General features: G+C 36.6%; 5 protein-coding genes and 1 long non-coding RNA gene across 6 annotated transcripts; 2 read left to right on the top strand and 4 right to left on the bottom strand.

Annotated features, from left to right (window-relative positions):
• The first annotated feature begins 43,058 nt into the window (after positions 1-43,058).
• On the top strand, positions 43,059-45,668 carry LOC135154510 (uncharacterized). The gene has a single exon (XM_064100766.1). It carries the CDS (start codon positions 43,059-43,061, stop codon positions 45,666-45,668), a length of 2,610 nt encoding a protein of 869 aa, XP_063956836.1.
• A 7,393-nt stretch (positions 45,669-53,061) lies between these two features.
• Positions 53,062-92,968, bottom strand: LOC129262926 (uncharacterized). The gene is made up of 20 exons (XM_064100944.1): positions 91,747-92,968; positions 87,619-87,891; positions 84,801-85,040; positions 83,438-83,611; positions 81,964-82,242; positions 76,163-76,364; positions 74,313-74,467; positions 73,571-73,821; positions 72,409-72,597; positions 71,443-71,728; positions 68,319-68,476; positions 66,909-67,109; positions 66,174-66,297; positions 63,250-63,344; positions 61,889-62,042; positions 60,154-60,301; positions 58,789-58,968; positions 58,055-58,200; positions 57,140-57,385; positions 53,062-56,407 (listed from the first exon to the last, which is right to left on the bottom strand). The coding sequence occupies exons 1-20, from the start codon at positions 92,144-92,146 to the stop codon at positions 56,178-56,180; spliced, it is 4,131 nt and encodes a 1,376-aa protein (XP_063957014.1). The 5' UTR covers positions 92,147-92,968; the 3' UTR covers positions 53,062-56,177.
• LOC135154509 (uncharacterized protein DDB_G0290685-like) lies at positions 92,150-93,902 on the bottom strand. Its single transcript, XM_064100765.1, has 2 exons — positions 92,279-93,902; positions 92,150-92,163 (listed from the first exon to the last, which is right to left on the bottom strand). The coding sequence occupies exons 1-2, from the start codon at positions 93,900-93,902 to the stop codon at positions 92,150-92,152; spliced, it is 1,638 nt and encodes a 545-aa protein (XP_063956835.1).
• Positions 93,903-96,220: 2,318 nt separating this feature from the next.
• On the bottom strand, positions 96,221-116,234 carry LOC135154531 (uncharacterized). The gene is made up of 3 exons (XM_064100943.1): positions 115,622-116,234; positions 106,368-108,693; positions 96,221-100,375 (listed from the first exon to the last, which is right to left on the bottom strand). The coding sequence occupies exons 2-3, from the start codon at positions 108,052-108,054 to the stop codon at positions 98,154-98,156; spliced, it is 3,909 nt and encodes a 1,302-aa protein (XP_063957013.1). The 5' UTR covers positions 108,055-108,693; positions 115,622-116,234; the 3' UTR covers positions 96,221-98,153.
• Positions 116,235-126,668: 10,434 nt separating this feature from the next.
• LOC129262927 (uncharacterized) lies at positions 126,669-132,056 on the bottom strand. The gene is made up of 3 exons (XM_054900899.2): positions 131,544-132,056; positions 130,103-130,236; positions 126,669-129,439 (listed from the first exon to the last, which is right to left on the bottom strand). The coding sequence occupies exons 1-3, from the start codon at positions 131,596-131,598 to the stop codon at positions 129,200-129,202; spliced, it is 429 nt and encodes a 142-aa protein (XP_054756874.2). The 5' UTR covers positions 131,599-132,056; the 3' UTR covers positions 126,669-129,199.
• An 872-nt stretch (positions 132,057-132,928) lies between these two features.
• LOC129262929 (uncharacterized) lies at positions 132,929-137,907 on the top strand. The gene is made up of 4 exons (XR_010293886.1): positions 132,929-133,048; positions 134,020-134,186; positions 135,407-136,379; positions 136,477-137,907. It is a non-coding gene; the product is annotated as an uncharacterized LOC129262929 (long non-coding RNA).
• The last annotated feature ends 6,272 nt before the right edge of the window (positions 137,908-144,179 follow it).

The following is a 144,179-nucleotide window of genomic DNA, read 5'->3' as shown; positions in this document are numbered from 1 at the left end:
GGTTTACTTACAACTTTCAATATGTTAAACATTGCTATCCGTACAAGTCGACTATCATCCAGTCAAGACGAATAATATCAGTATAGCTTTTAAGCTTTTATTGCAAATATGTTACCATTGCAAGTTTTATCAAACTGGCACCATAACTTACCAGGCGGTTGAGCATCTTGGGTAGCAACCACATCAAAAGCATAACAGTAAATAACAAGTCCGAGTAAGGAAGTCATCTTGGAACAAAAAAGACAACCGTCCTCATTCGAAACATAAAGGCAACTGATTAGGAATTGATATTGCAGACTGCCATACCCAAATCAAAATGATAATAGCCTTGGTGGTATCAGCCCCTGGAATTATGACGTTGATGTTGAGAATAATAGGTGTAGATGCTACGCCCATGTAAGACCTGGATGGGTGTGCCCTGTGCAGGAGAATAGCAGAGGTTTATGGCTCGCGTTCCCGGGGGTCACTGCAATTGAAGAATGGACAGCATCCGCGAAAATCGTCCTGAAAATGTTACTGCACACGAGTATTCAAGGGAAGGCCGCTGGGCAATCTATATCAACCCGTCCTAAAATATATCCACCCTTCCCCACCCCATCCCCCCGGCGATAATTGCTCCGACGGAAAATCTGCACGCCGTAAATCTAAACCCCAAACATAACCTTCACAACTGAATAAATCCTAATCCTTATCATTCTAAGCACTAAAAAAACCCTTAAACAACTGTAATTCTAACCCTGTACGCTTTGACATATAAGGGTCGGAGCAAATGTCACACGAACATATGAAATTATTTTGTTTATTTTATTTTATTTATTTATTGGTTTATAAACATATAAACATTAGCCTACATCAGAGCTGAAAGGGCCAATTTACAATGTCATTACAAAGTAATATTGCATACATAAAAGTGCGGTGAATAAAATTGTCGGTTTTAAAGATAGAATTATAGAAATTAACTAACAATATATGTAGGTCTACGTATTAGTAGTACAATGAGAAGGATCAGAGAGGGAGAGAGAGAAGTGAGGGAGCAGGGGAGAGAAAGAAGTAAAAAAGGAATACTTGTGAAGGAAATTGAGAGTGAGAGAGAGAGAGAGAGAGAGTGAGAGCTCTCGGGAGAGAGAAAATGGGGGTAAAGGGTGGTCACAGATACTAAAGAGATGAAGCCCAAACCCCCAGAACATTATAAATCATTATAACATATATTGCATAAGCACATAGGTAACATTGTACACAGCGAGTTTAGGGTGAAGTCACCATTAATTCAGTATTATGAAATTATATGATATGAATCACATAATTTAAAGCTTATAACAATGACAACACATGTAAGGGTGTTGTGAACGGCTGTCTGATTGCAAAAAGTGCAAGGGTTTGTTCTGGTATCACAACTTTCATACCGGCCCCACGTCAGAATTTCAATATTATTTCCAGCTATTATGGCTATGTTGCAAGTTATGTTGCCAACTATGCAACGTGCATCACAGAATTACGAATAGTATATATATTTCCAAGCAATCAAAGAGGTTTAGAGTGAAATGTTGAAATTTTGATGTATTAGCTTATTTTACACATAATAAGAATATGCATAAGCTGGAACCTGGAGACTTGATATGCCTCGTGTTTTCAGAATGCAAAAAAAAAAAAAAAAAATACATTAATATATTTTCAGACATAAATGAGCGAAATGATCCAAGCTTTGATTCTCGAAACTGTCAACAATTATCACTCTCTGTAGCAGATGTTCGGGAAAGGTAAAATAAACAAAAACATTGTTTTGCATCAAAATCCTTGTAATTCAATAATTAATTGCCAGTGCTCTTTCCAGGTATGTTTGAATATGAATATTTGTTCAAATCTACAAATCAAAATACTATTTAGATATAGGCTGATTTCTCTAGATTTTACCCCTTCACGGCAATGAATCTCGTATTATAATGGTATGTAATATTTACATAAACTGTTATTCACCCATGGTATCAACTTCAGCTTAATATTAGCCGGTCATCAATATCGATATGGCCCTTCATTTTATGAAATCATAATTTTTATCGATGTAATTCCACGTTACAATCTCCACTTGGAAGTAGTGAGGAAGCATGTGGCCTTGAATCGGTGGTATCCGAACATTATAGATATGACATGTGGTAACTCATATTTTATATAATCTTTATTTTTGGGATTATTTTACTTTAAATAGAGACATTCATAGCTATCCAACAGGCAATCATTTGATTTTCATCTGTTTACTCGGAGGAGTGCATTAGCCTATATGCCATTTAGGACCTAACTTGTGGAATTCATAACCGTTATATATACGAGTTTCTAATAATATTATATCATTCCAGAAGTATATTGAGGATGTTTTTTTCTCAGAATGCTGTAAATGATATCTTGGAGCATTTAGAATAATTTACGTCAATGATGATATATATAAATTTTTTTCATTCAAGATGCAAATGGTGTCTATATCTTAAAATGCTATTAGGGGCATTACTCTAGTTTTGGTTCTTAAGTTTTTGTTTTTATGAATGCTTAATTTGAGCCATGTTTTAGTTCAAACGAATTACTTACCTGTGATGTTATTCAAGGGATTCTGCTTGTCCTTATAACATGTTTTGTATATGATAAGTTCTTCCTTTGTATTATTATTAATGTTACATTATATTCTGTCAGTCTGTTTGTGGCGTGCAGGGTAAAGAAACCCCAAATAAACATTGGTCTCCAGAAAGTTAGAATTGATAAGTTTAATCAACATTTTTTCGGACAACCTCCCCCCCCAAAAAAAATCGAGGAAATCCTATTTTCTAACAAAATAAAATGCTGGATGATATATATATATATACATTATACATATATATATATATATATATATATATATATATATATATATATATATATATATATATATATATATATACATAATACATATATATATATCCTATGTTTTTTATGGTTTCTTGTCTATTCGTGTATGCTTGATTACAAATTTGAATAATGCCACTTTTGCAACCTTGAACATTTTTTTCGAAAATTTGCAAAATTCTACATAGCCGCCAAAATATGCAAACTACCCATAGAAACCACAAAACTTCAGCCACATTGACTAATTGACCCATGAAGGAAATAATGCCTGAAAATGTTAGTTTTGACAAGGTAATGATTTCCTTGATATTCAACATAGCTGACATGGACCCCTGTATTCTCTATCATATACAATATGAATGGGCAAAACGGAATTTGAAAGGAATGTGCACTAAAATGCATGTAATTGCGATATGTAAGTTAATCACTGTCTGAAAACACGATTACTAACGAAAGAAAGTATTCTCATATTCCAAATGGCTGCCATACGTCCATAATAACATTATAAACACTTTAAGTTGAGACAAATAATTTTGACACATATGGCTTTGCTTGACTTCAAAATGCCTATGATTGTGATGTAAGAGTGAATGTACTTTCAGGCAACATGATTTCTAAAAGATATATTTTCTTTTGTCACATTCAAAATAGCCGCAATAGGCCCTACCATTATCACGTACAATGCAACGAGTGCAAAGGCATCAGAAAATGCTTGTATTTGTAATCTGTGAGTAAAGTAGTGTCTGAAAACATGATTTCTAACAAAATACATGTATATATTTTCTCCCACCATGCATATATAAGTGCATTTTGGAATTAAAAATGGGCGCTATGGGCCAGTTCAGAGTATTATGTACAATGTAAGCGGGGACAAATAATTTTGACTGATTTTGGATCTGCTTGATTAGGACATAGATCAAATTGTGTTCATCGGTGAAATATTATCTGAAAACATGATTTTAATATTTACTTTTTATTTTTCCTGCCGCAAATATGATAAATGCTGTATATGAAAAAAAAAATCGTTGCCACAAGCCACAGTATTATCATGTACAGTGCGAATGGGGAAAATATGTTTTACCATAGTGAGCTATATAATATCATCATAATAATAATCTGAAGAGGTGATTAGAATAAACCCCGTCTTGTGACCATAGATAATTCCAACCAATGCTACGAAATTTGCAAAATGTGCCGTGAATCCCGACATCTGTCGTCACAAGACGGGAATAAGATGAATGTGCGCAGCAAAAACTGTGGTGTTAACCGGTGTACATAGAGGACCACACCAGTTATTTTACACCGGTGTTAAATTGGTGGTGTTAGTTTTACACCTATAGGTGTTATTACAACCCCTTTGGTTGTTACATTTACACTCTTTGGTGTTATGTTTAATCTCTAGGGTGTAATTTTAACACCTCGGGGTGTGGTCCTCTATTAACACCAACTGGTGTCGGTTTTAACACCGCAGTTTTTACAGTGTGGCTATTTGGTCAGATGCATAAAAAGAAGCAATTGCTTTTTATAGGCTCCTGCTAGTAAGCTTAAGCAATTGCTAACTGCCTGCTAGCATTTGCTTCACGATTAAGCTATTGCTAAAAAGCGTATGCATAAAGCGAAATAATAGACATAATAATAGTAATAGTAATGATAAACAGCTCCCTAACCTGGAACCCCCCAAATTGACAAAAGTCGGAAAAAAAGTTTTAGACATTTTATTCCTTAAAACGCATTCGATGTTATATACCAAAAAACACAGCTCTTATGCTGTATAAGGCTTTAATCCAACCGATATTTGACTATTGTTGTACAATCTGGAGAAATGGCAATAAAAGCCAACTAAATCGTCTCCAGGTTATACAAAACAGGGCACTGCAATCTGTCTTAGAAGTAAACAGTCGATTTAGTACAGCGAACATATACGCCATTTTAAAGGTTGATCACTCAACAAGAGATGGAACAATCAGTCGATTTTTACCATTTTTAAATTGGTCAATAATCTAGCTCCATCTGTCCTTTGTACTCGAATCACACTTAAATCACGAGATTATCTTCTAAAAACATAGACAGACAAATTCAATTACCAAAGTCTCGTTCTAATTATCTAAAAAAACAGTCCCCTTTATTCAGCTTCTAAATTATTCAATAACCTACCCGCAACAACCCGATTAGAAAAAAAAAGCTCACTACATTTGCACGTCTCATATCACTTTCTTCATTAAATCCTCCATATTATTTCGTGTATTTATTTTTCATTTTTGTTTACTCAAATATTTACTTTTGCCAATTGTATTTCACTCATGCTTTGATATATTTTATCTTTCGTTCTTATTTTTGTATGCTTATTTTATGTTAGTATTAATTGTTATTATCATTATTTTGTCCACGGCCTTGCTGAAAAGCAGCTTCTAGCTGAAAGCAGGCTTTTTAACCGTGATTAAATAAATAAAATACAAACAGTTTGCTTGTGTGTTTAATAGTTTGCTAGGGTTTTTTCAAGATCCGTCAGAGCAGCTTGAGCGTTAGCTTGAACATGACGTTCGCATCTTAAAATCATGTTTATGTGCCTGAGAGAGAACCACATGGTATACAGTTGCATACATCTACATGTTTTCCTCCTAATAAGTGGAAACTGAACATGCTGAATGCATTCGAAAAACACTTAGTAATATTTTACCCAATATTGAGTAGAAAGGACCATATTGGACAAAATGCATGTTTGAAGGAATATTCTTGGCTGAAAGTATTTTTATCTAAAGAAAAATAGAGTTAAAATCAGAAAGCAAAATGCTGAAAATTTCATCAAAATCTGATAACAAATAACGAAGTTATTGAAATTTAAAGTTTAGCAATATTTTGTGAAAACGGTTATTTGCACGTCATCATGAATATTCATTAGGTGGGCTGATGGTGTGAAATTCCCACTTTTTCTTATGTTATTTAATGAGATTATTATTGTTTCATTTTTCATACATGTGTAAATTATATGTCTCCATTATAATGAAATAAGTTTCAGCAATGAATAACTAATGCACTTTATCAGTTGCTAATCCAATCGTGCCAATTGTTTTATTTCTTGGTAGAATTAAAAAAAATAATTCATCAAAAAAAATCTACCAAGAACAATTGGATTGAAAACTGATTAAGTGCATTAGTTATTCATTACTGCACCTTATTAATTACAATGGAGACATATCACTTAAACCTTATTTTATATAATATATGCAAAAGAAGAAGTGGGGAGATGACATAATCCGTTTGCTCATTGAATATTCATGAAGGCATGCCTAGAACGGTTTCACCGGAATAATGCAAATCTTTAAAATTCAATAACTTTGTTATTTGTTATCCGATTTTGATCAAATTTTCAGCACTTAAAAGGGTAAATTTCGACGCAACATTGCATAAAATTTACAAAATATTTTTTTTTACGTGTGCCAAATATAGAAATAGTCCTTGCACTCTTTATGATTAACGTCTACTTTTTTATATAGCTTTTAATTTATTCAGGTCTTGCGGAAACCATTTTCACGAACTTTTTAAAAGGGCTTGCTACAATCGTCTGCGTTCGCAGGGTGGGGATGGAGCGGGGGTGGCCGCATCCTCTCGGGAAAATGGGGGAGCTTTTCTCGAAAGGGTCGGTAGAGGAAGATGAGTCAAATTAACGCATCTTTTCGAGACAACCGGGGGAGCTAGTCACGAAAGGCTGTGCTGAGTAGTAACTTTTACCTGTTTTTTGTTTGTCTATTATTGTGTGTCTGTGTAATGTTTGTGTGAGGACATGGGCGCCTATAAGTGAAGTGAGGGTGTATTGTTCATAACATTTTTTTCCTTAAAGTGGAAACTTTTGAGGTGTCACGTTTTGTCAGGCAAGGCGATCGCGATCAACATAGTTATGTTAGTACCCACAATTGCGCAAACTTTCCCGAGAGCAGCTTTCAAATGCGATTCATTATAACAAATAGATTGCAAAAATACAAGATTGAATTACGTCTAACGATAAAATCGAACAATTTTCTTATGCATCATGACAAACAAAAGACTTTGTAAGACATTATCGATTTTGAGAGTACAAACGGTGAAAAGTGGTGCCTTTTCGAGTTTTTTTTCTGATTTGTGCACTGAAGTTATTCCATCCCGATCCCCTTATTTTCATCGCTTCCCAACCTCAAGGGAATCATTCTTCCTCCTCCTCTTCTTCTTTTTCATCTTCTTCTTCTTCTCCTTCGCCTTTTCCTGTCTTTCTCTTCTTTTACTAATTCTTCTTATTCTTTCATTCTGTTTTTATTTCTCTCTCTCCCCTTCCTCTTTCTCCTTTTTTAATCACAAATACCGTACTACCAGTAGTGGCTCCAACTTTTTTACATCCGACGGTTGCATGACCTTGGAAACATGACAAATTAATGGCAGTCATGGTAGCATCAAAACATAAACTCCATCTCTTAGCAACTAAAATTCAGGATAGTAAACAATGGGCTTGGTCTTGGACTAGCAAATACCGTCGGAGTCTGACAATCTTCCTTCATTCGCAGTTGCATCCTTGCTGAAAGAACTTGAGAGGTCGACGAGCTGATTGATCTATTACGACTTAAATATTTGTCAACGAGTCCGTGATTGATCACCGAAAATGGTAAACATTCCTCTCTTGTTTGTGTAACTATAACTTTATAGGATTGTTTAACAAGTTTACGTGCATATAAATACAGAAGCCCATAGCAAAAGATCATTTTTCAAAGCAATATTCGTGAAGCAATAAAAAAGTGCGGTTTTTTCATTTGAAAGAGGAAATTTGGTAATAGCCTGTAATTTTTATGTTGATTTGATATGTAATGAATGAGAGCAGAAATGGTATAAAGGGAGAGAAATAAAAAATCATGACCATTTTCATGTTGAGAACACCAAGATAGTGAAGATACTCCCATTGGCAATGCGGGTTGTGATATCACTATTGTACAACTCTCTGATTTCTACGCTGAAAATAATCAAGTCATATATATATATATATATATATATATATATATATATTAACTCATTTAATGATAATGCAACCTGTTTTTCTGTGAATGTTTAATGAAACCTGTATAGCATTTCCTATCATGAATAGAACACCCGATCTATTGAATGACTCTATAGGAGAGAAAATAAGTATATATATAGAAAAAGTATTAAGGAGTACAAATTCTACATTACACAACTTGGTCACACTCTCAAACGAAAGATATCACTAGTAATCCATCCAACCATTCAATACCTCACTATTTTACTATGTTTATTTGTCTAAAACTTGTATTGTTTTTTCTTTATTTATGATTTTTTCAAACAAACTGACCTAATCTATGAGCTTCGTTGCGTTTTGAAAGGCAAAAACAAAATAAATAATCGTTATTCCTTCAAATTACTGGATTATAAGTTAATAAACCCTTTGAATGATCATTCATGAAAAAGAACGTGGGTTATGCATTTTGGCTCATTGATATGTCCATTTTGTAAAAAAAATGACTCCTATTTTACGATTTCCCCCAAATCCATAGAATAATGTATTTTTGGTTTTGTTGGGGGGGGGGGGGGGAGGGGGGGGGGGGGTCGGAACTAACGTCAGCAGGTAGTCAGTAGGCGGGTCCTCAAAAAGTTGTTTTATTCATCCCAATGATATTCATGACGAGAAAGGTTTTGCATATTTAATGAACTGGGGTCGGACCAAAACACCTCTTTCTGTTCGGTCATTTGTGCATTGAATATATATCAAATTTCACAATTCTGGTATCACTGTAAAGAAGAAGAATAATTCTTTTTATAGGTCATGTGTTTGAATTTGATTACAGATTTGGTGATGTAAGTGAAACTTCAAGCTTGTGATATAAAACTTGCTACGAAACAGGAGCGTGATTCTGTTTTTCAGAAGGGGGGGGGGGGGGCAGAATCATGAATCACTATTTCAAAAGTGCTCGAGCTCACAAAACAAACGCACCCACGCACGCATATATTTATAGATAAGAAGAATCGTACGAGAAATTACATTCATCCATTTAGCTATATGTTTCTAACGAAATTCATTGCCTAAGACCATGAAGACAGAAAAATATTTCAGAATTTGGCTTTGTTACATGTAGCTACACACTCAATCAGGGACCTGGGAACGATTTTTTCAGTGGGGGTGCTGAAATCTCTCCTCAGAGGTGGGGGGGGGGGGGGGGACAGACACAATTGAGTTTAACATAATTACACATACCACACACACACACATATATATAAATATACATATATATGACAGTCACTTCTTCTTATAAAAGAACATAAATATATAATTAGATAATTCGAGCGCGAAGCGCGAGCTATTTTTTGTGGAAATTTCATGTATTTTGTCCTGAAAATTGAACATTTTGAGCAATGTTTGTGGTCCAAGATGCGTATGTAACAAATAATAATTGTGAGCGCGAGCAGATATTTTTTTATATACGCTCTGGCCTGATCGAAAGGGACGTGTTATAAGGACTGTTTTGCAGTTACCCATGAAGACGATACATATATCAACAATCAAATAATGCGAGCGCGAAGTGCGAGCTGAAAAATTTGACATTCCGACCTAAATACTGGACATTCTAAGCACGTTTTTTAATTATGAGCAGGATAGGTATATTTACAATTGATGCGAGCGCGAAGCGCGAGCGGAAACAAAATTGAGATTTCAGACCAAAAAAACTAGAGATTCTAAGTACTTTTCTAATCATGATGAGTATAGGTATAAAACTATACAATTGATGCAAGCGCGTAGCGCGAGCGGAAATAAAAATGAGATTTCAAACCTAAAAACGAGACATCTTATGCACTTTTCTAATCATGAACAGGATAGGTATATAACTATACAATTGATGCGAGCGCAAAGCGCGAGCGGAAACAAAATTGAGATTTCAGACCTGAAAACGGGACATTCCATTCATGTTTTGTAAATCAAGAAAATGATGGGTAATTGGATATATTCTTACATTAATAATGTGAGCGCGAAGCGCGAGCAGAAATTTTTTGATATTCTGATCTGAAACTCCACACTGAATGTAAAATGGTTTGAACAGATAAAGAAAACTCAGACGAACATAAGAATAAAGATTTGATTAAAATCAGACAAGGAATCACAGTTATTGCATTTTAAAGATTAGCATTATTCCCCACTTTTGTATTTTATTATATGAAATTAGGTTTATTCAATTTTTTCCTTTCAAGAACCAAAACAGTTGAATTGACAACTGATTTAGTCCATTAGATATTCTTTGCTGCAACTTATTTCATTATAAGGGAGACATATCATTCATTCTGGTATGAAAAAAATGAAACAATTTTGATTCCACAAGGAACAGCTAGGATAGTGGGGATGTGACAGCATCAGCCCACCTATTAAATATTCATGACGACATGCATATCACCATTTTCATAAAAATATTGCTAAACTTTAGAATTAAATAACTTAACTAATCGTTATCAGATTTTGATAAAATTTATTTATTTTGATAAAATGTATTTGATATAAATATTTTCAGCCCGGAGTACCCCCCCCCCCCCCAATCAAGCTGGTGAAGCTGCGTATCTGAATAAAACATGCGTGCGCGTGTTTAGAGTTAGACCTATATAGTATCTGGGCATTCTAAATACATTTTTTATGATAAAAATCAATAATGCGAGCGCGAAGCGCGAGCAGAAAACATTTGATATTCCGATCTGAAAGAGGGTGAATTTAAACACTATTTCAAGTAATGTGTCAGAAAATTCTGAAGTGGGGGGGGGGGGGGGGGGTTCTACAAAACGTCGTTCATTTTCATTACATTTCTGTCATTTATCATACCTACCACTAGATTTCCAGGAGGTGCGCTGCCTATATATATATGGAAAATAACACACGCAGCACCCCCAAATTTTGGGGTTGCTTCACCCCGAACACCCCCGCTTCCCAGCCCGTAGGGCCATGGGGCAGGGCGAAAAAAAGACTGTGAAATTTGATTTCTATAACTTGTAATTTTTGTATACAATACACGGGCGGTCGGGCGCGCGCTCACTTGATTCGACATAAAACCTGGAAGTTTCAACCACCCCAGTGTGTATCACGTATTGCGCGCGACTACGTCTGTATCGGAGTGGAGTGGCTGCCCCACTGGAGCTTGATTGAGTCGCGTTATATAGGAGGGATGTTATTGGAATATGTGAAAGACTATATAAATGATTTGCGATTGTCTGATGTGATAATTATGTACATTATAACATATTAAAAAAAATACAGGGGGAACCTAATTTCGTGGGGGTGCTGCCTATGGAAAATAATACACGCAGCACCCCCAGGATAATTTTTTGGGGTGCTTCAGCACCCCCAGCACCCCCGCTTCTCAGGTCCCTGCACTCAATGAGGCTGAGTAATGTTTGGTATTAATGTACAAAGGCAGACAATAGAGACTGCCAGTAGGGAAAAGGACAATAGGATTAACTATGATGTGGTGGAGCGTTGTGGCCCAGTGGATTAGTCTTCTGACTTTGAAACAGAGGGTCGTGGGTTCCAATCCCAGCCATGGCGTAATTTCCTTCAGCAAGAAATTCATCCGCATTGTGCTGCACTCAACCCAGGTGAGGTGATTGGTACCTGGCAGGAATTTATTCCTTGAAATGCCACCGCGCTGTAAAAGGCTGCCGGGCTAAGGCCAGGGTAATAATATACAAGTCCTTTGGAAGCGCGTAGGGACGTTATGACATAATGTGTTATGCGATGTACAAGAACTGCGTTATTAGGTGATCTGTCGATCGATAATTTCGTACGAATTTTTTTTTTCCCGCCTTTTTCTTGTTAGCATAAATCTGAATGAGATCTACATCTTCAATTTTCATCAAAATATCATGAGTTATGGGGACTTATCATGCCATGTGTATGAAACAAGTTCAAGGTAAAAAGGTCATCGTGACGTCATCTATACGCCATTATGTAAAATCACATTATCAATCATATCTTCATTATCAATTATCAAAAATCAACAATATTTATATCACATTATCTTCAGGTCAAGGGTCAATTGTTGATGATATCAAAGGTCATGTAAATGTCACGACGTGCGCTTACGCGCGCGTCAAAATTTTAAAATGCTCAAAATCTTTTTTTGACCAAAGTATAGTATGAATCAGGTCATTTTAAGGATTTCAAAAATTTGCGCGCGTTCTCGCGCGTAACGGCACTGTACAACATAGGATCGCCATTCTTTTTCAAATCAATGCATTGATAATATAATTTTAAGTAATTTGATACCTTAATCAACCTTCTACGACAAGTAATAACGGAATTAGCCTCTATCAAAGTTTACAGCACGCGCGCGCGCGCACTAACCATAGACAATATGATATGTGCAAAAACATGCCTATACAAAATTCATTATAGCTCTTCAGGAAGTCCGTTGACCCCCATTTTTTCATATGGATGGGAGATATGATTTCATGCCATATTTGACCCTTAATTTCATCATGACGTCATCAAAATGGCATCGGAACTCAAAATTCACATTTTGCTACTTATGACGTCATCATAGTTATGCAAATTTGACTCTAACTCCGTGAATATTGGTCAATTTTCGCTTAGTTCCTTATATGTTGTAGCTGAGGACATACTTTTTCTAATGTGATGGCTATATTTACATTTAAAGGAATGGATCATCCTGGAAAATGGCAAGTCATAGAGGCATGTCAATTTCGCTCATTTTGTGTGCAATCTCTATGGGAAATGACTTTTTCTCAAAACTGGATTTTACATTCCTCTATTTCGCGAGCCATATCTCCATTTCTTCTAGTCGGTTTTCTCTGAGCTTAGAGTATTTGGTAGCTGAGATTCTAAGCTATCGCAAATGTGGTCGCCATTTTCCGATCAGATGTCGGGATCATGCCCGTATTTCTCTTGCAAAATTGGATTTGAGATCCTCTTAATTTGCTTATGTGTAAAGTCTATGGGAAATAGTGTAGCTCAATTGGTAAGGCATCAGAGTTGCGTCTCAAGGGTCCACGTTTCGAGCCCAGGGGTGAGCATGATAATTTTTTTTTCTTTTCATCATTTGGCATATGGTCCTTTATGACCATTGCAAGGTATATAAGTTAAAATATTGCACAATAAAAGAGATTAAAATTCTTTTTAATAGGCCTATAACATGTACCATGTGTATCGCCTACATCTATTTCACATAACTTTTCAATTTCCCTCTTTTCAAGAGTAAACAACATGTTCTTTTAGTAAGAAAAGTTCAATTTTCATCATGATGATCATATTGATCTCAATAAACAAGGTGATTGTATTCGTGATCATGAGAATCAGAGACAGATCACCTAATTCGTCCTCATGACGGATTAAAATTCTAGTTATTATTATTATTATTTTACATTGTTAATTTCACCGAGGTCATCCAAGAGTCTTCTAGAATTAAGATTGCTCTAGAAAGGAGAATGTTCTCGTAAAAAACATAACTAGAAACCTCCAGAATAGTAACAATTTATAGGCCTTTATATAAGCTGGCAGTTTCTTCAAGAAAATTATCATATCAGATCAGAACTTAAATTTTAACACCAGACTTAGAGCATAATTTATTTCCAATTGGAATACAACATTTATCTTCTATGGAATTATTTGCACACCATCAATTAACTGTTTGCAGTTATCTTGAGAAAGGAATTCTTAGTTCTCATCGAGATCATCAACCTGTTCGATTGCTGAAATCTGCTGTTTATCATCATCAACTTCGTCTTGTCTTCACGGACATTTCAACTCACTACACTGACTCTAATAATCCATTGCATTTCAACATCAATTTCATAATCGCCAGCATTGTGAAATTTGATTTAAAGAATCATCGCCAGGCAACCTGGACATTATGTTGATTTAATACTGGAATAAACATTTGTGTACTAACCAGACCTGAATCTTCAATATATATGCAACATAATTTTAATCTATTATTGTGTTATTTGTTGTAAGTAAATAAATAAGAAAGAAGAAGATGCTTTAATAACTAAAATTCTTTTGACCATTTGCTTAATTATGTGTTGCAGTATCGTTAATATATATGTATGTATATATTTATATAGATATTTATTTAAATGTGACATATAGACCACTTTACTGAATCGAGAGTTTAATATATAACAATTAAAATAAATGACACAGAACAAAATAATAATGAAAGCAGACGGATATATGTAATAAACTTTCTTTAAAAAAATGGGGAAGTTTGCAGTCCGAAAAGGTTTGATTTGTTTGCAACATAAACATCTCATCCATCTTGCCATCCACATTGGATTAAAGACGTGATACATCCGTACAATCTGACTTGCACTTGCATATCAGGGCCCCGTCTTTCAAAGAGTTACGATTGATCCAATCAATCGTAACTCTATGGAAATCCATCAGTGTCATAATTTTTTCTACAGGAAATTTACAAAATGTCTATTGTAATAAAAGGAGAACACCCCAAATTGTCAAGAAATCAATGAATTTATGGATATGCATTCATATCTAGAATTTCTTTTGAACAAACATGCATTTCGTATGTTGACCTTGCTGGCTTGCCATAGTTACGATTGATCGGATCGATCGTAACTCTTTGTACAACGGGGCCCAGGAAACCTAGCGACATTGTGGTCATGAGCGCCACCGAGGACTATCTATTGTTACTGGGGGTGCTGTGACAATGCTCAGCACCCCCGGTAACAATAGAATAATCATCCGTGGACAGGGCCCTAATTGAGGTACACTCAACCGGTTACACTTCGTAATTCCGAAGGTTCGTAATTCCGAAGGTTCTTCATTCCGAAGGTTCGTAATTCCGAAACACGTAAATTGCCTATACCTCGATGTTCGTTAATCCGAAAACGTAAAAGGGTTCGTTAATCCGAACATTTGTGGCGTTATTCCGGAGGTTCGTTTTTCCGAAGGTTCGATAATCCGAAAACGAAATAAGGTTTGATATTCCGAAGGTTCGTTAATCCGAAAACGAAATAAGGTTCGTTGTTCCGAAGGTTCGTTAATCCGAAAACGAAATAAGGTTCGTTGTTCCGAAGATTCGTTAGTCCGAAAACGAAATAAGGTTAGTTAATCATTTAGTTTTCGGACTAACGAACCTTCGGAATTACGAACCTAATTTCTTTTTTCGGATTAACGAACCTTCGGAATTACGAACCTCACTTCGTTTTCGGACTAACGAACCTTCGGAATTACGAACCTCATTTCGTTTTCGGACTAACGAACCTTCGGAATAACGAAGCTTCGGAATTACGAATGTATGCGACTCAACCCAGGTGAGGTGAATGGGTACCTACCTAGTGGGAAGAAATTTCTCGAATGCTTGAACGATTATATGGGTAGCCAACGTTGCCAGAACTGGCATAATTATGCTTTCTTGCATAATTTCGACCCTTTCAGCATAATTCATTATGCTGGCATAATTAGACTTTTTCAAGCAACGAATCTGGCATAATAATAGCAAATTTAGCATAGTTTTGATCGATTTTTTCCCCCACATGTTGTTTTTAATTTTTCACATTTCTACTAACTAATGAACGGCGCCAGCACCGACAGAAGTGGGGGAAATCGTTTCACATGCATGCATCCACTCCTAAAATTTAGGTTGATAACCTTTTTTTTTTTTTGCTTGTAAAAAAAAAACGGTTTGGCATAATTTTTCGCGATTTAGCATAATTTCGCTGCTCCTCTCGCATAATTGGATTGTTTTCACTGGCCACGCTGCGGTTAGCGCAACTAAAGCCGCGATAATAGTTAGCAGCTCTCGAGCAAAAAGCGCTTTGTAAATCCAGCTATTATTATCAAGAAGAAGAAGAGGGCAAAATAACACAAGAGATTAGTCTAAAAGAGATGTGAAATTATGCCATGAATACGATAGCTAATTTATTTCATTTCTTTCCACCTTTACTCAAACAGTATTTCATAAAGGTGTCGGTCGCGGTATTTTTCCTAATCAATCACCATGTGAAGGGTAAGTTTTTAATTCAATCAATTTTTATTCAAGAATTTACGTTCCCCTTTTCCCCCACCCCACTCTACCAAATTAAATGTTCAATAGACATTTGAAAGGTAGCAGGAGTGATAACATTTTCTAAATGTTGCATTCACCCCTTTTAATGGTAGTACCCGAAACTTGAATTGTAGGATTTTCCTTAATGTATAAGGTCGGAAAAGAGTTGTCACTCTTACAACCGTTAATTATTGTTTCATTTCTTATAGCGTGCACCTTCCCGTCTATAGTTTTGATAAAGTTTGGGTTCTTCCTTTCCTCTCGCTCCCAAGGATTTTCCTCTTCTGTTAGCAATATATACATGTATATTTAAGTCCATAGGTACTTCATCTATAGTTTTATTCGTAAATATGCTATATTTATTTGCAGTAATGTGAGATTGACGTCAGTTAAAATCCTTTTTTTTTTTTTTTTTTTTTTTTTTTTGGGGGGGGGGCGTTTTTTATTCTTTTTTTCTTGTAACGAGTCAAGCAAAAAAATAATGATAATAATGCCAGCGTTGGAAAGACAAAGCAAGTGTCATCACTATGCCTAGTCTGCTGTGCAAACCCTTCACCAAGGGTCTGAATGTGCAGCCTACTCATGCCTTTTTTACTGAAGGCCCGCTCGCTTGAAACAGCAAGTTTAGTATGTGCTAGTCTCTGCGTGGAGACACACTTGCTGATCAAAGTTTCAATCAGGGTTTGTGTCTGCAGACTACACTATGCCTGCCGCACTGTGGCTTTTGCTTGTCCACACTGCAAGAGACCTTTTTGAGCCAAGAGTGAGTTGTCCAACCACCTCCGACCCAAAGAAATTTGTGAAATTGTGGTCGTCTTCGCAAGGACGAATATCGTTACATTTGCAATATTATGAAGTGTATATAGCTCTGAACAATTAAATTGTATATTCATGTGTGATTGAGTATTGTGAATGCCATGAATGCGATGTATCATGTAAAAAACACCATACAATATCATATCAACTCCAACCATGTGGTGGCGTTTGGCACAGTGACCTATGTTTGTACCCTCTAGTTATGATAAATTCAGGGATCCCGAGGGCATAAATCATTCACTCATTGAACATGTTGATGATAAAAAACTTAAATGGTAAAATACCAATACATGACCCTGCTCTCAATCATTCAATTGTTGGATTTATTGGACAAAATAATACACATTAATATCATGTATGACATCACAAATAATAAAAAGTTGCCCTCTTCGACTTACTTTATCTGTTCATTCCTCATTCAGCATGTTCAGCATTTTTGATCTCAATCCCATTTAAACTTTTAATCCAAACTCAAACCTGCCAAAGTTACGCTAAAATCACCATTATCGAGTTTCATCGTTGTAATAGAAAAATAATAAAAAGGAAAACATAAACAATAATAAGAAGGATTTTTCAGATCATTATCTTTTCCTTCTCCCAAAATTATCATCTCGAGTGTCTTTTTTTTTTCGATGATTTTCCTTAATGATAATCTCCCTTTATACATTGGTTCTTGTCCGCCTTCAAAGGTGACGACTTGGATCCCCAAATCAAGACCAGGCTACTGACCGAGGCAATCCATCCGCAATGTCAGACGATTGTTGGCCCGGGGGGAAGAACGATACAACTCGTACCAAAACCAACGAATATCCCTGCTATGAATAACATCGACCGCCATCTACTCTGTCGGTTACCAGGTAAGCTAATATTTTATTCGATCACTCGACCCCCCCACCCACCCCACTTCCCACACCGTCACCCCACACCTCATTTCCTGTCCGAGCTCTTTTCCTTTCTATTTCTTAATTTCTTTCTCTCCACATGCCGCTTTCTGTTATACACCTCGCTAAAGGTAATTTCTGTATCCCGTCTCTCTCGCATCTCTGACTATTTCTTACAGCACTATTCAAGTCTTTAGACTAAAAAAAGACTAGCCAAATTTCATCAACAGAAGCATTCAAGTCCCGGTTGAAAACTTATTTAATCTCCCATTAGCAGTTTAATATTGTGTTTATTCAGGAGAATTCAAATTCTATTCTTTTTTGTTTTCTATTGTTGTTGTGTTTTGTATTTATTTTCCTTGAAGCACAATGAGCACCGAAAGGTGGACCTGTGCGCTATATAAGTAGCCACCATTATCATTATTATGATACTCTTTTTCTTTTAAAAAATACAAAATCAGGTTTGCGAATCTGAACAAAAAATTTAATCAAAATTTTGGTTTATGTATGGTATCTCGGAATCGAGGAAAGTACTTTTCTTAGTTTTTAAAGATATTTTTTCTTTCTCCATACCATTTCCAAGCCATGTTATTAACTCTTTAAAGGTAATGTTCCATCGAACATTGCATTATATTTGTATTTTTATTTTCATTCGTTTTAAAATTGGCCGATCATTTGACCATGTTAATGCAGTTTAATTGTGTTCTTTTGGGAAATGCATCTAATTTCTTGTTCTCAGGTTGCTACACAGATCCATGTAGGAATCAAGGATCGTGTGAAGAAACAGAGGATGGATACACGTGTCTCTGTTCTCCAGGATACGGGGGAACAAAATGCGAAAAGGGTAAATGTTATATTTTAATTTGTAAAGGGGTATTTTCATTCGTAATAACTTTATGTTAAAATAATGAGTTATAAATATTTTACTGGAAATTTTGTGAAAACTGTAAAGTTCAAGCTGACAGTTCTCTGTTGTCGCGACGTTTCACTAACCACTGTGGGCTACATCAGGCGAATGAGACTCGAGCATGTCTTCCACAGTAAATCTGCGTCAAGATCAACAAACCGTAATGCCACTTGGTTCCCCAGGGTTGGGAAGTTACTCATTCATTGCAATCCCAATAAACCTTTATTGTCTTCTATTTCACAAATTTTAAAACTTTTGTAAACATGAATTCATACGAATGCCAGTTTATCATTAAGAATACAATTATATGAAATATTACCAACTGATTGCTTTATCACTGAATGCCAATATGAATTACCATGGACACTGCCCATGAAGTGGAGGATATTTACAGACAGGTGCGTATAGATGCGTTGCCCTCAGCCCAACGGCATCAATGAATGATAACGTATTTTTGCAGTCACTTCTCAGGCGCTTTCTGGACCGCTGAGGATTCATAGGGTGAGTTTAAGTCCGGTGTAGGCACTGGTGTTGATATTGGAATTTGGATTGCTTCCCCAAGCTCCAAAATCTATTCTGAGTTTGTAAATATGATCCAGATCACCACTTTATTGACATCTCAAAAACTAGTAGGTGACTTTTCAAGACCATCTTCATTTTATGTTTGGTGTTATACTCGTGTAAGAAATGACCTAACACCAACACCAAAAGGGCAACACTGAACTTGAAATCACCCATTGACCACGGCCGTCAAATCAAAGTCAACAGATAAGAGCTCACTGTCGAAAATTGGTAGAGGTTTGACGAAGGAACGAGTGTTCTTCAATGCACGGTTGAGTCCATGGTTTATGCAGATTTCCTGTATAAATTACGCTTAATTTACCGCGTATATTAAAAATGTCCAATACTGATCAATGCGCGCTTTTGTCACAGTGCGCCAAATTGACGCCTGTTGCCGTGGTTATCAACGCTATTTTATTCATGAGACCACTGTTTTTATTCATGAGTCCACTCTTCAAACAGTGGACTCATGAATAAAAATAGCGTATCTAACCATGGTAACAGGCGTCAATTTGGCGCACTGTGACAAAAGCGCGCATCAGCATTGGACATGTTTTATACACGCGCCCGATACGCGGTAAATTAAGCGTAACTTTTACAGGAAATCTGCATAAACCATGGACATAAACCGTGGGTTTTCAAAACCACCTTTTATGAATTCGGGCCATATGCGTTTCCACTCTGCGTTAGCGTGTCTTTACAGGGATTTGTTGGGAAAAGAAAATATTAGTGAACAATGATATCATCATTTGTTAGTAAATTCTTTCAAGTTATCCTTAAAAAAAGATGTATTTCCTATGATACTATTTCAATTTTCGACTCAATATGGCTGTCATCCACAATCACTACGAGCATATGAATGCATCTCTATTCTTCACCTCTCCTTACTTTTCATGTTATTACCGATATTCCTCTACCCTTCAGTTCTTTCCGGATAGTATTTGTAATCCAATGATTTAGTCTATAATAACCCTTACTTATATTTTATTTATTGTAATATTCAATTCCCTTATTCCTCCTCAACATTGATGTCACGGTTCTATTATTTGTAATGATCTCAACCCTTCGATATTTTATAGTTTTAGACATACATATATAACTGATTGTCATTGTTTCACTCGATTTTCTATAATGCCATAATTATTTCATTGCTATCATTTCGTTTTTTTTGTATCAGTGAATAAATAATACAATTAGTAGTTTTATAATTAGTAACTGTTCCCTTTTGATAAGTTAAATATTTCAGTTTGATTAATATCATTTGTTTATTTATGTTACTACGCATTGTTATCTTTGACTTAGATTTATACTTTATTTTCATGTTTGATATGATGATTTATGTTGTTCTTTATGTTTTCATCAGGTCATTGACAAAAAAACAGTTTTATGCTGATTTTTTTGTACCTGAATAAGTATGTCCTAATAAGTAAATAAATAAATGAATAAATAGATGTAAAAAAACACATTATTTAATTAATAATTTGAAAGACAACATTAGTCAATGACACGCTTTAAAGAGATGTATTATAGTTCATCATTCCGCAGGAATAATGTATTACAGCCAATAGCTATGTTCGGGACAAAGTAGCAAATACTATACTGGAATAAATGATTAGGAAATTAAATTGTTAAGTTTATTTTATTTGTTTCTTTAAGGTGACACGGGCGTAAGCACATTATCTGAATTGCAATGATCGCATATGGGACGGCACGTCTACGCAGACACTGATGCGATGCCTTGAACTGTTCATTCGAGTGAAGAAACAAGTTTATTAAATAATTCAATCATTTTAATATTTGTCTGCCATTGATAAGTAGTTTTTGAAAGATATAATAACAATCATGTACAAAGCTAATGGCAGAAAATACAAGAAATTCAAAGAACAATAAAATACATAAAATTTACTGTAATATTATATTTAACGGCCAAACTATTATTCATAACGATACAAATGATATTTGTTTAAATAGAATAACAAACGTTTTATGTGGAATTTTCAAATTATAGCATAATATTGCAAAAATATGCATAAATTTGCATAATTAATTAGCCGCAAACAGAAGTTCTCGAATGGTTCACGTTATGTATGCAGGATTTTCAGTATCCATATCTGTGAAAGCGAATATCATAACAGAATATTGTAGAAATAAGATTACGAATGGTCAATTTAGCAGCCATATTGTGTATGCAAATTAGATGGTCAAAACATGAGAAATCTGCTTGGGAACCGATTTTATCAGACTCGGTATATTCAAATTGTGTGGAATAGATCAGTTTCCAACTTTTACCCCAAAATGCTTCTAGAACTCAAATTTTCCGCATAATAATGATAATGGGTCTTGTCTGTACGGTGACACGGGCGTAAGCAAATTATCTGGATTGAAACGAACGCATATGGGATGGTCCGTCTACGCAGAAACTGCTTTGATGCATATTATCTTTAGATGCGCTCGTTACAGATTTACCTCAGATAAAATGTAATATTTTATCAGGATTTATAATTTACACAAAATGGAAATTGAATCCGATATGTTTATAATGCAGGTTTTTATATGTCATTTTGTAGCTTGCGACACCAATCCGTGTCATAACCGAGGAACGTGCGTGGAAGGCCTTGACGGGTTAAGTTGTTCCTGTCCCAAAGAATATTTGGGAATTTACTGTGAGAAGCCTGGTAAGTATTTGGTGCTAATAGGTAGAAGACATGATATAAATGATTGTGGGTAGTAGTAGTATTAACAGTTGTGGTAGTGGCAGTGGTAATTTTTTTTTTCTTAATCTCGTGACACTACAAAGGTCATGTCCAGTGGAGGGTGCAAGATCTGAATTTGGTTTAAGAGACTCAAGCCCTTTGTCAGTGCGGGGCTCGATCTGGTAGAAGGGGAGGGGGCAGGCCAAAGGATTTGATCGTCTGATCCTCCCCACAGTCGCAGGCAGTGTATTCATCCATGCTGTAGCTCAATTTTTGCACCCTCTTGCTCCAGACCGCAGACGATTAAGAGATAGCCAGGCTGGCATTTCCTAACTCGAACGGGGGGGGGGGGGGGGGGGGGGGGTAGGGGTGACCCTTGAACTATGTGCAGAACCATAAATGGATTCAGTCGAGTGAAGAAAACTGTTTCTTGTTTGCATGGAGACTGTCTTTGGCGGGTTCGTGGTCAGAAAATGGATGAAGAGGGTTATCTTATTATTTTTCGCCACCCATGCTAAATACCTCTCTTCTGATGTGTGTAGGGACAATACCACAACGTATCTAAAGATCATCTAATTGCGTCGGTCGCAGACAGCCAGTGATTTCCCTGTAAGCAGCAATCATGCAGGACCGGATCAATCTTGGCAGAAATGGGATGACCTACACAAGACGGGGGGCTGTATACTCAGCAGTTGAGTAGCATAGAGCAAGAACTGTCAAACGGAATATTTAGGCATGTGTTCTTCATCTCGTGTTGGCAAGCTTCTTCATGGTGCTGTTTCTTGCTCCAGCTTTTTCATTTGTCTATTTCAACGTGTTTTTTAATCTAAGGGAACGCTCTAAGTTGATGCCGAGGAAAATAGGCTCGCTAGAATGTGTCATTCAATTCTGTATTATCTGGGGTCCGTTGCAGAAAGAGTTGCGTTTTAATAAACGCAAGTCAAAATCAATCACAAGTCCCAAATGCGCGCTGTCGATTGGTAGAAAATCAAGTTACGCATGATTTTTAGAGTTGCGATTGATTGCAACTCTTTCTGCAACAGGCCCCAGACCCAATAGTTCCCAGTCTCTACATCTCTGATCTTTTGGTGAAAGACGCTGAGTTGGTTTTCTCTAGATTCACCCGGAGATGACTTGTATCATAGTAAGGGGTCAGACCTGCCATAGCATCGATGAGTGTTTTATCCCCACCTCTTTATAGGACTGCGAGTGCAAAGAAATGCAGAGAACAGAGGTCACCAGCATTCTCTTGGTACAGGTACATGTACTCCTAGTTATTGATTGATTGGCCTTTCTACACCCTCTGCTGCTATTTGGACGCACGGAAAATCGCCGGTAATGAGCTCGTGTTCTGGATTAATTGACGTCCTTCGTCATCTTGAAAATTTCCCTCGTGATTATCTTATTATTTAATGTTCCATAAGCTGCAGATCGAGCTCCATTTGCCTGACCTTTCCGGAAGGCATCATAATTCTCGGGGGATGGTAAAGATTTCCTTGACTGTTCTTAAGAAGTTGGTGGGTCACTTAGTCGACGGTATGTTTGATCTTAAGTTGAGACTTCGTATAGTCTTTTCCAAGGATCAGCATTGTTTTCAAGACCAAGTTCCTAGTTCACATTTTAATACAATATAATAATTCATAAAAAAAACACATTTCTGAACAAATGTAGACCATATACATGTATTACAAAAGTCTTCCACATAAAATAAATACATATATATACAATAAGTTAACATTTTAAACAACAAAGGAAATAGGGGGAAAATAGTTTGTCTAGATAACTTCTCTTAAAGCAATGTAACAAAATATATGTGACATAGTAAGATATTTATATATTTCATTTCATTTATTTTAATTCCATTCCATTCCAATATTAATAATTTGTTTTGTACATTTTAATATGCAATTTAAAGCAGGAAAAGTTGTGGTTCAATGTTTCAGTTGAATTTCCATCATGTCCATGCTGTTGTACATCAGAGCTTAAACGACTCCGGAATAAAGCTGCAGGAAAACAAATGTTGGCCCTATTTCTTTACCTTTAAAGGACAAGTCCATCCCAACAAAAAGATGATCTGAATAAAAAGAGAAAAATCCTAAAAGCATAACACTGAAAATTTCATCAAAATCGGATGTAAAATAAGAAAGTTATGACATTTTAAAATTTCGCTTAATTTCACAAAACAGTTATATGCACATCCTCGTCGGTATGCAAATGAGGAGACTGATGATGTCATCCACTCACTATTTCTTTTGTATTTTATTATGTGAAATATGAAATATTCTAACTTTCTCCTCATTGTCAAGTGAAACAACAATTAATTCCTCCCTGAAAATGTGGAATTAGCATTGTTTGATACTATATTTTTCAGTCAAGTTGGTCTTACAGACTTTCTCACAAAAACAGTATTTTACTGCAACTACTTTCACTTAGCTTTAAATGTTAGGATGGCCAAAATGATTATATCTCCTCTCACCTTATGTTCAAGTTTGCCCAGATGGATGGGGATATGGAGGGACAAAGTGCTTTTGGATAGTAACGTCAGGGGACGGTTTTAGCTGGCATGACGCAAGTGACAAATGTTACGGTCTTGGTGAGGTTACACTCAGTAATGGTGACGTAGTGAAACCTTCTCTTCTCCACACAATCAGTCAGGAAGAATATAATCTTCTCCGACTCCAAACCCAAACCATGAATGTCTGGTTGAGCTGCTACTATAATCATAATCAGTTAGTATGTGCTGACAGCCAAGATTTAACCTCAGGTGGCTTTATAACAGGTATGTTACAAGTTTCATCTCACCTTTAACCCTATCCAGGCAGGATTCGCGCAATATTTTCGCCGTGCGATTTTTTTTGACCGCGCGCTCGCTGACTTTTTACTTTCAAGCCTTGCGCAACTTTTGAGACCAGGGGTGGTATTCTGAAAACGTTCTTATCTTTGTTCTTATCTTTTATCTTATCTCATTGAGATAAGAAGACGCTAAAATCATTGCAAATCGGTATTCTGAAAATCTTCTTAACGCGTTCTTATCTTTGTAAGGACTGCCTCCTTCTTATCTTCAACACGCCCATTTCTAGGATATTACCAATCAAAATGCGCTTTATATTGGCAGTTTAACCAATAGAAGCGTTCGTTATGTCAAGAGAATATCATGGGCGCTGTGCGTACACTGTTTCTGGCGCATTGCGCGAAATAGGAATTTTATACGCAATGACTGATTATTAATTCGAGACACGTGCACAAAATAAAGAAAGAAAGAAAGTAAAGATAAAAAGTAAATAAAGCAGGTACGAATAAAGAATAAAATATGAAGAAAGAAAGTAAGTAGACAGAAATGTGTCAGAATGAAGCAGGAATAAAAAAAAAGATGAAAGGAACAAAGCAAAAAATAATGAAAGAAATAATAAGTAAACGAAAGTAAGCAAGCAAAAAGAACTTAAAAATTAAAAAAGAAAAAAATAATAAAATGAGGAAAAAAAATAGAACGATTATCAATGATACAGTGAGGAAGAAAAAATGAAGAAAGAAAAGAAAGAAACTTAAAGGAAAAAAGTAAAGGACAAAATAAAAAAGAATAAAAAGAGAGGAAAAGGAAAATGAAACAAAGAAATAAAGATGAGAGAGAAAAAAGTGAAAGGAAAATTAAAGCAAAAATAAAGATTACAGAAAGACAAAAAGAAAGATAGGAAAATTCAAAGAAAGAAAAGGAACGAAAAAGGAAAATAAAAAGTCAGGAAAAGTGAAGAATGAATAAAAAAAGAAAACGAAAAAACATTAATGGAAAGAATAAAGAAAAAGGTTTTTTAAAATTGATAGAAGAAAGACACAGAGAGGAAAGTAAAGAAAGAGTAAATAAAGAATGAACGAAAAAAGAATGAGCGAAATAAAGAATAAAACACAAGAAATAAAGTAAATAAGACACAAGAGTGTCAGGAAGCAGAAATATAAAAAAAATGAAAGAAAGAACAAACGAATGAACGAAAAAAGAAAAAAAAAAAGAACCCAAAAATAAAAAGAAAAAAAAGAAAAAAAAAATAAGGGGAAAAAATTAATATTAAGGGAAGAAAGAAAGAAAAAGGGGAAAAAAGGAAAAGCACATATAAAGACGAAAGAATGAAAGAAAAACATAAGGAAGAAATAAAAAGATTACAAAAATGTGACGGAAGAAAGAAAAATGAAAAGAAAAGAAGAGGAAAGGAAGAGAGAAAGGGGAAAGAATAAAAGCAGAAATAAAGACTTATTCAAGAAAAGAAAGAAAGGGATCAAATGAAAAGGGAAAATAAAAATGGAAGAAAGATGAAGAATAAATGAAACAAAGCAAACGAAAAGTAAAGAAATTAAAAGATTCAAAAGAATAAAACAAAAGATATAAATGAGGGATAAACTTAAAGAAAGAAAGAAAGAAAGACAGACACATAGAAAGGAAGAAAGACAGACAGATAGAAAGGAAGAAAAAGAGAAAATAAATAAAGAAAGAAAGAAAGAAAAAAGGGATAGAAAAAAGAGACGGGAAAATAAAGGGTGAATGAAAGAAAGGGTGGGAGGAATACTTGTGGGTACTTGTTACTAATAGTGGCCATCGATTTTAAGCAAGAAAGAACGCGGACATCGTGAGATGTGATAACCCTCTAGCTATCTTAAATATTATCATAAATATCGTGAAAGATAAGAAAGAGAAAAGATAAGAACGTTTTCAGAATACCACTTATCTTCATTTTGTTCTTATCTTTTTAGCGCGCTTTTGTATTATATGCGCGAGTAATACATTTACGCGCTCAGCAAAGGATGTTTAGCAGGATAAGAAAAAGATAAGAACAAAAGATAAGAAAAAGATAAGAACGTTTTCAGAATACCAATTTGAGATCGTGACGTAGATAAGAACAAAATTAAGATAAGAACGTTTTCAGAATACCGCCCCAGTTTTGCGTCACCCGGTAACGCGGTTCCGAAATTACGCAACATTATGTATGGCAGTGTGTCCAAACTTCGCGCGTGTCCATACTTCGCGGACGGTCATTATCTAAAAAACTAGCCAATATCCTTAAAATCTGACATCATCAACGTGAAAAGTGACCTAAAATTACCCTTTGGTGTAAGTTTCTTTAGGATGAGTTCAGTATTCATGAAAATATTGGCAAAAGATCGGCAAATTTGTCACCGTTAGCGCCCGTTTTGAAGAAATCTGATATTCTCAACAAGCATCACGATATCACCATTTTGCAAGCAGAAATCATCAAAAATGTGGGTTAAATGTGGTACTAACCAATTCTATAGCATTTTGCCATCAATCTGATATAAATATTTCACTTTTTGAGCTTGAGTTTTTGTTTAAATGTCCACAAAAACTTTGGTCCGCGAAGTTAGGTCACACTTTTTCTGAACGTTTTCCAACACAGCGCGCATTCGCCGATCGGAATAGAATTTTGAGATCGCGATACCGGCGAATTCCCTTGACCTACTTTACATTTTCGTCCATGATTTTATAGTTTACGATCTTGCCGTCAATGTGGTAACTATTTCTTGAATTGGTTTTGTATAATTTATGAATATTTTGTGAAAAAATTTAAACCTGATAAATATTTTTGAAAAGTGCGCGAAGTTTGGACACCCCATCATAAGTGCGTGTCAGACCAAAAATTGCTCAAAAACGTGATTTCGTGTACAAAGTCAATGCAAATTCTGTTTTCAACAAAAAATCATAAATGTCTGATTATTTTTAGTTTTGCTGGTCTAAATGTATTTATTTTATGCCCTTTATGATCTCAGAAGAGTCCCCAACAAATTTCATTGAAAAAACAATGAATAACAAAAGGTAAAAAAACAGAGAAATACATAAGAAATTGCAAAAACAATAGAATACATAAGAAATTGATCTGATATCGCAATTATTTTCATGTGCACTTGCTCGGAACACCAAAAAGAGTTTTTATACCAAAAATTGGAACAATTTGAGCTTTATTTAGGGATTTACAGGGAAAAGTAATATTTTGCATACTTATTACGCATAAATTAACATAATCGCTTAATACAAATTTGTATGAAATAAACTACTATACAGTTTTGTAGATTATGTCCAAGACAACCTGCGTGCCAATTTTCGGCGCGATCGCGCGGCCAACGGCCAAGATCTCAAGGGGGGCCCGGAGGCCCCCCCCCCCGGCCATATGAACTCCCAAAATACCCCGTCCTAGATAGGGTTAAAGGGGAAAACATTGAGTGTGGGTTATTCTTTGCGTAAATAACAGTGCAGTTTTACTAAAAAGATATATCATTACAAATTAATCATGCTCTCTAGATTTTCTTTTCTTTTTAACCAAATATTTCAGATTAAATTGACAAAAGGGCCTTTTACCCGTGACGTTGTATCGTAGCAAGATAAGGGTCAGCATGCAAGGAATGCAAAATGTACAGTTACCTTCCGAAATGTGTCTTAACAATTTTCATTTAAGCTTTGATTCAACATGTTCAAGAAGATGCAATTTTCTCATATTTATACGCAACGTATTGCGAAGATTTTTCCGTGTGACTAAGGCTCAGTCTTATTTCTACTTAACAAAATATTCATCCTGATATGTCTTTCTTATTATATACGCATACTAGTATCATGCAACCATTTACTATGATTATTTTTACATGTTTAAGAGGAACCCACACTATTCCCGTTCTATATGTTCTATATAGAATGATGTTGATAAGTATTATCAGTTTTCATTATGTAATTTTTATGTACTGATTTAATTTGCTTTTATTTGTATGACGTATTTCATGTTAAATGTTTGGGTTTAATGGATAATAATAACATTTTGTAAAGCGCGTGGTGAGTCTGCTGGCTATTATGCGCTTTATAGATTAAAATTATTATTATGATTCTCATTGTTATTACCATTACCATTATCATTACCGGTATTACTTATAGCATACCCCCCCTTCTATATACTCAATTTTACATGACTTCCAACGATTACTCACGTAATCACGTCACGTCGAGCTAAAATAATAATAATAAAAAAAATCGCCTAATATCTGGTAACGTGACCCAACAATTGTGCAGTGCTACAAGCAACATACAAATCAACACATAACGTTAAGTTCCATGGAGCAGCGCCGAATTTTCTCTCATTTTAGGATAATGCCAAAATCTACCGAGACACAAATGACAAGTTACGAACGGAGAGTTAGGCTAAGGTCACAACCCCAAAAATTAGCTTGCTCGGCGACCGTGCAGCGAAATTCTAGTCAATTTCGCCCAGGCACCAGGCGCCGACCGTCCGGGCACCACTGGTTTTGGGGGCATCGCTCGGTCGCGCCGCTCAAAATTTAGCGCAGAGTTTAAATTCCTGCGGCAACTGCTCCCTTTTTACTCGCCGGTCGGCGCCTGGGTGGTCGGCGTCCTGGCGCCGACATAATCAAGCGGTCAACGTCGAACGATTTAGGTCAAAAATTGAATTCGTTTGATCATAGGCTGTAGAGTGTTCACCGGCTCGTAGCCGGCGGCTCGGCTCAATGATCGGTCGATGATCTCGCGGCGGCCGGTGGGAGACCACCCGGGAATCGATGGGTCGTCAGCCGGTTACTGCTCGGTCGCCAAACAGAAAAGTTTCCAAATTTGGTCTTTAGTAATGGGTAATCGACAGGGCACTGCTAGGCCCATGATAAGTTTTTTGTCTCACCTGTATAGCAGAATGAGACTATAGGCGCCGCTTTTCCGACGGCGGCGGCGGCGTCAACACAAAATGTTAACCGAAGGTTAAGTTTTTGAAATGACAGCATAACTTAAAAAGTATATGGACCTTGTTCATGCAACTAAGCCATAAAGTTCATCAAGTATTACTGAACATCCTGCCTGAGTTTCATGTCACATGATCAAGGTCAAAGGTCATTTCCGGTCCATGAACTTAGACCATGTTGGGGGAATCAACATCAAAATCTTAGCCTAAGGTTAAGTTTTTGAAATGTCATCATAACGATGGGTCGTCAGCCGGTTACTGCTCGGACGCCAAACAGAACAGTTTCCAAATTTGATCTTTAGTAATGGGTAATCGACAGGGCACTGCTAGGCCCCTGATAAGTTTTTTGTCTCACCTGCATAGCAGAATGAGACTATAGGCGCCGCTTTTCCGACGGCGGTGGCGGCGTCAACACAAAATCTTAAACGAAGGTTAAGTTTTTGAAATGACAGCATAACTTAAAAAATATTTAGACCTAGTTCATGAAACTTAGACACATAGTTAATCAAGTATTACTTAACATCTTGCATGAGTTTCACGTCACATGATCAAGGTCAAAAGGTCATTTAGGGTCAATGAACTTTTGCCAAATTGGGGGTACCTGTTGAATTACCATCATAACTTTGAAAGTTTATGAATCTGATTCATGACACTTGGACATAATAGTAATCAAGTATCACTGAACATCCTGTGCAAATTTCAGGTCACATGATTAAGGTCAAAGGTCATTTAGGGTCAATGAACTTTGGCCATGCTGAGGGTATTTGTTGAATTACCATCATAACTTTGAAAGTATGTTGGTCTAGTTCATAAAACTTGGACATAAGAGTAATCAAGTATCACTGAACATCCTGTGCACATTTCAGGTCACATGATCAAGGTCAAAGGTCATATAAGGTCAATGAACTTTGGCCATGCTGAGGGTATTTGTTAAATTACCATCATATTTCTGTAAGTGTATTGGTCTAGTTCATAAAACGTGCACATAAGAGTAACAAAAAAAAAAGCAAAAAAGCTACTTTCCTGACGCAACCAGGCTATGGAACGCTCTTCCACATGTCGCCGTCTCATGTACCATCTTCCAAGTTTCAAAAGGAAGGTACAGAAAACCCAGCTCCGATAACTTTCTACGGATGTCTTTTTAGCTGCACACTCTTAGAGTTTATTTTAAACCCCTCATTTGAGACACTGTACATACATTGCACCTGCACAACAGTACAACAATACGCCAGACGGTGGCCTGTACTTATAGAGAAGAAGAAGTACAAGTATCACTGAACATCTTGTGCGAGTTTCAGGTCACGTGACCAAGTTCAAAGGTCAATGGACATTGGCCATGTTGGGGGTATTTGTTGAATTACCATCATAACTCTGTAAGTATATTGGTCGAGTTCATAAAACTTGGACATTAGAGTCGTCAAGTATCACTGAACATCTCATGCGAGTTTCAGGTCACATGACCAAACTTAAAGGAGATTTAAGGTCATTGAACCTTGGCCATTCTAGAGGTAATTATTACATTGCTGTCATAACTTTCAAAGTTTATAGATATAGTGCATAAAATGTGGATATAGGGGTAATCAAGTATCTCTGACAAGTTTTTGGTCACATGATCAAGGTCAAATGTCTAATGAACGTAGTATTGTATCATTATATGAATGGTGTTTTTTGTGAATAATTATTTTATAGTAGTTTTCAAAGTCAGCACTGCTGCAATATTGAATCGCGTGATGCAGGTGAGACCGCAAGAGGGCATTCCACTTTTTTTTTACAACCCGCTCGACTTCTACGAAAACTGTTGGGCAATGCCTTAATTCCAGCGGCGCCCGAGTGGGCTGCAAAATTGATTTTCCCACGGCAGTTCTCGAAACCAATATGAATATTCATGACTTGCGTCTTCGGAAATATAGTTAGCATGCGTGTGATCTTTACAAAATTGTCTAGTCGTTAGTTCGCATTGCCATGAATGAATCAGCACCTTCAAATTACCGGTATCCTTATGTTTGCCTTAGGCTTAGATCTATATCTCGATCCAATTCTTAAACACCTATGAAATTGCCATTAATGACAGGGGAAAAATGCTAGGCTAGGCTATGGCTAGCCTAGGCTAGCACATTTACATCTGGACCTGTCTATACTGCCTGCAGCGGCTGAATACAATGCCAAGGTTGACTTAGTTTTGGTTAACTCCGAACTTTACGTTTACTTACGTTAGACCAATGTGCTTGGTCGCCTTTGTTTAGTAGGTCTAGTCCGTATCTAGAACTAGATCTAGTGCACAATTGCCGATTTGGAGCACGGAAAATTAAAAACTTAATAATTGGTAAAGAAAATGCAGATCGATCTATTATATTTTGTTGATCAAGACGGGGATCAAGATCGAGAGTTTACTCTGCGATTGCAATAGTATGCAGAGCCGTGCGTTAAACATAGACAGTTTACGTGCGTGTTCTGCTCACGTTTATTTGTGTCTGACGTTAGAATACGTTCCGTGCTGATACAGCGTAGATCAGACCATATCGAGGTCTAGAGACTAGACTAGATCTAAGATAAATTTATTTAGATCCAGAACTAGTGTTATGTAGTATGTAGTTTAACTTCCTGTTATCCTTTCAGTCATTCACCTTCACTTGTTTACATACTCCCCCAATGTCATCTTAGAATTCCAAAACCCCCCAATACCATTTAACTCCTAAACCTTGACTATAAAAATACCAACCCTCAGTGACGTCAGCTAACTTCAAGGAACAAAAGTTCTAAGAAGTATGACTCACATTTCCAGCCCCAGCCACTTGCAAAGAGAATCACCACAGCCATTATACCAGAGAAAGTTTGATAGACAGTTACCTGTAGACCCATCAGATCAAGTTTAGATCACTCCCACCTTAAATCGTTACACCCCCAAAACTAATGATATAAATAAGACTTCATGATTATTAGAGATATAGAATACAACGATAGAATACTAGACGAACACTCATCCAGAGAGACGTCCATCGAATATTAATTTAACTTCACTCCGAATCTCAATCTGATACTTCTAAATTATATTACATTCATCTTCCTGTTACACGACATGGTGGAGAACCCGGCTTTAGAATTGAGAAATATTAGAATCATGGAGATCTTCGAGAAAAGGCTGAGAATTGCTCTAATTAGAATCAAAAGACAATTGAGATTTCAGTTATTAGCACCCGACACAAATCACTGTTAGAACCTGAGCTACATTGGATGACAAAAATCGATGACTACAATTACCGCACTACAGAAAGACACAGACGGAAGACAAAGACGGATGAACAGACGGACGATACAGACGGAGGGACATTGGGACAAGGACATCAATGAAAATGACATTAACTGAAAGCATGACAAGACGCCATTACCGGACGCCATCGCCAAAGACGCAGATCACCACTACAACAACATAAATCCTGAACTATAGAATGAATTACTTTGACTCTTCCCCTGAATATATAATAACACTGGACATTACTTTAATTGTGCTATTCATTATACCAAATTTTAATCATTCTTTGAAGACATCTTCTTCATCTCTGATCGGTAAGTGAAACCATTTTCTTTATATACATTGGGAATAGCAACATTCAAAATATTTGACAAACACTGACTCTAACCAGATTCTTAATTATGATTTAAAATTGACCATGATGAAAATTAAACCACCGTTATGACTAAAGTCATTGACACTGACAGTTCCAAAGAATATTGAGCTAGATAAGGATTAACTTAGTTAACGTAACATGTGATATTTCATTATTTCTCAAACAACATTTGGATGTGATGTAATCAAGGTAGATGATATTATGAAGCAAGAACGTTTTATATTTCAATCAAAAATCATGATGATGTTTACTTGGTAAACATTAACATGTAAAGCAAAGCATTTTCCAGTGATGAATGATACTGGACTACACATAGGCCTTGTGTGTCAAGAAATACCATTTTATTTTGGTTTTTATTATTTTCTTTTAGTATTTCGCCGCTTTGTGTATAGCATGAATTCAAATCAGGTTTGAATGTACTTGAAAATGACCATTAAGACATTATCAGAGCAAATTAGGAGTGAAACTCATATAGGAGATTTGGTGCGTAATCCTATGACATAAATATACTTCGGAATTTGAAATGAAAATAAAGGCACATTTCACTATGATGAGGACGCCCACCGCTCACAAATTGATCGATTTATATAATATTGTTGTGGAGTGTTTAGAAACTACTTTGGTGACATCACTATTGTCTGAAATCTTACAAGTGTGAACAGACCTTTATAAAAACTAATCCTCAATACAAGGCAAGATGTACCCCAATCCATCTGTTTTATTACAATATTCAGACTAGGTGACAGGTAAAATGACATTAATGACATAAATGACCATTACTGAGAATTGCCCTGTGACCTTTAAATCCCATCGAGACCACTAAAGTATGCTGTGACCTACTGACCAACTTATCAGACAGAGATTTTTCAGACAATTGTATTTGATGTAAATGAGTGATTGTTTAATGTTTTGCTAAATTAAGATATGTATGTGATTGAATTAGAACTTAGTAGTAATTGTTGACAATATGTTTAATTTAGTTTAGTATAGTATACATATTTTATTGAACAAATATTTATCATCGGAAGGTTGATAGCCAAGATAAGTTTGAATTTATACTTGTCATAATGATGATATCTCACAAGTTTGAAAGTACTTGTTTATTTTGTTCTTTTATAAAATGAATAAGGAAATATATTTTCCAACAGGATAGGAGTGATAGTAGTAATTGAATTCTATGTTGATTGCTTCATTTGAAGTACATATTGGCTGGCCTTCCTAACATAGAGAAACTGTCAACTGTAAACAATGGCATTAGTCGGCATAAGGCATTAGGCATGTCCAGATTTGAGATAAAGTAAATGCGCTAGCCTAAGATAGCCCTAGCCTAGGCTAGCCCTAGCCTAGTATTTTTCTTGTAATTAATGGCAGTTTGATAAGATATATATCTAAGATAATATAAGGCCTATTGAAGGTTCATTCGTGGCAACGTGAACACTAACGACGCCCACTGATTTGACAATTAAGTTTGCAAGTCCCCGCGCATGCGTACTCTTATTCCGAAGACGCAAGTCATGAATATTCATATTGGCTTCCAGAACTGCGGTGGGAAAAATAATTTCGCGAGCGGGCTACTTATCGGTCGGTCGCCGCTCTGAGTTGTGACTGAAGCTTAAAACCAGCTTCAGCAGCTACAACTTACAGACGGTTCTTTTTAAACAGACCATGTACTTTTCTTTCTTTGGGCCAAAGAGAATGTACCGTAGTAAATCTGCCATAACAAACTGTTGTAAATGACCATGACCACGGGTCGTGTGGTCCAGTGATTAGAGCATTGGACTCATAATCACAAGGTTGTGAGTTCGAATCCCCACTCCGCCATTGTCTCCACTTTGATAAAAAGACCCGAGAGTAATATCTGTCGTCTACAAGGTCAGCCACTTTGACTGATTAAACCAAGACGTAAAATGTATCCTAGGTAATTGGTTATATACCAGCGTGGCATTTACCAGCAAAATGCTGTCCTGCCAAGTTCTTACTGAAGTTACCATAAAAAGGAACAGAATCGGTGATACTTATATACATATATTTTTTTGAAAGAAGAATTATTACTTCGACTGTTCATCTCTTTAGTTTCCACAAAAAGAGTAAAATGCTGAAAAAAAAAATGTAACAGACCTCTCCTTTAAAAATGAAAATAGGTAAAATAAATTTATATGCTTACTGGGTCATTCTCAGAAAAATGCTACAATTGATGGGAGGAAAAATCGTAAAAATAAAATCTACAAAATGGATTGAAAAATACAGATTGTGAAAGTACCATGTATGAGAAAGTGGCAACAGAAAAGGGGCATGTCGCTGTTGCGTCAATTTGAAGTACTGACCGGATTAACTCAAGCACTGTATATCAACGTTACGGAGGTTAATCGTTAGCATTGTTCACTTATGTTACTCAATTAAATCACCTTTGAAATGATTGAAATAGAAATGCACACCATTAAGTTTCAGTGTGGTATCAACAATTTTATTTACTGAAGCAAAAATGTTTGCAAGATAGAAAAAATATTCAATATTCTTTTTCAGAAGCAGGATTTTACCAAATAACATTTAACAAAAAGAACCATAAAAATCATTGCACATCTTTCGTTCAGTTTAATGTTCATAATTTGAATGAGGCAACCTTAAAATAACTTTCATCCATAACCTGAGATCCTAAGCAATGCATGACCAATGCTGGGAATCAAAAGATACTTTACCATCAAATCCTCGAGTGGCATTTACCCTTGTCAATCTTCGTTACGGAAGTTAAATGAAGTTACAAATTGCAGTATTTATTTGTTAGCTTAGGAAAATCCATATTTAGGTATTCGTATAACCTTTTATTAATAAATAAAGATAAATGTGGAACGCATAGCTTAATTTGCCAACCCCGCCCCCTAAAAAAATGTAAAAAACATAAACAGGAAACGGAAACTGTAATTTTATTGTCGTTCTTGTTCAAAGTTGGAATGAAAAAACCGAATAACCGGGCAACAGAATTACAGTTCATCTTTAAAGTTTCTGGCAATAAACAAAATATAACAATCGCAGTCCCGTTACCAGGATGAGTTCTCTGGGTTACGAGGAATCCCGCCGCCTGCCAATAGCCAAAAAAGATAGAAAAAGAGGGAAAAACATTTAAAAAAGGACATGGGGAAATGAATAATAAAAAAGTAAGGTGAATGAAACAAGAGGCTAAAAATTCACAAATACATAAATTATTAATGCTATCTATATGATCTAATCGCGATTTTTTTTTCATCAGTTTGTTTTATCGAGATACGCAATTACACATTCTATTCGTGATTTAAAAAAATGATGAATAGCCAAAATGTTTGATTATCGAAATACGTATTTCATTTATAAATTCCAACAAACCGTGAGAGTTTGAAATACCCCTTTCCATGTTTTCATGTAAGTAGGCCTATATCGATTATTCAAGCGCTTTTCATGCACGTTAAAGGGGTCATCCAGGCTGAAAAATATGATCTGAACAGATAATAAGCAGACAAACAAAATACTGCAAATATGATCAAAATTGAACAAGGAATAGCGAAGTTATGCCATTTTAAAGATTTGCAGACCTAAAAAAGACCTAAAAAAGCGCGCGTTTTACATTTGCAATAATTGTTTATTGGATATATATCTTGTTCTCAAATTACAACGTCCAAAAAATATTGTTTTCAGATCAACATATAAAAAATTTACAGTCGCATCAATTAAGATACCCATCGTTGTAATTGGTACAAAGAGTGTTTAGAATGTCAAGCTTTTGGTCAGAATACGAAAAACAAATCAGCTAGCACTTTGTACTCGCATTAATAGTTTATTCAGATAACATCCTGATCATTTCTACAAAAAATGCTAGAATTTCAAGTTTTCAGGTTAGACTATTCACAAGTTTTAGCTCGCGCTTTGCGCTCACATTTTTGATCGGTGATACATTAACCCTCCTCATGAGTCATTGCAAACAGTTTTTCTGTCTCTTTCCTTGTCCATGAAAGCTTAATTGTTTCTCCTTCTTCCCTTTCTCTACATCATTTCTGCCGACTACAGCATTAGACAAAGCCATGTCACCTATTCTGGAACTAGAATCGTGCTATCAATCTTAGCAAAGTACAGCAAAGAAGTGTATTAACTTCCGTAACAGTAATTGTTACGGAAGTTAATGCACTTTATATAGCAAAGGAAATTAGAAATCTTAAGTTCTAAAGAAGATGCCAATATTCAAAATTTGTAGTATGTATTATTTAAAATTCTAAAAACATTAAATATATATAATTCTCGGGAAATTGTTTTCGCTGGCAATTTTCCCTCTTTTCAAAGTGATGTTAAAAATAAGGTGTGTAATAATAATTTGACAAGGATGAATAGCTATCATTTGTATGGGTAAGTAGGTGGACGGTACCTTATATGATTTATATCTGTATGATCCGGAGTGATTCAGTATAGCACAAATTTGTAGCATATTCAAGAAAAAATGTTACGGAAGTTAATGTCTTTATGCTTTATGGTCCAACGTGGTCCTTATTTAACAGTCATACCTTTGAAAATTGTATTTATTATGAAAGGTGTCTCTTATCCTATAAGATACTGAATCCTTAACAGAACTGCCAAAGTGCATATTTTCTTAAGGTGCGTTACGGATGTTAAAGCTGTTTAGTCATACATTTTATTTTTTAAGAATAGTCCTTTATTTCCTTGTAATACAGGAAACACATATGATAATTCCCTATCAATTATTTATTAATGAATATCACTCTACTTGTAGACACATTATCATATAATATCATTCAGTTTGAATGGGAAAAAAAGTTGTGGCAGTATTCGTTACGGAGGTTAAAATGAATTTGGGACAAAGTTAAAAGTGAAATTAATCACAAAGGGATCATCAAATACTAGGATAAGCGCAGTATGTCGGACGTTTACACCAAGCTGCCCTCACCAGACATTAATGTAGGTAAGAAATACAGACTACTTAGGAAAGAGAATGATAGTAAAATCTAAAACTGACCCGAGACAGCGTCGATTCTAACAAAAAGCAAAAATAAAAGGCTTTTGTAATAAAATTAGAGCTTTATTAGTCACTGGTCGTATATGCTTTGTGGAGCTAGTCTATTATTGTAATTTTCTTGATAATATTTTTGTAGAAAATGTTCAGGGTTGTGAAGCTAGCGGCCATAAGATAGTCGAGACACGTTTTTTGTGAATTGTAACATTTTTTTGAGAATGACCCTTACTATGCTATTATATGCTCTATGCTTATTCGCTCAGCTCAGTAATCTATGTTTGTAGAGTCTAATGCTTCGAATGTTTATACAAAACTTTAACACTTGTTTCCCTTGTGCTGTTGCATTTTGGTCTGTTACGGCATGATTAGTCTTATTAAAAAGCGTTTGCAATTTTGAAAATCTTGAAAGACTGTTGGGTAAAGTGCATAAAGACTCGTGTCAAGTCTGTGCAAAACTAACTTTTCGTGAATGAACAATATGCAAAATAACGAAGTGTAGACCGTACACTTCGTAGATTAGAGGTCGCGTTTTTTTTTAATCATTTTTTAAACGAAAATACTGAAAACGTGATAGCACGCCGCGAAGAAATTACATGAGTAAATCTTGCAAGCTATTTCATATAGCTTTTCTTTAAGATATCAGTCTGTTACTTTGTATCTGAAATACTCTACTTTGCATTATGTTTTGAATGGAAATGACATAAAGAATGCGGTATATTGAATAGAATACTTTCAAGGGGGGGGGGGGGGGGGTGGTAACTGACCCATTGCCCCAACCAAACTTCTTGCAAAATAAAATAATAATAAAAAATAAAAACATAGGAAAACTCTGGCAAATAATAAACCCTAGATTCAACGCTGTACCCTTTCCAAAACCTAACCATTATGATTAAACCCTTTTGCAACCATAACCATAATCTTAGACGAAATAAAGCCATGAGCAATTGCTGCAGGAGTAAATGTCGTGTCACCCAATAAATTTTACACTGTTCACTCATGGCATATTTGAAAAAAAAATACAATTTTTTCTCTATGCAACAGGCCCGGGGAGTGATCGAAAATATCAAGTTGGCCTAAATTTGTATACAAAAACTTGTCTCGAATTGCCTTGACTATATTAGGCAAGACTGAAACAGATTGGAAGCGTCGTGGTGTAGCGGTTCTGACTCTCGCCTCGTAAGCAGAGGGTCGTGTGTTCGAATCCCACCATGGCCTAGCGTCCTTTGGCAAGGCGTTAATCCACACTTTGCCACTCTCTACCCAGGTGTTAAATGGGTACCCGGTAGGATGTAAAAGCCTAAAAATGTAGTATGCCTAGCAATTGAGTCTTGGAACTCTTGTTGGAATGCTTCACAGGGAGTGGAGAAGGTGCATACATTGTATGCACCTTCTTCAGAGGGTCGTACAAAAGGTGGTCATAAATTTGTAAACGTAGCACTCGAAAATGATCTGTACGCAAGAATGAAAAATATTGTTTGTGACTCTCTGGTTAGAAATCCTTCTTTCAACCCAGCACACATGGCCGTTCCATATCGTGGCCAAGTGAGCTGTGGCTTCGAAATCTACAATAAGAAAAAAAGTGGAGATGCAGGAAAGGTAAAGAAGTTATCCATCTTATTCTTTGAGGAGACCCACCACATGTTTGTCAGTGGCAAACAATTTCACTTGCTCAACGAGCTCAAGTCTTCCCTTCTCCAAGAAGTCGACCTACAAGTTAGCGATGTCACATCTGACTCCTCTATAAGAGTAAGCTTAAATTGCCTCATGGATGAAATCTACAGGATAGCAAGCTCACCACAGAAAATTGGAGTTAATGCTACAGCCAAGGTATGCGAGTGTTCCCCTGACGAGCTGAATCTGTTGTGCCCCATCTGCAAGACACACGCATGCTATTATACGATCCAATGTCATGTATGCAACATATGGATTCACTTTGAGTGTACAGGGCTGCTGGACCAAGATTTAGCACAGCTTATCAATGACAAGAATGCCCCTTTCACTTGTGTGTCGTGTTCTGCTATTACATGTAAGTCTGCCACAAATTCAACCACATCTGTTAACAGCGAGTGTTCCCTGCCAAGCCAGTCCAATACTGAAGAGCAATCAGGCTCAGACCTGGAATTCCTGACATGCTCGAGTGTAGCTCAACCCTTGCCTGCCAGTTTACACCCTCAAGACAAGTCTGCCCATGACAAGCGCAGTGAGTTCTCGCCAAGTCATCCATCCAGAGAAGCCTTTACAGAAGATCAATTTGAAACAGAGTTAGACTTCTTGACGTGCCCGGGAGATGCTCATTCCACAACTCCTAGCCCTCGCTCCTCCATCAATGGTCTGCTACGTCTTTCTATCTCGCCGGAACAGCCTGATGTTACTAACAAATCTAAGGACAGCAGTGGAGAAGCACCTAATGTTCAAGAACATGCCACCCAAACTGAATCCATAATGGCTACTCTTGTCAGCGACCACAATGATTACCCACCAGTTGCTGGTTGTGAATGTGCAGATGGGAAGAAGGATTCTCTGTGCCCGGGAGACAGTAGTCGTGAAGTGGGAGCAAATGATGCTCTACATAATACCAATGATAGCCGACCATCTACTTGCGTGGAGTGTGCTTCTTCTTCCAAACAGTTGAAAGTTCTCAGGGAAGACCTAAAGGAAAAATCAAGTATCAATACGGTCATTCTAATGGAGAATGAGCAACTCCTGAATCAGCTCCGACAGTTGCGTAGGGATTACAAGAGTCTCCAAGACCAGCGTGTTCATGATAAGATCATACTCGGAAATAAGGACAAAGAAGTAGTCTCCTTGAAAAGTGCGCTGGTCAAAAAGGAAGCCGAGCTACGATCCCTCCAACTGCAAGTTGACTTTTTGTCAGCAGTTTGCAAATCCCATGGTCTCCAAGATATATCTCGGTGTGATTCTGCCTCATTGGATAGGTCACCTCCACCTAGTCCATCTGGTGTTAATAGATCACATCCTCCAAGATTACAAAGGAGCAGATTCTTTATAAATAGTGCCCAGCGTCAAAAGAGTAGGGATAACAATAGTCATGAGAAATACCACCATCGCTCACAACCTGGATCATCAATATATAACCATCATGGTCAACAGGCCCGCACCAACCTTTCTTCCAGACCTATGGGTCAACACCAGGGTGGACATCAACAATCAGCTTGTGGGAGCAACAGCAAAGACTTGTCGCCTCCTTTTCAAGCTGCATACTCTACACACTACGATAAGACTGGCCTATATAACATTCCAACTAGCAACAAATTTGAGAGTTTAGCTGATGATACTGATGTGGTTCCTGGGTTTTCTCGGAATGAAAACAGCACCCGTCTGCCTAATGAATCATTGTTCAGCCACAATGCAACATCAAATGGCTCAATGTCCACAAAGCAAAGCTTGGAATTCACTCAGAAGCAACATCACTCTGGTAGAAGCCCGGTGGTCAAAGCAGGGTCAATGAAACCTCTGTCTCGCCAGTGTACCTTTCCTGTTGTCACACCTGGTGTGGATGGTGAAGAAGGCAGGAATCAAGCTGATCATCTTCCTGAAGGTAATCTAGAGATGTCATCTCAACAGCACCCTGGTGAGCCAACACCTCGCACTGGGGAGGAAGTGCGTCCACACCAACAGTTAGGTAGGAACAGCCGACCTGCCCTGGATAACCGGAACACAGATTCTGCTGAGAAGTCAAAGTCAGGGAGAACTGATGGATTTGTTCTCAACCTCTATCCTTACAATGACCAACACTCGACTGTTCCATCATCGAGAAATAACAACGAGCCATCACAGACTCTGTCTTCCCTGTCTGCTGAAGCCCAGAGGTGTAGCAAGGAGGAAGGGCAAAATTTTGCAGGTTTAGGGACTCAAGATCAGTTAAGGACAAGAGACACTACGTTGCAAAGTTCTCCTTTTCGGCATGGCCGCGCATCAGCTGCAACGTACTGCGGGCAAATGGAGAGGGTATACTACCTCACAGCATCTCTACTGAATATGTTGACAGTCCAATCCTTAGGTCCTACCAGCACGATCGATGTCTCAATCAGGGAACTTCACCTCCAAATCATGGACCTCACAAAAAGCAGTCTGCAACTGCTTCCTCCTCTGAGGAGGTAAACGCCACACCAAGCCTACACATATCTTCTCTCAATACTCGTGGGGTAAAGTCCAACAGAGACTTCATTCTTCTACTACTCAAACAGACTGATTTTCTGCTACTTCAAGAGCACTGGATTCATGAGGGTGAACTAGGTTTCTTGAATAATCTTCAGTCAGATTTTCATGCCTTCTCCAAAGCCCATGATCAGCTATGCTCTCTCCCAACTAGAAGAGGCAGAGGAGGTGTTGCCACCCTTGTCAAGAAGGTGCTCCCATGCTCACTAAAGGTTATTCCAACAATCTCTCCAAGGGTACTTTGTCTCCATTTGCTCTTTGGAAAACACAATGTGCTGGTTTACAACTGCTACATGCCTTGTGATGCCTCATCTGAAGCCCTCGCCGAATACCAGGCCATCTTAGAAGAAATCCAATGCATCATGCAGCAGAACAGGTCTAGCAGTGTCATCATTGGTGGTGACTTGAATGTGGATCTCCATAACAAGGAACGGAAAAAAAGAGCATTCAACATTCTTGACTCTTTCATGGCCGAGAACGACTTGGTGTGCCTATCAAGGACACTTGGGGACAGCGAGGCCTACACTTATCAAAGTGATGATGGCACCAAACGGTCCAACATTGACACTTTTTTAACCCACAGCAAGTCTGCTGGTGACTTCTCCAACCTCCTGATCTAAAATGATGAACCCCTCAACCTGTCTGACCATTCTCCTATCAAGGTAACCTGGTCACCTGCATCATCTAGTGTATCCGAAGCAAGGACTCACCACACAGTTCCCAGCAACCCTCTCCGCCGTCCAAAAGTCAAGTGGAAGGAGTTGTCAAAACAGATGATCAAGGAGCTGTATACAGAACCTCTTGATGTAGCTTCGGAGGACATTCTTGTTTCCCTTGCGGACGTTATGCCTGATGAGAATCTCCTTGTCTTTGTTACTGCCAGACTGCAGTCAGCCCTTGTTCAGACCTCTATGAATCTTCCTCACACAAAAGCGAATGGTAGAGGTAAAGGGAAGACTGAGTGGAGTCCCGAAGTGGAGGAGTGTTATCAAAGGCACATCAACATGTTGAAAGACTGGAAAAGATCTGGAGAGGACAAGAACAGTCCAGTTGGTGTGTTATCTGCCGATTTGAAAAAAGCCTTTCGTGCTAAGTTTAGGCAGGCAAGAGCTGCCTGCAGGAATGGTCTTCTGTCAAGAATTGAGGAAGCCGACGAACACAACGACAGGCTGTTCTATACACTAGTGAAAGAACAAGGCCCTGGCTCTGATGTGCACCAACTCAACCTTGGAGGTCTCACCTACTCTGGGCCCGATATCATCCAGGGATGGACTCGGCATTTCCAGGACCTTGCCACCCCATCTGTCTCCAGTCCTACACAGGTTCTGAATCCAACACATCCTGAGAATATAGACTCCCTTGTTATACACCATCCACAAGGGCTTGACCATCTCTTCACTTCGAAGGAGCTGTCCCTGGCCATCTCTTCCTTGAGGCCTGGCAAAGCTAGTGGTCCGGACATCATCTCTCCTGAGCACCTAATGTACACTGGTTGCACCACTAGGATCCTTATCCTCATCATGATGAACTGGATGATACATCTGAAGCACATTCCTCTCAGTCTTAAAGATGGCCTTGTCATCCCTCTCTTCAAAGGTGGGAACAAGAATCCAACAGACCCAGGAAACTATAGGGGCATCACTTTGACTCCAGTCTTAGGGAAGTTGTTGGAGTTGTTGGTAAAGCCCAAACTTTCCCAACACTTACAAGAACACCAAATTCCAGACCCGTTGCAATTTGGCTTCCAACGAGAGAGGTCCTGTACTCTTACAGGTAAAGCACTCGACCTTGTCATCGAAGTGTACAAGTCCCTCAACCAACCTTTGTACATAGCTATGTTGGATGCCCAGAAAGCATTCGACACGGTCTGGCAAGATGGTCTCCTTTCGAAGATAGCAGTGACTCGTCCACCTACAGTGCTGCTTGATACCATTTCTGAATTTTACAACAGCTGTTCAAGCAAGGTTTTCTGGAAACATGAAGTTGGTCCCTCCTTTCCTGTCCTCCAAGGAGTAAGGCAGGGGGGAGTGCTTTCCCCCATGCTGTACACTCTCTACATCAACGACCTCATCAAGCGTCTGAGGGAGTATCATCTTGGCTGCTCAGTCGGCAACCTATATGTTGGGGTCATAGCCTTCGCGGATGACATTGCACTTCTTAGCAATGAGCCCATGGAACTGCAGCAGATGTTGAATGTCACTTCCCATTACACTAAGGAGTGGAAGTACAAGATCAACCCCTCCAAGAGTGCAATCATCGTGCTCAATCAAGACCTTCTGAACAGTGACAACTCTTGGCAGATCAATGGTGAACCGATTGCACAGGTCTCCTCACACAAGCACCTTGGCATCGTCAGGACTGGCAATCTTCAGTATGACTACGCTGCTGATGCTATCACAAAGGGATACAGATCATTTTATGCCCTTGTGGGAACCTCACCACTGGGAGCAAGGGTAGTTCCCCATGTCGCTGCAAAACTATGGAAAACTTTTTGTGTTCCCAGGATGATCTTCGGCTGCTCCAGCATTCCCTTCTCAAGGGCAATGTTGAATCGCCTAGATAAGGCACAGATTCACCTATTTAAGCGGATTCTGGGTCTACCAACAACATCAGCCGACGAAGCAGTATATCTTCTCACTGACGTAATCCAAATTAGCCTGTTGGTCACCAAGGAAAAGCTCCTACTTCTGGGACAGATCTTGTGCACCGACATGGACAGGATAGAACGAAGGATGCTTCTTCATGGTATCTGTGCCAACACCAAATCCATACAAGAATGGCGTAATGCACTTCAACAACGTAGCCTTCCCCCACTTGATGAACTTGTAAGGAATCCCCCTAACTACCATCTGTGGAAGCGAATGGTTCAGTCGGCAGTGATTCAGGTGTCTGAGGCCAGGCAGCACAACGCCCTCACCAAGAAGACATCCTTGTCCTTATGGACTAGAACACCTAAACCAAAGGCGAAGGATCTGTACCCTGGGCACATTTCCAATCCAAGTCTGCGGTCAGCCATCACCATCCGTGCCCAGATCTCCTGTCAAGTCTATCTGACCCAAGTCCGGCTCGCCAAGATTGGCAAAGCACCTGATGATTGCTGTCGTCTGTGCATGTCAGCCTGCGAGGATGTGGAACATCTGGTTGCTACCTGTCCAGCCCTAGCACCTGTCCGACAGGACCTTATCCAGCGGGTTAAAGCTAATCCCAACACCAAGCAGTTCGGACCATGCTTTGAATCCACCCCTGCTCTTTTTGTAGAGTCGGTCCTTTTTTTACCTCCTGGGCGTATTAGCTGCAACACAAAAGCCCAATTACATACGCTTATTCTATACTTCTTACGCAACCTCCACACAACTCGTCAAAACTTACTCAGTACTTCATGATTGCAACTTAGAGCCTTAAATGAATTGCGGCCCTTCCAACGGCGCCGTTGATCTCCGACCTTAGCGGAGGAAGAACACAAGAGAGAGTATGCGGGCATGCAAGTATCCGATGACCGGGGGTAATAATATGTCTGTAAAGGCGCTTAGAGACGTTGTTCCGATGTATTAAGTGCTATATACATTAAACGTGGAATATCATTATTATTATTATTGGGCCATAACAGCTGGGTGTTTCATAAAGCTGTTCGTAAGTTAAGAGCGACTTTAAGAACGACTGGTGATCTTTTCTTGTGAAAAATTATACGTTCATTGGCGATGGTTAAGCGCATAAGAAAGGTTTACCAGTCGTTCTTAAAATCGCTCTTTACTTACGAACAGCTTTATGAAACGACCCCCAGCAACAACACATGCTTTTATACAACTTTGGGGCATCTGTACTTCCACCCATTTGCTTTCGTACAATGATTAATAATGTTTTCAGATGTTTTTTTTTCGTTTTCAGGATTCAATGACAGTTGCACTTACACAAGACTTATGCATTCTATATTTCACGTACTGGGCCCCGTGTCATGTGAGAACCCGCCTTGTCCTGCTAATACGGTTTGTCAAATCAACGCTTCGGAATAGAGAAAGAGCACGACATAGCATAGGTAATATGTAATTTATATATGCCCTAACCGATACCTGTTTAAAGGTACAAGAAAGTAATAATTTTGTCTCAAACAATTATCTAATGAGAAAGCCTTTGAAATCAAGCTTAATTACCACCATATTATCACATATCTAGATCTGCTACCTTGAAATCAACCCATCTTTGCAAATCATGAGATCTTAGCTGAAACCGATGATTTTGATGACAACACAAAATGGCATATGTGTGACAGTGTATTGATATTGCTTGGAAAAAAATGTCCGACATTTTATGGAATTTCATGCTTATTTTCATCAGCAATTACACATTTCTTTCCAGAGCCATTTGGCACACAACTTTCATTAATACATACAGACACATATGTCATTAGAGTCTATTCAAACCCAATTTCAAGTCGTTACCACAATTGGTATCGATCTTTAATTGATCTTATTCGTTATCATTCTTATGCATGTGACGTCGAAAATCATAGAGCACTCCCTCATAGGATATAAGAATACACGTTAACAGAGTTGTCAGAGGTGGGCCAGCGGCAGATCATCAACGCCCACAAATCTTTGGCCACAAGATCATGCGCGTATTCTGGGGGGCCCCGACCTAGGAAGGGGGGGGGGGGGGCACCGAATCGATGTTCAACCTAGGGGGCGCCGAAATGATGTACGACATAGGGTGGCGCCAAATTGATGTACAATAAGACATCAGGTCACTCCATATTGATGTTCACTCTAGGGGTGTCAAATTGATGTTCAAACTTTGGGGCGCCAAAATGATGTCCGACATAGGGGCTTCACGCTCGCATAAAATGATTTGTTAAATGACCATCCTGTTCATGATGTCCAACAGTGCTCAGATACTCAAAATTGTAGGTCCGAATATCAATAACTTTAATCTCGCTCTTGGGTCGAAACTTAAAAAAAAGGTCAGCTCGCTCTTCGCGATCGCATGAAATGCTTCGTTAAATACTCATCCTCTTCATGATTACCAATGTCCAAATTTGAGGTCAGAATATCAAAAATATAGTTGCTCGCGCTTCGCGTTCACACCAATTGTTTAGATAGATACTCGTCCTGCTCATGGTTATAAAATAGCGCTTAGAATGTCCAGTTTTGGGTCGAAAATTAATGAATTGTCAGCTCGCGCTTTGCGCTCGCATAAAATGTTGAGATAGATACCCATCCTGTTCTTGATTACCAAAAGTGCTTATAGATTTTCCATAGAATATCATAATTTTTCAGCTCGCTTTTCGCGCTCGCATCAATTGCTTAGATATACGTATTACCCATAATGTTCACGGTTGTGCTTTTTGTGCTTACATCTAATTTGTAAATAGTTTCGTTATCTTTTTTCATTGTGCAATTCTTTTTTGATGGAATTTTCGGAATATTGCTTGTTTGATTTTTCGCCGTTTAACAAATCGTTTTGTTGGGTGGAGATAATAATATGTAGGCACAAGCCCTTATTGAAAGTTTGATCAACAGTTCGGTCTTAACACAAGACTACCACATATTATAAAACTTGTTGTTTTAAAGCAAGAATACATAGATCATTGCATGCAGGCTAGGCTGCGTATTCAGACCACTTATCTTGAGTGGAGGTTGTGCATAGCTGACTAATGGGAAATAGACTTAATTCATTTCATTTTACTTTATATTATTTGAGAAAAACGTCTATATTCATGTAGCTATAATACCGAAGGTGTTTTCATGTACTTGATAAATGTGTATTTATATCTACTAGATTTATGCGAAGTCTCTTACCAATACCCTCGAGTAAATTGTGCTGAATAACTAAATGTCATCGTTCAAATGACACATTTTCTACAGTTGGCTTTTATTATTATAGATAATATGTAGATAATGTGTAATACATTAAGATTTAATCTTCTTGTAGCTGTATCTTTCTTAAGCTTCTTACAAATGATTTGATTAAATCGTAGTTTGTTCTTATACTATTTTCGTGTACCTGTCGAAGTTAACACATTTTGTTGTTACAAATGACAATTTTGTACTATTATAGTAATAGGACTCATTGGAAATAAGCTTTTCGACTTTCCTGTGTTCCTTGTCAAGGTATTCTTTTTCATTCATTGGGTGATTTCAAGTCCGGTGTTGGCCTTGGTGTTAGTGTTGGTGTTGGAATTTTGATTACTTTTCCTAGCCCCAAAACTTATTATGAGTTTGTAAAACTGATCCAGATCATATTATTGACATCACAACAACTAGCGAGTGACTTTTCTGGATCACCTTAATTTTATGTTTCGTGTTATAATCGTGTAAAATTTGACCTAACACCAACACCAAAAGGTCGACACTGAACTTGAAATCACCCATTGTGTTTCATATCATGTGATATTTTAAAATAATAAAACCGATCGGCAGCACCAATTATGAATCCAGAATAATGATGTTATCAAAAACTTGAAAGGCTAAAACATTTATCCTGCCTTGTAAATAATCATATGTCATTCATGCATGTCTTTAAAAACACACACACATACACGCAAATCACACACAGACACTTGTCCAAAAGCTTCTGATATTTTTGCTGCTCCTACGACAACGAAATAATGAAATTAACCACAGTCTGGCGTAAAAAAAGAAGAAGATAAAAACCGCATGTACAGTAGTAAAAGTGATTTAAAAAATCCTGAAATATGTGGCATATGTCGGTATTATGATGTCCACGACAAAAAACAAAACAAAACGAAACAAAAATGAAGCCCGCCCCTTCCCTATCCTTTCGACTGTACTGATTGTATAGGTTAGGGGGACGGGGCGCCAATCATGATATTCATTTTAAATTCCAGTGCATGTAATTCCCCTTTCAGAGTTTGCCAAATAAAAGGACAATAATACATTAAAGATAAAGGGTGGACATGATCAAATACGTACCATTGTTAAACAGTTTCCTGTGCAATTTGATGCCGTCACATGAAATGCCTGGAGTTGAATAATTATTTCTACCATTTTGAGTTAAACCATTTTTTTTTAATCTATGTATTGCAGATGTATACCATTTAGTAGTTTCGTGTCTTACTTAATTAGATGTTTACAACCGCTGTAGATCTGAAGAACAACGATATTTCAATATTTGGCCTCGTCTTTGTTAGCTTTTCGACTGATGTGATTATGGATAATGAGTGAAACTAATAAAACAATCTTATATAAATAATACAATTCGGCTAAACAGTGTATGTCGATTTCTGTTTTATATTTGTATTAAATTGTTGTCGAATTTGGCTTTGTACAAAAACAATCTACCAATGAAATTTGGAAACCCAAAGCGACCCCCTTCACTGAAATAAGGCAACCCCTCTCAAGTATTGTACATGTGCACAAATTACTTTTTCTCTATTTTTGTTTTGTAGTGATCTTTATTATTCATTCAAATAAATTTCATACATACATAATCAAGAAAATATAGAACAAAATGATAATTGCAGCAGTGCAATACACAAATTAAATAACAGTGTAATAATCATAGCAGGCAAATTGTATCAGAAAAGAGACATAATCCGAACTCATGCAAAAATAACATTTCAACAACTTATGTATGCAGCTATAAAGCAAATAATAAAACAAAGACGTAACTACGTAACTCTATATTGTTAGGATATTATATCGTCGGTGATTCTATTGTCTTAGCCAAATTGGACCAGCAACCCAAACCGACCAATACATGTAATTCGCCCATAAAAATGAATACTGAGATTTTGATTGAGTAAAAACATAAAGCATGGAAATATAGCTTGTGAAAATTTATTTAAAAAATTACTTACACAAGCAGTTCTTTTACTGCAGAAGAAGCCAAGCAAGAGCTCCAGAAAAAAAGTAAGCGATGTTTGAAGTTCGGGGTTCACTCAATGCAGCAGGAGATTTGCACATTATGCAATCTCAATAAAACTTCTAAGCAGTCAGTAAAAACTTGTTTTAAAAGAAACCTTTCCACCACTTAAAAAAAACATTTTTTGTATGCACCTGACAAATTGAAACTTCGACAGTATATCGTGTGAGTCAAAAAACCTTGACATCTCACAAATCCCCAATTGAAGTAAAAAAAATATGCCAGGAGCGCATAATCATTATCTATAGCTGGAAAAGGTATCTTTTCCCATATAATTTGAAAACATATTTATGGGGTATGTGTTAATGCGTGGATGGTCAGGATTTATTCTTTGCAGTGATGTGAATTTTGATTTCCTCCACAGTAAGGAATGAATGCAATGAATGAACCCAAGATGCCAATTATGTCATATTCCTACATGAGTTGGTAAAAATATTTGGAAAACCATTTTCAATAAAAATTAACTTGAGAATTGATACTACAAAGTATATATTAAACAATTACAATATATTTTAAATTACTGAAAAAAAAAAGTTTTGAAATGGCTTTTAATGCAGCTCTTGTAGGATTATGACATCATTGACATCTGCTTTGCAAACCATCTCTGTAGCCGTGTGAAACCTCCATCGTCATTAATTAATGAATCCCTAAATATATATATATATTTCTTGTTGGCTCCAGGAAGGCGTAGCTGTAAGATTAATAATTAGCATTAAGGTTTTTTTTTTTTTTGGGGGGGGGGGGGGGGTTGGGGTCTGTTTTTTTTTACTCGTACGTAAATAAAACACAGGTGGGAGTCATCTCTGAGAAGGGTACTAGAAATTTATTTATTAATTAGTTTGCATGATTTCAGAAACATAACGTGCGGATACAGAATTATATCATTTACTTCAAATAAGTTACCAGTTTCGAATCCAATGAACATGATAAATCTTGGATAATGGACATTCTAACGCTGTTAAATGTAATGATTATAATATATTGAAAACATGAAATCACCGGGATCAATATTTTCACAGATGCTCCTCGCTCAGTCGAAGATAATACATCTGAAAAAATATGGACGACTTATACAAAACACTACTCTGATTTACCAACAGCATGTTTGCTTAAAATCACGTATCCTTTGATGAGAAAATAGCATTTCAACATCTAAAAAGATATAAATTAATCATACACAGCAAAATCTGTGGCGTTAACCGGTGAGCATAGAGGACCACACCAGTTATTTTACACTGGTGTTAAATTGACGATGTTAGTTTAACACCTATAGACGTATTACAGCACATTTGGTTGTTACATTTACACTCTTTGGTGTCATGTTCAATCTCTAGGGTGTAATTTCAACACCTCGGGGTGTGGTCCTCTATTACTACCAACTGGTTTCAGTTTAAACACCACAGTTTTTACAGTGCAGTATTACCGAATTGTGTCACTTTCTTATCCGGGGTGGATTACTTACAAACATATTGCCCTGTCGCCCCCCTCCTCCCGAATTCAGTCATTTTCTAAAAGTTTCAATTTAGACGTTTGTAAATTTGTCTTGGTTTGTATGATAAAATTAATCACGGTTGATATTTACTTTGAAGTACTCTTCAGAGTAATCCGGTTTAGATCCACAAAGGAGATAAGGCAGTCGGACTCGCAGGCGCACAATGATCAGGGCCAGTATATGTATTTCCGTAGTCACATTTGTCCTTATTCTTCGGCATTCTTGCCCGGGAATTGTTTTATGACGCAAAAATATTATTAGTATACGTTTATATTTTTACGACTCTCAGTAGTCAATTGACAGGTTTTTTGTTCTTTTAAAAAGAAGCACGAGGAAAGCTTAAACCACTTCAGTTCACACAAAGCACATCAATAGAAAAAATCAAGCTTAATATAAAAATGTAAGCATTATTACAACATCATATTTGTTAGCTTAATGAAATATTTCAGATAAGCCCACAAAGAGTATAAACTACGCACGCTCACATTAAGTATACATGTAGACTTAGATAAAAATTTCAACTCATGCGTCAGCTCTGTAAGCAGGCTTGATTTGAAAAAGGATTCTGAAGGTGAATAACCGGCCCATCCAGTCTTATATTATAAAAAAAAAATATATACATATAGAAAAGGACATAAACGTCGTGTCGGTGTAAGAACGCCCTTAAAACTACAATTCTGCGCATCGCATGCGCGCTAAAACGCTCTTAGCTGCATCACGCATTAAAAGTGCATTGCGAAAGGGCGTTTCTGCACCGATGCAGTGCGCGAAAATGTTTTGCTTAGGGCATGGACCAACCACAGTAGCTCCATGCTTTTAGTAGATTCATGCCTAGGGCGACTACTCCAATACTACGCAAAATAAACAAGTCTAGAATAGAATAATGAAGTTACCATCATTCTACCATTACGTCATTGCCCCATCCTCCTCTGTTCTGGGCCCCGTAACACAAAGCTTAGCGATGAATAGCAAATATGTAAGAAGACTTCTGATTGGTTCCTGGAGGGTATTTTGCGTCAAATGCGCGGGTAAAATTGATCTTGATTGGTCAGTTCATTTAGCGATTGATCGCTAATCTTTGTGTTACAGAGCCCTGATTTGGCTGATGAATTATGATTATATTCTATAATCGACCATGATCACTGCGTTTTAAATATTTCGTTTAAAGATTCTAATGAATAATTGGCCAAGTAAACTTAAGTTTCACGGCAATATATAACAAAACTGCATTCCTATGTATGTCATTTACATTTTATGCGATATAGGCCTATGTGGACAGCATTTACCAACAAACTGTCTTAAACATGTTAAAATGTGAATTTACGATTAGCCATTTTAGAAAGTTAGGTAGTATTTCTTAAATACATTCTTTTTAATTCAATTTTGCGGCTACATATTTTTTTCTTGAATAATTGGCACTGAAGTCACCTAAAACACATACTTTCGGAGAAGGTGGGGGGGGGGGGGGGTGGGGGTTCAGTGAGCACTGTGAGTTTAATACGTACGCTTACAATTTCACGGTTCATTATAATTACAGTCACATGCTCCAATATTATACATTATTTACACGTTCGAGCAAAGTTATTGTTTGCGAAGAAATGAAGAACTGAAAGACGTAAGCGAGAGTAAGGCAGCTTCATTATTGGAATACCAGCATTTTTTTTTCTGGGAGGGGGGGGGGGGTAAAATAAACACTTGCCTAGGTAGAATCACTAGGCCTAATTATTTAGCAAACTCAGCCAAGAACAGTTATGTCTAATTATCAAATAAAAAGTCAGTGCCATTATGACGGTGAAAGAATTAAACTAATGCCGACGTTTCTATAATGTTCTAGCAACACTCCTCTAAATTTACAAGGCTATATTACGGTATAATATACATTCGCTTCACAAGCTTATACAATCAACTTTATTCAAATAATAAAAAAGGTTGCTCTAAGATTTAAAGTCCCCAAACCTTTTTAAATGACCATAACAATAAAAAATGCTCTGTCAAAATTTATACTGTCACAATTTTTACATAATTCACAAACATTTAAACAATTTATCTAATCAACAGCAGACTAAAATCATCCCTTTCGTGAAAGACTTTCGGGTATTAAGACAAGGCAAGTTTCAATTTTCATTCCTTTCAATCAAACATTCATTAAAGTACAAATAACGACAGACAATTTACATCTTATTTACGTAGTCTACGTATTAAGTGTATGGTAGTCATATCAATTATAACATAATAATAAAAATGCATTATAATATAATAGAGATAAGCGAAAAAAATGTTTGTTTACATAAATTGAAAGATTGCTTTAAAGTTTGTTTTGGAAGAAAACAAGAAATGACATTTTAGGTTTCAAATTTTTTTTTCATATATTTTTAACAAATCACATTTAAATGTATTGGATACTGACAATAGACAAAATACATATATGTATGTGTGTGTCGTTGCTTTCTCATGATAATCAAAATAGTTGCGGGACTGGATTATTTTGGGGGAAGTGTCTCATATGACTTTCATTAGATAGTGGAATATGTTACAATTACAATTACGTTGTTTAACAATCGAGTGTTCGAGTTTTTGAAATTCAGTGATCATTATGGCACGCTTGCTCAAGATTTTGAGAAAAAAAAAAAAATAATAAGTGTTGACATTTTAACATCATACATTGAGAGCAATGTTTTATACATAGCAATGTTTTCCCGGCTTTAAGCCACACAATTGATTAAAAAAGAAAGGCATTGAGTTATGCAAAGTTCAAGGTGTTTCACACGGTGATGACGTCAGATGGAGCAATGAAATTCACGTTTATATAACCAAAGACCGGAATAAAAAAAGAAAGACATCAAATTATCCAACTCAAGGTGAATCAAATAGCGATGACGTCAACAAACGGTACAAACCCATCATTTTATATAACATCAAACATGAACACGAGAAAACAAATAAATTATTCAAATCTCAAGGTGATTAAAATAGCGATGACGTCATGAAAGTCATGGAATTCAAATGAAAAGTTAACTTTAACAATTCCACAGCACAAACAACATCCATATTGTAATATATTACATCATATTCGTATTTTGTTTTTGTATTAATATATGCAATTATTTAATAATAATACAACTGATAAATATTGAATTAAAGTTGCAATGATATAGGTGAGTAGCAATGACGAAAACGATATTATATCGGAAACAATAACAAATGAGAAAATGTATATATATCCATATCAAATTTACAGCATTTAAGACTCAGCTAAAAGAAGAGCAAATTATTATTTACAGAATACATTAAATTTCAAGGTGATCCATAGTGATGACTTATTATTACATGAAAGTGATTATTTGATGATAAAATATGTAGCAATATCATAATAATTCTTCCTCTTTTTCTTCAACATTCTTGAATAAATATTTATATCTCTGTGCAAAAATAAGAATATATACATCTCTCTTCTTTCACCGCTTCCTTACATTTTCTTTCCATTATTGATCAATCAGTTTGCGATAAATACGCAGCTCTTGCTGTATACACCAAATACAATGCCCTGTTGACTCTACAAAATTTCACGTAATTTCATATTCACGGTTTTTTTTTCGAATATGGTATTTTCTATATTACAATGCATGGTGGTGCAACGGCTGAGAATAACAACTGAAAAAAAAAATCAACAACTGCACCAAGGAAAGCCCGATACATATAATGTACTGCTCTTTAATGTGTGGGTTTTTGCTCGGAAACGTCAAATATTCCAAATGTTCAGTGTAAGATTGATTAATGATTACTAATTTCTGTGAAACAATTTTTTTTCAAAAAAATATTTTACAAGTTCATAATTAGTAAAAAAATAATACAATAATAGTTACACTTGATACTATTTTATTGTATTTTGTTCGTATTGATGAAATCCGTGTACAAATGTAAACTCAATGGTTTTGTTTATTGGGCTTATATGATTTGTATTTCTGTATGTCTGATTGGTTGAAAATTGATTAAGAAATGAACTAAACGAATAAAATTCAGTTCAACTCAATGTTTAATATATACAATACATTTTTGTGTGTATGTGTGTGAAATTAAGCGAAATGTTAAAATGTCATGCATTTTTGTTAACTATTATTGTAAATCTGATTTGTACGCAATGTATGTAATTTATGTAATGTAATGGTTCATAAATAAAGAAGGGTTAGAGCTTAAAGCAGATGCGAACCTACGGCGCCATCTCGATTCCTCAACCTGGCCAGTTTCCTGACCCAAAATACTGAAGTATTCTAGTAATATAGACCCACTTGAATGATAACATGCTAATTAACTACTCAATACATTTATACCTCAATAATTATGTTACCAAGTAGCAAAACAATTACTTTTCTTGTTTTTCAAAACATTTTATTTTCTCTATACAAATACAACTATAGGTCAATTTATTATCTGTAGTATTAGTACATATCTGAAAACGTTCATTTGAAGACTATGTATTTATAACAGATGGTCAATGAGAGACCACACCCAGTTCACTTCCCCTTTAAGCTTTGACAACCGGTTCAACGATCATCTTGGGTTTATTCACATGTTTAACAACGACAACGATCAAGATGATGACTGCGGCCAGAACGACAATGACTGCAACAACGACTCCCACGATGACGCCTACGCCAAGACCGATGAGACCGTTTATCCCTGCTATATCAATATGTCCACCGTCATCATCATCATCATCATCGTCTTCATCACCAGCAGTGGTAGCATCAGTCACTAATAAACAAGCCGAATGATGATTTATCTTTTATAACACATGTTTAAAGAAGACTTCATAACAACTAACGAGTTAATGTATTAGGCGGATTTTCCGAAGGCAAAACGAGTATACAAACTCAAGAAGAAGAAGAAAGGGAAAAATGCTAGCAAATTCCAAGCAAGTTTCAGTTTTGTTTACCTTAACGAAAATATTTTCATTTTTTGTGACGTGTGTATATTTTGGTAATTTTCCTCTTGTTATCTGTGGTATTAGGACATTGTGATAAATCAAAGCTCTGGATAGATGGGCCGCAGTAAACTATTTTTTTTTCATTGAAATTACCAGAACGTCCACGCTGTGATATTTACTCACATACGATAAAGTGCAAAATCAACAGTTTAGAGTGCTATAAGAGTGAATCAATTAGGTGCTGATTCTTAGTACTTTCGGTGCTCAATGTAGCATCACGTACGTTTTTAGCACTTCTTGAGCTGAAAATCAGCACCTGATTTGCAGACTTTGTTCGACCTCTTAAAAGGCCAGATCTTTAATCGTGTAAGGGTGAATAAAAGCAGTTCCATTCTATTGATTTTTTTTCAACCTTCCGTATAAATCAAATTAAATTAAACGGTCAATAATCACAGTTTTATTTGTAGCGTTGAATATGTCGACCCCCCCTTTTTTTTGGGGGGGGGGGGGGGGGTGGGTGGGTGGGAGGCATTGTTAGCATTTCAAAATAGTAAATTTACCTTCGGGAAGGGTCGAAGTCGATTGCCCGCTCTCGTTGATCAAGTCAACTACGTATTCGGTGGTGTGGTTGGTTTCACATCGGACGTCCGTCCCATCGATGGCCGCCTCCAACCCTGCCTGGCTCCATTCGTCCGTGCCTTGGTCTAAGAACGAGCACACGGGTCGGTCATTTGGCTGCGCGGAAACCGGGTACCAAAACCGGATCGGATCGGACAGGTCCCTCACTTCGATCGGGTCGGTAGAGTCTGACAAAAAAATCAGGAAATATGATGAATTGATTAAGGGATTAATGGTTACAGTTAATGTTTACTCGCTCTAAAATCAGCTTGGGACCGTAACACAAAGCTTAGCAATGATCGTAGAACATTTTTTTTACGATTGATTGCATTGGCTACAATGTACAATCAATCGTAAAAGTCAAGCCTACGATTAATTGCTAACCTTTGTGTTGCGGGGCCCTGGTCTACTTCTCAGATATCCCAAACTTCTTATTTTGAGCAAGCGCCTTGAGCGCCCAGCAGAACCCATCATCATCAATATCATCTTAAACATCAGATGGTCCAATACTACATTGATTTAACCCATTGGCCCGTGTTCTAAAGTCGGGTTAAATTAATTCAAACACTGCTCTGAGGTTGAGGTTAAACTGCAATAAATCTCTAACGGTACACCTCAAGCGAAATGACATACCAATAGATTCATGCGCATGCGTCAATTTTTGAAAGTGATAGAGACGTCATTATTAGATACAGCAGTTGTGACGTTTTAACCGTAAGATCGCGCTAGCCTCGTTCTGTGACTTTCTTATTTATTTTAATTTTGTTTCGGTTTTATCATGTCATAACCATCACAATTGCAGATATAATGAATGAGAATGGCATCACTACGTCATCATCACGTCATGACGTTCTCACCTGCGCATGGGCTGAAAAACTGCAAACGGAATACGTCACTGTCATGTGACTCGCCGCCTACATAGTCTTGTCCCCGGAACACGATGGATTCCAGAAGGATTCCCACACATTCTTCGCATCCGCATCCAACCCATGACGTATCAAACCTACAAATAAAACACAAAGCAAATAAGAATAAACAAAATCAAATTAAAACATAGAAAAAGACCACCAAGAGGAGATTTATGTATATACGACATTGAAATTAGGAAATAAATATTGTAATAATTATTGTGAAAATGATGATGATGATGATGATAATAATGATAATAGAGATATTGATAATAACATGGAATAAAAAATGTGATATACACTTTATGTAATAGAAATGTTAGTTCTGAGGTGATGTAGAATCATACCCGAGTATTTCATCATCATCATCATCATACCTGGGTCTCGCCTCACGAAGAGCAGCGATTGAGTCGATCAATCACAACTATGGAGAGCCAGCGATGCAAACATCTGCATTGTTTATCTGTTTAAAATGCTTTTTAGGTATAATGTAGTATTTTCATCGTTGTCTTGGCATTTCAGAGGGCTTCATCTTTGCTCCCAAAGGACACTGTTCAAGTTTCCTTCAGAAAAAAAGTTTTGACTTTATCCGGATTTTATATCATTTGAGGTTAATGGATCAACTACCATTATGTGTAAGATGGGACCCTTAATAGACTTTTCAATTGAGCCACAACACCTACCTGTCTTTGATATCGTCGCCACCAAGGAATATTATATTACCATCGCCCCTCGATATCGGGATAGCATCGGTGTTCAGTGTATAATCCATAGAAATAAACATACTTTCACCAAATGAGGTAACTTTTTCGCCCAGTGCCATATTCTTGCTCATGCCCTTGGTGAGAAGTCCGAAGATGTCCCTGTAGAAATAGTAATAATAATAGCTGGATTTATAAAGCGCTTTTTGCCAGAGGATACAAAGTGCTGCTATTATTACCCCGGCTTTAGCTCGAGCTACCATCACCGGTAGCTCGGTGCATCAGCTCGGTGCATGCAAGGATTACTCCTGCCGGGTACCCATTCACCTCACCTGGGTCGAGTGCAGCACAGTGTGGATAAATTTTGTGCTGAAGGAAAACACGCCATGGCTAGGATTCGAAGCCATGACCCTCTGTTTCAAAGGCGAGAGTCAGAACCACTAGACCACGACGCACCCATTTGGAAGAAAATAGAAAATAATGAAACCCTGAAAATCAAAGTCAAAAGTAGGACTACATTGCGAGTGACAAGACGTTAACCTATCTTATGGCCTTGGAGCGACCTAAATTAATTAAGAGTGCCTTAAAATTACGTTTGTGCCACACACAAGTTGTGTGTGGCATATCCCATCATTGCATTGGTCAGATCATGCCTTACGACTCCCTCATATCCACCAATGATATAAATTGTTTGGTAACATATACCATGGACCTATAATATGTCCATGCATATACAGATAGGCTAGTAAGTCAGTGGGGAGTCAACTGAAAAAAATTATCACTTGCTGACGTTGTGAAAAACATTGGAATTCCTGTCACAGAGATCTTTTAGGGCAAGCGCACAAGGTATCCATCAATATATTTCTCGACCAAGTCTAATTAATCTCTGGCTGCTGTCAGAGTGATAATGAATTTGTTACAAAAAAGAAAGTGGCAGTAGAAACGTCTTCATCGTAAATCATATTCTACTCTGAGTGATTTATACTGAAAGACGCGGCATATTTCCAAAGAAAATCCACGATAATATGCTTTTAACTAACAAAAGGTAGGAGCCATGGCCGTACGCATAATATTTTGCTCTGGGGGGGGGGGGGGGGGACGGGGGAGGGGAGGATCGACGCGTTAACTTTTATTTGAAAAAAAACTAGAAAGCAAAAAAACGAAACGATTGGGGCGCTCTGGCATTTGGTTAAGTGAAATTTTAAGGATTTTATTCATACTTTTGGTGAATTCTGTGAAAACTTTACTAAAAAATATACGTTTTCAAATTTTTTTTGGGGGGGTTGGACTGCTCCCACCCCATTGCGTACGGCCAAGGTAAGGAAAAAAGCTTACTGCTTCATTTACCTATTCTCTGAAAAGAAGAAAGCGTCAGGGTAGACCATCTTAGCATCCTCAAGCTGTTGACGCACGCCATCTACGGTTTCCGGAGGTAAACGATCTTCAAGATCCCTCGCCGATTCAAGAACCCTCTTTGTAGATGCTAGTGTGGACCCTTCGGTTTAAAAGGATCAAGGTTAACCGAGTTATTTCTAAGTTATCAATTTCCTATAGCCTCTGTACATCCTCATATTTGCAAAGGCATGTGGTAGAGCAACGTGAGTATTGATACAACCTCTGATCATACAAGAATTAATCTTTGCCTGCCACAAACAAAATCCCTTCTGTGCCACTTTTATTTATGGGTGCAACCTGAAGAAGGGTTTAGCATGGACTTTGCAAATTCAACTCACAATGACTTTTGATTGGTTTAGAGAAAAGAAAAGTTTCCTGTATACACTGAACAATGCGATGTACAAATCATTATTCTGTATTATGTGCAAGTACAACAGACCCAATACACTATGTGTGTATTGTGAATGCAATGTTACTTTTGTCGATGTTGGCAGCCCCCTGTATATTATCCTTGTCGAACAAAGCTGGCGATAAGTTAAATAAATTATGTAAATTGTATTAAAGCCTGGTTTTATTATAGTTACATTTCCAAAAGAAGTGCATGTTTATCACTATTCCAGTACATAATTAGATTTATATCTGGAATGGTGTAGGCCTACCATAAAACGGTTTTGATGTGAGGGATAATTTAAGATATGAACACAAGTCCGAGTAACTTTGTCTTGTTAAAAATAGTAATATTAAGCGCGGGATGGGCTAAAAATCTCAGGATGATAATCTTTGTCTGTAGCTTTTTAATGTCAAACTACTAACTCGGTAAAGATATTGGTCAAAGGACTATTGAAAAAAAAATCGGAGCGAGTGCACTAGACACTGAATTGAGATCTAACGACTGAAACAATACCTTACATAAATTTTTATGGCGGGAAAATGGTCGATGACTTGAATTTACTTGGTGGTAAAATAAGGAATTATGAATCGAAAAATGGCGTCGTTTGATGCCATGATCCCACCTATGCGCATGCGCAGACTCTTGTAATTTTCATTTGGAAAATTACGAAATGAAATTATCATTACATTGATCCTGTACCAAATGCTTTGAAGTATGAAACAGCATCCGTAAGAGCACCACATCAAGTATTCAACTTTCCAAGCAGACCAGGTCCTCTACTCATAATGCAACGTTCTGATTAGTGTGGCCTTGCAAAAAAAGGCCCACTGGAATGTTTTAATTAAATTCAATTCTTTATTCCATTTCCATTCAAAGCAGAATACAAAGTAATATAAAGTAATACAAATCAAGTACAATTTTACAGACGAGCATTCTAACTTCGTAAAGCAAAAAACAGTATAAATGGAAATGAGGGGGTCCACTAAAAGGCAAAGCTTGTAAAGTGTGGATCCCCCTTGGGAAATGAAGAAAATATAGTCGACTTATTCAAATGCGTATATATATACAGAAAAGAAAAAAAGAAAAGGAACAAAACGGTCGAAATCATATTGATGTAAACATAACTGAACAAATGCAAAGCTATTCACACAAAGAGGTTAACACCAATTTACTACCAATACCTTACCAAGTAGCAAAACAAGTATTTTTAACTCGAAACATTTTAGGTTCAATACACAAAGACAATTATTGGTTGGTTTACTAATTTTCTCATGAATTATTTTATGTTGAACGTACTCTGCTGTTCAAGTGTCAGACATGTGATAGGCACGTCAGTGTCCGCCTGCAACATGCCCAGGACATCCCCGGGATTGTAGTTGTAATTAGCCTCATCACTGGTAGCTTCCATTAGCAGCTCGTATTGCAAGTCAAGTAATACTTGATCGCAATCCTAGAGTGTGGGGAAAATCAACAAACGATCAATACAATCTAACTTTCAAGGATCTTAAATGTATCCAGGGCTCCGTAACACAAGGGTATGCGGTGAATTGCAAAAAGGAAAGAACCGCACTGATTGGTCCCAGGTCAGTATTTTTAACCTAATGCGCTTGTAACATTGATATTGATTGGTCAGTTCATTTAGCGATTGATGGCCCATCTTTGTGTTACGGAGCCCAGGTGGATGTTTGTAAGATACGAATGACTTTACGCACGACTGGTGATCCTCTCTTGTGCTATGTGATATATCACTATGTAATTGCTTGATGACCTAAGAACGTGTTCCAGTCGTGCGTAAAGTCGTGCGTAACTTTACGAACAGCTTATGAAACATTCACCAGATCTGTTGCAAATGGTGGTCAGCCGAACATTAGATATCATTTTTAAATCCAAAAGAATAGTTTACAAATCGCAATACATTATATATTTGAATTATTAGATTAAAACTCAAATCCGCTAGGTTTAAATCTAAATCATGTGCTCGGCTGGCACCTGTTCACAGCCGATCTGCATCTTCTTGAAATCCTTCAAATTTATATAATTAATTTTATTTGATCAGAGGTGCATAAAAAACGATACCCACATTAGGAACTGGCCTATAATTCATTCGCAAACCAATAATTCTGCTTTTAAATGCAATCATACCTTATCATGATTATTGTTATTATTAAAAACATGATTATCATCAATGAAAACAGCTGCAGTAAATACTGACTTAATTAGAAAGTCTGTAAACCAAGATTTAGTTGTCATCGCAGATCTAGTTCCGGTGCAGTTACCATACCTGAACCAAAAAGTGAAACCATGAAATCTAAGCTGGGAAACGATAATGCTGAAGAAAACCAACAAGGTACATGTGGGATAGTGTTAATATTATTATTTGTAGTATAAGTAGTATTACTATTATCATTATTGTTATTTCTGTTATTATTAGTAGTAGTATTAGGAAAAAAGAAGCGACAACCCGGTAGAGAGCCCCCGGCATAAAAAGGCAATATCATTCATAGCACATATTCCACCACAATCATCTGACACATATGTTCCTTTTAATTTGTACATACGGTCATGGCCCGTTGATTGGATTCTGTACGGAGTCATTTTGAAATCACTAACACAACTGGCATTTATTTTTTTAAGAAATCGATCAATTCAGTACTTACAGGGGCTGCGCGTTTCTTTCTGTCGACGCCAGTCGTCTGGGAGGCCTTTGCCTTCTGCGCGCGGTTCGCTTTTTTGAGTCCTTCAACTGATCTTCCTATATTAAAAAAAAAAACGCATTAGGCATTTAGCAATATACCTGTATGAAAACTTTGATATTAAATTAGAACTATATTGAAAATAGTAAAAATGGAGAATCATATATCAAATTAAAGGAGAAAATAAGGAGAACACGATGGTGTAAATCATTTATCATGGAGACCGATGGAACTCAGTTAATTGATAGTTTAAAGTTCTCTCTCTGAATGCTTCAAACACGCAGAATTACGTCCGCGAAATTTGGGATTTTTTTATGACGTCACTTTCTGTACGAGAGGCGTGATTGGCTCTCCAACGTGAAGCTCCACTTGCATGCAAAACCTGTTGCGAGGGTACGTTTTCTTTACATTGTCACTGAATACTTCGATCCCGAAATGAAAGAAAACCCAGAATTTTATCTAGATTTGGATTTTCAAATTGATGATTATGAAGATGAAGAGAATGATGATGAAGTTTCTAGCTCTAGAAAAACAAAGTGACGTGGATAGAGGTATACATTAGGGGGATTACGCCGGTGATTATGAGTCGGACAATTCAACTTGCATGCCGATTCGCTACCAACACATGCAGCTGATAGCTGCACCGTGGGTCAAATCCATGAAAATGAATTCCATCACGACCACATCCAGACAGAGTCTCTTTCTTCTATCAACAACATAATGAGAATGACAATAATGATATAACTGTACTTACAAACAAGTGAATATATCCGAACCTAGGCTGAAGGTAAATCAACTCAAGGAATAAAAGCAGACGATATGCACCGACGATGAATTTCACGTGGCTGGGAGATTGTCACTCGTTCTGTTAGATAAAATTTCTATCTCATTATTTTGACTAAATTACGAAACTCGGAGAATTAGTATTCTACATAAAAATTAAGTAACACCTGGTACTATAATTTTTGAATTACGATAAAACCTTTTTGAAGCAAAGAAAATGAGGTGAATTAAAATTAGATATAAAAGATCATCCGCCTAGCTCGCATTCGATTGTAAACAATCAGCAAGGCGAGCACATAGAGTTGGATAAAGCTACGCTTTATCCAACTCTACGGGCGAGCAAGCCACTGAACTGAAAATACGTATTTTCAGTTCAGTGGAGCAAGCTGGCCATGTGCTTTTGATTGTTTGTTTACAATCGCATGCGGCTAAGTGGATGATCCTTTATATCTTATTTTAATTTACCTCAATTTCTTTGCTTCAAAAATATTTTATCGTAATTCAAAAAATAGTACCAGGTGTTACTTAATTTTTATGTAGAATACTAATTCTCCGAGTTTCGTAATTTAGTCAAAATAATGAGATATACATTTTATCTAACAGAACGAGTGACAATCTATTCAGCCACGTGAAATTCATCGTCGGTGCATATCGTCTGCTGCTATTCCTTGAGTTGATTTACCTTCAGCCTAGGTTCGGATATATTCACTTATTTGTAAGTACAGTTATCTTATTATTTTCCTTCTCATTATGTTGTTGATAGAGGAAAGAGACTCTGTCTGGATGTGGTCATGCTGCATGGAATTCATTTTCATGGATTTGACCCGCGGTGCAGCTAGCAGCTGCATGCGTTGGTAGCGAATCGGCTTGCAAGTTGAATTGTCCTACTCATCATCACCAGCGTAATTCCCTTAATTTACCACCATCCACGCCACTTTGTTTTTCTAGAGTTAGAAACTTTATCATCATTCTCTTCATCTGCATAATCATCAATTTGAAAATCCAAAATCTAGATAAACTTCTGGGTTTTCTTTCATTTCATGATCGAAGTATTCAGTGTCAGTGTGGAGAAAACGTACCCTCGCAACAGGTTTTGCATGCAAGTGGAGCTTGACGTGGGAGAGCCAATCACGCCTCTCGTACAGACAGTGACGTCATCAAATTCGAGTCAATTCAGAGACCGATGCGAGGCATATTTCGGAGAGGCATTTTAGCGCTTTTTAATTCGCGATTTCCACCTTATGTATTATTTTCGTTATTTTTGAATGACCTAATGGTAATCCTCACATCATTACCTCTCCACTGATATATAATAAGGCCATATTCATAATCAATATATTTCTCCTTTAATGCTTCATGATTTAAATATCATATTCCGCACGCAGGTATACTTCGTACTACCTAACCAGGGACCCGTTGCATAAAGTTGTTGCCATAAAAAAACTCAGGCAAATTTTTTGCCAGATGTTTTTATTGTGTAATTTTCAATGGCATAATTTTGTTTGTCAGAGTTATTTATGGCAAAAGTCTTATGCAACGGGTCCCAGGTGGGTAAGTCATAAAGCTTTTTCGTAAGTTAAGAACGACTTGTGATCCCATCTTGCGGTAAATCGTATGCACCAAATGTTCAGTGACGATGATTTAGCGCGTATAACAAGGGATGACCATTCGTTCTTAAAGTTGCTCTTAATTGACGAACAGCTTTATAAAACACCAACCAGCTATAGAGAGGATTTTCCCAACAGGTATGTGGTGAGAGGAGCATCATTCGAACCTCAACCACCCCTGCCAAAACCTCTACACAAGAACAAAACTAATTTTAAACACTTTTCTATTGTCATCATTTAAACAGGTGCAGATATGAGGTCTGTCCCCCTACCCCCTTATCCCTTCATCCAACCATATTAGGTGAGAGCAAGGCAAATGCGAGTAGTTTATTATGTGTTGCATTACATGTACCAATTTGATATACTTTTCGTTGCCGAAATAATGAATAATGATATCAATAATATTAAAAACAAATATGATACTAATGATGAAGAAGAAGAAGATGATAATGATTATAATTATAATAATAATAAAGACCATAAAAAATAATAAAATACCTTCTAACTTCAAATCCTGGATTTCTTGCTTCTCTTCATCGAGCTCCTCGTCACTGAGTGTGCCCATCGCGTAAGTTGCATTCTTTAGGAATTCGGAACAAACGCCACTGGTAGTATTACATACCTACCAAAGATAGTAATAAAAATAATGACAAAAACATATATTTCGATGGTAATGAAACTGATCATTAACTATAATATTTATGTCATTTCATTATGAATTTTACTTCGGGCTATAGCTTATTCCTATTGAGGTTCCATTATGGGGAAAAATATTGAGAAGAAAGTGATCCATCAGTGGAAAGAAAAACAAATAACATTAACGTATAACGTAACCATGACATCTGTCGAAAGTCAGATGTCATGGCGAATGTCAACCCTGAAAGGTTTGATGAGCAATGGCTTATTATGAGCATGAAATGAGTGTTAAAAATGACTAGTAGCGACGATGTCATGTAACTAGCGGGGGGGGGGGGGGCAGTAAAATCTGCGCACATCGAAATATACCAAGGATGTACATTACGGCGCGTACGTATTGTTGATTTGCGGACGGTCATTGACTGGTACGCACGATGTCAATCAATTGCCCCTCCAACAATAAACATGTAGCTTATTTCTATTACATTTATTTTCGGAGCCAAATCTATCGAAATAAACTTTAAAAAATGATTGAATTTAAAATGAAAAAAAAAAAAAACAAGAGGAGGGGCTATAGTAAACAATAACTGTTGTTACCTTAACGCCGACCTTGAAGTCTACAGCATCGCCGGCCTCGATACTTTTCTTGACAATATCGAGAACTTCGTGATCTACCGTGAACGTGCTGTCCTGAGAAGTTTCCCCTAAGAGGCGTTTCTTAGATCTGAATTGGGCGAACGCCCGGTAGGTGAGACCCTCGAGAGACTCAACAGAGCACCCGGATACTTCATACGTCACCTGCATTTGAAGAGATTTGAAAGACACTTACAAAGGTGGTTATAATAATGATGAAGATAATGCTTAATAATGATACTTATGGTAATAATGTTAATATAGAGTTTTTGGCATTTACTACGGGGTCGCTCTTTAAAACGTACCAATTTCTTTTGAAAATTCAGGTAAAAACAAAGTTGGTAGACCGGGACAGCAGATCATCCAAAAATTTGCATGGACCTGGCCACGGAGGATTATCTTATTGTTACTGGGGGTGTTGTGACAATGCTCAGCACCCCCAGTAACAATAGAATAATCCTCCGTAGACGGGGCCCTGAAAATTTGCACCGGACGAACAATTGCAAAAAAGGTCGCTGTCCAGAGCCACGAAACGACGCTGCTGTTCCGTCCACTAATTTTTGACAACAGTCTCTCGGCTCTGCATTGTGGTTTGACTTGCATTTTCAAAGAGCGCAGCCCCATAGTAAATGCGAAAACTTTCCATTACCAAGACCTCATCGGTAAAGCGCCGTTGTCACGGCAGGGGCTCGCTGACGTTTTGCTAAGCTTTTGCAATGACTCGAATACAAAAAAAAATGACATATTCAAACATTCGTATCATACGTGACAAAAAAAGTGTTTGAAAGCTTCGCCAATGGTTCCTCGAGTCGCTTTTCGTTTGGGAGAAGTTAAAATTAAAAAAATGCTACTCCAAGCGGCAGCCAAAATTATTTGCCGAAAGCTTTCGAACAGCTTAGTGCTCTTCTGTCGATTTAAATAAGAATGTTCGACCTCGCCATTTGAGAGGACATTCGGGTGAAAATAACTCTAAAATGTTAATGATAATAATTTTAAAAAAATCTCGCGATAAAAAATGCTAATAGTGACAATAAATCAACTCAAAATAGCCTAATATTATATAATAATGAAACTATCATGTATCAGTATAAACATTGTTTTAGTAACGATGATCATCATTATCAGTATCATCATCTTTATCTTAATAAGAAACCAACTTGTAGGAGTGGACAGATAAATCCTAACCCGGACATGGGCGGTATTCAGACCCCGGGGGTCGTTTCATAAAGCTGTTCGTAAGTTAAGAGCGACTTTAAGAACGACAGGTGATCCTTTTTTTTACACGCTAAACCATCAGTCGTTCTTATCTTACGAACAGCTTTATGAAACACCCACCGTGTTTTTTTTTTGCAATGTGTGACGAAAAGAACTTACGTCAGAGGCAGTATCTTCATAATCTCCATTTACTCCAAATTCAAATGTGCAGCCGGTGACCCTGTCGTAGACGTTGAAATCAATCTCCGCTAACCCTTCACTCGATTCACTGACGACCTTGACCCCGAGGCTGTATTGACTTCCGGGGGTAAGGATGGCTGCAGAAGAAACATAATATCGATTTTTTTTTTATAATTTCAACGGGGGTGGATTCTACAACATAGTAAATCTATTGATAATCACAAGGAACAGCTGAGAGGGCTTTGTTGAAAATTAGTGAACCGAGACAAGTGGTCGTTGTAAGATTCGGAGATGACGAAAAATTGCAAATATTTCCTTAGTCCAGAGTCACGGACAACACTGCTTGATTGATTTACCAATTTTCGACAAAGATTACTTTGTGTCATGAAGGGCCATGGAAAATAGATTCCCTACGTTCCAGAAAGCGTCTGTGTATTAGTTGCAGAAAGTCCATAATTGCAAAGTGAAATGCAGATTGTTCTACACCCTAGCTGAAAATACAGCCTCAAAATAGTTTGTTTTTTAGACACCAAACCATGCCTAGATTCTCTGTGTGTAGAAGCAGCTATAGTACTTTGGTGAGCAGAGTCTCGCTACTCCAGACTCTGTATTAACACTTTGCGAAAACGTATGGCTTGTAACCATCTGCTTTTTATTCCCAAATCTACCATTAAAAAAATATTTTTATTTTTAATGATATTAATCGTGTGAAAAGTTGTGAGATCCGTCTTCGATCTAATTGATTTACTGAGTGCAGAGCTCATGGACTCATTTTACAGTGTATATCAACAAAGTTTACACTTTGAATTATTCCTATAAATTTGCTATATCCTAAAGCGTTTTATACATTTATATATTGGCTTATTTAACCTAAAGAGTAATGACGATATGATTCTCGAGAAATCTTTCCCCTTGAGTGAGCACCACCTACTTAAAAGTTCGAGAAAAATGATTTGCGCGCAACTTCAAAATAGTTATGTGATTAAGAGTAGACCTTAATCATGAATAGTGTATGGGCGTTGCTAAGTTAATTGATTTGAAGATATTTTCTGTTTTTTTTTTAACTTGTTACCTTGGTCAAAACATTCAATTGAGCGTTACTGTCCCCCCCCCCACACACACAATTAGACCCTGTGGCGTACCGTGGGTCACGGCATTGGGGGGGGGGGCACCAGCAAAAAAATTGAGTCACTTAGTGAGTGCGCGAAGCGCGCTCAGTTGCCAAGTATATTGACCTATAATAGAGACATTTTAAGAACAGTGCCATTAAACGGATATGTATTTCACTGATCAAATAATGCGAGCGCGAAGCGCGAGCTTTAAATTTTTTATATTCATTTCATTTCATTTCATTTCATTTATTTGTCCGTTAAAACGGACAATTGTATAACTTGACAATTCTTGCAACAAAAATATTATTCACAGAATAACATAACAACAATGAACATACCGGTAACATATTAAACATGAACATGAACGTAATCATCATGATTGTACACAAAGTACATGTAATGTATATATTAATTAAAATCGATGACTTTGCTGGCATAGTTATTGAGCATTTATTTATTTATTCAGTTATTTATTCATTCATTTATTTGTTAATTAAAACTCTACAATTACTACTTACGTGTAAGTTGCAGAGTTGTCTGCTACATTTTCTCTTTGTTTCTACAGATAAACCACACTCCTTATTCTACCTTATTTCATTGACAACTCTTATGGAGAAAGGGACGAACGAATTAATGCGGCGACTGGTTCTTGCTTTTACAGATTTCAGTCTTCGTCCGCTTCTTAATTGAATATACTGGCTATTCAGGGGGTGGGTTTGATCAGACATAATGGAGAGAGCTTTCGAAAGTACTCTTTCTTTACAGATTTCATCTAAGTCAACAGTGTTATTCATTATTTTGCTGGCTTGCTTAACAAGTCTTCTAAGCTTTATTTTATCTCTCTGTTTTGCATTATTAAACCAGATGATTGAATCAAAAGTAATGATACTCTGGACCTAAAAAGGGACATTGACCCCAAACAGAAAGATTTTAAGGACTATATTTTTTAGGAATCCATTAAGAGTACACATATTTCACCATAGTCATCTAATGCGAGTGCCAATAAGCGCTTGCTGATTTTGTTAGAATTACATCTAAACACATGAAGCACTTTTTGCAGTCATTGTAATTATGATTATCATACGCATCTCACTAATCAAATATTGCGAGCGCGAAGTGCGAGCTGAAAATTTAGGAAATTCAGACCTGAAGAGGGGCATTCTAAAGCTTGTTTGTAGGAATTCACTAAGACCATACGTATTTCACCAACCAAACGATGCGAGCGCGAAGCGCGAGCTGAAAATTTTTAAAATTCAGACCTGAAGAGGGGCATTCTAAGGCTAGTTTGTAGGAATTCACTAAGACCATACATATTTCACCAATCAAATGATGTGAGCGCGAATTATGTTCTATTGTTATGCCTTGTTATGACTGGAGGAATGTATGGCATGAAGTATGAACCCCAACATAACTTAACAACAATAAATGCTGAAATGTGATTTTATTTTTATGTCCCCAGATCCAGCTGGCACAAACAACCTAAACATTATGTTTACCTAGGTTTATAATGTCCATAATGTCAATTTGCGTCGAAAGGTTATTATAAAAAGTTGCAATGTAAATATTCCATTCCATTGACCCCAAATCCCCTTGAACAGATCTAAACAAAAATAGAAACACTTTTCGTCTTTTCCCTTCGACACAGCGTGAACAATAATCATTTCTACGCAAATTTATGTGAGCTTTACAAAAATGGATTGTGCTCAATCAAGCGTAACATTCTGTCGAAATTTATAGGCCTACTGTCATCTGGGAGATAAGCCCAAACATGAGAATATGAAAAAAATCATATGTGGTATTTTATTCGATTAGGAAGATGTTTTCAAAGTGTAAACTTTTTATTGATGCGCTCTAACTCCATGCGAAAAAACACACCTCGGTTGCCGTGGTACCCACCTCATATGATTGAATTCACTTCATATTTAAAAAGGCAGCCCACCCACATAATAAATAACCTACCAATATTATATAATTATAGAAAATAAACGCACATTTGTCAATCTTCACCAACACGGTGTATCGTGTCATCTTCTTGGAGACTGTCAGTTGGTAAGGCTTGTCTGAAGAACTGTCTTGAGAACTGGATTCTGCTGTCTCTTGGTCTTCCCTTGTCTTATCTATAATATTAGTGTACTGCAGATCACCAATTCCATCGAGACCACCCCGCAGGTCCTCCAGCACCGTTTCGTTGTACATGCCGCTGAACATGACCCTAATTTCTACGTCTTGCCCGGGCTTGTAAGAGCCTTCCTTTGATCCAAGGAGTGCCAGCGAAACCTGCAACCAACATCGAGGAATGAGACATATATGTTGAGTAGGGATTACTATTATTATCATTGATTTTCATTTCAATTTATTTGTGTTAACGCTATGTGTTCACGAAGTGTTCTCAGCACGCTAGGTGATGAGAGTGTTTACACTTTTAAGATGCTAAATGTTGACAAACGGTGCGGAGATTCCGTACTCTCGATGCATGCGCAATGTTAGCGATCAAAGGGAGGATTTTGTGAAGAAAAGTAGTTTACGCTGAGCATAACAAGTGAAGATGATTTCGCGTTGTGTTCCACGCCGAAAACACACTGCGAGACTGCAATCACGTCACACGAACGCATATGGACACACACGTCAACTACACATCTGGACTCACAGCCCAATAGACCTTATACATTGCCGTCATCCCGTTGCCAACTTAGTGGCTAAAACCATTGCCTTGAATGCGTTAAAGATCTGCAGCGCGTCCCATGGACCTATCCACGGAGGATTATTTTATTGTTACTGGGGGGGGGGGGGGGGGGGGCTGAGCATTGTCACAACACCCCCAGTAAAAATAGATAATCCTCCGTGGATCAGGTCCGTTTACCCGTATTCCTACAGCCTCTGAGGTACTGGGAGGGCGCTATTAAATTAATTAAAGGCATAAGTATAATGTCTATAGCGGAATGAATCTGACAATTTACCCTTGGAGGACTTCCTTCTGTGACGGAAACCTTCACACTGTCGTGTACCTCGTCAAACCCAGCCTTGTTGACGTAACAAGAGATGGAATATGTCTTATCTACCGATAGTAATGAAGGTTCAATGGTCAATATGGCTACGTCTGCATCCTCCTGGGAACTGGGTAGATCACATGTGTTTTTTGAGGTCTCCTGAAAAAGAAAAAAAAATGGATTATACAGCGTTATCATACAAATGTTAAACGAGGAATGTTTTGGCACAAAAGCAGTTGGGACAACAAAGGGGAGGGGGGGGGGGTTAGGGAGTATTTCACGAAGTATAACTGATAAGAAAAGAAATTACATTTCCTTGCACTTACACAAAATTAGTATTTAGATTTCCATTGCTAGAAATAGCACATCTTTAATTCGTCGCAATTGATTTACAATAACCCATACAAGAAGGGCAATACAAAAGGAATTCAGAGAGAAGTTCATAAATTAGGGAAAAACACAATTTTAAGTTCCGAGTTCACTCGAAAATGAAATGTGCTACTTGCGCAATCTTGACAAAACTTCCAAGAAGGTCAAATCGAGTAAAAGAAAGCTGCGCATCTTGTCTTTTATTCAACTCTACAAATTCAAATGTTGACAGAATGAAGAAAAATAATCATGTTTTCAGATGAGCTTACCCCCTACCATTTCCCCCCTTTAAAAGACCATATTACTATCTCTTTAAAAATATATTTATAGAGATCTTTCCCTGGCGACTTTGTTTGTGGTGGCTCGTCACAAGCCTAAGGCTTTCGACTTTCAATCAAAGGGCATCAGTTCGAATCCAAACCATTGCGTGTTTTCTTCAGCAATATATTCAACAGCATTAGGCTGCACTCAACCCAGGACTGGATGCCTAACATGGTAAATTCATTTAATGCATTAAGCCCTGGAATGCAGCTCGTGCTAAAGCAAAGGTAACATTGACAGTGTGCCTCTGAATATTTCATTGGTAGATAGATTGCTCTATACAAATGTCCATTACGATTACACTCGTTGTCATCTTCACTGTTATTGGTATTATTGTTGTTATTATGATAATGATTGTTATATAGTTATCATTGTTATTATTGTTGCTATTATTATTGTTTTTTTTTTTTTTATTGATAATATCATGAATAGGCAAACTTACATCCCAACATTCCCACCGGAACTCAAGGCCGGGATCGGGCTCATCCCCTTGGTAGCTTGGGTCTTCTGAATATGAACAATCTAGATCGACTGAGTCCGAAGCCGTCCCAATGGTGATACGACCGCCGCCCTTGATACGTGCTCTGAGCGGCGCCTTTACGACAGTCAGCGTCACTGAAGCGGACTTCGTATTCTGGTCTGTTGGACTCCCGTAGGTCACCGTTACAGTTGCAGCGATTTCCGACGCACCACCTGCAAAAGTTGATAGTGAATCGCCATGTGTATATTATAAGAATAAACGTCATGATAAAACAATAAAGTGCGTGATCATGCTTACCATGAATTAACATTAATATGTGGAGTGAGGGAAAAAAAACTTGCGTTTAAATGGAAAGATTTCCTAGCAAGAGTTTGGTATGATTTGAAATTGCATTTGATCTGTGCGATAAATGCTTGAGGTTGCATTGTATTAAGTTTGTTGAAAAGAAAAGAAATAAAATTACGAAAGGTGACGGGAAATTACTAGACTTTTTGCAAGTCGCTGTACACACAACTGCACATATCGGAACACATTTCAGCGGCTATTGATAATATCGTGAATTCGAGAATATTTTGTAAAGCAGCAGATTCATTGGGGCATCGGCTTGTAAGATTAGTGTTCCTAAGTAGTTCACACGAGCTGTTTTACCAATTACCACAACATGAATTTGCCCGTTAAAATAAATTTCCATTTCAAAACTAACCTAGATTGCTTGGTAGGAAGCGAAGTCCTCTCTTACGGAGGGCATCCTCATCGAACTCAACCCCTTCAACGGACCACTGGTATTCAGCACGTGAGGCGGCAAGCTTTTCACATCCGGTTGCTTGTTCAAAGGTGAATTGGGCAATAATGCCAAACCTATGATGAGGAGAATTATAGACTGTAACAGCGTGGGTGTTCAAACTTACACACGTTTGCGTCCCGAGAGAATCATACCCTGATGTGTTAAAGTAGTACCCCAGGATTGAGCATAACACCAAGCAGAGAAAAATAAAAAGCAACCACATGTCTTGTAATAACACCAAAATCTGTTAAGGTCTTGAACAAACAGCCAAAATTTGATAGCTGGTAGGATTGATAATACCATCAACACCTCACTTTGTTGAGGTGTAACAACGAACGTGCTTATGCTCTTATTTTAATATCTACGGATTCATAACTCTTTAATATTTCTATGACATAAATAATGTGAACATCAACATTCGCACATGCAATTCAATCATGTCTTTTGGGCCACGATTTTCATAACGGTCCATCTCTGTTGCGTCACCCAAAGTTATTAATAAGGTTTCAAAGTGTTCATAAATTAAACAAGATCTGCATAAGAGAATTTTTACAAATGTTCTTTATTTTTTGGCAAACTACGTATAATGATAGCTATAATAATCAGATACATCTGGTAATAGGCATGACACTAAAGTATCCATATTCATAGATAAATATGCCCTTTAGAAAAGTATGGTGCTTCCCAAAAATCTCGTCCTTGGTCCAGAGATCCTTGCATTGGCATGGGAATACTTACTTCTTATTCGCCGAAACTTTGGTGCCCTTTATGTTGCCACTCTTTTGAATTTCGAATTTTGAATTTTGATATGGCTGATTGACAAAGTATATGCATATGATTGTCCATCTAACACTGATTCTATTTTTGGTAATTACTGAACTTCCCTTTCCCAAATTGGGAAGAAGTATCACCAATTTTGGACTATATTTTGACTGGCGGAAGGATTAGGGCTATTTTGCTGTTTGAGGTGATGAATCTGCTCCCCCCGACAATGTCTTCAAACACGCCAATTTATTTTTGGGAATACTTACTTTTTATTCGCCGAAACTTTGGTGCCCTTAATGTTGCCACTCTTTTGAATTTAGAATTTTGCATTGGCATGGGAATACTTACTTCTTATTCGCCGAAACTTTGGTGCCCTTTATGTTGCCACTCTTTTGAATTTCGAATTTTGCATTGGCATGGGAATACTTACTTCTTATTCGCCGAAACTTTGGTGCCCTTTATGTTGCCACTCTTTTGAATTTCGAATTTTGCATTGGCATGGGAATACTTACTTCTTATTCGCCGAAACTTTGGTGCCCTTAATGTTGCCACTCTTTTGAATTTCGAATTTTGCATTGGCATGGGAATACTTACTTCTTATTCGCCGAAACTTTGGTGCCCTTTATGTTGCCACTCTTTTGAATTTCGAATTTTGCATTGGCATGGGAATACTCACTTCTTATTCGCCGAAACTTTGGTGCCCTTTATGTTGCCACTCTTTTGAATTTCGAATTTTGCATTGGCATGGGAATACTTACTTCTTATTCGCCGAAACTTTGGTGCCCTTTATGTTGCCACTCTTTTGAATTTCGAATTTTGCATTGGCATGGGAATACTTACTTCTTATTCGCCGAAACTTTGGTGCCCTTTATGTTGCCACTCTTTTGAATTTCGAATTTTGCATTGGCATGGGAATACTTACTTCTTATTCGCCGAAACTTTGGTGCCCTTTATGTTGCCACTCTTTTGAATTTCGAATTTTGCATTGGCATGGGAATACTTACTTCTTATTCGCCGAAACTTTGGTGCCCTTTATGTTGCCACTCTTTTGAATTTCTAACCACGGCTCCCGGACATTGCTCTTGCGCATGGTGAACTCAGTAGAGTTAGACAGCCCGAGCTTATTAGTCACGGTCAATCTGAATGTGTAGGGGGTAACCTCGGGCAAGGCCTCGGTGGTGGAGACCATCCGGTCATTATTAGCATCTGTTTGGAAATGACAAAAGTGAAAACATAGAATGTAATCAAATAGAAATTGGGATTTTACAGTGTCAGCATGGGCGGAAATCTGTCCCCAATTAAAAAAAAAAAAAAAAGGTTATCACCCAAAATGTTTTAATACAAAAAAAAATGAAAAGCAAAAAAAAGGGTTATCACCCCAAATGTAAGGTCATTAAGCCCAAAAATACATGTATTATTTCGATTTTCAATTGTGAAGTGATGTATTTTGCTCCAACAAAAAAGACCAAAAATAGTAGGGGGGCATTTGATATTATGTCCCTCCTATTATTTTTGGTAGGGGGGACGCGACCCCCTGTCCCCCTAGGATTTCTGCCCGTGAGTGTCAGACATCTCCAAAGTATCTTCACGTCTTTGGCTAACTAGTTTATTTCTTTCCTGGGTAGATTTTATGCACATAGATATTAAAGGTAAAGTCCACCTCAGAAAAATGTTGATTTGAATCAATAGAGAAAAATCAGACATGCATAATGCTGAAAATTTCATCAAAATCGGATGTAAAATAAGAAAGTTATGACATTTGAAAGTTTTGCTTATTTTTCAATAAATAGTTATATGCACAATTTAGTCACATGCAAATGAGAGAGCGATGATGTCCCTCACTCACTATTTCTTTTGTCTGATTCATACAATATTTCAATTTTTACAAATTTGACAATAAAGACCAACTTGACTGAAACATAAAATGTTAAACAATGGTAATTCCACATGTTCAGGGCGAAATAAATTTGTTTCTCAGGACAATGAGGAGAAAATTAGAATAATTCATATTTCATATAAGAAAATACAAAAGAAATGGTGAGTCTGTGATGTCATCAGTTCCCTCATTTGCATACCGACCAGGATGTGAATATAACTATTTTGTGAAATTAAGCGAAACTTAAAATTGTCATAACTTTCTTATTTTCCATCCGATTTCAATGAAATTTTCAGTGTTATGTTTGTTGGATTTTTCTCTTTTTATTCAAATCCACTTTTGGTTGGGGTGGACTTGTCCTTTAAATAAAACACACACCATAGTTCAAGATTTAAAGCTCATACGAAACAGTAGGGGAGGGGTGAACTGTGTGTAGTCTCTCATTGACTGTGTTTTTTAAATACATAGTCTTAAAATATACGTTTTCACATATCCGCTAGCACTACAGAGAACAAATTGATCTACAATTGTATTTGAATAGGGAAACTAAAATGTTTTGAGAGGAAAATAATTGGTTTGCTACTTGGTAACATAATTATTGCGGTTTAAATGTACTGAGCAGTTAATCATCATGTTACCATTAAATTGGGTCTACATGACGAGACTACACTAGCATTATTTTGTTTGTTTTTTCTGTAAATTATTTAAAGGTAGTTAAGTATATGGCATAGTGTATTCTATTCGTTAGGTACTATTGTTTAATTCCTCCCCTTTTTTAATGACCGACTTAACTAAGTTTCCATTTAGCTTCTTGAATAATGATGACTTGTTGTCTCTCTCGGCGCAACGTGGCACTACTCAAACATTAGATAATCATGAAAATTCCAATTACGATACACACATACGAAATTTTATGAATAACAATACCGCTGATCTTAATTACAATTTCGATTCCAATGATCAATGCGGGCAGCTCGTTACGTCACAATATTTCACAGAACAACATTTTAGATCATTCGTTACGTCAGACAAAGCCGAGGAAAACCCCTTTCTTCTCCATATAAACATTCGCAGTGCAAGCAAAAATTTTGATAAACTTAAGTTATTTCTAGATAATAACCAGTTTCCGCAATCGTCATTCATTGGTTTAACTGAAACGTGGTTCTCGGACAACCCATGTTCCCTCTTCTCACTCCCTAATTTTAATTTGATTGTTAATAATAGAACAAAAAGACCAGGGGGTGGTGTCGCACTTTACATACCGCAACAATACGACTATACTCTTATAGCTAACATGACCATATCTAACGATGTTTTAGAAACACTTTTTGTTGAAATCAGAAATCCAAGAGGTAAAAACTTTATGCTAGGTGTATTTTATAGACCTCCACATTCAAATGCCAATGCTTTTTTAGAAACCCTGAATGAAATTTTACTAAATCCTCTTTTGAAAAATAAAGATTGTTTTTTTATGGGTGACTTCAATATTAACTTAGTAAATTGCAACTCTAATAGCACCTCGCAAGAGTTTCTTGAAATGTTTCTATCACATTCTTTTTTGCCCCTTACTACGAAGCCGACAAGAGTGACGAATAACTCAGCCACTATAATAGACAACATTTTCAGTAATACAATTCGACAAAATCATAAAGCTGGTATTATTCTTAGTGACATCTCTGATCACTTTCCAATTTTTGCCAAATTATCTACGAATAAAAGTGTCAATAAAGAAACATTTAATCCTACATTCCGAAAGATAACTGACGACAACATAACCAATTTGATTAATAATTTAAACATAACAGACTGGTCTACTGTATATGACTCCTCGGACGCTGACGACGCATACAACTGTTTTATTACCATACTTACCTCTTCTCTAGATACCCATGTTCCCCTTACAACCAACAGAAGATCAAATTATAAAAAGATCCCTATCCACCCTTGGATTACTAAATCACTCTTAAGATCCATCAACCGCAAGAACAACTTATATTATAAATACATAACTAAACCAAGTGATACATCTCGCTACAAGTACACTTCATATAAAAACACTCTTACATCCTTACTTCGTATTGCGAAAAAAGAATATTACACTTCTCAACTCGATTTATACAAAAATGATATGAAGAACACATGGAAAATCATCAATGGTGCATTAAACAATAAGAAGAAGAGTTCTTCAATAACAAAAATAAAATCAAACAATACCATCACTGATGACAATAACATAATAGCAAAAGAGTTTAATTCATATTTTTCACAAGTTGGCAACAATTTAGCAAGCAAAATCCCTCAAACGAATAAATCTTACAACAATTTTCTCGACAACCCAAACCCAAACTCCATTTTTTTTTAATCCCACAAGTTCAAGAGAAATCATAAATATTGTTAACAGTCTGCAGTCCAAAAAGTGCCCGGGGTTTGACGGTATTTCCAACCTCCTACTTAAGAAAATTATTTTGGCTATCGTCGATCCTTTGGTGCATATATTTAATATTTCTTTGAACACAGGAAGGGTACCCAGTCTTATGAAAATCGCAAAAGTAGTCCCTCTTTTTAAAAAAGGAGATAATCAGCTCGTCTCCAACTACCGTCCCATATCATTGCTCACCTCGTTATCAAAAATTCTTGAAAAACTTGTCCATACACGAACTAGTACGTTCTTTAAAAATTACAATATCTTTTCGGACTTTCAATTTGGGTTTCGCGAAAATCACAGCACCTCGCATGCAATTTTATCTTTCATTAACAAAATCACTACTTCCACTGACAAAGGTTGTCACACTGTCGGTATTTTCCTGGACTTCTCCAAGGCCTTCGACACCATTAACCACGAAATTCTTTTGTATAAACTATCTCATTACGGTATTAGGGGGAAGGCCTTGGAGTGGTTCAAGAGCTACCTTACAGATAGGACTCAGTTTGTATCAATAAACAATCACAATTCATCCAACCTTCCAATTACATGCGGGGTACCACAGGGTAGCTTACTCGGCCCTCTTCTTTTTATCACTTACATTAATGACATCCACAAAACTTCAAATTTACTTTCATTCATACTCTTTGCTGATGATTCCAACATTTTCTTTTCTCATGATAACATAAACCAACTTATTAGGATTGTTAACTCTGAACTCATGCATGTGACTGAATGGATCAAGGCAAATAAACTCTCACTTAACTTACAAAAGACCAATTACATGCTATTTAGTAATAGAATAAATAGTTTGCCCGACAATCTCATTTTTGATAACACTGTCCTTGAAAATGTTTCTGAAACAAAATTCTTGGGTTTACTTATTGATAATAAATTATCATGGAAACCACACATCGACAATATATGCAAAACAATCTCAAGAAATATTGGAATTATCAACAAGCTCAAATTTTTTCTTCCATCTCGTACACTACTTACACTATATCACACCTTAATATTACCATACATTAATTACGGTATTTTGGCATGGGGTTGTGCAATCCAAACACAATTACAAAGGATACTTTTGTTACAGAAAAAAGCACTTAGGATAATATTTCATACACATTTCAGATGTCACACAGATAAATTATTTTTTGAAAATAAAATCCTTAAAGTTAATGATATATATTTGTTCCAACTCGGCCAATTTATGTACAAACTAAATAAAGATGATCTCCCCGCAATTTTTTCAATTATGTTCTGCAAAAACTCCTCTGTACACGATTATCCTACAAGACAACGAAACTCCTATCACCTACCTCCAACCCGAACTTTACTTGCAAAAAATTATTTTGTCTTTTCTGGTCCCGTATATTGGAATTCCTTGCCCAACGCCTTTAAGGAATCCCCAAGCATCACAGTTTTTAAACATAACCTTAAAAAGATGCTTATTAGCCAATACTTTACACAAACAAGTCAATCTACCATATAACCAAAACTATACACAACAAAAACTTTTTTTTTTAAACCTCCCAGGATACAACTTGCCTGCCGACCTTTTCCCGCACCTGCCATGCTCCTCTTTGCACCTCCAATTGTACCTGCACCCCCCCCTCTCTCCCTACATTTGCTTCTCAGTTCCTCCCTCATTATCACAATTATTGTAACCATACTGTTATTATTTTTTTATTATTATTATTACTATTATCACTTATTCTAATTTGTGTTACTCTTTCGTTGTTACCTTTGATATTTTGTATAGCCTCCTTTTCCCTCCTTTTAAACTGTCTCCCGTCTCTCCTTTATATTATAATTTTGTAATATACGTACTGAAACTAAGTTACGGGGGCTTGCCTCTCATACAAGCTTTGCTTTTCTTGGCAAGCCCCTCCGTTCTGTTTTATATAGTCATTATAGTCAAAGTTACTTTAGTTAGCATTAGTTCTCATTGTTTATACCTTACTCCGATGTTGTACTTCAAATTTGACTATGTATTGTTTGATTTTGTTGTGCTTTGTGAACGGAAAATGAATAAATCTAAATCTAAATCTAAATCTTATGGGTCACGAAACTGGCCAGGTATGAGTAGTTGAGGACTCGAGATGGCGCTATTGGTTCGCATCTGCTTTAAAATCGCCACCTCAAGTCCACAAATGCACAAATTTTGGTCAGTTCCCAACCCATGATGCAATATTCTGAGCACGGTGGTATTCTAATACAGGCCCATTTTAATGAAAAGATGCTTATTCACTACTCAGTACATTCATAAGACGGTAGTCCCTTTGACATGTACCAAAACAGTTGTGCTATCCTTTCAAAAACATTTAGTTTCTCAAATACATTTGGGTAATAATTCCATGTATTATCAATAGATATCTCGAAAAATGTATTTTTAAAACTAGCTTTTTATAGCACACAGCCAAAGATTGACTACAAAATGTGTTGTTTAGTTCTCTCCCATTGTAGCACTTTTTAGTGTTTCTCCAGTGTATTTTGATAATTACCGTTAGCTTCTTGAATCTTATCTGTCAGCCTAGAATCGACATCCTCCGTCGGACTCACAAGTGCCCACTCGTACGTCAGACCACATGACCGGCCACCTGTCGACGCTCGACCGGAGAGGGCGAACTGTCCACAAGAGGGAACCTTCGGTCTACCATCTATGACAGCCATTGGGGGCTTGGGGTCGTTCGGAGCCAGCACATTGACGGTGCCGGAAGCAGTATGGGAGAAAGTACTCCTGGCAGCTTTGATCCTATCAGGCCTGAGAGTGATGCTACTTCCTGCAAAGAGCAAAAAAATACAGTAATGTGACCACAAACAAATTTCCTCCAATAACGTGGTAACTCATAAGATCATTATCTAAACAGATCAAACTCGTGATTCCTTTGCAGGCATTTAACTTAGGAAGCAGCATTAAGGCAAGTAACACGCAGGATCTAGAAACTGTATTTTTTAAAGAAAAGGGAAACAATATTCACGATTGTAGAAATATAAACAAACATATAGTAACCAACAAGGGGATAATCTACAGAGATGGAAAGAAAGAGAGAAAGGGGATCGAGCGAGACAAGGAGAGAGAGGGCGAGAAAAGAAGACTAAGGGAAATGGGAGAGAAAGAAATAGGGGGTTGGAGACGAATGTTTATAGTACCCTTGGTACAATAGCTACATCTTATTCTCGTTTAGTGTATTGGCCAGGGCCCCGTCTCACAAAGAGTTACGATTGATCCGATCAATCGCAACTATGGACAGCCAACGTCAACACCTACAATGCACATTTTTCTCAAAATATTGTCTAGATATGATGTACATTCGTAAATTAATCGTTTTCTTGACAATCTGGTGTGTTCGCCTTTGTTTACAAAAACAATTTACAAATTATGACACTGAAGATTTCCATAGAGTTATGATTGATTGGATCAATCGTAGCTCAGATGTTTTTTAAAAAGTCAAATCAATGTTAAACAATGCCTCTAAGGGCAACTTGACCACTTGGTTACCAGGGGCCCGTTGCAGGAAGAGTTGTGATCAAACGCAACTCAAAATATCTTGCGCAATTTGATTTTTAGCCTATGAAGCACCCGCATTCGGGACTTGCGCTTGATATTTTGACTTGCGTTTAGACACAACTCTTTCTGCAACAGGCCCCAGAAGAAGTGTTGATTTAACACCAGTCCGGAATCTATATATGTCCACACCAGAGAAGTGTTAAACGCCAGTTTCGTTTCGGTCTAACACCAGATAGGTGTTTATACAACACCAATTAGAATTAAAACAGCATCGGTTCGATTCCAAACTGGTGTTGTTTCAATACTTTTCTGGTTTGGACATATATCATCATGTATATATATAGATTCCGGGCTGGTGTTAAATCAACACAGGAGTTTTTGCAGTGTAGTTTTTGACGAAGTAACAATAGACCAAGTGGGATTAGACGGAGCGAAACATGAGGATATTGCAGATGTTATTTACTTACCTGTGGTGATGCTCGTATCACACCCCAGACCCACAATCAAGTTCTTTCCGTCTTTCCATTTGCACACAGCGTTTTCACCCAACTGATTGATGGTAGATTCGTCGAAAATACTCGAACACTTCCGAAGATCTTTGATAGCCACATTCTTATTGAAAAAGATGATGATTCCATCGCCTGAAATATTACAAAATAAAATATATATAAAAGGCAGCGACGAAATAGCAAAATCAATGCAGTATAATGGCACGCACAAGCACACGCTCATGCATAGGCGAACCCTCACACGCAAAATCTGAGCGTGAAAACCCCGAATATTCAATATTTAACAAAAATAAAAAAACATAGAACATAATCACACAAGCGCGCACACGCATCCATCCACACACAAACACATCATAACACATTGCCACGTGCAAAACTTGAAATAGCAGCGTCCAGCTAAGTCTACTGGGTTGTACTTGTCGGTATAAACTTTTGATTGATTGCAAATTTTATTTGGGGGCCCCAAATCAAATGGTGATCTGCCACTTACCATAAGGAATGTAGAGCGATTTGCTATAGCTTACTTTGATTTATCAATTGTAGAATTGCAGCAAAAATGTGTATTTGATTAAGATTATTTATGAAAGGTACAGGATCATGTAACCTTTGCCGGAACTTTTGTTTCAAGTTCCACGTACAGTTCATGGCATTATATATATGACACCGACTCGTGATGTTATACAAAAAAATGATATTGATACGACTAATTTTGTCTTCTTAATAGAGAGCTGGAATACTAATTTTGGTTTTGGTATAAGCTTGTAATATTGTTAAAGGGGTTCTCCTGGTTGAACTAAATGTCATTTGAGCATTCCCTTTGAATCAGAAGAACGAATCGCTGAAAAACTCATCCAAGTCGGACAAGGAATAAAAAAATACGACGTTTTCAAGTTCTGCATTTATTTCGATGAAACAGTTATGTGCATGTCTTCATGAATATGGAATGTACGAGGTGGTGGTGCCATAATTGAATAATGAGAAATTATACTTATACTATTAATATTACTACTGGTTTAATGTTTACTGTAATCCTTACTGCAACCTATCTATTTTGGTTTTTTTTAAGGGAGACGACACCTTTGGAACATGCGGTAATTGTTGCAAAAAAAAAAGAGGATAAATTATATATATTCATATGTAGTCCTCCAATAAAGGGGGAAAATGCGTTAACTACAGGTTTATTTTAATCGTTGCTGCAACTTTTTAAACTTTTTAAGCGGGGAAAACACCTTTTGAACATGCGATGATTGTTCCAACTAAGACACAGCTTACGGAAGCATCGAGCTTCAGTAACAACTTTAAAAAAAAATTACTAATTTACCTTCATTGCTCAATCGAGCGCTGGAAATGGTGGGAGCCTCGACGTATACTGAAACGTTGTGGCATTTGCCCGAAGGTGCATCATCGGTGCGAATTCTGGAGCGACCATCAATGGTTGGGCACAACAACAGCAACCTCGATCCCAATCCACATAATCTCCCAGAAATCACAAGTTGTCTGTCGGTGGTAAAATTCGAGTTGTCGATTCTGATCATATTGCTACTTCCTTTGGCCAGGTTGGCTGTTAACAAGAGCAAGGGATAGAACTCACTTTTACATACACCCTTGAACATGTTGAATGGGACACAGTGGCTAGGCTGCAGGCACAGACTATGATTGGAACTTTGATCAACAATTAGTGTGCTTCCACGCAAAGACTAGAGAGGCTTTTAGTACACAAGGCATGAGTAGGCTGCACATGTCATTCATCAGACCCTTAACTTGAGTAAATAGGTGAAGGGTTTGCACAGCAGACTACACAGCGGCCCGTATTCTGAAGTCAGGTTTAACTTAAAATTCTGGTTTACAGTTGTGGTTTAACTATGGACAGCCAATTGTAATACATAAATCTATAACAGTAGAAATTGAATGGATCAGCCCATTCGTCTCTGAAATCATCCTTAAACTGTCTGGGAAGAATAAAGAATCATTAAAGAACAAAATGAACGTTAGAAGCATTCAATGTAAACACAATTTTGACATGTTTGGCTTTCTATAATTTTAGCACAAAGACCATGGTCTATTAAAGTGATTGGTTAACATTGGTTTGACTTTTTAAAAATCTGAGCTAGAAGGTCACACTTGTCACCTGTGTCTGTGATATGTTACAAAAAATGAAGCCCAGAAAAAATTGCGTTCGAAAATAATTATTTAGTGCTTCAAAAATTGAAATATAAAGTGACCGAAAACACCATCTTAATTTCATCCCATACACTTATGTGTACTATTTAGGCGTCTATAAGACGCTTATTTACAAAATCGGGGTTTGCCTTGTAGTTTTAGCTTTTCATTCTCAATAATGGTTGTTTTCAGGGTTTATTAGTTCTAATACATGCACTTGTACACATGTTTCATCTTGGTTTGATAATTTTTTTAATCGGCTGCTCACAAAGTTAAACAATACCTTTAAGTTAAACCTGACATCGAAATCTGGGCCAGATAGTCTAATATAACCCCAAAAAAGCAAATGATACATTTATTTTCATTAAAAAAAAAAATTAAACACTTGTGTACACGGAACCTTATAAAGAATTTTCTGTCATGTCACTTTGACTGTATGAAACTATTATCACAGTTTAAATGCCTAAATACAACAGTGTGTAGATATATTCACTCTGTGGACACCTGCAGTGTGACTATGTCAAATGTAACAGTCTAAACGGGATCTCACATTGTGGTCGATACACCGGCCCGTATTCTGTAGTCGGGTTTAATTTCAACTCTGGTTTAAAGTCGTGGTATAACTATGGACAGCCAATAGTTGAGTAAATCTCTAACAATATAAAATAAATGTATCAGCTCATTTTTCGCTGAAATCATTCTTAACTGTTTCGGAAAGATAAATAAGATAACTTTCTTCACCATTCATGAGTTAGGAAAGAGCACAATAAGCATAAGAAACATGTAATGTAAGGAAAATTTTGACATGTTTGGCTTTCCATAATTTATCACAGACTTAGACCATGGTCTAAGTTAAACCTGACTTCAGAATATGGGCCATTGTGAACACACTGTGGCCCAACCTTTGAGACAGTGGCCCATATTCTAAAGTCAGGTTTAACTTAGACCATGGTGTTAACTTTGTGCTAAAATTATGGGAAGCCGAAAGTGTCAAATTTTGTTATGAAGTTGTATGTTTCTTATATTTACTGTGCTCTTTCCTGATTCATTGATGGAGAGACAATCATCTATTTATACTTCCTAGACAATTATGAATGATTTTAGAGGCAAGAGAGCTGAAATATGATATCTCTGCTGTTAGTGATTTATGTAACAATTGGCTATCCATACTTAAACCACAACTTTTAACCTGAGTTTAAGTTAAACCAGACTTCAGAATACGGGCCAGTGTGTTCTTTCCAGTAGGGCATTGTGGACGTTGATAAAAAAAGGAGAGCATTTTATGAAAGTAGAATATGCCAAGAAAACCGAACAAATCTATTAAGTTCTTCCTATGGCCTCCCATCGGTCGGTTTGGGATCGGTTTCGTTTAGTATAATTCTAGTATAAAGGGGTTAAAATGGTAAAGCATATTTGTTATCTCTGGGCTAATAAACTGTAGGAATGAGAGTTAATTGCCAATTCGTCTATTGGAAATCGTCCACTCATCATATATATATTATATTTTGTCTTGTAGTATTTTCGACCTTGTTATGTTATGTTTATCATATTATGTACAATTGTGAAACGGAAATAAATAAATCAAATCAAATCAAAATCAAATCACATGGTCTACCTTCATTTAGTTTAATGCCATTCCGTCCATCAACATTTCGCCTAACAACAATTTGGTCCGATCACCTTTTGGTCCAATCATCACTTCGTCTAATCACCAGTTCGTCTATGACCATTTCGACTAATAAGGCTATTGGACAAACTGGTTATTAGACGAAAGGGTGAGTGAACGAAATAGCAGTGAGATCATATGGAGAGTGGACGAACCGATTGTAAACGAAATGATAGTGGAGGAGTTGGATAATGGACGAATTGGCATTAGACCAATCGAAAAATAAACCGAAATGATCATGGAGACAAATTCGAATATTTGACGGCAACCTAGAGGGGTTATAAGTAATAAAGACGAAACTGTATTAAATTACCTTGTTTCCCATTGAGCAGAGATGGCATCTCCGGCAGTGATTGCTCCCCCCGTCTGAACGCACCGAAATCGTCGTAGGTAATCACCTCCCTAGTTTCACCATCGCCTCCCCTTTCGCTTTCAGCATCATCTTCCTCCTCATCAGTCCCATCGGTTTGTCGGGCGCCCTCTTGCGACAGGGGAATCGTGTAAGTGAGTCTGAATGGGGTACATTCCTCTTCATAGGAGAGTGTGAACATATGTTCATCCAAGACAAGTCCTGGAAGTCGATATACTGCAAAAGGAAGTTCAGCCAGAGACTATACACAGTAAATTCGCTGTTTTAGTATATGAACCTTACTGCAGCTGTTTAACAGTTTGAACAACCACTCTCAATTTATTGAGAATCTAATTTTATAAAATTTTTTTTGTTGTTTTAAGATTTTAAACACTTGTTAAAACTTTTAACAAACAAATATAAGGTTCATTATAAAACAATGTTGGATGACAAATTTATTTAGTGTTTTACTGTGTAGAATAATCTAAATATTGCATATATATACACATGTATTTATTATTTTACTCACATTATCATAATGACCGCATTCAATCATGATATCATACCGTATATAAAAACCTGTCTATTAATGCCACCAGAGGGAAACACATCTAGCGGCCACCGAGGAGAGGTGGCCGCTTTTAAAGAAAAGAAAACGTAAAAAGGAAACGAGAAGGTAAGTGACAGAACGGGTCCATGTATCCCCTGTGCATTTATTAAAAAAAAAATGCTCTGTATATCAACGCAACGGACAATGTAAATGTCTTTCTTTTTTTGTAATACTTAAATCTCGGTGGGACATCATGTGATTAAATTTCGAAAAATACTTTTATGACAGTCCATGTAATGCACAAGTAAGATTATATGCTTAACTTGGACGTCTAGATCCACGAACTACATAATCATAGGGGTATCGTATAAACGCACGTTGATTTGAATATATAAAAAAGTCCATATTTTACACACAAGCAACTAGTATTCTTATTTCACTTCATTAGCATACGGTATTGAAAATAAATTGTAAAAAGGGAATATGCAGAGTTACTCCGTTCGAAATACATGTTTAGGGGTAAACCGAGGTATGCAATAAACAACCGAGGAAAACGACTACCATGAGACTTAAGGGAAACAATTCAAGATTAAAAATAAAGAGAGAAAGAAAGAGTAAACAAAACAGGAAGATTATATATATATATATAGGGCAGATAAAGGGCAGATAGCTCTGGGGAACCTTGATTTAAGCTACGCCTACCATTGTTCTCTTCATCCATTTTTTTCACAATATATATATATATATATATATATATAAGAAATAAAGCATAAATTATAAGAAAAAAAAAGAAAATCAAGGACAGGGAGAAAATGATAAAAAGGTACTATTATTTGACTCTTACATATAATATTGCTGCACGAACCTTGCATTTTCAAACAATAACCTGATGTCGCACGCCTTCTTTCCATACACAGGGGAACGGCATTGGTCATACATAATTGATCATTCTTGGGACAATGGGGGCAATAATAGCATCATGATTTTGCTACAAATAATACACATGGGCAATAATTACACGAATGCGGTATCTTTGGGATAGATCTGTTTTTGGTAAGCTTTAAATGTAATAATTGGTGCAATGCAATTATTCGAATGCCAGGTCAAAATGAAGTGTATTAGACATCGTTTATAAGATAGCGATTTGGATCGTTTTATCTGATAAACCGTCATCACCTCAATAACATGAACTAGTCAATAATACGAATCATTCGGATTCTCTCTTTTTGCTACAATAAATGACTAAAAGTCAATCATTTGAGGGGCATCCTTACTACCAATATACAGTTGTTATTAATCCATACATAAATGGAACCAAATCTGCCCTGTAGAAAACTTATGTGAAGAATCCAGTAGTTGATAAGTTAACATTCCTTGTATAGGTACTCTGAATCATTGGCGGCGGAAGCCAAAAATTTTAGGGGGGGGGGACCACAAAAAAAAATTGACAAGCACAAAAAAAAAAAAGGTTATCAACCAAAAATTTTAGGGGGGACGCAGAAAAAAAATTGACAAGCAAAAAAAAAAAAAAAAAAAAAAGGTAATCAACAAAAAATTGAGGGAGGGGGTTCGTCCCCCCACCTAAAATTTAGGGGGGGACACGTCCCCCCGTCCCCCCCCCCCCGCTTCCGCCGCCTATGCTCTGAATTCCCTCTTCACTATAACCCGCACTACCGACTACCGAATTCATTATTGATCCCATTCACAATAAACGTGCTAAATTAAGCAAAAGTAATCCATATAATGTAGGATATGCATAATATTGCATTGTTTCAGGATATGAACAATATTTCTAAACCTCAAATTTCTATATCATTTTAGGAATTCATATACCGTGTCTGGGACTCTGTCTGCTTCTCAAATCTTTTCATCTAGTTGGTTGGTAGGCTGAATTTAAACTTTCCTTTGTTGTGTCATTTTTTTCTCATTATATGCTTGTTTATCAATACAAATCTAGAAGTCAATATGTGAGCAATAATAATTCACATCCCTAAGATTTCCATTGGAAAAAAAAAAACAGAAAGAAAGGATCAATAAAAAACAAACAAAAAGCAATTGGATCATTTACCATATAAACTTACTATCAATATATATAATGTTATATCCTTAAGATTTGAAGGACTTTTAAACGTATAATTCTCGTCTTATTGTGCATATATGGAAACAATACTGATATTAATAAAATGGGTTAATTTTCCATTCGCGATCAATCTCGTCACACATCAAGCGAGCATCGATTTCCTGCTCGTTGTTTACACGTAACCATGGTATTATTGGTTTTGGCAATATTGACACGACCGCGATGAGGAAATAAAAAAAGAAAAGCATGAGAAGTCAGAAATACAATTCTACTATCATCACGCTGTTCATCTATTCCCACTGCAAGTACTGGCATATAATTGATGTAAGATATCACACAGTCACTGGAAATTGCAGTAGCCGATTGCGATTTGACCGTTGTAGTTCGTGTTGACTGCAGTCTCTTTTTATTCTTCTTTTTTCTTTTGAATTCCCATGAATCGGTATAAAGCTATGCGTTGTCCTAAAAGTTGGGGCATTGGGAAGATACAGATTGAATCTTTTCATTCCCATACCAATCTTGATATATATATATAATTATATACATATATATATATATATATATATATATATTATATATAATATATCCATATATATCCATATGCGTCATGAAACCATATAACGAATTAATTATTTTAGTAGTAGTGGAAATCATACATTTGAAATATATATATATTTCAATGAGTATGTGAATTATGATAATAAAAAGATGTAAGAAAAATAACATTGTCCAATTTGGAAAATAAAAGTGCAAAAGTGGCAAATCGTCGGATGAATTATTTCCCCTACCAACCCGCAGTGTATCATGGGAAAAGTTTGATATCAAAGCTAGAAAAATGAATTGAATTCTATTAAATCAATGCTGTAAGCAAAGATAAAAAAAAAAGGGGAGTATAATGTTTTTGGACACTTTCGCCATATTAACAAAGCGTATAACCATGATAACCGAGTGTCGCCATTTTAACGAAGCATTAAAGCCATGATAACCAAAAATAACCATAGTCAAAGCCCCCCTCTCTCATCTCTCATAACTCTATCCAATATACTTGAACCTATTCTTGATTTTAACCGTCAATTTGCTTTGCCTCAAAATCAATATAATTCAGATAATTTCAGAGAGCATTGCGATCGAGGGTATTCCCTCATTTCCTTGAGGATAGCTGTAAAAGATTCATATATGCCCGTAGCCTACTTATGCAAACATGGAGTTTCTAAACTCGTAAGATAATGGCTTACTTATTTTATATTTTGTGCACCTAATCTGTTGTAGTTCGCCAAGTGTTTGAATGAATGAGCAGTTCACTTCCTTTTTAATCTTATTTAGCGCATGAAGTATCTGACATCAGATAGCATCCAAATTTATGCTTAAAAATCATAATTAATAAAAATGCGCACATACAATCCGTACAATCGTAGCTTGTTTTCAAGAAGTAACAAACATATATTAAGTAGCAATTACTTACGGGGACCAGACTTGTCCTCGAAATCTTCGTCGCCATTGTGACTTTCAGTTATATTTTCATGGGTATGGCTCTGATCACCAGTTTCCGTGTTTACTCCTTCGTCTTGTTGGTCATCTGTCTGATCATTTGTTTGTTCATCCTTTGGGTCATCACCATCTCCCTGTTCCTCATCTTTCTTTCCGTCCCCTGCCTGTCCATCGGCCTCGTCATCCGTTTGGTCTCCTGTTTGGACGTTCTCATCATCCCGTTCCTCTTCATCTGTCTGATCATGAGTTTGATAATCGGCTTGTTCACCGTCGCGATCTCCTTGATCTTCAGTGTGACCGTTTCCTTGGTCATCGGAATTCGTTATTTGTTTTATCGGCCGTTTCCTCGTTGACATTGTCATGTTCTTGTCCATTGTCTAAATCGTCTTCTCTATCCCCGGTTTCGCCACCCATATGGTCATCTGGTTTATCATTGTCCTGGCCCACTGTTTCGGGATTAGTGCCATCACCAGTCTCTTCACCAGTCTCTTCTTCTACTTGCTCACCTTCCTGACCATCTCTTTGTTCACCTTCTTGGGCTGTGGTATCATCCTCATTTTGGTCATGTGTTGTTTCCCCAGCCTGGCCATCCGTTTGGTCGCCTGCTTGGCCGTTTATTTGTTCATCGTTTTGGTCACCAGTCCCATCGCCAGTTTTGTTACCACTTTGCACATCTGGTTTGTCATTAATGTAGTCGTCTGTTTGTTCACCCGTTTGGTCATCTGTTTCGCCACCAGTTCGGTCATCTGTTTGGTCGCCAGTTTGGCCACCTGTTTGATCACCAGTTTGGTCGGCTGTTTGGTCATCTGCTGGATTACCAGTTTCATCATGTGCTTGATCACCCGTTTGGCTATCTGTTTGGTTAGCCGATTTGTCCCCTGTTTGGTCACCTGTATGGTCCCCAGTTTGGTCATCCGTTTGGTCACCCGTTTGACCACCTGTTTTGTCACCCATTGGGCTATTTGTTTGGTTACCCGTTTGGAAATATGTATGGTCATCATCAGTTTGATCATCTGTTTGGTTACCCGTTCGGTCACCTTTATGGACTTCTGTTTGGTTCCCACTTTGGTCAGCCGTTTGGCCTCCTGTTTTATTACCCGTTTGGCCTTCTGTTTGGTCACCCGTATGTAAATCTGTTTGGTCACCAGTTTGATCAGATGTTTGGTCATCTGCTGGATCAACAGATTCGTCACGGCTTTGGTCACCAGTTTGTTCATCGGCTTGTTCGCCCGTTTGTTCATCTGTTTGATCACTATGCTGGCCTTCTCTTTGGTCACCAGTTTGGCCATCTGTTTTGTTACCAATTTGGCCATCTGCTTGATCACCCGTTAGGCCACCTGTTTGATCACCAGTATGGTCAGTAGTTTGGTCACCTGTTTGTTCACCCGCTTGGCCATCTGTATTGTAACCAGTTTGATTATTTGCTGGGTTATCAGTATGGTTACCGGTTTGATAACCAGTTTTGTCACCCGTTTGGTCTTCTGTTTGACCATCCGTTTGATCACCAGTTTGGTCGCCAGTTTGATCACCAGTTTTGTCACCCAATTGACCATTCGTTTGGTTAACAGCTTGGCTATCCGTTTCGACACCAGTTTGGTCCCTCGTTCGATTACCAGTTTGGTCCCCAATTTGATCACCCATTTGGTCCCCAGTTTGGTCACCAGTTTTGTCGCCCGTTTGGTCATTTGTTTGATCACCAGTTTGGTCATCTGTAGTGTCACCCGTTGGGCCATCCATTTGGTCACCACTCCCTTCCCCCGTTTGGTCATCTGTCTGACTACCTGCTTGGTCACCTGTCTGACTAACTGCTTGGTCACTTGTCTGATTACCAGCTTGGTCGTTAGTTTGAGCAGTATGGACGTCTGTCGGATCTCCCTCTCCATCGTTTGTCTCTTCCGCTGTTTGGCCATTAGTCTGGCCACCTTCATGGTTATCAGTCTCAGCATTATCCGTACCCTGGTCACCGAACGTCGTTCCATTTGATGAGCCTTGTCCAGTACCACTTACTTGCCCATCAGTCATGTCAATTGGTCTAGCAGTTGTGGTAGGCTCCTGGCCCTCCATTGCCTGCAGTTCTTTTCCAAAGAAAGTGACTCCAAGGATTAGAAGAACAACGCACTTTTCCATCATGTTCACCTCTCCGTAACTCTAGCGATATGTTTCCACGTGTATGGTATGTGGTTCCTCCTCAATTATTGAAATAAGAAGGTTATGTAATAATATTTTCATTAACATGTACAATTTTTGTTTAGAGGAACGCGCCTTCAGGCGAAAAGCAATATGGGTATCCAATGTGAGGAAATCGTCACTTCGGGACTACTCGGTAATAAATGACTCTCCAACATGTGGAAATAGGATGAAAAAAATTATGATTGGTTTTGATACAAAGCTGTTAAGAATGATACTTCTGCTGGCAACTATCTATAAAAACCACAAGTAAGAATATATTTGATCAGGGAGGGGGATCCCTTTTGAAGGTCAATAGCTCAACTTTGTCTATTTGATGTTTGCTAACGTGGTATGGAGACTGAGAACATCATCCATATTAAGAACAAACTAATGTTAGCAGTTTGCAGATCAGATGAAAAGAACACCTGGCCGAACCAAAGGCGTCTGAATTGCAGTCTACGCAACTGTAAACCGTCACTTCAGCTATTACTTGCTGAGGAAAGTATACATGTATAAGATAGAACTTTTCCACAAGTGCTGGACGAACCTCCTTTACTCCAAGATGGCTTATTCGTAAATGCGGCAAACTAGAAGTGTTACTTTTGAGACCGCAGGGTAACTGTCAATTCTCTCTACTGCACATCATCACCCACGCGCACGCTTCCTCACGAACACACACACTTTCACCCCCTTAAATAGATACATCAGACGTTAATTTGTTCGTGATAACCACGAACACATACACACACAAACAAAAACAACCATTTTGACGATGAGGAAAACAAAGGATATATAGCAATGAGGTCGCAGAGTTATCATTCTAATGATTGTTTGCCTTTTTGTAACAAAAGAGCGTGCAGCACGCGCTAACCTTCGGCAAGTACTCGTCGCTATGCCTTAAAATGCCTTAATTACAAAGCATTCTTCATCATCTACATGATCAAGATAAAGAGAATATTAAAAATATTGACAACCATCATTTTAGAGCTATGCGAGGGGAAGTGCTTGGAAAAAACCATTGTTCCAATAAACAATAGGCCATGGAGGCGAAACGGAAAAGTCAATAACCATATATACATGTATATAAACATATAATCATATTCACATGCGTTTGTTGATACTGTTTCATTTACTCTCATTTCAATGAACCTACAGAAATGTATGTCTTTCCTAACATCCTTTCCATTCTTTCTCGCTCTTCCTGTCTCTAGTTCTTAGTCTCTGTCCCCTCTCTATCTCGCATTCTATATTTATCTTTTTTTGTGTGTGGGGGGGGGGGGGGGGTTCGATGGGATGAAAAAAAAACCTTGCTTGTACTAGTTAAAGGTCAAGTCCACCCCAGGAAAATGCTGACTTGAATAGAGAACAATCAAACTAGCATAACACTGAAAATTCCATCAAAATCGGATGTAAAATAAGAAAGTTATGACATTTTAAAGTTTCGCTTATTTTTCACAAAACAGTGATATGCACAACCAGGTGAGTCGGTCGATGGTGTACATCACTCACTATTTCTTTTGTTTTTCATTGTTTGAATTATACAATATTTCACTTTTTATAGATTTGACAATAAGGACCAACTTGACTGAACCATATAGTATTAAACAATGCTAATTCCACATCTTCAGGGAGGAATTAATTGTTGTATCACTTGACAATGAGGAGAAAATGAGAATATTTCATATAATACAATACAAAAGAAATAATGAGTGGATGACGTCATAGTCCCCTCATTCGCATACCAGCCAGGATGTGCATATAACTGTTTTGTGAAATTAAGCGAAATTTTAAAATGTCATAATTTTCTTATTTTACATCCGATTTTGATGAAATTTTCAGTGTTATGCTTGTTGGACTTTTCTCTTCTTATTCAAATGAATTTTTTGTTGGGGTGGACTTGTCCTTTAATGTTCCCGATCGTTCACAAGGAAGATGCCATAATGCTCTTTACTGTCAAGGTAGGTAGACGCTGTTAGAACCATGTACACTTAAAAATCAGATAATGCGAACAAGAGAAAATATAATTTTAAATTATTATCCTGTACATCAAATTGGATTTCTCAGAATATTTTGCAGTTATAACACACGGCACTTGGAAGAGGAGGTCTTGAGTTGCCGAGGAACATCCGAATACTTTTTATATGCGGGTAATGTGTATGTTGTAGACCGTAATCTGAAGAACCCCTGAAAATTAGAGTGGAATGCTAAACAGGTATAGATTTGAGCCGAATATCTTTATTTTATTTATTTATTTATTTATTTTATTTTTTTTTGGGGGGGGGGGGTGTTGTTGTTTGTTTGTGTTTTTTGCTTTTAACAATCCAGCACCCCCATCTGTATTAAAACTTAAGAAAAATTATTCCGGGGTCCCTGGTATACGGGATGTCCGATAGATGAATAAATGAAATTTATTTCCTTATTACGAATGTTTCATTGGTTGAAATACAAGTTGGGACTGATGCTTTGAGTTGCGATTGATCACATTTTTTCTCTGCAACGGGCCCGATGTTTCTGTGTTGTAGAATCAGTTCCATGACAATTGCTCCGATGGACATTGAAACTTAACCAGCAAAGCTAATAAACCATAATCCTTATCTTTGCACTATTCTGGACCAAAAACTCTATTAGGCAATTCCATGAAATAATCAACCTTTTCGTACGTCCGACCCCCATTTTTCTCAAGTCTTACTTCACTGCATAAACTGACAAAGTCATGGTCCTTTGAGAACATTACGAACTGCTATAAGGACAACAAATCGGATACAGAAAATTCATGAAGGTCCCACATATAAAGGGATCGGACGTACATATTTTATGGAATTGCCCTATTACAATCCTAACTCTAATCAAGACCGGAGCAAATGTTGCAGGTCTGAAGCACATGTCGTGTCACCCTAGAATCTATGAAATTTCATGTAAAACCACATGAAAGTCCTGCATATGCTGTCTCCTTGGGTATTTGTGATCTCCCCACAAAATGTGCCTAAATTTATGGTACATAAGCACCGATCTTGGCAGAAAATTAAATTGTGATATTTTAAGGTAACCCTTATAAAATTGTAGTGATTCTTTTTGTTCATCAGTATCTCGATGAAACAAAAAATTGAAAATCTACTTTTGTGTAGATTTTGACATAATTTTGTTTTCAAAACAGCAGGTAAATTTTTTTTTATCCTTCCTCCTCTTTTTATCTTCTTTGTGAACTTCTTTTTTTTTTCCAATGCCCGCCCGCCCCACGTCCGTCCATCCCTATTTTGTTTAAACTAATATCATCTTATATTCCTTTTGTGCATGTTAAAACCCGTGCCATCGAAATTTGCTAAACACGGCCAAAGTTCAATGACCCTATATGACCTTTGACGTTAGTCGTATAACCTAAAAAATCGTACAGGATTTTCAGTAGTACTTTAATACCCTTTCTTTCAAGTTTCATGAACTAGGTCTATTTGCTTTTTAAGTTAAGACGACATTTCAAAAACGTGACCTTAGGTTAAGATTTCGATGTTGATTACCCCAACATGGTCTAAGTTCATTAAATCTAAATGACCTTTGACCTTAGGCACGTAACGTGAAAATTTGCCAGGATATTCAGTAATACTTATTAACCGCCAAGCCTAAGTTTCATGAACTAGGTCTATATAAATTACATGCTAAGTTATGATGTAATTTCAAAAACTTAACCTTCGGTTAAGATTTACTGTTGACACCGCCGCCGCCGTCGGAAAAGCGGCGCCTATAGTCTCGCTATGTAGGCGAGACAAAAATTATGGAACGACTAATTATGTCACAATTAATGGATGCTACTCCTCTACGTACATGTAAGGTGAGTACAACTTTTATTTATCCCTTTGATTCGGATTTCGGCATTTTAATTACGACAACAAATAAATCCTCTTGTAAACTTTTTTTACGTTGACTTTGCGCTGATCTGTGATACAATAAGGCACCCTTCGTCTGGACTTTGATAACTTATCTCTAACTTGGGACCATTCGTCCATTTTCCATGTTTTAAATTAGAATATGCTAAAGTGACGATTTATGAATCGTTAAGGAAAACTGATAATTTCAGCTCCATCCCTTCCATTATAAAGGGAAATGGAGTGTTTCTTTTGATATACGCGAGACCTGTCCCTTGATATATATATATCACTTTTTTTATTCATCGCTATCTTTTATCAATATCCTCTTGTGGTTGATGTTTTGTTTGTTTGTTTATGAATAGTATTTACCTGTTCTGTGATCTGATCTTCCTCCTGGGTTTCTTCCGGGGTTGCCATCAGGTCTTCTGCCTGGCATTCCATCAGTTTCTTCGCTTGTCCCTTTCCCTTCAGCTCCTTTCCTTTCGTCATCGTCACCCTTTTGACCCTTTCTTTCTTTATCACCATTTTGCCAAAAGGTTCCATTATTTTTAGATACCCCGAGCTGTTTCCAGTCGTTGACACCCGTTGCTAAAGTCTCCTTGGTTGATCTAAGGATGTCGTCGATAGTGCCAACAAGATCTTCGAAAGTACCGACTGCGGACTCTCTAACACATACCTTACATGTTGTTAACACGTCGCCGTCTTCGTTTTGTTGGCATGATGTATTGTATAAGGTTTCTCCTCCTTCCCGCATGGAACGTCCCCATATGTCTATCATCTCTGAAATTTTCATTAAGACCTTGAAGTAGAACAAGCTTATTTGGTAGGTTTCACCCCATGTGTGGCCTTCCAGCCGACGTTCGATAAAGTCGGATCCTCGGCAAGATTTCATGCTCTCCAAGTACTCCTTATACATCTTCGAACTCTTGTTATGTTTGTAGACAAAATGTTCAGATCCAGGTGTGTCCGATTTCTTCCCGGGCGTCCGCGTTACAGCAATGCCCTTTGCACTACGAGGTTCCGGATTAGCTCTTGTACCATTGTATTTTTTCATTCTGGGAACACCAAACACAGGCTTTCCATGTAATCGCAAGGCACGATTAATTCTACTCGCACAGGAAGAAGTCTTCGTGGACATGGATATCATCAGCTCTAAAAGAAATTCTTCAATGGTAAAATGTTCCATCTTCGTCTCATCTGCCTTAGCCTTCTCGTGTTTATCTCTGTCTACTTCCTTTACAACTGATGTGTTGGCACTGCTAGACATTCCTATAAATCTATCAATCACCTTACCGTAGCGTTCCTCCCTGTTACCGCAGTAGCCATGAATATCGTCAGGCAAACAAAACTTGAAAGAGGATGAAGTAATAATCTCCATTCTTTGGCCATGACGATACCTTTCTCGCCTTGATGTGATAATTCGAGGACGTACTCCTGGCTTTAAGAATGTAAGTGATTTGTTGTGTTTGTTAATGGTATAGTTACGTGCATTCACATTCTCCCTATATTCTTGTAACCATTTGTCTAAGTCACGGAACACTGAGTTTGGTCCACGTCTCTGATGTTGACAAAAAGAAGCCAACATCGCTACATACTCGGAAAGAGACAGTCTTTGGTTATTTATTCTCCGAGGCGCAGAGAATAATCCAATTATTGCTGCTTGCCTGAATCGTTGCAAAAGACTTTGTCTTTCCTCCACCTCTAGTGTCTTCATTGGATTCTTTGCTTTGTAGCCGTCATCGCTCGATCCACTCTCATAACTTTGGCGTGACCCTTCTCTTGACTCTGGTCCGATGCGTTCTCGTGAACCCGATGAAGGAGACCCTTCTCTTGACTCTGGCCTGGGATCTTCTAGTGAACCTGATGGTTCTGACCCTTCCCGATCACGGTCTTGATACCGACCAGTGTCGGTTAACCATGACACGGATCCAGATTTGCTATAACTGGAGCTCGAAATTGGGGTACTTTCCTTACGAACTTCGGCTATCGTTCGATTGATAGCCTTTAGAACTGCCGACATGTTTGACAATTCTAGATATGTTGCGTTAGGCCCTAGTGCTTCCCTCATGAGAGGCTCTGCATTCGTACAAATAAAACTGTTTGATCTGTGAATCATTTTAAAAACTCTTTCAAAGGTCAGAACCTTTAGCATGCGAACTGCAGATTGCCTCACAATAAGCCGCACAATCCTTCCAATAGTAATATCCCTAGTGATCATCCGAATCTGTCTACTTTGGCTGTTAAGAATATTCCTTGCACGTGGAAAAGGTGACCTACGGGCCTGGTGACCATCTTTTCTATCTGTCCCTTTCTGGTCCACTTCGCTTTCTACATTTGCCGTCGCATTTGCCTCTCCCTGATCGTTTTCGTCTGCGACATCACCAATGTTTTCCTCGTCATCATCCTCTTCCAAATCAGTTTCGCCCTCATCACTATTACCTTCGTCTCCACCATCCTTCGTTTTTCCACTGAGGCTCTCATACTGAAACAGACGCCAGTCTTTTGTTGCGAAGGTTAGGGCGAAGCAGTCGGCGCCGTGCGTATTGAGAAGTCGCCGTGGTTTTGTGAACATCCCTGTTAAAAATTAGGAATATTCCAATGTATCTGACCGCTGAACAATGTGACAATTCGGGACTAAAAACACATTTTTATGTTAATATTCTATGCAATGAAACTGAAAAAGATTGATTAGATGCGAGCGTAAACAAGTGTTGTGTTAACGAAGGAAAAGGTACGCGTGCTAATTTCCAGATAAAAAGTAAAGTGAGAATTGTTTAAGTTAGAATAGTCGAATAATGCGTAGCAGCGTAGGTAAAAGTAATGCAAATTTGAAGTGTTTATGAAAACGCAAATAGATAGTAAAACGTGCGTCGAAGATTTAATGAAAAATACCAATTTTACGAAAATGCTGGGTCAGAAAAAATGTTATTGAAATGATCGAAATGAATGTGTAGTACAAAAAAACAAGAAAATGATAGAGTGACATTCGAAAGATCATCACCACTCTTATCAACTTAACGATTTAAGGAAATGCCACAGAGGGCTTCGTGATGAACAAGGCATTGCATACTCTGTCAAAATATTTGATTTAAGAAGGAGGAAACCCTTAAACAAGTAAGCTTGTTTGAAAGCAAAACAACAAGAAAATAAATGAATAATAATAATAATAATAGGGTATTTATATTGCGCACATATCCACCTTGTTAGGTGCTCAAGGCGCTCCTATATTACCCGGCTAAGCTAGGCGTTCATAGCGCACACAGCTTTTTAAGGAATTACTTCCTACCGGTACCCATTTACCCCACCTGGGTTGAGTGCAGCACATTGTGGATCAGTTTCTTGCTGAAGGAAATTACGCCATGGCTGGGATTCGAACCCACGACCCTCTGTTTCAAAGTCCGAAGACTAATCCACTGGGCCACAACGCTCCATAATACTCAAATAAGACCAACGAAAAATTGTGTAAAATCTGTAAACAATAAGTACATGAATGTTGAGATCAAGAATACTCTAAAAAGGTCTTCCTCTTCCACTGGCAATTCGATTATGCTTGATGCCACTGTTGAACAGCGGTCTCAAGTGAGCCATGAAAATATGCCAACAGATACCTCATTTTTTATCCGTGATACGATGTCGTAAAAGTTATACATCGTGTTCTAATTAAATTAACACCAAATCTTACGACATACTATTAATAAAAAACTTATGTAAAACAATACGTACCCTCCGTACTTCCTTAACATGAAACAGGACTAAGTGGAATGAACTGAAAGTGTATGCGAGGGCTGCATAAATAGTGACTGCATTGAAGAAGCTTTTATAGAATAATGATGCAGAATTCTGATCAGGCAAAGTTGTGATTTGCAAAGGCAGTTTGAAGATTCGGGACAACGTGGCAAGACCTTAAAGGAGAATGAAACTCTTGGAGCAAGTTAGCTTTTGTGAAAGCAGAAAAATCAAAGAATAAGATCAACAAAACTTTGAGTAAAATAGGACTAGCAATAGAAGAGTTATGAGCATTTGAATGTCGAGATCACTAATGCTATGGAGATCCTCCCATTGGCAATGCGACCAAGATCTGTGATGTCACACACGTACAACTTCTCCCATTCGGACACTGAAAATATACCCCCAAACATCTCTTTTTGCTCATTCTAATCATATGACAAACGATTCATCAATGATATAATGTTGTGAAACCTCTGTACTTGTCATCTCATAAAGAAAACACCTAACCTTGTGATAGACTCTATAAAAAATGAGAATATAAGTGAAATAAGTACTAAAGTAATGAGGGAGTTGTACGTGTGTGATATCACAGATCTTGGTCGCATTGTCGATGGGAGGATCTACATGGCACTAGTGATCTCAATATTCAAATGCTCATAACTTTCTTATTATTCATTCAATCTTCCTCAAACTTTCAACAATATGTTTCTTTGATTTTTCTCTTTGATATTGATTCAGCTAGTTTCAAGGGTTTCATTCTCCTTTAACAGATTGTTACTTCCGAATCGAACCTATAATTTCTGTTTTTATTGCAGTTTTACAAATTTGGGAAACCTGCATGTAGACCTTGTGCATCGACGGCATCCGATCAGACCGCCACCATAGACGTCAGCGCCTTTGCTAAAGTACGTTAATCTCCAGCCGGCGCTTCTCCATTTGCGCGTATTCGTATAGCCTCCAAGGGAGTTTGCTTTGCGACTTTGACGTTGCATGCATATGGGCGTTGTCTGCATTTCAACAGAATGTGAAAATAGACGTGATTCAGTGAACGAGCAAGATCATTTGAAGGTCTATGGCCTCTTTCATCTGTCCTTTTCTGGAGGATATGCTAGTAATACCACGACTTAAAATTGTCGACGAGATACTTTTGGTAACATCCATGGTCGGGAAATTCCAGCCGTTCCTCCAAAAATTCATTTGGAATTTTTCGCAAGTGCACTGTTAAAAACATAGTAAAATGTCCTGAAATGCCGGTCAATATGTCAATATTACAAAAAACACATCATGGAGGTCTTGGTGGAAAACGGTGAACCGGAACAGCAGTTTCGACACTAATTTCGGAGCTGATGACGCAGGTACAGAGATCAGGATGAAACTACTGTTTTGAATAACCAATTTTCGACAAAGACTTCTTATCTGTTCTTTGACATAAAGGGCATTCTATAATCTATGTTCTTGAATATTAACATGATCAAGGACATGGGTGTCGATTTGTGTTGTGAATCTATTGTTCAAGGGGAATTATCTAAATTTTCATCACCCCCACTTGAATAGGATGACGTCACGGATCTACACCAGTAATGAAGGAATATTTATTGAAAAAAACCCCGAAAGTTTCGCTTTATTAGGATAATGCAAGAATTATCTTTTAAATTGAAGAAAAGTTTGCTAATCTTTCGTAATTTCGATTAATGGAGTAATAAATTCAAGAACAGATAATTGTTGACTTTTTAGACAAGAACATTTTTTCTTTTTTATTCAGATACGATCCAAATGGTATCTTTCTTATGCTTTTTATTCAATGTATCTTGCTCTCTCATGCATGATAAAACAGTGTCATCTATGTTGAACTAGATAAAAGAAAGCATTCTAAGCTTTAGAGTGGCAGGTAATTTGTCAATTTCGTTTGTCATTACGTTATGATGAAAATTTCTGGCAACCAGTATCCCCTTAAAGGTATTGTTTAACTTTGTGAGCAGCCGATTTAAAAAATTCTCAAACCAAGATGAAACATGTGTACAAGTGCATGTATTAGAACTAATAAACCCTGAAAACAAGCATTATTGAGAATGAAAAGCTAAAACTACAAGGCAAACCCCGATTTTGTAAATAGGCGTCTTATAGACGCCTAAATAGTACACATAAGTGTATGGGATGAAATTAAGATGGTGTTTTCGGTCACTTTATATTTCAATTTTTGAAGCACTAAATAATTATTTTCGAACGCAATTTTTTCTGGGCTTCATTTTTGTAACATATCACAGACACAGGTGACAAGTGTGACCTTCTAGCTCAGATTTTTTTAAAGTCAAACCAATGGTAACCAATCACTTTAAGGCAAAATAATACCGAAACGATCAAACAAATAAAGCACAGGAGATACTACCAAACAAAATACTGCCTCTCAACATGTCAATGTATGAAAGCGACAAGGTGAATTGGTGAAATGTTCGATTCTTGTTCCAAATTCAAATTGGAAGAAAGCTCCAAAGGAAGATAAAATGTTTCATGATCAGGGCCCCGTAACCTAAAGGTTAGCGATTAATCGCTAAATGAAACGGCCTATCACGATCATCATGGCATTCGCAGTCTGCTCAGTAGACTGACTGGGAACCAATCAGAATTGTTCTTTCAAATTACCGATTAATCGCTAACTTTTTTTGTTACGGGACCTGGAATTGAGCATTATAGCAAAAACACAAATACATTACAGAAATAACAATGATGAAAAATTACATTTTTGATTTATTGTGACTTATGATTTAGAGTGTGAATTGACGGCTTGAAATGCTTTACCTTTTAAGTAACTTAGGAGAACTAACAAAGTGTTCATGCAAATCTAAAAAATAGGGAGATTAGTGGTAGATGTGGAACAAGTGTCATAAAACATTACTTGTCAATAAAAAATATTCCATTTATACAAGTTTTATATAAACAGCCATGCGACTTTGTTATTTCACATTTCACTCGCAAAATCTGGTGTCTCTTTTTAGTGAAATAATTGAAATTTGATTTTTACATAGAGACGGTCACGATCTCTCAAGCACCCATAATAAGCGGGGGAGCTTCCCGCGTAAAAATGTCACACGGATCGCGCATGTGTTTGTCTGATTGCCCCCACGTGCAAAGTGGAAGTGTCGATGTTTATATATAATTACTTACATTTCGGCCAGTTCAAAACCACTCTTATTCAAACAAATCACCGATTTGTTAGCCTCTTACGTGCCTCAATAAATTTGGGTAAAGGTAACTTCATGATTGTCTGCTAGCATTTTTGTCTCATAAAATTTCCTTTTCCTTTCTATTTATCATCAGGGCAGCAATGCACTATTATCTTGGCAGCAATGCACAAGCGTCACAGGGCTTAGAAGTGGTAACAAATGTCGTTTTCTTTAGATATAATTTTAAATGCTGATTTGGTTTGAATCCCCCTTTTAAGAACATTAAGTTGAAAATGTGAGCTAATATGGGGTGAGAACTAACTACTCCATGAAATATGCCAATATTCAAGAATGCGCATTTTGCATGTAAGCATGACATAATATTTTTTCATCGTGCAGATAATGGAACGTGAAGCTTTAAGTAAAAGAAAAATCATGGTTGAAATCATCCCCCAAAACAAAACAAAAATACTAAAGAATGAAGCGATGGTTAAAATATTCGGTAAAATAAAAAAAAAATGAATGAAAAAATCAAAATGGTTTTGCAGACTTGTGATATGGATGTGTGATGATAATGAAATATACAAATTGAATAATGCGAGAATAGAATCGGAAGTAGAAATTGATCGAACAATATAAAACGTGTTATGCGGTTGAAACAAATTAAACCATATGTGACATGCACCCCCATAAACCAACAGTAGGTCAAAGTTGCCCAAAATGTATTTTGTAATTGTTATTGAGTTTGATGAATCACATCCTAAGTTTTACCAGGATATGTAAATTTTCTAACTCGATCAACAATAACCAACTATGATTCTTGACTAAACGTTGAATATAATTATTGAGTGAGAGCTTTAAGGGAATATGGAAATAACAAGGTTTGAAGTCTGAGGTTCACTTGAGCATGATTCGTGCATATTGTACAATCTCTGTGCTAATCCAGGCGGCCGTTTCATAAAGCAGGTCGTAAGTTAAGAGCGACTTTAAGAACGACTGGTGATCCTTTCTTACGCGTCAAACCATCGCTAATTCAATATACCGCTTACCGCAAGAAGGGACACCGGTCGTTCTTGAAGTCGCTCTTTATACTTACGAACAGTTTTATGAAACACCTACCAGGAACTCTGGAAAATGAGGTGTCAAAGAAACTCCCGTTGATCGTATTTTATTCAGTTTCAAAATTGCTCTTTGAGACGAGAATGATTTCGAAATTTTAGTTCATAAACACCAAGTTACTATTTGGACTAGTTTATGTACAGATAAACCTCCTTGGCGACTTATCGTTGGCATTGGGGGTAACGGGCCACATATAATATGGAATGAATATGAAAGTCGACAATGATGATGATGATCCACAGCATTTGCGCCAATTAAGCTAATTACATATATGTACATGAACAATATGTTGTATCCTTAGAGTAAAACATCTATTAGGCAATATTTTAAAACAATAATACGCATATTGGTCATGTTTTATAACATGAAGTTACCAAAAAAGTTGAAAATAATTTTGTTGTTATAGATTTTAGTTTTACCTTCCCGTAGGGTTATGCGTATATTTACATGTATTTGGTTTTTTTTACAAAAAGTAGATAGCCTAATGAGTTTGAGAGAGAGATAATTGGCAAATGTACTGATGCATTGGAATGATAAATGATGAGATTTAGTCCTACCTGTCAGTTTTTCTTTTGGTGTTCCTTTAGTCAGTCTATCCACTCTGTCCCTGATATCATCATAGACTTCTTCGATGGTGTCATCTAGCTCAGAGAGAAGCATTCGAAGGTTCCCAATGGAGGCATCTGTGGGACATATGCGACAAGTTGTCGTGGCACCCTCACTCGACGATCGACCAGGCGAACAATTAGCGTCGAAGTATGTTCCATTGGTCAAGAAGCCTGCCTTTCCCCAGTTATTGATCACTTGAGCCATTTTCAATACAACCACATAGAAGCGACCCTCGATGCCCCCCTTTCCGCTCCATTTACCTTCAACGAGTCGTTGCGTGATGTTACGAATCCTGGAGACAAGAGGTCCATCCTCCTGCAGGGGATTCCCAGTTTGCACTTCAACTTCGCTCGAAGAGTTCTCCCCTCCGTTACGCAGTGAACCATCGCTGGCCTGCTGGTGCCGCGAAACATTCATCTGACGAACCAATTTCATGTAATCTTTCCAGAGATCAGTGAATTCCTCTTCATCGTCTGTCTTATTCGGTAGGTGCTTGGCTCTCTGCCTGATGAACCTGGTGACCCGTCTCGCGCACGAAGCACTCTTGTTGACATACACAGACATAAGCTTGAGCAGGTATCCTTCAAGTGTGAATTTCCTGCGGACCTCTTCCTCATCTTCAACGTCGGAGTTGTCGCCCTCGTCATCAAACCATTCTACGGATTCGAAGATATCCATAATCTCGTCTGAGTCTTCACCCATTATGCCTGTCAAGCCGTCATCATCCCCAGCTACCTCCGTGCTATCCGCGGTTTCATTCCTTCCACCTACGTGTCTCGGCTTGCTCTGGTCTATGCTTCCGAGTCTCCCATCTTCTCCAAGTCGCTGGATAACTTCTTGCAGAGACATCCTAGACCCTTTGAACCGATGTTGTGACAGGAACAAAGCAACGAGAGCTTTCTTGATGAACATCCTGACTGCAATTTTGTTTCTTTTTCGTATGGCAAGTGTCTTGTTCTGCATTCCAAGTGATTTGCTGTTAGGTTTCGGACCTGGACCACGACCTGGCTCCGTTTCTTCCCCACCACTTTCCTCTTCCTCCGCCTCACCGCCTTCTTCTGCATCCCCATTATCATCACCCATAACCTCATGGATAGCAGCATCTATCTCTTCAGCTAGCTCGTCATCGAAATCTTCAGATTCATCTGCGGTTATGTTTCTGTTGAGGGCATGTCGCAGGAGATCCTTTCCGTTCCGGCAAGTGTATCCATAGAAGGAGTTTATCTGGCCAAAGACACGGGCGAACGATTTGATCTTCAACAACAACAGGGAAGAGCGACTGGCTACAACATTTATGAACTGTGTCGAATTCAGATTGGGATTGTCATCGTGGATTCGTTGAGTCGCATTGTTTAGTCTTTTGATCAGTCTCCTGAGCAGCAGTGCCGTTTCTCCTTCTGCCTGTTGTCCATCGACGCCATTCCAGCTCCAATCGCTGTTCTTCAAAGAGATGTTCATGCAATCTCCATCTAGGACGCCCTCGGGCTCTGGCAATTCATCGGTAACAGCGGGTAGCGATACTTCAACAGCTCCTTTCCCAACGTCAACACCTGAAGCAGGCATAGCCACCGCTGCTACAATGAGTAAACCAAAGAACTTCAAACGTCCTCTGGATAACTTTAGCAATTGATCCATGGCAATTTGGTATCGTATTTTAAATCTTTATATATTAAGGCACGTCGGTAGTAACTAATAACATTTACGGTTACATTCAGAAAAGCTTTACAACAGGTTAAGAAACACCATAATGGTTTTAGTTTTCTACATGGTGATATATAGTTTCGAAATATCTATTGGCGAAAAAGTCGCATCAGGTTCCCCGATAAACGAATCCCTTTACGAGAATGGCCTGCAGACAGCACGTTTGGTAAAGCAGTCACTAAGTAATCTTTGCTGATAATGCGCTGAATAGACCGTTATTATTTATCCAATAAATGTGACTTCAAATTTTTAACACGAAATGAAATCAATAACGTTCTCCAGTCAGCTGTTGCTTCTCTAAATAAAGCGGGGTGTCGCACGACTTACCAGCGCGGTGAAAACGACAAGTAGTGCATGATTGATAAACGTTGAGTCAGAGTCCTGCCGTTAGTGCGCCAATCGATCGCGAATGGTCGCACATGGAGAATGCCTTATTGTAGATGCCAAGGGATAGCAGGTGGATCTTTATTCGGGTCGGTAACGTTAGGGTCTGTGTGCTTTATGACGGCAAATTCAACATGTGGGACCGAACAGCGGAATTCAGCATCAGAATAGAGGCGATGAAAAACCAATCTGAAATAGACAAATGCGATAGAAGGAAAGGGAAATTATGATGAAAATTACAATAGCAGGGAATATAAGAGTGATAAAGATGACAATGGCCGGTGTAATTTTACGAGAATATTGGTGCTACAATAGTGCTTGTAATAATGATGAAATTGTGTATATATATATATATATATATATATATACATAAGAGAGGGATAACAACAATTAGTATATGAATAACCAGACAAAAATACAAAGGATCATGATAATAATGTTTAATAATAATTAATCTTAATGATGATGATAATAGTAATAAAAATAATAAAAGTAATAGCAATATTTCTGACATTATGAATACAATTATAATAAAGATATGGTTCATATCTCTTTATGAAATAGGTAAGTGCAAATAGATAAACCATTATCAAAAAATGCGAATCTAAATAACTGAAAATTTAAGATTCTTTCTTTGCCAATATCGCTCATGTAATAATGATTATTACGCATGCACACCCAAGCAGACACTACGCTACCTCTTAATTATCTAACCGAAATTCATTAACATTCCGCATCATGTGATAAATTGGTGGAAACATATTTACGGCCACAGGTATTCTATGCAATTCCACATTCTGTATCAATACGTCTATAAGCTTTACACACTCTTACAATTGTATTGAAGCAAAAATACTGTTGTGGGCAATTGGAATACATATAGAGGAGAATTATAAAGCACATTCAATAGAAAAGATAAAATATGTACACACACACACACACATATATATATATATATATATATATATAATGTATATATATGTACATATTTTTATTTGTTTCTGTTGAATATACTGCTATGGTGAACAGTATTACTATAATTCAACTTTTTTTCTCGTCCATAAATGTTCAATTGTCATTATGGTGGACTGAAATGGTTGCCAGAAACTATAAACATAACTATCTTCATGAATAATTATAGAAAAAAAAGTCAAATTGTGATAACTAAATGAACCATGGAATCATTGCCAGATGAATTCGTTCGAATTTTTGGGTGCATCAGATATGTCGTAATTATACCGATGATCATTATTAGTCAAGGCGCCATGTAGATAGACACATGGAGGACAGGCCAGCACGATCTCTCAATAATACAGAGGAAATTATGGATGACTCCTTGCGTTGGCATGGCAACGTCAGACGCCGTAGCATCAACAGACAGGTGGTTGATACGAAATAGACTTCCTCCAAGTCGAGCCTACTAGTTTGTGAATGATACACTGTAGAGAAGATAGGGTGGGGATTTCATATCTTCATTAATTTTCTCACACTTGTATTTTTTCCCCATTACCTCTTATCTCTTGACCACCATTTACATTGTTGCATCTGTAACGTAAATACTACATGTTCATGTCCGTTCAACTTAACTAGCATGTGTTTGAATCCAACTGTTTACACAGGGAAATGGATATTTGTTATACATGTATATACTAAACAAAGCTGATCGGTTCTCTTTCACTATACTTTTGACTTTTATTTCTATTATACATATATACATTTGCCTTATATTTTTTAACAATGTGATATGGACAACAAATTAAAATAAAAATACCAATACCTAACTATAACTAATTATATTCTGCTATTACCTCGTTTTGTTTTTCATTATTGGGAACCGAGTAAAAATTTGATCTTTCAAAGCATGTTCCCCTGTAATACTTTGGTAGACGAAATTTTTTTTTACATATTTGTTTGTCTGCAAAAACGAACGCTATTTTGGCTCTTATTGTATCACATCGCTTACAACGCTGTGAGGTTGAAACTTAGATTCGACATTGCATCATCTTTACAGCGTCACTGTTTGAAAATACTACATAACGAAAAAATGCAGTATCGTCAACATTCTTGAGGTCATTATAATTGGATGATATAATTACTTGCTGAGTATGTCCACGTACCGTAATAATGATCAGGAAAAAAATGTTTGATCTACGACGATGATATGTGTTCTATACGAACCTGATAGTAAATGGTGACGAAAAAAAGATTACATTGATTTTGATGCAATTACTGTACATACAATTGTTTGTATTAAACATGATAAAGATAAAGGTCATCCCAGTATTAATACTATCACCACTGAGTTTTACTACTGTTGACAAAGCAATGATGATGATTATATAAATACAGTGCGTCCCAGAAAAATACGAAACCGAGATTAAGCGATGATTTATCATAACTTAATCATAAATACAATAGACAAATGACCTACCCATGTAAAGCCTTGACTCTCCTCTTTCATCTGGTATTATATAGATTATTCCTCATTTACGTGAGCAAAAACAATTTGAAGAAAGGATACCAAAAACTCATTTGGCGGGGGGTATCTGAATTTCAAAGAGAAAATCACATGCCTAAAAAGATCAATATCTGCTTTATTTGATACCTTAATCACAAAAAAATGGTTAAGAAGTAAAAAAGTTATGTTCCCTCGAAACAATGCTTGTATTTCCATAATTTCATTAAATAAACGTGTTTTCACCTGTTTCCCACAGAAGCTATCGCATGGTTAACACAAGCATGACAAGACTTAATGCATGGCTGATCGTCAACAAAACGGAATGTCAAGTGAGTTTGAACGCTAGCCGGTAGGACCTCTTCATCTTTATGAAATTATTGATATTCAAGCCTTATTTCAAATAACCAGAACTTTATTTCTTGACCATCTTCTGTAATTGAGGTATCAAATTAAAGAGCAAATATTGAACATATTAGAAATGTGGTTTACTTTTTGAAACCCAGATACAGCCCGCCGAATGACATTTTGGTATCCCCTCTTCAAGTTGTTTTTGCTCACTCATGCGTGGATGAGAAATAATCTTAGCAATTTCAGATGAAAGAGGAGATTCTAAGCTTTAAAATGGTAGGTAATTTGTCTATATTTGTGATTAAATTATGATAAATCATTGATAAATCTCGGTTTTTTGTGGGAGGCACGGTATAACTACTACTTCATCTACAAATTTTTTTAAGTTCTGCTATTAATAATGCCAAAATATTATTAATGTATTAATGATAATATAATAATACTAACAATAATGATAACCACAATAGTAAGAGTAATTGTGATAATAATAATATTGATATTGGTAATAGTCGCATCTACGACCTCATTTAATAAAAAAATCATTTACAAAATTATGTATTGTTGTAACACTGAATATTACCAATGATAATATCGAGTATTTTCTTTTCATTTCGGGAAAGATTGAGCTAAGTGTAGCCATATGTAAAACCTCAACTCTTCATGATTTTTTTCTTTTCAACTTTGCATATAATTACTTCTTCTTCTTCTCCTCCTCCTCCTTCTTCTTCTTTGTCCTCTAATTTTTTCAATAATGATTATGGACTTTTCGATCAGTCAAATCGAAATCTATCGACACGTGGAAAAAAAATATACAGAACTCAGGGTGCAAAGGGATGTTAATTACTTTAGTATTTATTTTTGGGGGATCAAAATCCTCCATCTAAACAGTTTGCTGAACGCTTCTTTTTTATTTTAGGGGAAAACAAATTTCGAAGGTAAATAGAGTGGAATGGTCATCCCAAACATATTGCAATTATCCTTCCAGGATCGTTAATAGAAACTGCTTAATTTGTGGCCCTCAACCTCGAATTCGTATAGCATCAATCTCATTATTGACTCGAGAGGTGACTAGCAAATGGATTGGGTGGAGAAAATACTTCACTTAATAGTCGCATTAGCATTTATGAGCATTACTATTTTCACATGAATTTCCTCTTCTATTAAAAGCAACAATCACATAGAATACAACCGCATTAGCATGAGCCTTGCAAAACACTGTTTCCGATATATTTTTGGTATTTGTTTATCATCTAAATCCACACACACACACACACACACACACAAATTATTAGCCATCTACGAGAAATAAATTACAATATTCAAATTACACATATTTTTGCAATGTATAAACTATTAAATGAAGAGCTCACTTGCAAAAGGGGTTAGGTCCATTTTTCATCAAATTTGATTTTTATGTCTCAATGTATAGATTTTTAGTAGCTCTATAAGATGATACCAAAGGAAAGTTGAAATTCCTATTAAAAAGTGAAATAACTGGCAAAGAAAAATCCCTTTTTTTTTCAAAAGGGGTTAGGTCCATTTCAGTTTAGTTGCAAAAGGGGTTAGGTCCACACATATTTTTTTTGGGAAAAGAATATCATAACAAATTTGAAGACAGGTAGATTTCTTTTATACCCAATTTTATGTTCTCATGGAAGGGTATCATGAAAATTCAGTTTCGCATAAGAATATTGCAATATGGGAGAATTTAAGAAATGAATTTCTTGGAGTGGACCTAACCCCTTTTGCAACAAAACTCATCCAAAGAACTCATTTGTCAAAAGGGGTTAGGTCCATTTTTCAAAATTTTTATTGTTTTCTGTCTCTAAACCTCTAAATTTTTAGTCACTCTGATGATACCAAAGAAAATTTGAAATTCAAATGAACACGTAAATGAAAGTGGCAAATAAAAATCACATTGTTAATAAAAAAAGATTGGATTCATTTCAGTTAACTTGTAAAAGGGGTAAGGTCCACAATGACAATCTTTAAAAATTATATATATAAGAATTGAAGACAGGTAGATTTCTTTTATACCCAATTTTATGTTCACATGATAGGGTAGTACATCATGGCAATTTAGTTTCTCATAAGAAGATTGCAATAACTGAGAATAAAAAACATGGTTTTTCTCGGTATGGTCCAAAGTGGACCTAACCCCTTTTGCAACTAAACTCTTCAAATATGCATCAGAAGAAAGTAGAGGAAACTATTTGTATGAATCAGTCATCATGAATGTCCCTACCAAAAAGAATTTATACATCTTGTGCATTTATTCTATTTCAAACTCATTCAAAATAGCAAAAAATACTAATTAAAATATCTGAGTCCAATATATATTTTCATATGAGAGAAATTATTTTATTTTTTCAATTTTTTACAATATATTTCCATTATTTGTGGAAAGAATAAAGTAAAAGAAGAGGAAATGCAAGACTTCCTTTGATTTATTTATGTACAATTTGAGGCTCATCGTGGCTGATTAAAAGGCCCTTTACATGTAATGCAAAAAAAAGTGTTATTATTTTTGAAATTCAAAATGAAGCTTAAACTGGCATTAAAAAAAAAATCCATGATCTGTTGAGTTGTTTCTTTGATTTTACCTCATCCAGATTGAAATGAATAAGAACACCACTTTAAAATTATTTTAAAAAAATTCGTGGTATTCTTACCATTTTTTTTTGAGAATATGAAATGTCCAATGCCATCGAATGTTCAGGTCACATGTCTATTTTGATTGTTTGTATCATACTCTTCTTTTACTAAAATTTTGCCATTTAAATACTCTATTTTCTACATGTATGAATAAGAGAAAAACTAAAATTTCACGCTCATTTCGAGATAAATCATATCGTTAGAAATCTTCATCTACTAACACTTGCAAATCCTAGCACATCAGTTTACCATTTATCAGCAGAATAACTGTTAAAAAATATGGTTCTCTTGCCTGTTTGTTTTATTTTTTAAGTATTTGTATTTTTCCTCGTCATTTTCATGTATTCATTTGCCTCCATCTCTCATTTCCTTTCTTGATCGTTTTCCTCCCTCTTCTCCTCCTCCTCTTCTTTTTCCTCTTCTTCTTCTGTAGGCCCTCCGTATGCTTATTTTTTACTACATTTTTTCTTATTATTCTTCTTCTTGGTGATCTTGCTGTTGTTTTTCATATTTTTCTTCATGTTCTTGTTCTTCTTGGTGTTTTTCTTCTTTCCATCATCTGTTTCTTTTGTTCGCTTTATTGTTTAATCTTCTTTACCTTCTCCTCATCGACCTCCCTCTCCTGCTTCTTCTTAATTCCGTTCTTTGTCTTCTTTTTCTTCTTCACCATCTTCTTATCAATATTACCATTACCATTATTATTACTTTTTTCTCCTCCTTCTTCATTTCAGAAATTAATTTGCCCTGATATTGCTAGTTTGAACATAATAATTGTCAAGTTTCACTTTCGACACCCTCCCCCCCCCCCTCTCTCTCTCCTCATGACGACTTTCATATTGTAAATCTTTGTTGTTGTATTTTGTCCATTCCATTCATTCCCCTTTCCGCAAGTCTAGGTAATGATTTCTATAGACATGATTAGACATTCTAAAGCGATTTGATTTATATCAGTGCAACATTAATTGGGAATATGCGAAAAGTGGGTCCAAGTCACAAACAAAATGTGGCCTGCCACCCCCAAAACTAACAATAAGTCGCTCAAAATGATTTGTAATACATTTTTATTAAGCTATTAATGTATATCACTTGTCGAAATCGATCATCAATCACCTGCACACGATCTTGGTTGAATGTAAAATAAATTCATTTAGAGATTCAAGGAATATTGAGAAAACAATGTTTAAATTCCGGGGTTCACTCAAGCTAGAGATGTACAATCACTGTGAAATTTCCAAAGACTCATGTAATCTCGCCGTTTGGTTACCTTTACAACTTCTAGTGAGATAAACCAATTTTCGTTTCCTTTTTAACACGTTTCTGAAAATCAATTTGTTGCTTGAACTATTTACAGAGAATCTTCCCTCGTGACTTATTGTTGTTTTTGGGGTGGCTTGCCAGAAACGATTTTAATGGATAGCTTTTAATCTCAGCTTGTAAAAAAGCAACAACTTGTGAAATCAAATAGATATATTTGAGGTTAATACATTTTTATCCTAAAATCCATAAGCTATGCTTTGTTGACGTTCATTCCAAATATAGCATCGGCGTTCATTTTTTCTGGAACTCAATACTTCAAGAAAAAAAGAAAGAAGCAAAAAAAAAAGAGGCAGGTAAATTCTCTACGTGGGATGAGCAATAATTTAAATCAATACTCACTTTAATTTTCAAAAGGTGTATCAGAGCACTCTGTTTTCCAAAGATGATCTCGTCCGAAATTGTAAGTATATCTAAACACCACTTTTCCTCAGTTAGGGACAGCCCTGACAGCGCACTGGTTCTGAATCGGCGCCACTCTCTCCCGTCCACCAACCTCCAGTAAACTGATGATACCTATTGTCCCTGGATGAAGTCAACACACAAACACACACACAAACGATGCATCCACCGGCTCAGGGTCAATTGTTCACCAGACTATTGTTAATTGATTGAGCGAAAGCAATATAGCGCGGATTAATTAGCCCCGCGTGTAAGTGCAGAAGATGCGATGATACGGCGTTGTGGGGAAAAAATGAATTTACATTTCCCACCGGGGTTGGTGTACAAAAACTGATAATCCCGCTTTTAAAGCGATGCGTTTTGAATCAATCCCTCTCTATTCAAATAGGGGGGATTGAACGGAGTGAAATATCAAAATTCAGTCAACAGAATGTCCTGGGGAGATGTGGTGTGTGGTTATATATGTTGCATCACAAATGAAATTATAGTTCTTCTTGCAAATAACGAACACTTTGATGTCACCCCATCTCTGCTCTACCTTCCAAAGTAGATTGGACTTTATAAAATCAAGCGTAGTATTTCAGGTGAAAATCAGAGCAACAAATGGATGAGCTGGAATCAACCAATCAACAGTTGGCACCAAAGTAGGATAGCTTCTTTCAATACTTTTTTTTCTTTTTTTTCAACATTGCATTGTTAATAACAACCTTCCCTCGTACTCAAATACTTTATATCAGTTAGTATTTGTATATCCATATTCTATTTGTTTTACCTAAAGAGAGACTATATTTAATGTAGAATAATGATAAATATGCTATCAATGTGCGTCATTTGATGAAGTTATGATAATAATAATGATAATAATAATAGTATTAATAACAATGATAACAATAATACTGATACTAATAATGATGATGACGAATGAATTGAATTCAATTGTATTTGGTTTATTTCATTTCTATATTCACTATTCTAACAATGATACACATCGAAGAAACATAAATACAAGTAAATTACATAAATCAATATACAATATTCAATCAAGCTTACACTTTCAAATTGGTAATTACAGTACAAACAATAAGCAAATATCATTGATAAATCGAAAAGTTTTCAATTGAAATTAAAGTATACACAGCATATAAATAGTTGTTTGTGTATGCTAGTAATAATAATAATAATACTGATGTTGATAAAAACAATAATAATAAATAATTAAATGATAATCATAATAATTAAAATTAAAAATGCTTATTTTATCTCACTCTCCATTCTTCTATCCCTCTGTCTATAGCAACTTTACATTTACATCGTTTTGCCGTTTCAGACATTTTAAAAGAAAGTCTTGTTATAATATTAACCAGCTGTTGGTCAAAAGCCAAATTATATTGTTTGTGACTTCGGTTAACCAAAAGCTTATATTTCAACCAAATTGTAGGTAGGTTAACCAATTTCTGAGAGTGTATATTATGCTATTTTTTTTCTCATGACGATATTTCCTTAATGATGATTAGGACGTTGAGAGCGATAAGGAGCGTGAGACAATTCGTAATAGTTTATAAGTTCACATTTGAACGAAAATGTATTGGCTGAAATTAAAGATTTTCTGGAAGTGTACCGATTGCTCATTTGTCCTTTCTGATTGACGATAGATCGTTGAGGATAATGAAGATTTTGGGAGCGATAAGGGGGCGTGGGACAATTCGTTATTAGTTTGTTTTTAAAGAAAATGCAGATTGGTTGAAGATTTTCTGAAAGTGTATTGTTTGCTCCATTTTTTCCTTTCAGATGACGATAGATCGTTGAGGATATTGATCATGGTAAGAGCGATAATATATAAGGGGCGTGAGAGAATCGGCGTTTGCTCGATCGATTGAATCCGTCATTACCTCAATCGATATTATCCCGATATAACACTCCCTGATTGTAACCACCCTCGATTGCCACTCACAAAGCCCGACTGCCAGGTCTTATCATGGAGATCTTATCATTCAAGCTGTACCTGCCTGTAACTGGTACTTCTGGACAATGCCACCAAAAAACAAAGTGATTACAGCTCAACCCCCCCCCCCTCCGAAGAAGAAACTATCAACAAACAAATAATATAAAGTCAACAAACAACCAGCTCCAAATACAGTCTGTACTAAATAAAAGACAATAAACAATGATTATGACGACGACGATGATGGTGTTGCTACTTAAGATTAAGATGAAAATTAAAACAAAGAAACCGTGAGGACGGTACGATATTGGTAATATGGTGATAATGAATAAGAGGGAAAACATGAAGATACATGTTATGATCATTACACATGTAACGTTTTCATATGTGTTATGCTTTAGATAAAAACTGAACTTTAACTTCATTTTGAGATCGGGACGATGTTGCAATTTTTTAGGAGAAGAATGCAGGGTACATGTTTTGGGGCAGTGAGTTAGGGTCCTTGACATTTCCTCCGGCGACAATTACTCTGCTCTAAATTCCATACACTAATCGAATGACTAATTTCAACCCTGTTTGAATTTACACTACCCTAAACCTAACATAAACACTATTACAACCCAAACCCTACATCTTAGATCAAGTATCGCAGGAGCAAATGTCGTGTCACCGTGATCTGGAGCCCGTTGCAGAAAGAGTTGCAATCAATCGCAACTCTCAAAATCATGCGCAACTTGATTTTCAACCAATCAACAACGCGCATTTGGGACTTGCGATTGAATTTTTGGCTTGCGTTTAAACGCAACTCTTTCTGCAACGGGCCCCTGACCTTAATTTTGAGTAAGCATCATCTACGTCACTGGTTTCGAGAATCGTACCAATGACACATTGCTGAGCAACCTCTTTTTTAAAGTCCAAACAGACCATTGTCAGTTTTACCTGGCATGTCTCGAGGGTTAAAGAGACCCCAAATATTCTTACAGCAGCAGGGTATCGAGGACACCCGCAATCTTACTACAGTGTAATCTCAAATACTTTGCGTAACAATTACAGAATACTATTTTTGGCATACGTATTGACTCTGTTAGTTGTGCTTTTAAAAGCTTGATTTTTTTTTCTTGAAAACCTTTTGCTTTTCTTACTTGTGTATGAGGGCAGGAAAGGCCTTGACTTCGGAAAACTTAAGTTGTCGACCTTCAAAAACTGTCTGGCCCTGTCCTCGATTTTCGGGCCGGGTGCACAACGCTGATCGAATCCCAGGGGCCCGTTTCATAAAGCTGTTCGTAAAATCGTAGAATATGAATGACTTTACGCAGGACTGGTGACCCTTTCTTGTGCTACATGATATCCCTTTGTAACTGATTTAGCGCCTCAGATCAGGTTCCAGTCGTGCGTAAAGTTATGCGTAACTTTCCGAACAGCTTTATGAAACACACACCAGGTATGGTTATCGGAATATTATCAACTAATTGTTCTTCTCACGGTGTCTCAGCTATCGGATCACATGATCATGTGTTATACGACCCCAAATTATCCTAATTGAAAATATAATATATTTAGAATTATATTGATAGTTATAGATGAACTCGTAAACGTGGTAAATAATCAGTTGCCAAGATACGACTGAATGGAAGCAATATTGGTGATTATCTCGAAGCAGTGCCAGGTAACGACATGTATTTTTGCGTATATGAGAGTGCGAACAACGAATTTATATAGTTATTGGCAGAAGTTTGTTTTCATAAAGACGTTTGCAAAGTCACAGACCGTTGTTATGGATAATTTTAAGAGGGTATGAAGTGTTAAGATGCAAGCAAAAAGCCTTTCCTCTTTTGTTTAAAAAGTGTTTTCAATTGTCTTTAACTTTTTATGTATAGTGAACATGGCAATTATCTTCATATTTCTAATGGGGTTACGAATCCAGGAACTTTTTTTTTTTTTTAATAATATTTTATTTTCTTCCTCTTTCAAATCAATAAGTTAACAATCACAATTCATATAAATAAAGATTCTTTGTATGTATACAATCAATAAACAATCAAACAAATAAATATATCAATATCAATGAGATTACGAATATTTTTTAAATGATTACAAATGAAATTAAACTGCCAAATTTCTCTTCTATAACAATGTGAAAGCAGAGGGGAAAAACCCGTATCAATCGACACAAAAAAAAACGTACTTTGTAAAAACTGACTTTTTCCCTGAATAGAATAGAAATAATTTCTTTTGCACATATTAATTGTACAAGAAATAAAAAAGGATAAAAGATTATTTTAAAGGTTAATTAGAGGAAGGTTATCCTAAAACGTCCCTACACACTCACCTTACCCCCATACCCCCTCCCCCCTCATCTCTCTCCCCAGACACTCACACAAGCTCACTTCAACTCACCACCACTCACAGCTCCCCCCCCCCCTCTTCCCCGTCACAAAACTCACACATCCATCTACACACGTACACCCACACACAATGCATCCTGCTCTGGTACAACTATCTGTATTTGAACAAATAAACAAAACAGAAACAAAATGAAGCAACCAATACATCCATAGTATTAAGAAAGGTATGCATTGCTTTATTCCCATTTCCTTAAGTGCACCCCCAGCTTCCCCTTTTTAAACGCTATTTGATATTCCGTATCTCTATACTCTTTAACCAAATGTGTCACTTTCTGTACGGTTGGCAATATTCCCTGTTTTCTTGAACTAAAAATGATATACTTGATTAAGAATATAATACAGTTTATTAAAGCTACTCTTGTAGTATTTCCAGGTATCCCCATGAAAATTGTTTTCCAAACGTCACTGCCAAGTTCATTCAGTTGAAATATTTTACTAATCTCTTCCCATAATCGCTTAACTTCAGGACAATTAAAAAATAAATGTTGGTAAGACTCAACTTCTTTTTTACAAAAGGAACAGAAATTATCTGTCTCAAAACCGAATTTAAAAAGTTATCTTTTTGTGTACACAGGAACACAGCCCCTTGTAATTGTTTGTATTGAAATTATCTGTGTTTATTGCATAGCATTGCACATTTCAGTCTAAAAAATACAGGAACACTAGAAGATACGTACTAATAGCGCCATCTCGAGTTCTCAACTACTAATACCTGGCCAGTTTCCTGACCCATAATGCAAGTGTAGTCTAGTATATATCAGGGGCGGAAATCTCTCCCAAAAGGTAGGGGGGACAAGGGGCTGGAAAATTTGACGAGCAAAAAAAAAAGTTATTGTGTTCCCCCTACTATTTTGAGTAGGGGGGACACGTCCTCCTGTCCCCCCTGGGATTTCCGCCCATGGTAAATATAGACCCACTTGAATGATAACATGCTAATTAACTACTCAATCCATTTATACCGCAATACAAACTATTACTTTTCGTCTCAAAACATTTCAGTTTCTCTATACAAATACAATTATAGGTAAATTTATTCTCTGTCGTATTAGAAGACATATGTAAACGTATATTTTACAGACTATATTGTATTTATAAAACACAGTCAATGAGAGACCACACACAGTTCACTCCCCCTTCAAAAAAAATCTTCAGGTTGCTCATACTTCAGACGCTTATTACGTCACAAAGAAATTGAGAAATTGGAAACTGCTGGAAAGAACAATGTCCCAAAAAGTAAAATTACCATCACATTGTTATATCCTATTATTGTAAGAAAGTGATTGAGATTTTCCTATGTTTCAATATGTTTTGGCACGTGCTCTTCCAGCACCACCCCCTCCCCTAGCCGAGCAGGAATTATCCCCTTTGACCCCAGATTACGGTCTCTTTAAAGTGATTGGTTAACATTGGTTTGACTTTTAAAAAATCTGAGCTAGAAGGTCACACTTGTCACCTGTGTCTGTGATATGTTAGAAAAATGAAGCCCAGAAAAAATTGCGTTCGAAAATAATTATTAAGTGCTTCAAAAATTGAAATATAAAGTGACCGAAAACACCATCTTAATTTCATCCCATACACTTATGTGTACTATTTAGGCGTCTATAAGACGCCTATTTACGAAATCGAGGTTTGCCTTGTAGTTTTAGTTTTTCATTCTCAATAATGGTTGTTTTCAGGGTTTATTAGTTCTAATACATGCACTTGTACACATGTTTCATCTTGGTTTGAGAATTTTTTTAATCGGCTCAGTGCTCACAAAGTTAAACAATACCTTTAATGCTAATTATGTGCTATTCGGTGTTCTAACATCACTTCCCACGCGCTTAGGCGTCGTGTACTAAACATAATAAATTATTAGTTCTTTTCAAAGATTTTGATTTCACCCGATTTTCACATTTTCCTCGTAGGAAACGTCCAAAGATGTGTAGGGAAGGGGGTCATTATTGCACAGGTAGAAAATTTATCCTTAAAATAAAAGAAGTTCTTGCAGCAGAGTCTCGAGAACACCTGTAATCTTACCAGATTGCGTAATCTTACAGGAAATTGGTATTTGGTGTATGGAATCTTACAAAAAATCTTTAAATAAAACACCCTTTTCCCCTTTCTAAAAAGACCTGTTCTGTTAAATTGCAGAAAAATTCCTGTTTTATGAATTTACAGAATGATTGTGTTAATGCTTTCTGCGAATTTTTTTTTTTGGTAAAATCACGTTTTTTTTTTTATGTGCCTGAGCAACGATGACTTTAAATGCGAAACAAATCCCTGAACTTTGTTTTGCATTTCTTTTCTTTCATTTTTTCAAAGTTATTGTGCTGTCCCTTTATTCTTTAATGGCCATTTTTTCTCCCATAAATGACAGGCTTACAAGTTTCAATGCATTATCGATCTATTTTCAAGCGGCAGATAAAATAGAGATCCAAAAAGAACCCAATATTTTCATGAACAATAGAACCGCCATATATAAACTATCAATTGTTATATATATTTCTACCTGTTAATGCATTCGTCATATATATGGGTCAGGAATTTAAAGAACCGCATTGAATTTAATAATCTCACAATCAGGTAATTGATATATTCTATAGGGAAAATACTGATGAATTTTGCTTACTGCAAATATCGATGAATGATTGATTGCTTTAAAAAGTAATTTCAGATCAAATTTTCAACAACAAGTTCGAAGTCAGGGAAAATACAAAACAACGTAGCGGAGTGAAAAGGTATTTTCTGTAGAGCATACCTTTTAAATAGGAATTAGCCACAATTTTAATAGCGCTATTATTTAAAACACCGCTTACTATAACCCAAGCTTTAGCAACGCTACTCTTATCTGGCGCTCGAGCATTTAAAAAATATCGGGTAGGCTTAACCATTCACTTCACATGGATGGAGAGTGGCATCGCCTCTTGCCAAAGGACACGAGTGCCGCGGTAGGGTTTTGAACCCGGTACCTTTGTTTCGAAGAGAGTATACTTATCCACTGAGCCCCAACACCTTATGAATAAACTCCCTGATATCACTAAACAGTATAGAAGAAGAACAAGAACTGATATATTTCAACAGCTGGTGTATCTTTATCACTATTTTTTTTTTAATCCATGCAACATCCACAGTATGTGCATCCACACACACACCCTCTCACACACACCATCACACACACACACATATATATATATTTTGTGAAAGAAATGGATGAAGAGAACAATGGTAGGCATAGCTTAAATCAAGGTTCCCCAGAGCTATCTACCCTTTGGAAAAATTGGTGATGCCAAAAAATGTCTCCTGCCGGGAATCGAACCCGGGCCCCCAGCTTTGAACGCCGGTGCCTTAACCACTAGACCACAGAGACGGGTTAGTGGCTCGGGCGACCCCGATCCGATTAACCGTCAGATAGACAGATTTTCGACACTATACCAATTATAATTTCCTTGGTCGGGTGAAGGTGGGTTTTGAACAATGACAAGCCGCCATGCCTCAGCTGGATCAAAGCTATTGCTTTGATACAGTACACGTATGGGAGAAAGTATACAAATGTGTGAAGTTATACATGTACAACAGCTTTGGCAACTCTTTTATTTAAATATTTTGTGAAAGAAATTGATGAAGAGAACAATGGTAGGCATAGCTTAAATCAAGGTTCCCCAGAGCTATCAACCCTTTGGAAAAATTGGTGATGCCGAAAAATGTCTCTGCCGGGAATCGAACCCGTGCCCCCAGCTTTGAACGCCGGTGCCTTAACCACTAGACCACAGAGACGGGTGAGTGGCTAGGGCGACCCCGATCCGATTAACCGTCAGATAGACAGATTTTCAACACTATACCAATTACAATTTCCTTTGTCGGGTGAAGGTGGATTTTGAACAATGACAAGCCGCCATGCCTCAGCTGGATCAAAGCTATTGCTTGTTCATTGTTCAAAACCCATCTTCACCCGACAAAGGAAATTATAATTGTATAGTGTCGAAAATCTGTCTATCTGACGGTTAATCGGATCCAAAGGGTAGATAGCTCTGGGGAACCTTGATTTAAGCTATGCCTACCATTGTTCTCTTCATCCATTTCTTTCACAAAATATTTAAATAAAAGAGTTGCCAAAGTTGTTGTACATGTATAACTTCACACATTTATATAGATATGTATATATATATATATATATATATATATATAAATATATATATATATATATATAATATTGACCTAACAAAATGTCACGTGGTCCTGCGAGGGCACGTGAATTATAATTGTGCGAGAAGGGGGCCCGTTCTTCCAGAAGAACTATTGTACTCGGCAACCACGTACACGCTTTTTAATGATCATTCGTTGAATATCCTCAATTCAGAGAATTGTGTGGTTGTCCATTTGTCAATGTTTGTTGGATTCTGATAATTTTACTTTTATTTCTGAATTGGAAATTATTTCAAACACTCTTCTCATTATGTGCAATTTCGACCTGTCAAAGCTTCTTAAGCACAACCACCAACTGTCCTTGCAAGTACCAAGGATGAAAAAATGTGATATGTATAAATGTAGTAGTGGACGCTAATTAATATTTCAGCGCTTGATTATTAGCAATTTATTGCGATACTGTCTAAACTACAAGTAACCCTGTGCATCTTCAACCAATTAACTAATGGAATTCATACAATGCCGAAATTCATATCGGCATCGCAACATCATCATCACCATCAACAAGTGTCTTCTCTCTCGATTTATATTTCTCTATGCGGCAGGAGCGTTGTTGGTTTCCAGGGAAACACAAAGAATCATCGGAGTGCGTCCCGCGTTACCATAACCACGGATCGTGTGTGTTCAAATTAACGAGGCACGGGCGGGCTTCGAGATGGCGGCGATGGTATCCATGCGTGACTCCTCAAACGAAAAATACGACAGAGACTAACTTTATCGAGATATTAATATCCATCTTCCTTAAGAGGTGGTGATGCCATACCGCACTGGTACAAGGAACTGTCTGTATCACTTTCACTTTATATGTTTTGATTTAATGAGTGGCGAAGCTTTTTGTGTGGTATTGATAACTTTGTGATGGGTATCTCTTACATTTGTGATAAGACGGATTCTACTCAGCCCTGGGAAAATAAAATGACAAAGCAAGTTTTGTTTTCGTTTATACTTTTTTTTAGCTGAGAGCGAGTTCGATGTTGGTCATTGTTATAATGCTGTTGATGAAAATGAGAAATAAGGTAAAAATGAAAATAATGATAATATCTAAAGGAATCCAGCATTCGCCATGAAACGTTGCGTTGGAAAGGAAAGAAAGTACAGAATGGCGCTAAAGTTTGAAAGAAATCGCACAAGCAATAGGAAAGTTATGGCTGCTTTAAAACTGAGATCCTTATGTGGCGTTGCAAGAAACTTACGATCAATTGCAAGTCTATTTTCATTCCCGAAATCAAGCATATGCCGTGCAATTCATTGCAAATTTGTGATTGATTGCTAATCTGCTCCATTAAACAAGGAGCGTAATCTGATTGGCTAAAATTAAAAGTGATCAATCAACTTCTGTAAAATTGCAACATAATATTTGCGATTGATTGCAAATATTTTCTTGCAACACCCCCGAAGACTATGTAGATTTCAAATTGGCAACTGGGTATTAAAGTGAATTATGACAAGGGGCAAGGACAACTTTGCCATAGGATGCGTAGTAAATTATCAGGGATTTGTAGTTTTCTTCTATCCATTCCCTGGGGGAGTGATATAAATATAACCCAGCCCTAGGTACATGTAGTAGGCCTATATTGTCTTATATCCTCTTGAAAAAAAGATATAATTTGGAGTAAAACTTAAAAAGAATAAAATATCCATTTTGTTTATTGGAGTACATGGAAAAAAAGTCCTTGGCCTACATCACTATGACATCACATATGTGGCAAATTTGAAGTCTCCATGGGTAGAGTGATTATCAATTCTTACAACTTTTACAAATTCATAACTTTATTATTCTTTGTCCGATATTTTTCAAACTTTCACCTATTAACTTGTCTGATTTTTCTTTTTCCTTTGAAAACAAGTTTTTGGGTGGGTTGGGTACCCATTTGAGTAAAACAGAGCAATGATAAATAATATTAGTGGAATATATAATATAATATTAGTGGAAGCGCCGTGGTGTAGCGGTTCTGACTCTCCCCTTGTAATCAGAGGGTCGTGTGTTCGAATCCCGCCATGGCCTAGCGTCCTTTGGCAAGGCGTCAATCCACAATTTGCCACTCTCCACCCAGGTGTTAAATGGGTACCCGGTAGGATGCGAAAGCTTATGTAGTATGCCTAGCATACGCGCTTTACAGATATATTATTACCCCGGTCATCGGATCATTGCATGCCCGCATACAATGTATGCACCTTCTCCACTCCCTGGGGAGCATTCCAACAAGAGTTCCAAGACTCAATTGCTAGGCATACTACATAGGCTTTCGCATCCTACCGGGTACCCATTTAACACCTGGGTGGAGAGTGGCAAATTGTGGATTGACGCCTTGCCAAAGGACGCTAGGCCATGGTGGGATTCGAACACACGACCCTCTGATTACAAGGCGAGAGTCAGAACCGCTACACCACAGCGCTTCCACATATAATATATAACAGTGTTAATGATGTATAACAGTGGACAAGGATCGATTTTCATACAGGAGGTGCAGGTTTATTAAGGGGAAGAATCTACCATAGAAATGGTTTTAATTTCGAATGGATGTGAATTGGGGGTAAGAAAAAGGGGGAAAAAGGTGTTTTCTCTTCCAAGTTGAGGTGATTTGGGTAAAAATCCCCTTAAAATAAATAATGTCTAACTTTCGTGTAGGGTATGTGTTTATTATGTAAACGAAGCCCTAATAATACATATTGTAGAACACCAAGTGTGTATGTTATTTAATAGTGCTTACTGTACAAGTGTGTATTAAATGTAGGAGTTTATAGTGTACAAGACAGTATAATGTGTGAAGGTCGTAACTACCTAGATGAAATTAAACACAAATGTAGTGGTTCCATTAACAATGCTTTTATGATGAAAAAAAAAATACATTTTGCCCATTTTCGTATTACCTTAAAGAGAAATGCCAGTATTTGCAGTAAACACTGATTTCATTAGAAAGTCTGTAAAACCAGGCTTAATTGTCAGTATATCATCGAGGATCTAGATCTGGTACAGTTACATAAACTGAACTCTGTGAAATCTTGAAATCTACGCTGAAAAATGTTCACACTGAAGATCACCAACACAGATAAGCGCACGTGGGACAGTGTATTATTATTGCTGGAATAAAGACCCGACGGAAGTGACAGAATCCGCGCTTATTTTGCTTATTTCTCCGCAATTACACAATTTCTTCCAGAATCCTTTGGCACATATTTTTTATTCATACAAACAGACACTTGGGTGGTCATTACATTAGATTCTGTAAAAAGTCATTTTGAGATCGTTACCAAAACTGGAATTTATCTTTAACAACGTTTCATACATGTAATGTATGCGCCTGGGAAAGTCGTTTCCGTTTCAGTTGTGTTTATTTTCATATCTCACAAAATATAATACAATGTAACATCCAGCAAGAAAGAATAAATCTTAAATAAGAATAATACAATACGTTAACATCATTCAATATAAATAGAAAATAGCAATAACATCTGAACATTCCTGATTTGAGACAGATATGTTACAAAATTGAAAATACGAAGGGTAAACTATTTTTAAAAAGCTTGTGATTTATATTTTTCTATGAATAACTTAAAATTATTGCCAATAATAAATATCATTATTTAATATCAATATTAATCAAAGGGGAAAAACAAGGAAATTTGCCTTTTAAAAAAAAGGGGGGGAGAGAGAGAGAGAGAGATGAGGGTGGACTGACAATAGTTAGGATGAACATTAACATGATTAAGAAGCCGATTAATTATTATTCAGATATTTAAAATAGAGGTTTTTCAATTTACGTTTAAGATAATATCTGTTACCGGATTTTTTAAATTCGGTTTTATATCAATCCAAAATAATGGGCCTTTGGCAATAGTTGTATTATATGAACAAGCAGTACGAGTACCACTTTTTGGATCCCTTCTATTATATAACTTAAAAGGTAATATTTCAGGGTCTGCATAATAACAATACTGAAGCACTCTATTGATTATCAAAAGGGTGTAACCATGGAATTTAAACATATCCAGGGAGAAATATATTGTTAATAGATTGTCATCATTTCTCACCTTAGCACATGGACCAGGATGGGAGCATCGTTGCTTTTTTTCGCATCCTTTTTGCATTCGAATTTTTATTACCTTAACATTTAATAGTTGGAAAGAAATCTACATGTTAAGATACACGTACCCTCTATAAAAGCATGTTAGTTACTTGCTATATTTCTAAATTAAAAAAAAGACAGTTTAATATCATACCAAGTCAATCTGTATCAAGTGTTCCTTATACATGCAGAGCGTTTGAAACTAAATGATTCATTATCGAAGTTAGCTAGTATATCCCTACAGTTGCGTATAGATGGCGACAAACATCAGTTTGTTTTCTTGCACCGGTATGCCAATACAACTCTACTCTGCTATTCCAAGCTTTCAGTTATCAATTTCAATTATCAGAGGCGTCAATGGGGGGGGGGGGGGGGGGCAAACATATCGTTTCCTCCTCCACCATGATATTGACAAGTGTCAATACAACAACATTGAAAAAGATGAAAAACGCCATGGGGAAAAGACGCAGCGGGTCTTGAAGAGGGGAGGAGGAAATGATAGGATCTCAGATCTCGTCATGTCTACATTCTTTGATGAGATGATTAGATGGCAAAATCCCAGAAATCTAATTATTTTCCTAAATATTGCTTGTGCGATATCGACGCTACCATGGGGGAAGCATCTTGCCATCCTATTATTTCTTCTAAAGCAAGTAAACATGATCATCTAATCCTTTCTACTAGAGAGGTCGTATCATCTGACCATCTCTGCTAAAGGATGTAAAAATGAAAAGACAGTGCTAGCTAAAGGATGTAGACATGACGAGTTCCTAGATCTTGCCCTCTGACCTTTCGCTAAAAACATTTCGACTTCCACAGAAAATTATCCTATCATCTTTCATCTGGATAACAATTTAAGCTTCCACAGTGTAGGGGTAATTTTAAATATAAAATTGAGGATATCATAGAATGGGTCTTTCTAAAGAAGCTTCAATGCAAAAGTCAGCAGGATGAGTGGAAATGCCAGGCTATGAGAAATAGTGTTGGCAGTATTACAGAGTTCTCCCTCGCAGCAGTATGTGCAGGTCTCTTTGGGCCGACCCGGTGCAGCCCTGTAGCATGCTTCTATGCACTGTGATCCACACGTCCTTGATGTGGCGTAGAACTCTTTCGCTGTTCCGCCCATCGGATTCGTAACGGTTTCCATGGTGACGGATTTCTATTAGGTGATAAAACAAGAGAGAAGTAGTATCATTAATCGGTTGTTTGGATGGCATTGATAAGAAGTGGCGCAATAAGCCACTAAATTTTTTAAGTTGCTTAATGTAGTTCATGGAGCAATATTTTTATTTTAGTAAAATCGCGAGCGAGAGAAATTATTTGACCTTTTCAACATGACACGCATGAAGACAGAATTATGTGAGATTTTGACAAATCATATAACGAATATAACACCATATTTCAGGATCTTCTCTTTATTAAGAGTTTAACAAGTAATATTACATAAAGCAGGGGTGGATTTTGTATTTTCTAAAAGGGGACATTTTTGGTTCAGAAAAAAAAAAAAGAAGAGAGAAAGAGAGAGGGGGGAAATTCATTTTCATTAATAATGTATTGCTATGACTGCAGAAAGAAGGTGTGAGAGAGAGAGAGAGAGAGGGGGGGGGGGAGAGAAGGGGGGGGGGCAGGATGTGCCCCAGCTTGGATCCTCTACTCCACAAAAGATACATGTATACATAATTTTAACACATCACAGAATTTGCCAGTTTTCCAAGATAAAAAAATAAGGCCTTGTGAACTTTAATTTTTATTCACATAACAATTTAAGTTCAAAACGTTTTAGCTGATAATCAATCTTATATCGTTGACAATATATACTTACAATGCAATACTTTTCACATTCAACAACGGTTATATTAGTGAGTGGTACAGGGTTTGGAAATGGCTCGATACAGTCTGGAGATCCTGTGCCGTTGGCATGTGAACATTGGTAACACTCAACACCTTCAGACACATCTAAAAGGGCGAAAAGGAGAAAACGATCGGTAAGTACGATTTAAAGAATGAATAACGAATATGATCCAAATAATTAGCAAACATTTTGATTCATTAAGGTCGTTTTAAAACTTTCCTGCCTTCATTTACAATTTAAGACATCATAACAATTATGGTGTAACAATAAATTAATACTTTAAAGAGTCGTACACTATCATGCATTTTTTTCAGAAAAGGAAATATTTTACATAAATGAGTGATTATATTTTGCATTCAATATAATAATTAAAAAGCGAATCATAAAAATACATATGTGTTGAATGTTATTCGAATGAATATGAATAAGGGTAATCTGGATATTGTTAAAATGGACTTGCCTTTATTTATAATTCAATACATCATAATAAATGTAGCAGTACATAGACACTTAAAATTTTCATGAATTATCAATATATATTAAAGAAATATTTTCATATACACAAATTATTGTATTCTGCATGCAATATAACAATTAAAATAAACGAATCATGAAAGACATGTTTTGAAAACTACTCACATTTATTATAAATTAGGATAAACTGCATTTGGGTTTTGGAACTTCTTTTTTTAGGGGGGGGAGGTGGGTTCTCAGCAGGTGAGTCAATTTTAGGTAAATTTTTATGAAAGCCATGAATTAAGTTCTTCAGGCGATTGCCAAGATATAACAGGAATGTTAGAAAATCATTAGAAAAAAGGAAATAAAATAAATACAATGAAATAGAATACAGGTTTTTGCCATTTTCGAGGGGGGGGGGGGGGGTAAAGTCCATTTCTAAACATAATAAATTTAAGAATGTTAATATCATTGGGATTAATTCATGAATGGAAAAATAGAGAAAAATCTTAACTTCATTTTTTTCCTAAAATAAGGAGATTGGTCTTACATAATTATTTTAGAAATCGGGTTTGATAAAAAAAGTACTGCGTTTTGTTAGATTTAAAATCGCAATCGAATCACAGAAATGTAGTACTCATAGGCTGATTATAAATGAAATGTAGCAAACTCTAAAATCAAATCATGCGTCTATTTCCAGACTTTTCGGATAAAAATAACTGGAAATATTTTGACTGAATTCAGCTCAAAACTGTGAGAAAATACCCGATGATGTATTTGTTATACTTCATTATACAAGGTTGTCTATTTTTTTTATCTACTGTTGTTTATATTTTGTTTGTTTTTTCTATATATATTCATAGGGGTTCAGTATTATCTCTAATCCACAAACGTTAAGTGGTCTTCCCGTATCACGAATTTAAGTAATAACGAATAAAATGATTAGCATACTTACTTGCTTGTATAAAAATGAATAATCCATAAAACATAATATAGCTGAAAATAGCCATGTTGGGTCATATCATAGATATCATCAATCAGTCGTGCCAAATAGTTTACCGAATACGCTACCATCGAATGGTAAGTGCACTCTTGGAGTTAAATGATTCTCAGAATGTCTTCACAATACTGTGTCCACATTCGCGAGGTCACAACATTTCAATTACTTAAAAATATTCACAAACTAACTCCTTTTCTTGTTATGTCCACGACAACAGAGTACATGGAGAACAGCTATATATATTCCAGGCAAAATCCAATCGGTGTCATGAATGATTTTCAGCTCCGTATGTTTAAAATCATGTCCAGTTAACAGTTATTCAAGATGAACTTTAGGGAATCAATCCAATTAAACGATTTTGGAAGGTTTTGGAACGCTGGGTGTTGGATAGTATTTTTAACAACCCGCATAAAGGGCATAGTATAAATCTACACGCAAAGCCCCTGTATATATGTGTTTCGGGAAATCTTATTGATTATCATTGGAGATGCTATTGACCATTTCTTAAAACCCTTTCTGATGGTGATTATTGAACACAGCAGTCCTATCCTCCTTAATCAATATTGCCAAATAATGGCCAGGGACAGCCTTCGTCTTAAAGATCCGAAGAATAACGAAGATTGACGAAAGTCGTATTGACTGGTGATGATTGGTTACATTTTGGCAGGTTTTACGAGGTTTCATTCAGTTGTATTATGTTTCACCCTTGAATTTTTTTTTGAAAATCTGAATATATATATATTTATATATATATAAATATATATATATATATATACAAACAAGAGTCTTTGGTTTTGGTGGTAATGTTTTGAAAAAAAGTCGTCGATATGAGGTTTTTTTTATCTTCTGTTACCGTTCCTCATTCATGTCATTATCTGGATATTAAAATAGTATTTCAGAATGTGTGACAGTATACATTACGGTGATCCGCAAACATCGAAAAAGGTTATTAACCTAATTGAGAAGGGGGGGGGGTACAATTTGAAGCTGAATGACTCAATAGTAACAATGGAATAATAAAAAAAAATGACGAACCGACCAACCCCTCCCCTCACACAAAAAAAAACATACATTTTTTCCATCCATCAGCAATCGTATCAATATAAGGAATAACAGGAATTTCCTTGGCAGATACTTTTTTTACATATTCTCCAATCATGCGATATGCGAGCCTTTGGAATTCTAGACACCCTTTTATAAGTATTGTTGTGAGAGCACATTTTACGATTTTATTTCCAGAAACTCCTTTTTAGATTTAGACCGTATATTCCAGTCTACTGCATTATCTATATCTTTGTTCGTAAGGCACTATTATAACGCCTTTATTCCAGGAGTTCTTTCAGATAAGATTTTATATTTTGTCAGTTGAGCGTGTTTAGAAAGCAGTATACTGAGGATACCAATGGCCACTGAAATGTTGCAACTGGGATTTTTCTTCACTTTCATGAGTGTTATGATCGGTAAGAATTTCTCAATATTTGCTCTAATGGATCTTCATTGAATAACACTGGTACAACTGATACGAATTAAGCATTTGTACGTAAAATAGTTAAATTTTTTTTTTTTCAGGAGAAGCGACACCGTGTCCCACAAGAATGTTAATTATAATTTCAATGAGTATAGTGTGAAACTTACCAAATCATGTTGTATATAATTTTATGATCGCAAACTCGCATAACTGGCGTAGATTTTATGCGATATGGTCCATTGAACACAGAAATATGAGCGTTATTTCGGCACTCTTCAGAAAGCCTCTCAATCCAAGTTTCGTTATTACGTTGAATAAAGTGCGTAGTCCAATAATATTTTGTGTCCTCATTCACTCTTAATTTATTTCCTTTTTAAAGTTTGTGCCCACAACTTGCGGGCACATGCTTACATTTAAGTAAATAAAGGCTTAAGAAAATTGTCATGATACCTTTAATCAAACATAGAAATTATGATATTTTAATAACTACAACGTACAAGGAAATGAATTAAACAGTTTATTTTATTTCATGATCTCATCTTGAAAAGTTACGTATTTGATTTTTATAGTTTGTGCATGAGTTTACATTTTTGTTTACATTTTTTTTTCATAACCATATTGAAAGGTTCCTTTCTGTACTAAATTACTAATTTGCCCGTCAAGGCGTAGTCATGTCTGCAGTCTATACACATTCAGTCATGTGAAGGAAAACTCGACGGACAGTCCTTGTCCTGACTACATTTACTTTTAATACAAACATTGGATGGATAGGTTTCGTAATGTGTAATGTAAAAAAAATGTTCATATCTTTGTGACTAGTGGATCATAACAAAAAAAATCATCTAGATGTAGAAAATGAATTGTAGTTTGCGGGTGTAAAAATATTAAGAATATTAAATTGTAATTTCCATACATCACATTTTATATATTTAAACATGTCACTGACTGGTATTTCCTCTCTAGGGGTAACTGAAGGGATTACTTGTTTCGAGTGCAAGTATGACTCCGTAAGGTTACACGACACCAACCCATTCGTTGTTACTGGGCCCACCTCATGCGGACCTGACTTTGATGAGTCTGGGCCTGACGTGGGGACGGTCGAGTGCGGCATACATGTGGATTCCTGTTCCGTGAGTTTGCTTGGTTTGGTTTGTTTGACTTTATTCAATTATTTTCATCAATTTCGCTTTCGACAAATTAGATATCAGCACTGTAAAAAATGAAGTGCTAATTTAGCACTTTACAGTGCTTGTATAGTGACTGCACTACGAGTGCTGATTTTCTTGTTTAAATTTGAACTAGAAAATCAGCACCAATAGTTCAGTCACTATACAAGCACCGTATGTGCTAAGTTGGCGCTTCATTTTTTTTTACAGTGAGGGAGATACAGTTTGGTCAACTGAATTGAATCAAAGCAATAAACAATATTTTACCATCATTGTACTTGATATAGCATTTTATGTATTATGTTTTATGTTATTGTAATATGCAGTCAATAACAAAAGAAGTTTGACACACACACCCACCAACGCACACACCCACACCCACACAAACAAAGTGTGTTTGGAAAATGAAGAGGCCCGCTAAAGTGCAAGGCTTGTATTTTGTGGGCTCCTCAAAATTATTGAGTAAACTAATAACATAATGGGAACAAAGCAAAGGAACGTGGTATTTGGCAACAGTTTAAAAACAAAAACAAAACAAAGCATGCTGCCCGCAATCAGCATGAAACTGTTTTAAGCAACGCTGTGACAAGAAAAATTCAAAGAATACAGAAATTTATATAAAAACATTTAAATATAACAAAGCAAAGTATGACGAAATAAGACAAAAAACATATTATAAATGACTTTAAATATATCAGCATAATATTACTATTTTAAACATTAGCAAAGAAAATGAATCGAAGTTTACATCAAAAGAAATAAATCACATCAGCGTAAAAAAAAAATAACAATGATGCTAAGGAAAATTTGCACCCTAAAATAATGATACAAAGCAACGGCACATTTTACGTGCAACCTTTATGAAAAGAATAAACATCGGCATCCTTCTGGATTTTGTTTACACTAATTTTCACCACAAATAGTGCAGATTTAGTTTAAGGTCATGGTCTTACGCCCTCTTCCCCTGGAATTCTGAAAACATTTTTTTCCAATCGAATTCTCACAAATTCTCAAGAAGTTTGCACAAAATTATTCAATTTCAATATTTTGTACATGCTCCCTCCCCCATTTTCGTAGGAAATGTTATGCATCTTGCCCCCCCCCCGGAACAAATTTCTCTAAATTTTTGTATTAATATGTTGTTCTCACCCTCTCTCCCTGACTTTCACTCTCTCTCTTTCCAGTTAGTTCTATTCTACCACGGCAAGGCGTTGACAGGAATCCAGCGAGGATGCGCCTTCGATTCAAGCTGCCAAGAGGGTTGTTTGGAGGGCTCTCAGATCAAGACGTGTTTCCATTGCTGCGGTGAGAACTTCTGCAACTCCTCCTCAACAAACCGTTTCTCTGTGGGACTACTTCTCTTTGTGGCACTTTGGGCGTTTCTTACGGTTCACTTCGGGAGAGGATATAAATAATATTATTTTCACCCCCCCCCCACTTCGAGACATGGTTTCGACTTGACATAACCTGCGTAAAATATCGAAGGTAAAAAAATGGATTAAAGAGGGTGATCCTATTATCCACCACGACTTATGGATATCGCTGTACATTAGATATTCAACTTTAAAACTGATTCTAGGGAATAACAACGACTCCCTCCCATATCTATTTTATCGCCTCTCTGTGCTAAATAGGATGTCCTAGCTAAAAAAAGTTAATTCTGCGAACATTGTTTTCATTATGTGTGTATATTTCGATGATATATTCATGATTGATTTGGTTATCTAAAACAGCGAAAATTCTGTCATTGCCCGGTGTGATAGACGACGATACCAGTCTTTTTACTCTGGTGTTAATTTTGTGGTGTTTAGTTTCAACACCTACACTCTAAAAAATGAAGTACTAATTTAGCACTTCAACAGAGCTTGATATCGTGACTCCACTTCGGGGTGCTCATTTTCTAGTTCAAATTTAATGTACTAAATCAGTACTTCGAGGTGCAGTCACTATACAAACTCCTTTGGTGCTAAATTATCACTTCATTTTTTAGTATATGTGTGTTAAATTAAAGTTATTGACCAACATAAATGGCGTAATCCATAAATGTATATGTATTTGTTCAAATACCATCCAAATTGATTTTGTATATATTGTATGTTTAATTTTACTGATGTACTTCGTAATGTCTTTCCTATATGGTAGATCAAATATAACACTGTAAAAAATGAAGTGCTAATTTAGCACTTAAAGTGCTTGCATAGTGACTGCACTACGAGTGCTGATTTTCTAGTTTAGATTTGAACTAGAAAATCAGCACTCGTAGTGCAGTCACTATACAAGCATTGTAAGCATGGTAAGTGCTAAATTAGCCCTTCAATTTTACAGTGTACCTCAGCACCACGTTCTTTGTCGTTTTAAGAGTGCAAACAACTTTAAATCAACATAGTTTACACAAATGTGTGTGGTTTTTAATCCATTGAACAAAATGTGCAACTTGTAATCAATCCTTTATTGAAAATTAAACATAACTATTCAATTGTTAACACGTTGCTTGCAATAAAATAATATACGATCAGTCCATGATTATAGTAACCAATGGTGAATCAATCATTATTACTGTGAACAAATTGAGAGAGAAAACAAAAATATGTGTATACTCGAGTTATTAAGACTAGAACTAAGCATTTTTAGGAAGAAAATCATGTCATGGTGAAAGAGTAATGAGTAACAATGACATATGAATAGATAGAAATATCTCTGAAATGGTTGCAGATTGCAACTGAAAGAGGCAGGATTCGGATGGATGCTGTATACTCCTTGCTACGAATGCGATTGTGAGATTCGGAACGAAAAAAGGGTCAATATATAGACTAATTGTAACCCGACATGAGATGGCGTCCTTCCATAATCCCCCCAAATTGATTGATCTATATATTTACTGACCTATATTATTTTCCAATAAACAGATAAATATATTTCGGTTATCAAGGAGACTCCGAAAAGCGACCTATTTAATAGGCCTGAAAAAAAACGAAGTCAACCATGTAAAAACATTGTGATTGTGTTTGATTTGTTTTTCATTCTAGGATCCAGAAAGAGGGAGAAACATAGTTAATAAATATCGGTGAACATTAATGATAGAATGGAAGATATTCATTACGAATGGGTTATTTTGTTCTGTCACAAGCATTAAACAGGCTTTTTACGAATATAGGAGGTAGGAAGAAGGTTCCATTTCTGTATCTAATTCTGTAGTATAATTCAGCCGGGGATCGAACCCACGACCTCCCGTTCATGATGCATGCGCTCTACTACTGAGCCACCATGGCAGAATAAGCACGGGGGGGGGGGGGGGCAGGCATATTATTTCATTTCGTTTCGTTTCGTTTATTTCCTTTTCCAACAATTATATTCAATGTGAAGGCACCTGTGGAAGGCTCCTCGATTGTACACCCGACAGAAATTAAGACACGAAGTCATCAGAAGTAAGGTGTTTGATGTTTTATTGTATAGGAGAAAAAATTGCATTGTACAGAAAAATATACAAAAAATAATATTATAAGTACATATTCATATTGAGATTATTATTGGATGGCATCAGCTAAGAAAAAGTGCTCATATTTCTGTAATTAGAATGCAGTTCAACAATTAATCAATAAACCGAAAAATGAATTAACAATCGCATGGATTTAATATTTCACCATTATTTCATTAGTGAATTATATTATATTCGGCATTATAATGCAAATTTCCTATCACGTGTATGTCTTTTTTATTAGTGAAATCTATACCTGAGTCGATTTTTTTTGTTAAGAAGTTTGTATTGATTTTTTTTGTGTGTGTTAAGACATGTTTTTATTGTCTTCTCTCAAATCAATTAATTGTACAAAAACAATATAAGTCTCACAGGCAAATTATACAATAACTGAAACAGGCATTATCACAGAGTTATAAGTTTGTACAAACGATTATCGAGAAAGGAAAGTATAAACGTTAATGATAATGAAAAACATCTAACTTGCCTCTAATAATAATAATACTTATAATAATAATAACGGTATATTTACCCAGGATATCCACTGTAGTTGCGAAAACTGTTCTTCCTGCGGGCCCTGCTTGTATTATTACCCGGCTAAGCTAGGCTACCTATTCGATGCACACAGCTTTTTGAGGAATTACTTCCTGCCGATACCAATTTACCTCACCTGGGTTGAGTGCAGCACACTGTGGATGAATTCCTTGCTGAAGGAAAATACGCCATTGGCTGGGATCTGAACCACCACCCTCCGTTTCAAAGTCTGGAGATTAATCCACTGGGCCACGACGCTCCACAGATTAAAATTCATAAGAATCTGAAAAGATATGAGAAAAAAGCACAGGTGCCTTTACAATGCCATTATATCCATTACAAACCATAAAAAATAAATAAATAAAGTCGCTACTAAAATCTATTGCATAAAAATATATATCATAATTCATCGTTCATATCCAAGTCCTAAGTGCATAGAGACATTGCAATCATAATATGATATGCGCACTATACAATGACTGTTAATTATTATCAATTAAAAAAACACCCGAGTCATGGGGCATATATGAATATGACATACATTGCAGAGAGGTACATTATATACTTGATCACTGCAGACCGGGTATTTCGACGTTTGAAGTGGCTAAAAAATACAAACGGTTTAATTTATTACGGATACAAGTTATATTTTCTAATTTGTAAAAATCAGCAGTCAATAATAGCAGGGCCCGCTGGAAGAACAGTTTTCGGAACTGAAGTGGCTACCCTGGGTAAATATACCGATATTATTATCATTATTTTTATTATCATTATAAACAGTCTAAATAATCGTGTCTGAACTAGATACTACGAGTTTGAGAACAAGTTCAACAAACTAAAACTACTCTGTTTTGCGAATACGGTATGGCATTAAATAATTAGTCGTTAAATCTCGAATGCACCCCCCCAAAAAAATTAAATAAATAAACAGATAAACGAAATAAGTAAACATATGAATAAATAAATAAATAAAATAATAAAAATAATAAAACTTCTAGTTGTATCGAAGTTTTATGTTCCAAGAGACAAAATATAGTCTGATTTACAATTATAAAGGTACGTAGCCGTCTTCTTAGTGCCACGCCCAATGATTATAAGGGCAGCTAACACGACATTCTGCCTCTCTTGGCATTTTAAATACGGCAGATTCTCTACCAGGTGGGCTTCAGCCACCCCCCCCCCCCCACTTTTGTATAACACTGTTTCATAACAGCTCCGCGGCCCCTGTTGGCATCTTCAAGTTGATATAAGCAATAAAACAATTAATACATGTCTATGTTTTCAAGACTATCACATAAACATGTTGAGAATGGAGGACACTGCTCAAAATTGTGCTTCTCTCAACCCAGGTAAGGTGAATGGGTACTCGATTAGAAGACATTCCTTTTATGCTTCAGCGCCCCTATATGGTAGCACGGCAAAAAGTACTTAATCAATCAAATTATTATTATAATTATTATTATTGATCATTATCATCATTATTATCATTACTATTATTTTCATTGTTAATAATGATACTAATACTACTACTACTAATAATAAGCAGAGCTTGTATGGTGCAGCCTCTTATTAAAAATAAGAGTTTGATACAGGTTTGTATTATATACTTATCACTCAATGACCAGTATTCAAATTTGTTGAAATTTACATTGTGGTATGACATAAACAAAGGAAGCTGCTCCCATCTGACGTCACAAAAGCCACATTCTATGGATTCAGCCCTCATCTAATTATAATATCATGTGTAATAAAGTGTAATTTAAAAATGTGGCTTGTGTAATATTTCTTATTACAATTTATTTCAATTCAAATACTTACTATTCAATACTACTATACTACTTTGATTTCTATAATTGTCTAATATTTATCCCATTTTGAAATTGTATTCATTTACAGATTTTTACATCCCATTTTGTACTATATGTAATTAATGTTTATTTACACCTGCTCTTTAAACACTATATATTATTTATATTTCACAAATTCTGACATGTACTCGTTAAAATTGTATTTGTTGTTACCATTGTATGCATTGTGAACATTTTATTGTAAGCATGCTTATTTCAGCCTTTTGCCTGTAAAACATGTCTCTTGTATTTTCATGATTTTATACGAAATAAACCAAGATTGAATTGAATTGAATTTTGCAATCGAATTGTATATTAGGTACACTATTATTATTATTTTGTTTTGGGGTGGGGGTAACTTAATTGTAACATGTAAGGTAACATCAAGGTTACTCTTTAAAAAAATAAACAATATTGGTAAGGGTTGGTTAACTTTATATAAACCAATGTACATGACAAACTGTATACGTTTAATCACTTCCACTCAACGCGATACTCTGTCCCATGCATCAAAATAGCAATTTACAGCCGAGAGGTGATTTTTCTCATTCTTGCAGGCCGGGGGTGGTATTCTGAAAACGTTCTTATCTTTGTTCTTATCTTTGTTCTTATCTCAATGAGATAAGAAGACGCTAAAATCATTGCAAATCGGTATTCTGAAAATCTTCTTAACGCGTTCTTATCTCTGTAAGGACTGCCTCCTTCTTATCTTCAACACGCCCATTTTTAAGATATTACCAATCAAAATGCGCTTTATATTGTTAGTTTAACCAATAGAAGCGTTCCTTATGTGAAGAGAATATCATGGGCGCTGCGCGTGCACTGTTTCTTGCGCACTGCGCGAAATAGGCATTTTATACGCAATGACTGATTATTATTTCGAGACACGTGCACAAAATAAAGAAAGAAAGAAAGTAAAGATAAAAAGTAAATAAAGCAGGTACGAATAAAGAATAAAATATGAAGAAAGAAAGTAAGTAGACAGAAATGTGTCAGAATGAAGCAGGAATAAAAAAAAGATGAAAGGAACAAAGCAAAAAATAATGAAAGAAATAAAGAGTAAACGAAAGTAAGCAAGCAAAAAGAACTTAAAAAGAAAAAAAGAAAAAAATAATAAAATAAGGAAAAAAAATAGAACGATTATCAATGATACAGTGAGGAAGAAAAAATGAAGAAAGAAAAGAAAGAAACTTAAAGGAAAAAAGTAAAGGACAAAATAAAAAAGAATAAAAAGAGAGGAAAAGGAAAATGAAACAAAGAAATAAAGATGAGAGAGAAAAAAGTGAAAGGAAAATTAAAGCAAAAATAAAGATTACAGAAAGACAAAAAGAAAGAAAGGAAAATTCAAAGAAAGAAAAGGAACGAAAAGGGAAAATAAAAAGTCAGGAAAAGTGAAGAATGAATAAAAAAAGAAAACGAAAAAACATTAATGGAAAGAATAAAGAAAAAGGTTTTTTTAAATTGATAGAAGAAAGACACAGAGAGGAAAGTAAAGAAAGAGTAAATAAAGAATGAACGAAAAAAGAATGAGCGAAATAAAGAATAAAACACAAGAAAGAAAGTAAATAAGACACAAGAGTGTCAGGAAGCAGAAATATAAAAAAAATGAAAGAAAGAACAAACGAATGAACGAAAAAAGAAAAAAAAAGAACCCAAAAATAAAAAGAAAAAAAAGAAAAAAAAAATAAGGGGAAAAAAATAATATTAAGGGAAGAAAGAAAGAAAAAGGGGAAAAAAGGAAAAGCACATATAAAGACGAAAGAATGAAAGAAAAACATAAGGAAGAAGTAAAAAGATTACAAAAATGTGACGGAAGAAAGAAAAATGAAAAGAAAAGAAGAGGAAAGGAAGAGAGAAAGGGGAAAGAATAAAAGCAGAAATAAAGACTTATTCAAGAAAAGAAAGAAAGGGATAAAATGAAAAGGGAAAATAAAAATGGAAGAAAGATGAAGAATAAATGAAACAAAGCAAAAGAAAAGTAAAGAAATTAAAAGATTCAAAAGAATAAAACAAAAGATATAAATGAGGGATAAACTTAAAGAAAGAAAGAAAGAAAGACAGACACATAGAAAGGAAGAAAGACAGACAGATAGAAAGGAAGAAAAAGAGAAAATAAATAAAGAAAGAAAGAAAGAAAAAAGGGATAGAAAAAAGAGACGGGAAAATAAAGGGTGAATGAAAGAAAGGGTGGGAGGAATACTTGTGGGTACTTGTTACTAATAGTGGCCATCGATTTTAAGCAAGAAAGAACGCGGACATCGTGAGATGTGATAACCCTCTAGCTATCTTAAATATTATCATAAATATCGTGAAAGATAAGAAAGAGAAAAGATAAGAACGTTTTCAGAATACCACTTATCTTCATTTTGTTCTTATCTTTTTAGCGCGCTTTTGTATTATATGCGCGAGTAATACATTTACGCGCTCAGCAAAGGATGTTTAGCAGGATAAGAAAAAGATAAGAACAAAAGATAAGAAAAAGATAAGAACGTTTTCAGAATACCAATTTGAGATCGTGACGTAGATAAGAACAAAATTAAGATAAGAACGTTTTCAGAATACCGCCCCGGGTCTTCAGCATAGACTATTGAGCTCAGCGAGTGGTTATTAGTTTTAGGGTAACGCCCCCGTGCGGTCTCCGCATGCGCGCCTCTCCGAAACCAAACTCATACACATGTTTGCCAAAAGAGGTATATAATTTTGTCTAGTGAACATCGCTATGAGTTTTAATAGGGGAGCTCGTGTGCCACATCTTCGAACGGCACACGTAGTTTGTTTAACTCCTCAAAGTGTTTTGATTAAGTTTTAACGGACGTTTTATTACTTCCATCTGAAGATTATTTCCGATTGCAGCTAGTGTCGAAGTCTGAGTTAACTTTCTTTTTTGACGAAGTTATATTGAATGTGTGAATCATCACGTATCAGGCTTCGCTATTGCTTAAAACACTGCATGACATTGGAAAGGGATCGGATATTTTCTCTGGTTGGGTAAGTAATTATTCATTTATAATTTACCACAGTTATGTCCCTCTACCTCCGGGTTCATTCTGTATCCATTCATACATGTATTTTCCCTTCCTCCTCATCCTCCTTCTTCAAAATCTTATTCTCCTTCGTCCTCCTCCTCATTTTATTATCATTAGTAGTGATAGAATCAGTATAGTTGTAGTAATAATAATACTAATAATAATAATTGTTGTAGCAGTAGTGGTATAGTAGTAGTACTTCTTAGTAGTATTCTTCTACTACTTCTTCTACTACTACTACTACTACTGCTACTACTACTACTGCTACTACTTCTACTACTTTTACTACTACTACTACTACTACTACTACTACTACCACTACTACCACTACTATTACTACTACTACTACTACTACTACTACTACTATTACTACTTCTACTACTACTACTATTACTACTACTGATGCTGCTGCTGCTGCTGCTGCTACTGCTACTACTACTTGTAATTATTCTTCTTTTACTGCTATAACTACTGCTATTCTCCTTCTTCTTCTTCGTCTTCTTCTTCTCCTTCAGCTTCATTATCAGGTATCCCTATGACTATTTTTTTTATATTCATACTATTCATTTACATCATCTTTACCCCCTTCATCAACCCTTTGTAAAAAAATAAAGTTTGTATTACTACAGACCTCCATCTGACTAGGCCTTTTCGCAAGATAATCTTGAATCATCATTGTAATGATATTACAATTCGTCTTTAGAGTCATCAGACTTTCACACGCTTACTCGAAACTGTGATTTGAATTGAATTCCCGAGCGAAAGCGGTTTATGTCCTTGGTGACTTGTCAATCAAAGCACAACATCACAAATACAAACTACGATGAGTGCATGACAATTGTATTATCTACGGAAGTGCTTGAAAGGTCACATTAGCTCCGCCCCGAAAAGATGTTTTGGAGGTCGAAAGCCTTTTCACACGCAAAATTCGTACCGTTATTCAAGTGAAACTTATAATAACTGGATTTCACCTCTGGAGTAGAAATTGAATTTGTAGCTGTAATTAGCGTTCATGATTCTAATCATGTTCTAGTTTGGGTTCACACGTGCTAAAAAATCGTCATTAGCCTTATTT

This window comes from Lytechinus pictus, chromosome 6 (assembly GCF_037042905.1).
Source record: "Lytechinus pictus isolate F3 Inbred chromosome 6, Lp3.0, whole genome shotgun sequence".
In the NCBI taxonomy this organism is placed as follows: Eukaryota; Metazoa; Echinodermata; class Echinoidea; order Temnopleuroida; family Toxopneustidae; genus Lytechinus; species Lytechinus pictus.
The sequence above is the reverse complement of the archived record's forward strand: the minus strand, read 5'-3'. Positions and strand labels throughout refer to the sequence as shown.

What these genes read in the sequence shown, in the direction of transcription:
- LOC135154510 (XM_064100766.1), top strand. Translation starts at nt 43,059, where the DNA reads ATGATCAAGGAGCTGTATACAGAACCTCTTGATGTAGCTTCGGAGGAC.
- LOC129262926 (XM_064100944.1), bottom strand. Translation starts at nt 92,146, where the DNA reads ATGGACAAGAACATGACAATGTCAACGAGGAAACGGCCGATAAAACAA. An exon ending in CAGAAGGAAGTCCTCCAAGG is followed by an intron (nt 71,729 to 72,408) that starts GTAAATTGTCAG and finishes TGTTGGTTGCAG; the next exon opens with GTTTCGCTGGCACTCCTTGG. An exon ending in ACTTCAAGGTCGGCGTTAAG is followed by an intron (nt 66,298 to 66,908) that starts GTAACAACAGTT and finishes TATCTTTGGTAG; the next exon opens with GTATGTAATACTACCAGTGG.
- LOC135154509 (XM_064100765.1), bottom strand. Translation starts at nt 93,902, where the DNA reads ATGATGGAAAAGTGCGTTGTTCTTCTAATCCTTGGAGTCACTTTCTTT.
- LOC135154531 (XM_064100943.1), bottom strand. Translation starts at nt 108,054, where the DNA reads ATGGATCAATTGCTAAAGTTATCCAGAGGACGTTTGAAGTTCTTTGGT. An exon ending in ACCAAAAGAAAAACTGACAG is followed by an intron (nt 100,376 to 106,367) that starts GTAGGACTAAAT and finishes AATTTTTAACAG; the next exon opens with GGATGTTCACAAAACCACGG.
- LOC129262927 (XM_054900899.2), bottom strand. Translation starts at nt 131,598, where the DNA reads ATGGCTATTTTCAGCTATATTATGTTTTATGGATTATTCATTTTTATA. An exon ending in ATTCATTTTTATACAAGCAA is followed by an intron (nt 130,237 to 131,543) that starts GTAAGTATGCTA and finishes TCGCCCTTTTAG; the next exon opens with ATGTGTCTGAAGGTGTTGAG. An exon ending in AATGTGAAAAGTATTGCATT is followed by an intron (nt 129,440 to 130,102) that starts GTAAGTATATAT and finishes ATCACCTAATAG; the next exon opens with AAATCCGTCACCATGGAAAC.